A 144,179-nucleotide genomic window follows, 5' to 3' on the forward strand; every position below is an offset into this window, starting at 1 on the left:
AGAGTGCCAAATCTAGGCTGGCAATTCAAAGCTAGCACTGAGAGTGCTGCACTGTTGGAGGTGCTGTCTTTTGGATGAGATGTTAAACCATGGCCCTGTCAGGTGGATGTAAAAGATCCCATGACATTATTTCAAAGAAGAGCAGGGGATTTCCCCGCACTATCCTGGTCAATATTTATCCCTCAACAACCTCACTTAAAAAAACTCAGATTATATGGTCTTTATACATTGCTTTTCATTGGAGTTTGCTGTGGATAGAGAACTGGTTGGCAGACAGGGCAGAGAGTCGGGATAAAAGGGTCCTTTTCAGAATGGCAGGCAGTGACTAGTGGAGTTCGCAGGGCTCAGTGCTGGGACCCCAGCTATTTACAATATACATTAATGATTTAGATGAAGGAATTGAGTGTAATATCTCCAAGTTTGCAAATGACACTAAACTGGGTTGCACTGTAAGCTGTGAGGAGGATGCTAAGAGGCTGCAGGGTGACTTGGATAGGTTAGATGAGTGGGCAAATGCATGGCAGATGCAGTATAATGTGGATAAATGTGAAGTTATGCATTTGGGGGCAAAAACACAAAGACAGAATATTATCTGAATGGCAGCAGATTAGGAAAAGGGGAGGTGCAATGAGACCTGGGTGTCATAACACATCAGTCATTGAAAGTTGGCATGCAGGTACAGCAAGCGGTGAAGAAGGCAAATGGTATGTTGACCTTCATAGCTAGAGGATTTGAGTATAGGAGCAGGGAGGTCTTACTGCAGTTGTACAGGGCCTTGTTGAGGCCTCACCTGGAATATTGTGTTCAGTTTTGGTCTCCTAATCTGAGGAAGGACATTCTTGCTATTGAGGGAGTGCAGCAAAGGTTCACCAGACTGATTCTCGGGATGGCTGGACTGACATATGAGGAGAGACTGGGTCGACTGGGCCTTTAGTCACTGGAGTTTAGGAGAGAGGGGATCTCATAGAAAGATATAAAATTCTGATGGGAATGGACAGGTTAGATGCAGGAAGAATGTTCCCGATGTTGGGGAAATCCAGAACCAGGGGACACAGCCTAAGGTTAAAGGGTAAGCTATTTAGGACTGAGATGAGGAGAAACTTCTTCACTCAGAGAGTTGTTAACCTGTGGAATTCCCTACCGCAGAGAGTTGTTGATGCCAGTCCATTGGATATATTCAAGGGGTTGTTAGATATGGCCCTTATGGCTAAAGGGATCAAGGGGTATGGAGAGAAAGCAGGAAAGGGGTACTGAGGTGAATGTTCAGCCATGATCTTATTGAATGGTGATGCAGGCTCGAAGGGCCAAAGGTCCTACTCCTGCACCTATTTTCTATGTTTCTATGTTTCTATTTGCTGTAATTGGCTGTTGCATTTCCTACATTACAACAGTGACTATACTTCAAAAGTACTTCATTGGCTGTAAAGCACCGTGGGATGTCCTGAGGTTGTGAAAGGTGCTATACAGGCTTCGATATTTACTGAAGCGCGTGTTTGAAATGGGGGCGCGGGGGTGCGGTGGGCGGGGGGGGGGGGGGCATTGGGGGAGGAGGAGTTATGGACGGGAAACCCAGAAGTACGGGTTTCCCAAAAACAGCACGGTGTGCTTTTACTTTTTTCTGCAGGTTTCCCGTCCGACAGTGAGCCTGATTGACAGGCCGATTGCCTGTCGAGTGGGAAAGCCTGCAGCAGAAGGATGAAGATGAGGAGCAGGTAGGTCTTGTGGTGGGGAGGGGAGACATCACGGGTGGGAGGGGGGAGGGGGCGTCTGATGGTGGTCGCGAGGGGACGAGATTGTGAACGTGGGTGAGTGAGGTGGCATTCGCAGGAGGAGTGAGATGGTAGTTGCAGGGGGGCGGGTTGGTGGTCATGGGGGTCGAGATTGTGGTCGTGAGGGCCACAAGATGGTGGTCATGAGGGGTAAGATGGTGGTCACGAGGGTCTAGATCGCGGGAGGGCCAGCGAACGCTGGTGTTCGTGGGGAGATCGGTGTGGGGAGGGCGCAGCTCACAGAGGTGGAGGGTTGGACAGAGCACGAGGGAGTTTCCAAGTAAGCATGTCGGGCCTGGGGGAACCACTACTGCTCCTCCTGGCCCACAAGCAGTGTTGTAAAGGCATTTACCTTATGAATCCAGTCCTTCTCACCTCCTGTTTGCATTCCAGGTTTCTCGAGGCCTGGGAAACACTGGCGACATTAGCTAAAAGCAGAAAGCTTCTAAAAATGGAGGCATGCAGCCTCCTTAAAGCTTTCAATATCCGACCCACCTCCTGGCACCAGGTTGGTTGCACATCCCTGTCCTGTGAAGTGGTTTGAGGCGGGTTTTGGGGGGGGTTAAAATTACCTCCATAGTCTTCCTTTCTTTCTTTTCTTTTTTGCGGTGTTGCAACGGGGATGCCCATTTAGCATGTGCAACTCGCTGGCGGCATGTTACTGAGACACAATCCTCTTGTTGGAAAGCATCGAGCGGGCGGCCTACAGCTTAGTCTGGCCGGCTGGCCCTGTTAAAATCACCCCTCACAGGTCCTAGTGAGGTGAACCTTCTGGCCTGCTTCTTCCTGCCGTTTATATGCAGACCGAGCGCTGCGCTGGCAGCTGTGTGGCCGCGTAGCGGTCTGGAGGTCCCGCACAGGCCAGTCACTGGCTTTTGAATGGAAAAAACACACATGCACGGAAGTTTGAATGGACCATGCAGCCCGTTAAAGGGGCTGTGCAGACCCACAAAAAATAAGAGGGACCATTTGCTACCAGCCAGTTTTACACGATCACACAAAGTCAGGTTTACCCCCCTGTGTATGGTGGTCTGTTCTGCAAGAGCAAAAAAGTGTGAAAAATTGACTCTTTAATTCCAGTCCCTTTTACTGAAGCAGTTTGGTGGCCACCTGATGAGAGTATTAGCGTTTTGCTTTCATTTTCACAGTCTTCACGTTCTAAAGCAACTCAAAAGCAGAAGTCTCAGTTATCTTTGATCTGCTGAAATTGTGAGGAGGAAATGACGATGAATGGATAATTTTAGCACTATAAATAACTCAAGAATCTCGGCTACCAGGGCAGCTGCAGACCGTTGTGCCAAGCTCAAGTGCAGACGTGTTCGTGAAGACATGGATTGACACTTTGGGTAATGTAGTACAGATATCTTGTATTGGTCAGCTATCCAGTGATATCTCTCAGTTCATTTGCTTTTTATTCATGTTTAAGAGCCTTTGATATGTTAGCAGAAATATTGATGATAAACTAGAAAGAAAAAAATAAACTTTGGTTTCTAAGCTATTTTGCATCAGTTGTTATTTTGTCAATATCAGAGTGCACCCTCTCGGACCTATGGTTAACCCTTTGCGATTGCGATAGTGGCTTGGCAACAAAACATAAACAGTGCGACAACAGGGTAGGAGTTTTTACTCCATTTGATGAATAGAAGATTGTTCTGAGGTTTGGTATGTTTCCTTAATCCTGCCTTCATATGAGAGATATAAAGATTGTTTCTGTAATATGGGCTAGGAGATTAGATGCTTATATTTGAAAAGAAGCATTGTACGAGAATATAATCCATGATGCTGTGCCCCTGGCCTGTTTGATACACTTATCAGAATTTTACTAACAATTATTTGAGCCATTTATTTGTTTATTGCAATGTGACTAAGCAGTATGTATTGATCCCAACATTCTAATTTCAATTTTATTTGGGAGGTTGCGAACCTTCACCTATACTATAGCGGGTATTGTGAAGGAGTTTATGTGCATGTATGTGCGTCTGTGTGTGCATGCATCTATATGTATCATATGTGTGTGTGCGCACGCCTGCATATGTGTGCATGCACAAATATGTTTGTGTTTTTTTAACCATGATTTGCTCTGGGATATGGGTGATACTGGCAAGATCACATTTATTGCCAATCCCTCGTGGCCCTGAGAATGTGGTTGGTGGGCACTTTGCTTGCATCACTGCACTCCTTGTGGCGATGGTGGTCCCACAATGGTGTCCAGTAGGGAATTCCAGGATATTGACTCAATGTATGTATGCGTGTACATGTGTGTGTATGTGTGTGCGCGTGTATGCGTGTGTGCACGATCGCATGTACATATAAACAGCACTGCTTCGCATCAGAAATTTTTTGGGTAGGGAGGACATTGACTCAATTTCCAGTTGTAACTTTGGTGAGAGGTAGGTGGAACCCCTGATGAAACAGGTAAAATGGCCGTTTGGCTGTGGTTTTGCCGATCTCCCACTGTGGTTACAGCAGAGATTAAGAGAATTTATGTGGAACTCAGGGCCATTTTGTCGATTATAAGTCAGCATGGTATAACAGGAAGTCTCAAGGAGGCATCTTTGCCATACAGTTATCTTCATAACACCTTCAAAATGTACCATGGTGCGGCAATACTAAACTGAGGCACAGATGGAGACCATGGAAAGTGATGGATGCCAATGGCTCAGTGGATAAACACCCTGCAGGATGTAACATTGAGCCATTCAGAGCAGAAGGCTCCAGATTCCAATGTGTGCTCAAGCAGGGTTAATCAAAGTGGCCATGTGGGCATCACAATTGCACCCAGTGTGCTTGGGCTAGGGAATGGAAAACCAACCCAGTTCCCACTCCTGACTCACGCTGGCATCTGTGGGATGTCAGAGCAGGACAGAGCTGGGCTTGGCACATGATGGCTCCCATGGTTAAATTACTCATTAATATGTACTGTTCTGAGCTCGTACATGAAGAGCTCCTGGTTCAGTGAGGTATAAAGTAGACTGCTGCCATCAATGGGATTGAACCCCTGACATCAATGGCCACCTCCATGTGACGAGGGATGAGGGGAGAATTTTAGAGTGAAAAAGGACACAGGACAAGAAGAATATTATGAAATAAAACATAATTAAATTATAAAATTGTTTAATGTGTGTGCTTGTCCAATAATGATGGACTTATTATATGCCGTATGTTGCTTATGCCTCCTCCAGTCTCTCTGCAGTGGATGGTGTTACTTTTCAGACTGTTGGTTAATAATGAGCATCGCAGTAGTTAGGAGATTGAGTGCTGTACTAATCAATAACTGTGCCAGTGAGGTGGAGGAACCCTAGCAAAGATATCATAATTGGTTTTCTTCACCATTGTTAAGGAATAGCTGACACTTTCTTGGAAAAGGTGCTCCTGCAACTTGATGAAGGCGGATACAGTTTCAGCTGCGGCTGCTATTATCTGATGCCATAAATGACACTTCTGGGCTCACTGAAAAGACAAACAGAGAACACTTAGCAAATGAACAAGCTTCTTAGTTATGTGTGTTTACTGCACACTGCTCTGGAGCATGTCTGTGTATCTCCTACATTGACATTTTAAAAATCGGTCAGTATGCAGATCAAAACTGTTTTTATTTGGTAAAGTATTTATTATTTCTCCCTTTCCTTCTTCCATTTTGGTCTCCTCATCCCACAATACCCCTCTTTGAAAGGTTTCTGAGGGGTTGGTCCAAGGTGCCTCCGTCTCTGATTTTACCCTTCCCTCCATCCTTCCCTTTGGCGATATGCATAGCTTCCGTCAGCTATTGCCTGCAATGGCACAGCTGAGATCATAAACTTACTCGGGGGCAATATTAACCTAACATCCCCGTTGGAAAACTGATTGGATCAGGTGCAGCAGTCGAGTGTTACATCCCACTCGATTTTGCTCTCAATTGAATTCAAGGATGGAAAACCAGCATTCCACCCAATTCAATGGGTTTCCTGCCTGGCGAATTTGGTTAAAATTACCCCGGATATGTTGGGGATTACACGGCAACTTGGAAAACTAGCGAAACCTGACACCCACACACTCCCACAAAAAGCCAACAACTCAAAAACAACAACAATTGGCATTTATATAGCGCTTTTAACTTAGTAAAAAGACTCAAGGCGCTTCACAGGAGAGTTATCAAACAAAATTTGACACCAAGCCGCATAAGGAGATATTAGGACAGGTGACCAAAAGCTTGGTCAAAGAGATAGGTCTTAAAGGGCGCCTTAATGGAGGAGAGAGTGGTAGAATGACAGAGAGGTTTAGGGTGGGAATTTGAGAGCTTAGGGCCGTGGCAGCTGAAAGCTTCCAATGGTGGAGCGGTTAAAATCAGGGTTGTGCAAGAGGACAGAATTGGAGGAACGCAGAGATCTCGAAGTGTTGCAGGGCTGGAGGAGGTTACAGAGATAGGTCTGAAAAACAGCCCTGAATATAGGTCCATGACACGTAGTTACACCAAAAGTGCACTGAGGCTCAGGTTTGTCATAACTTGAGCTACAGTTATACCAACACTCTATCAGTTGTCCACGGGAGGACAGTGACATAAACATAATTTTTGTGGAACGATTGCAAGTATTTGTGGATGTGCATCGGCATTCGGTATTGCTAAATCTGATTGTTAGATTGCTTTAAAATTGTTTGTACCATTATCATTGTAACACAGGCACGCTTTCCCCCCTCTCACCCCCAGTTCATACTGGCAGTCATCTACCTCTGCCCCTCCCTATTGAGCTCACACTTGTTTAAAATGATTAAAAGATTTGATAGTGTAGACAGAGAGAACTATTTCCTCTGGTGGAAGAATCCAGAACAAGGGACAGAACCTTAAAATTAGAGCCAAGCGGTTCAGGGGTGATGTCAGGAAGTACTTTTTCACACAAAAGGTAGTGGAAATCTGGAACTTTATCCGCAAAATGCTGTTGAGGCTAGGTCAATTGAAAATTTCAAAAGTGAGATTGATAGTCAAGGTATTAAGGGTTATGGAATCAAAGCTGATAGATGTAGTTTAGATACACATCACTCATGATCTAATTGAATGGCGGAATGGGCTTGAGGGGCTGAATGGCCTACTCCTGTTCCTATATTCCTCAATTCATGCATGCCCTCGACCTCAGTTTGTGCTGTCACATTCCTCCCTCTTGACTCCCTACCCCCCCCAGCAGACACTGACATTCGTCTTCCCTTGCCGTCACTGTCACTCCTGGCTCTTACATCACACTGCTTTTGTACCGGACATTCTGCAGGCTGTGGGCAGGAATTCCTGATCTCCCAAAAATATTGAGAGAATTTCCGCCCATAGCCTGCAGCAGTCCCATTCATTGAAAGAGTAGAATTGCCAACAACTATAACTTGCATTTATATAGCACCTTTAACATAGTGCCGGGTACAGTAACATAGTGGTTATGTTACTGTTAATCCAGAAGCCTGGACTAATGATCTGGAGATGTGAGATCATTTGAATTCAGTTAATTAAATGAATCTGGAATAAAAGCTAGCATCAGTAATGGTGACTATGAAGCTATAGGATTGTAATAAAAACCCAACTGGTTCACTAATGTCCTTTCGGGAAGGAAATTTGTCGTCCTTACCCGGTCTGGGACCCCAGACCCACAGCAATGTGGTTGACTCTTAACTGCCACTCTGCTGTATCAAACCGCTACAAAAAAGTATGATAAGAATAAAACTGGACGAACCACCTGCCATCGCCCTCGGTGTTGGACCAGCCCAGTAGACCCTGCAAAGTCCTCCTCACTAACATCTGGGGACTTGTGTCAAAGTTGGCAGAGCTGTCCCACAGTGAGGAATGGATATATCTGTGGTTGGTAACTGAGTTCAGAGGTCAGTGATTAGATCAGCTGATTCATAACTGTGCAGGCTCGAAGGGCCGAATGGCCTACTCCTGCACCAATTTTCTATAACAGGAGAATGTGAAAATTCATTAAAGAATTTTCTTATATAAAAGTTTGTCTCATCAGTACTTTGGCTTTCCATTAATACTAATGACTGTCACTCTGAAGACCTCGCAGTCTTGGAAAAGCACTTCAACCTGTTCCTATTATGTGTGTGCTGTCACTCCCTGCCCCCTAACAAGTGCCACTTTGTGTTGCAAATGTTGAGTTGCTCATTTTCTTCACAGCATCCTCATCATATGCATATTCATATATACATATACTTGTCATCTGATAGATGACCGCCTCTCCTCCAGCCTCTCTCCCTCCATCACAGCCTCTGTTGTCTCTTGCTATCTTATCAATACTACTGTGGCTGATCGTATCTCTCTTGTTTCTTTGAAGCTGAAAATAATCTGTTCTACACACATTTCCTCCTTCCTACATCCTCACTGTGTTGAAACCAAGACTCATTACACCAACTGATTCTTCCCTAAACCACAAAACTCCACACCTCCTTCAGTCATAGAATCATCGGCCATTCAGCCTTTCGGCCTCCTTTTAAAACCCAAACTTAGAGGGGAGTTTTAACCCCCAGGACTGGCGGGACAGCATCGGGGAGGGGTTAAATTGTTGAAAAAGAGAAACCCAACACCAACTTGCCACGAGCGTGCCTACTTCCTGTTTAACTGCTGCGGGTTTGGGCTTGATCAAGTGACCTGCTCTGGAGATGTTGTTAATTATAATATTTAAATGAGACTTCTGAAGGCTGAGATTGTCACGTCAGGTGGTTGCAAATATTTGCAGCCTCTTAGAAGAAGACCTGCTACCTGCTGAAAGTTACCACCGCCCTCAGTATTTTTGCCTCTGGTTCCTACCAGGGTGCTGCCAGAGACATATCGAGAATCTTGCAGTCCACTGCACATAAGTGCATACGGCAGATGACTGAAGGATTGTTTACCAGGGCTGGGAAATATGTAAACGTTCCCTGTGATGGCAATAGGCAGAATGAGCGGGCACTCGGATTCGCGCCTCTGGATGGCTCTGCAGGGTGCCAGCAATTACACACACGTGGCAATCTGAGCACCCCCAGCTTAACCAGGAGCATTCATCAATCGCAAGGGATTTCATTCCATCAATGTTCAGCTGGTGTGCAATCACAAGGAAAGGTTAATGTTGGTCTGTGCCAGATTCCCAAGGAGCTGCAATGATGCTTTCATACTGCGGCAATCCAACATCCCCGACTTGTTCATACCTGGATCCACCTTAAGGGGTGGTTGTTCGGCATCAAGCCTGGTGGATGACACCTCTGAGGAATCGGATCAATTAATACCAGGAGCGAAACAACAGCAGCCATATGACCAACAGATATGTCATCAAGCAAGCCATTGGCATGCTGAAGATATGCTTAAGGTGCCTGGGCAGATTTGGAGGCACGCTTCAGTACTTGCCAGCGAGGGCCTCCAGAATAAGCGTGGTCTAGAGGTGCAAGAGGAACAACCCGCTTAACATTCCTCATCTAATGAAGATTCCATTGGAGAGGACGAAGAGAATGAGCAGGAGGAAGAGGAGGAAGATGAAGATGGAGCGCTCGACACCAGACCAGCCACTTATATTGCTACTCAGGATGCTAGGGATGCCCTAATAGATCAAACTGGATCCAAGTAACTATCACATCCCCCGCCCCTCAACCCCACCCACCCCCACTGACACTAAGCAGTCCTGCAAGCAACCATCACCCACTGCACATGCACCAATGATCTCAGTCAATTCATGTCTTCACATAATTGTCTTCACATGTCTTCACATTCATCAGCAAGCAACTGAAAACCCGAGTTGCCAACTGGCAGGCAAGAATGGTAAACAAGGAAAAGAGGTGCAAAATAATAGATCGTCTGAATACCTGTTGAATATAAATTTCTGGTGAGTGCATCGTTTTTACAAACTGTTCCATTTCAATTTCAGTGGTGCCTTGCTTTATTAAATTTGTACTCCACACTCTGTTCTCACTGACGCAACTGTGAATTGTCCCCTGCAGCGTAAAGACTGTGAGCTACGTTCTGTAGGCAGTCCCAGGATGTCCAGTAATATTTATATGAAACTCGGGCCGACAACCCTCAGGACTGTCCAGCAGTCTCCAGCAATCAAAAATCAATCTCCAGGACACTGCTGCGAGCAACCCAGGAGAAAATATGGGAATTTAAAAAGAAAATGTGTGTTTTTTTCTTGTTTTATTTGAACATTTTTGTTTATTCACTATAACAATATTGGAGATGGGAACGAAAGGCTGTTTGAGTGGGGCGGGGCGTTTGGAGATGAAAGGTCATGTGATGAAAACTCGAGGAATACAACCAGAGCTGGCAACCGTGTACAAAACATAGATTAGTTCAGAAGTATGCATGAATAGTCACAACCTCACACTGCCGATCTCAGCATCTCAATGCATTGTTTCGCTAACTTTAGTTGGTGATGCCCACATCATGGGTGCTGGAACGTTCTGTGTAGTCTGAGACAAAATGGCGTCACATGGCACGGCAGAAATGCAGAATATATTTCCTCCTCGTCACAAAACAGTGGGAAGGAATTCTTTTTTGTTTTAGCTAAAAGGATAGTTACCAAAGCTGTTTCGGGTAGATAATGCATCCTTACACACAGTGCTAACCTTGACTCAGTGGTAGCACTCTTGCCTCTGAGTCAGAAGGCCATGGTTTCAAATCCCACTCCAGATACTTGAGCACATAATCAAGGCTGGCACTTCCATGCAGTACTGATGGGAGTGCTGCACTGTTGGAGGTGCTGTCTTTCAGATGAAATATTAAACCAAGGCCCCGTTTGCTCTCTCAGGTGGACATAAAAGATCCCATTGCAATATTCGAAGAAGAGCAGGGATGTTCTCCTGGCCAACATTTATCCCTCAACCTGTTTGTGGGAGCTTGCTGTGTGCAAATTGGCTGCTGCGTTTCCTACATTACAACACTTCAAAAGTACTTCATTGGCTGTGAAGTCCTTTGCCTCATCCTGAAGTTCTGAAAGACACAATATAAATGCAAATCTTTCTTCCCCTTGACAAGAAGATCTATTTTGAAGTTAAACTTGGCACAGGTATTCCACTCTCTGGGATGTTGCTTGTCAGACAGGTATAAAGATTTAATGATTTTGGCAGCACATTGAGAACTGCATTGAAGAGTTAAATCATCTGTTACGTGTTATCTATTGGAGCAGAGGCTGGTTACCAGGGTCACTGCCAGGAATAACTCAGCTGTCTGTCTGCAACTTCACTCAGATTAGCACCATATCTGTTTAATGTAACTAAACTGAAGCGTGCTCCTTACTTTTTGTTGTTCACAGTGCGTCTCTTTGTTTTGAAGAGATGATCTATTAAAGTTTATGTGAACTTAGAATGTTTAGACAGTTAGAGGAAAATAGTTTTGCTGTCATCTGGTTGCTAAAATAAATTAGTGAAGTATAAAAGCAGATATAGTTTGAGCAAACCATCGCTCAACTTACTCTTAATCATCGGAGCACCAAATGATGTCACAACTTGTAGCAGATGTATCTGCTTTCTGTCTCTTAATGAAGAATTGTATGCATTGGTAACAAACTGAGTGATACTTTTCATGTATATATGTGGGTTTGTGTACCTATATAACTAAGATTGATAACAGGAAATTACAGTATAATGGATCCTGGCAGCGCTGTTATAAACCTGTCACCCAAATTGGGGTCCTGATGAGGATCTGTAATGTTAGGAAAAACTAATTCAAAGAGGGAATCTTTATTTAATTACTAGATAAACTATGAGACATGACCTGATGTTACCTTACACTGTCAGTATAGTAGTAGGCCTCCCTGCCCAGTTTGATAAACATTTGCTCTGCAGAGGATAATTCACCCAAGATTGCTGGATACAATGATTAATTATGATGCACAACAGAACATAGATGAGACATAAAAGGAGGAATTTTAACCCACTCCACCCAATGGGATTGGAGCGGAAGTTCAGTTAAAATAGCTTGGGAGCAGTTGTTACCCCGTTCCGGTGGGATTCTCGCCGGCCGTCTTTTTAGACGTGCACTTTATAGGTGGCCGAGGTGCCTGCCGTGGGCCTCTGAATGCATGCAAATCATTAGGACCTTGATTTTAACGGGCTACTGGCAGGGAAGAATGTTAACAAAGTGTTATCCTCCAGGCCTCACAAGGGAAGACTGGGCCACTGCTTCTCTGGGCTCCTTCACCACCATTCACCCCCCCTAACCCCAGTCCCACTTAAGAAACAGCCCCATTCACCCCACTCCCAAGACTTAGCTTGGTGGCAGTGGGCAGGCTCCAGGCCGCTCAATTTTGACCTGCCCGAAGCTGGCCACCTGAAACTGGCCGGCAGGATGTAAATAGGACCTGGAATTTAAAATTGGTCAAGGCTTTGCACGGACGCAGGGACACTCCCAAGCAGGAAAGGCCTCGGAGCACCACACAACCGTGCCCCCCCCCCCAAACCCAATCTTCCTGCCCAAGATTTCAGATCCACCCTAGAACTGCTAAGTGCTGAGTATAATGCCCCAGGTCTCAGAGGGAGCATCTCACAGCTATTGTGAACCCTCCATAAACCTGAGCTCATCCAAAATTCTGCTGTCCATATCCTAGCTTGCACTAAGTCCTGTTCACCTAGCACCCTTGAGCTCGCTGACCTACATTAGCTCCCTGTCTGGCAATGCCTTGATTTTAAAATTCTCATGCTTGTTTTCAAATCCCACCAAGGCCTTGCTCCCCCCTATCTCTGTAACCTACTCCAGCCCTACAACACTCCAAGATCTCGGCACTCCTCCAAATCTGGCCTCTTGAGCAACCTCAGTTTCCATCGCTCCACCATTGAGGACTGTGCCTTCAGTTGCCTTGGTCCTAAATTCTGAAATTCCCTCCCCGGGCCTCTCCTCCTCTTTATCCTCTCTCTTTCCTCCTTTAAGATGCTCCTTAAAACTTACCTCTTTGAACAAGGTTTTGGTCAGCTATCCTAATATCTCCTTATGTATCTCTGTATCAAATTTCATCTGATAACGCTCCTGTGAAGTGTGTCGGGACGTTTTAGTATGTTAAAGGGGCTATATAAACATATAGTTTAACACCAAGTGAAATATCAGCAGGTTGCAAGTGCCAGTTGAACTGAATGCCAACATCAGCAAAAATGTTATGTCAGGAACTGGGATCCTGGAAATGAAATGTTTGCTGATGAGAAGGATATTCTTATACCTGTGCCAAAGATGTTTCTGCCTCACTGGTGTTCTGTTTAGCTTGTTTGGATTACAGCTCCCCATTCCAGGTGAGACAACCTCTTTTATGTTTTAAATGTCTAAATACACATCGAGAACACATCAGGAACCTGTGGTTTATGGAAAATAAACCATCAGGAGCATGCTGACCTATAACCCCTGTCCCTCAGAATCGAGGAAGACTTGCTTCCACTCTAAAAATGAATCCTTAGGTGGCTGAACAGTCCAATATGAGAACCACAATCCCTGTCACAGGTGGGACAGATAGTCGTTGAGGGAAGGGGAGTGTGGGACTGGTTTGCCGCATACTCTTTCTGCTGCCTGCACTTGATTTCTGCATGCTCTCGGCGATGAGATTTGAGGTGCTCAGCGCCCTCCCGGCTGCACTTCCTCCACTTAGGGCAGTCTTTGACCAGGGTCTCCCAGGTGGCAGTGGGGATGTTGCACTTTATCAGGGAGGCTTTGAGGGTGTCCTTGTAATGTTTCCTCTGTCCAGCTTTGACTTGTTTGCCGTGAAGGAGTTCTGAGTAGAGCGCTTGCTTTGGGAGTCTGGCATGCGAACAATGTGGCCTGCCCAGCGGAGCTGATCCTGTGTGGTCAGTGCTTCAATGCTGGGGATGTTGGCCTGGTCGAGGACGGAGACATTGTTGGTGGTATTTCTCCAGCGACTTGAGGAGTCTAATGTACATGGTCCATATCTCTGAGCCATACAGGAGGGTGGGTATTACTACAGCCCTGTAGACCATGAGCTTGGTCATAACCTCTGTGCACAACAGCTTGGTAGGATTTTACATCAACCATTGGTCCTGACATATTCTATTTACAGATAGATTGTTAGCAAAGAAAAATAAATTGATTTATATTCATAACTCATTTTCCACGAATTTCAAATGTAAAACATTTATTTAAATTCCCTTGTTTTCACTCAAAGGCTTTGAATGAAAGAGCACAGAGTTAGAGTGTATCTGACTCTTGCCTTGACAAATGTTTTTGTGGCTGTTGCGAGGAGGTACAAATGGTAATCTGCACTAAACTCATGCTGTGTAACTCTTTCATAAAGATAGAAAGGGGCTCCTGTACCTTTAAGTTCACAATTTCAGAAGTTCACAGCTATTCATTTCAAATATTGGTGTTTTAGCTTCTAATAATCATTTCAAAATGATTGGTTTCATTATCCCCATACTGAATAAATCATATCAAAGCTAAAGTGATTAAATAGGAAAATAGATAATAGGCATCACACGCATTCACAAACTCCTCCAATCTGGCTGATGAAATCTGTAAGAATCTTCTGTGTGGCCTCCATAGTAACTTTAGTCAGCATCTTTGGTGAAATAATATCAGTCTGTACAGATAGCAAATAATCTGTTAACGTTGCACGGCAGTCTGAGGTCATTTCTATCTGTGTCTTTATTTTACTTCAGCAACAAGGAGACCTTTTATAACCCTACTGTACAAAATAATGAGAGATTAACATCCAAGACAAGTGAATAATTTACAACTGGACATTGTAATAACAATACAGTTGAAGCTCAGAGATCTGGTCAATAATAGATGGTTATTGGTTGTTTCCATGGATGTTGCACAGAGAGATAAGTGCGCAAGTATTTTTGTTTTCCTGATCAATGCTGGTTATAGGTCCTGTACGACAATGTGTGCGGGACGGGCTATATGTGATTTATGAAACTATTTAAGTAGTCGGGAATGTCTAAATAAACAGCTGTGGAAAGCTGAAGCTCGCTATACTGTGAAGCAGCTGCCAGTTGCTCGCTTTGTGTAACAGATGACGCAGAATCTCAGGCTGTACCCAGGCTTTTCCCTCTCGCTCTCTCTCTCTCTCTCTATCTCTAAATTCCCCCTCGGGACAGAGCTACTTTTAGCATCAGTCATTTTACAGTAAGCAACTGGATGAAGAAGATCAAAAAAAATCTTCACTACCCTTTTTGTGTGGAGTGAGACAGTGAGACTCACTGGTGCCTGTCTGTGGGTAGCAGGATCTCACCGTCTGGATGAGAACTGGTTTCTTTGAAAGGGAACTCGCTGAATGCTAACCAGCCAAACCTTAACGAGAATTGCATAAAGGAGATGTCTCCTAGCTAGTGAAGTGTCCACACTTTGAAGATGTCTGTTAAGCTGCACTTATCATTCTGATGATGGGACCCAGAATTCCTGCTGTATGAGAATACTGAAGGTAAGCATGACGCTAATCTGCAGCTAATGAGTACAGTCTGTGCTAATAGCGCAAATTAATTTACAGTAAAGCTGAGTGTTTGCTGTGGTGATTCTCTATCAGAGTTGATAAGTTTCAGTAAACAGGGTAGCTCTCACAGTACTGTTCAAATGAGATGCCACAACCAGGTTAACAGCAAAATAAAATGGAACAGACCCCTCACTAAAAGCTGCTTCCTGTATGATGTTTAGAGAGACTCCAGGTAGTTACTCAGCCTGTTTTCGTCATGTTTTTATTTTCAGACTCCGTGTTATGTTTGTTCAACACTGCTAAGTGCAGTTTGCACTGACATTTTGGACTTGGTCTATATTGTACTAGCTGCACCCCATTAAAACTACACCATCCTACAGTTTGATTCAGATTAACTGCCAAGATTTAATTTTCTTGCTGCAACACCTGGAAACTGTTGGCACTGCTTCACATAGACTTCCAATTTTACAGAACCCAAATTGAAAACAACAACCACAGCCAAGTATTCCAGGTGATATTTTTATTTGATAGATTTGGAACACTTCTACAGTGCGAGCACAATAATTCACTACGTTAGTGGGTGCTCTGCATTGTGGCAAGTTGGCAGTATTGGTGACTTTGACAAAAGTCAAGGATTGACCCTCCTACCTCAGTCTAGGATGTGACACTGATTCACAATGCCAGTCATTCTTGTCTTTACACAGCATGAGCATGTACAAAGAGAGCGGGGGGCGGGGGGGGGGGGGGGTTGAAGGGGGGTGGGGGGTAGGTGGGGGTGCTGGGTAGGGCTGTTCTGCATTCAGCACCCTTGCAATGTCAACCCAAAGAAACGTCTAACACTGCAAGTTATTTTGCAAAGATTATTTTTAGTGGGGGTACTGTTGTTATGAAGCAGTGTTTTGCCATTTTTTTCTTGTTTTGATGAACTGTATCTCCAATGGTACAGTACTCTTTCAGAACTGCACTGAGGTGCCAGCCTGGATTATGTATTGAAGACTCTGGAATGGGGATTGTACCCACAACCTTCTGACCCACTGAGCCCCAAGCCTGACACCTAGCCCAGCCTGGAAATGAGGCAAGTGGGACGTAATGACATCTCCCACCTCCACTTTGCTCCATGTATGCCAGATGAACACAGGTAATTGGCAAAATATCCAGGGGGAACATGCTGTGGTGCAGAGGGACCTGGGGGTCCTTGTGCATGAATCCCAAAAAGTTAGTTTGCAGGTGCAGCAGGTAATCAGGAAGGCGAATGGAATGTTGGCCTTCATTGCGAGAGGGATGGAGTACAAAAGCAGGGAGGTCTTGCCGCAACTGTACAGGGTATTGGTGAGGCCGCACCTGGAGTACTGCGTGCAGTTTTGGTCACCTTACTTAAGGAAGGATATACTGGCTTTGGAGGGGGTACAGAGACGATTCACAAGGCTGATTCTGGAGATGAGGGGGTTACCTTATGATGATAGATTGAGTAGACTGGGTCTTTACTCGTTGGAGTTCAGAAGGATGAGGGGTCATCTTACAGAAACATTTAAAATAATGAAAGGGATAGACAAGATAGAGGCAGAGAGGTTGTTTCCACTGGTCGGGGAGACTAAAACTAGGGGGCACAACCTCAAAATACGGGGGAGCCAATTTAAAACCGAGTTGAGAAGGAATTTCTTCTCTCAGAGGGTTGTGAATCTGTGGAATTCTCTGCCCAAAGAAACAGTTGAGGCTAGCTCATTGAATGTATTCAAGTCACAGATAGATAGATTTTTAATCAATAAGGGAATTAAGGGTTACGGGGAGTGGGCGGGTAAGTGCAGCTGAGTCCACGACCAGATCAGCCATGATCTTGTTGAATGGCGGAGCAGGCTCGAGGGGCTAGATGGCCTACTCCTGTTCCTAATTCTTATGTTCTTATGTTCTTATGGGAAATGAGGAGAATATTTTTTACACAGGAAGTTGTTATGATCTGGAATGCATTACCTGATAGGGTGGTGGAAGCAGATTCAATAGTAACTTTCAAAAGAGAATCGGATATATACTTGAAAAGGAGAAATCTGCAGGGCTGTAGGGAAAGAATTGGAGGGAGGGGTAGGGGTCTAATTAGACAGCTCTTTCAAAGAGCTGGCAGAGTCAGGATGGGTCGAATGGCCTCCTTCTGTGCTGTATGGTTCAATAATTCTATGGGTGCCTGAACAAAGGTGCCCTGAAGAAGTTGGCAATACATATTGTGCTCAGCCCCATTCCCGACTAACAGATCTGAGAAGGGGCAGGCAGCAAGGCAATGAAGGACCCTAAAAAGTAAGTTCGCATTTTTTTTTGTGGGCAACGATCAGAAGGCCCCAAAGCCAGAAGCCGTTAACATTGCTGTTAGGCCTCTCAGGCCTAAAGCAGTGGTTGGATTTCCATCCTCATTTTCAGGCAAGGCTTGACTTGGGGTGCATTGGGCCCAGGCTAATAACTGAAACCGCATACATGATGGAGTTCCAGTCAAGTCAGGCAGAGCAAACTCTTTGGGGAGCAGTAGCTGAGGTGTGTATGCAACTCCTAAAACTCCATGTGTATCCCGTGAAGACAAAAACTTGGACACCCCTGTTCGAGAGTTTTCTCGATTACCCTTGAGGATCAGGAAGAGATTACACAAATGACATCTACAAGGAGGTTTGCTTTCGGTTCATTACCTCCCTCAGAACAGAAAAGAATAGACAAGGTTTCCACCAATGCAGTGGCAGATCAGTCAGAGTAGGGTTAGTGGACTAATTAGGGGATGTTGAGAGAGGGAAAGAGTGGTCAGAGCTGGGATAATGATGAGTATTACAGTATATTTGTTCAGACTGTCAGGTATGGCAGGACAGGGTAATAACTCACTCAGTAATAACAAAAACAACAATAATTATCATGTACATAGCACCTTTAACATAGCAAACAATCCAAAGGTGCTTCACAGGAGAGATTATCAAACTAAATTTGACACCGGGCCACATAAGATATTAGGACACAAAGAGGAAGGATTTAAAGAGTGTCTTAAAGGAGGAGAGGGAGAGCTAGAGTGTAATAATTACACTGTGGTCATGTCTCTGACTGTAGAAGAGTGAAGTTTTGATCATCTGGTACCAGTTAAAACTGGCTCCCGGGCCTGTTCAGCCAACTAGTCTGGACATTAAAAACATGGGTGTTGGATTTCCTTGGGGCTTCTCCCGCCCCACCGCCATTACTTCAATGGACGTTTGGCTGAAACCAAGTTTACTCGCACAAGTGGGGTTTCCATTGAACTTCTACTTAAGTTGCAGTGGCAAAATGGGGGAAGCCCTGAGAAAATCCTATTCCTCGTGGTAATCAAGAATCCCATACCATTAAATTGATCATTTAAAGAGGCATCATCCTTGGGGAAAAAGGTATGGTAAACCATATTTTATTTGATACAAAAGAGTTGAGCGTTGTTTCTGTCGTGGGCCCACCCACGGATAGTTTGACACAATTTCCATTGCCTTGTTCTGATAAAGAAATAAAAAAGGAAAGGTTTGTCAGCTTTGTAAAGACAGTGCCCCTTTAAGTAAAATGACAGAAGCTGATCAGATTTTATGTCTGAACCTCTGCCGGACTTGGCTGCGAAAAAAAGAGATAGGTTTGTGAATGAAAGCATGAAGTGTTGGATTAACAATGAAACAACACAGCAGCACTACATGTCTTCCTTGGCACTGTCAACTGGCAGTTGTCTCCGTTATCTACTATGTGACTGCTCTGTTACAGGCTGCTTTTTCTGGAATCTATATTTGTTGTCAGTCAGTCATTAAGCAAAGACTGCTCTGCAACTCAGAATAGATTCTCTGGTACTCGGTGGAATATGCGATTAATGGAAATTATTTCCCATGGGGGGGAGGGGGGGTGCGAGGGGGGAGGGGCGGGGGGTTGGTGGGAACCAGTTCTTTCTATTCTAACAAATCGACTTATTTCCTCCAGTGGGGGAGTCCAGAATAATTAGAGCTAGGCCATTCAGGGGTGATGTCAGGAAGCACTTCTTCACACAAATGGTAGTGGAAATCTGGAACTGTATCCCCCAAAAATGTTGAGGCTAATTGAAAATGTCAAAACTGAGATTGATAGGTTTTTGTTAGTTAAGGGTATTAAGGGTTACAAAACTAAGGCAGGTTGATGGAGTTGAGATACAGATCAGCTATGATCTAATTGAATGACAGAAAAGGCTCGAGGGGCTGAATGGCCTACTCCTGTTCCGATGTAACATTTTTATTAACAAATGCTGTGGTAAAGGAAAGAGTTGGCTCTTAGTTTAGTTTTTTCCCTTCTTGACCTGACGGCATTGACTGGAATAGAGGCCAGTTTACTTCCATTCTCCCGGTGTACCAGCCTTCAATGTTTCACTGGAGGCTGGGGACACAAGTCTTCACCTCCTCTGACATGAGTATCCAATTAAGGGGTGGAAGGAGGCACAGCCCCTTACTAGCCCTTTGCCAGCTGTGGCTCAGTGGTAGCATTCTCGCCTCCAAGTCAGAAGGTTGTGGGTTCAAGTTAGTCTCCACAGACATGAGCACATAATCTAAGCTGACACTCCAGCGCAATACTGAGGGGGTGCTGTCTTTCAGTTGAGGTGTTAAACTAAGGTTAAACCTCTCAGATCCAATAGCAGTAATTTGAAGCAGAACAGGGGAGTCCTGGCCAATATTTATCCCTCAACCAACATCACTAAAACAGATTAGCTAGTCATTTATCTCTTTGCTGTTTGTGCGTGAATTCGATGCTGTATTTTCTACATTACAACAGTGACTACACTCAAAAGTATTTCATTGTTTGTAAAGCACTGTGGGACACCCTGAGGTTGTGAAAGGCTTTTTATAAATGCAAGTCAGTCTTTCTTTCTTTCTTTCTTTCTTTCTTTCTTTCTTTCTTTTGTGATTTTTGGTCATACTTTTATGTCAGCATTCATCACTTCAAAATTGAATGGAAAATCAACATTTTACCATTGGATTTTGCAATGTCAACTGTCACAGTGATCACTCGGTGGTTCTTTGGGTTTGAAATTTTTTGAAATCTCTCTCCCAACTTCGCTGCCACCTTGTGTATATGTAAATATATATATGTAAAAATTCATCAATTGGCCATGGACAACTCTATCTTATTTGAATTACAATCCAACCTGATCCATCGGTCCATCTCTTTACTGTCATTATAATATTGTCAACACATCATGTTGCTTGTAAGCATTTAAAATGTGACTTGTGCACCTAGTGTCGATTTAAAGGTCCCTTGGTGAGTGTGAATCTATTAGGAGGCAGCAGGTACTTTTCTGAAAGTGTGTTTTTCTTCCTGTGTTTGAGCTGATTTCCTTTCTCATGCAAATAGTTTTGTGCCCCTCTTACTGAAAAAAGACACACAATAGTCTGACCTTCTCCTTGTATTACTTTCAGCTCTTTCATCATTTGAGACCTCAAGGTGACAAGGAAATGAATATATGCTGTCATATTGCGATTAATGAGCTCAAATCAATCCCATTAAATTCTATTAAGACTTCTATTAAACTAAGGTGTCTTGTGATATCATTGGGATTGCTAGAGTGAGAGGTTAATTCAATTCCTCATATAGATAGGCTAATGTGGAGTGTTCCACTTCATTTTGTATGCAAGCAAATTATATTTTTTTAATAATTAATTTCAGGTAAATTACTACTTGTCATGATTAGGAAAGGCGTTCAGGTTGGTCCCAGGTTCAATCTGGCCTGTGTTGAATGAGCTGCTGTTGACTGGGGACAGCAGTTTGGGACATTACAATTGATCCAGCACTCTTGCTTCTGGAATTTCTTCTGGGCTTCTCTCGTTCCACTACTGTAACTTTGGTAGACGTTCAGTCAAAACCCTGCTTGTGCAGCCATGGCTTGTTTGGTAGCACTCTCATCTCTGAGTCAGAAGGTCATGGGTTCAAGACCCACTCCAGAGACTTGGACACATAATCCACATACTGACACCTCAGTACAGGACTGAAGGAGTGCTGCACTGTCGGAGGTGCCTTCTTTTGGATGAGACTTTAGAAGATCCCATGACACTATTTCGAAGAAGAGCAGGGGAGATCTCGTGGTGTCCTGACCAATATTTATCCCTCAACAAACGTCACTAAAACGGATTATCTGGTTATCATCACATTGCTGTTTATGGCCCATGCTGTGCGCAAATTGGCTGCCGCGTTTCCTACATTACAACAATGACATTTCAAAAGTACTTCATTGGCTATGAAGCATTTTGGGAGGTTCTGACATCATAAAAGGTGCTATATAAATGCAAGTCTTTCTTTTTATGCTTTGGGGGCTTTCTGCTGGACTTCTGCCAAAGCTACTCCAGCAGAGCGAGAGAATAACTGAGGAAATTCATCCCCTCGACTTACGGAGGGGGAAAAACAATTCAAGTGTCCCACTACTGGTCGTCTTGTGGTGCTGCCTGCTTGCCTAGGGTGCCCCACATGATCGAATAGCCTGCCATTGTTCGACAAATTGGGCTTACCCATGAGGGCTGATTTTCTGAGACTGTGGCTGTCGGCTGGGAGTCTCAACCACTGATCGGGAATATCAGGATATCTCCAGCACACTTGATTCAACCTTTCCACCCATTAAAAGGAACGGAGGGAAAAATCACAGGCCATGTGCCTGAAATTTGCTGCTGTAGAAGGCCTACTAGATGAGGCTCCCTGTGCATAAAACACAAAAAGTTAGTATGCAGGTACAGCAAGTAATCAGGAAAGCAAATGGACTGTTGGCCTTTATTGCAAGGGGGATAGAGTATAAAAGCAGATAAATCCTGCTGCAACTGTACAGGGCATTGGTGAGGCCACACCTAGAGTACTGCGTACAGTTTTGGTCTCCGTATTTAAGGAAGGATATATTTGCATTGGCGGCTGTTCAGAAAAGATTCACTGGGTTGATTCCGGAGATGAGGGGGTTGACTTATGAAGATAGGTTGGGCCTGTACTCATTGGAGTTTAGAAGAATGAGAGGTGATCTTATTGAGACATATAAAATAATGAGGGGGCTCGGCAAGGTAGATGCAGAGAGGATGTTCCCATTCATGGGGGAATCTAGAACTAGGGGGCATAGTTTTAGAATAAGGAGTCGCCCATTTAAAACTGAGATGTGGAGGAATTTCTTCTCTCAGCGGCTTGTAGATCTGTGGAATTCTCTGCCCCAGAGAGCTGTGGAGGCTGGGTAATTGAATATATTTAAGGCAGAGATAGACAGATTTTTGAGTGATAAGAGAGTAAAGGGTTATGGGGAGGGGGCAGGGAAGTGGAGCTGAGCCCAAAATCAGATCAGCCATGATCTTATTGAATGGCGGAGCGGGCTCGAGGGGCCAAATGGCCTACTCCTGTTCCTATTTCTTATGTTCTTAAGATCTTATTTAAGATCTGGCCTACAGAGAATGGTGACTCGAGTGGTGCCCGTGGAACCTATCACCAGCTCCAGCCTTACAACCTTCCCAGACCTGGGCATTCCTCCAATTTTGACCTCTTGCACATCCCTGATTTTAATCGCTCCACCATTGTAGCCGTGCCTTTAGCTGCCTAGGCCCTAATCTCTCGAATTCCTTCCTTAAACCTTTCCTCCTCGCTACCTTTATTTCCTCCTTTAAAACCTACTTCTTTGACTAAGCTTTTGATCAGCTGTCCTAATAGCCCCTAATGTAGCTCAGAGTCAAATTTTGTCTGATAATTCACCTGTGAAGTGCCTTGAGATGCTTTACTACATTAAAGGTACTATATAAATGCAAGTTGTTGTTGTTGTCAAGAGGACGGGACAAAAACATTAATTAAAATTGTTCTATCACACTGTCCCAACATTATCTCTCTTCCTTGTAGCACTAATCTGGTATTCCCCGCTGTTTGTTTGACATTGTCACATGGTGCAAGCTATAAAACAATAGCTGCATTTAATGTTGTGTGCCTGACCTTGTAACTGATATTGACTCATGTGAATTATTTGTGGTGTGAGTCAAAGAGATCTTTCTTACATAATTGATAAAAAAAACAACCAAATTGTAAACTCGTTCCATGACCACAAAGAAAGAAAAACAGTCGTGTCTGCTTGGCCAGAAAGAGAGGAAGATGGGGGTGGGGGAGGTGGCAGAAAATGAGCACCCATCCGGGGGAAGATCTGCTCCAGTCACTGTGCTGCAACTTTGTAAAAATGTTTATGTTAGACTTTCTGGGTTGGTATTTATAGCAAAATTGTAATGTGTTTTAGATGGCCAGTAGATATGGGGTCCACCTGGGGTGAATCCAGGCCTGGATCTTGACCTGAAGACACGACCTTGTCTTGTTATTTGTGGTTTCAGGCCTCATCAGTCCCCTTCACAATGGGGCCAATAGGCAATTTTAAATGTAGTAGTTTGGCTGCTGTTGCCATGGTCAACTCGAGTGATGCCCTATGCCATGCCTCCTGCCTATTCCCCCCCCCGCACACCCCCCACACTGACGGACACCTGAGATGCACATATAGTGATGTGGACGCCCACCGGTAATACTGGAATTAAGGAAACTCCTCATGATCTCGAATACTCAGCAATGGAGGTTGCTAGTGGGCCATCCTAACATTTACACTTGGGTCAGTGCAGGGGACTTAGGGTTAGATCTTAGTCTGGGCTCAAACACAGAGGGTGGGGGCCATCCTGAAATTGGGCCTCGGGGCTCCTCTATATCCTCAGAGCATGCTGCCAGCGCAGGTCATGACTCCACAGGCAACCTGCCCATGAGGCAAATTAATGTCAGACCACCAGCAGCGGTGTTCAGGTAAGTTCCCGGTGGTGGGGTGGAGGTGGGCGTGTCGGGGCACATCATCAGCACTGTGGAGTTGGAGGGAGCGATCCTGCTCCTCCTGGCTCCGCAAATTATTTTAATATTCATGTCTTACCTGGAGTTGGCTGCCATGGAGGATGCTGAAGAACCTTGAGCGGGGTAGGCCTGACACCTGCCCCATTCATCAGGAACAAATTTAGTAGAGGGCTCCCTCAACAGGCATTAGGCCCCTCATTAATATGTGGGCGCAACTGCTGCCAACGAACCGGAAGCAGTTGCGCATGCGCAGTACCAGTGGGTTTTTTTGTTTGTTGTCGCCGGACTTCCCAAAGTTAGGAATAAAAGAAAGAAAGACTTGGATTTATATAGTGCCTTTCACTACCACCGGACATCTCAAAGCACTTTACAGCCAATGAAGTACTTTTGGAGTGTAGTCACTGTTGTAATGTGGGAAATGCGCCAGCCAATTTGCACACAAACAAGCTCCCACAAAGAAGCGGATCAAAAAAATCTTGTTCAGTTGCAGTTTCATTTATTAATTGTGTGAATTGTAGAATTTATTCAGGTATGAGCCATTTATTTGTGCACTAAATTGTGGCTGGTCAGAGTCGGCAGTTTTCAGGTGAGCGATAGTTTGGCTCCAGCACCATCTATTTTACCTATGGGTTGTTGGATTTGTTAATAGTTTGCAAATTACTTTTCTGAGATGCGAAGCATTCATCGATTCCTGTAACAGTTATAGGGATGGTCGATTGGGAATCTCGAACATTAATGAAACTTTGTTAGTGATGTGCTTCAGCACTTCTCAGATTCTCCGTCTGTTGTGGTGAACGTTATTTTTAAAATTTGGGACCTGCGCAGCTTCCGGTTCGTTGGCAGCAGTCACTCCGACATATTTAAAGGCCCTAGCGCCTGGTTTAGGCATCCAGTCTAGATGCCTTGAACGTGGTCCCCATGACTTTAGCAATCGGATCAACAATTGTGCAGATTTGGTACAGGCCTTCCCACTGCTAAATTGGCATTATTTGCACCTATTTTAAACCTGAAAAATGGGCGCAACACTTAGCAATTTCTACCCCTTAGTGTCAGCACCCAGAGAAAGCATGAAGGGGTTCACACTCCATAGTGTTGGTTTATGTATATGCATGCTCTGCATTACGGTAAAGTTGTGACTTAAAATATTTCTGGTGCAAAACACACTTTGTGAAGTGATGGTTATGGATGTTATCTTGGGAATTTAGTATGAGTGCAGCTGACAACAGGAAACTGATACTGTAACTGGGAAGAATTACTGAGTTTCGAAAACAAACTTTAGTGAGATTACTGGGCCAACCTTGACCTCTTCCTGACCTCAAAAATATGGTTCAAGAAACATTCAGTGTTAAAATATGCAGTTTTCTATTGCTGAATTTCAATCTATTTTTTAACACTACATTACAGAACTTCAAGGAAAAACAAAGTACACCAATTCTAAATTTAAGATAGAGATTTTGTACATTTTCAGTGCCTTCCTTTAAAAATCTCTGAGGTACTTTTCTCCACAGAGGAGTAAATACTTGTTTATGAATGGGACCGAAGATTGTAAAGGGTCTATTTTACAAATGCATGCTACTCACGGGGAGTCTCAGCTACTGGCTGCGCATATTGGACGATCACTTTCGCACTGCTCATGATTTTCAGTTCGATTCATTTTAATGAATAAAAATTGTGTGCATGTGCCCACGTTCACCCAGTATATGAGGCTGCTGGACAGGGCTCCCCATCAATAGCACATGTTTGTAAAATTGTCCTTAAGTGTAGACAAGGATGTTCAAGTGTAACTCTATAATGTCTGTGCATGCACTGTTACTGTGTTTTTGTGGCTTTGGGGTAACTATAATGTGTGAGTTTTGCATCTATGCAGTTCTCCTTTGTTGCCAAATCTCATACACATGCAGTGCTGCATTGTTGCTAAATCTGTCGCCTATTCAGTGCTGTGATGTATTGAATCTGGCACATGTACAGTGCTGCATTGTTACTGAATCTGGCACACGCACACTGCTGCATTGTTACTGCAGTGTTACTGAATCTGGTACATGTACAGTGCTGCATTTGCTGCAGTGTTACTGAATCTAGTACATGTACACTGCTGCAATGTTACTGCAGTGTTACTGAATCTGGTACATGTACAGTGCTGCATTTACTGCAGTGTTACTGAATCTGGTACGTGTACAATGCTGCATTTACTGCAGTGTTACTGAATCTGGCACATGTACAATGCTGCATTGTTACTGCAGTGTTATTGAATCTGGTACTTGTACAGTGCTGCATTGTTACTGCAGTGTTACTGAATCTGATACATGTACAGTGCTGCATTGTTAGTAAATCTGGCATGTATGCAGTGCTGAAGCTAGCACATATGCAGTGCTGCATTTGTTGAATCAGGTACATTTAAAATGCTGCAGTGTTACTGAACCTGGTACGTGTACTGTGCTGCATTGTTGCGGAATCTGGCAATGTGTAGTGCTGCATTGCTGCTGAATCTAGCACATGTACAGTGCTGCGTTGTGTTGAATGTGGCACATGTGCATTGTTGCTGAATCTGGTACATGTGGAGATCCCCATTGTTACTGAATTGATTCACAGTATAAATGGGGCACAGCTGGCAAAAGGGAACCGGGCTATATTACAAAGCCATTGTGGGCGGTCCTATATAAAAGGGGTATAAAGCAAAGTTCCATGTCAGCCAGTTTTAAGCTGAAAGTTAAAAGGTGCTTATGGTAGGTGAAATCGTGTAATGTTTCATTCACACAGTACTTTGCAAGAACATTATATGACGAGGTTTCAAGAACATTTCTGCATATCGCCAATGTGTAATACCATCAGTGATTGGCAACCAAGTAACCCAATACTAAACCAGTCCAATTCCAGATATTGAGGTCAGGCTTGAGTAGGGTGAGGGGCAAATAAATACTGGCCTTGGGAAATGTCTGCCTCACTGGGGTCACCCTTTAAGTTCTTTTTTGCTTCATCAAAAGAACACAGTTCCTTTAGTGTACTCAGTGTGAGCTTTATTGAGTATTAAATGTGGAATCTATAAAAAGAGCTGTGTATCAAGTATAGTGACTCCAAAAGTGAAACAAAGCTTCAATTGTAAAAGATAACGGGCTGCATTGTGCTACATTCTTGCATTCAAGCACGAGGTTTGCACACACCAGCAAACAGGGCAACATTCACATGCATTATTCTTAGCATCACATGCTAAAATCGACACTGTAGAAACACTATTAGTATGTTTTCTCCATAAGTAGGAGGAGCGGGGGAAATTATAGCTATTGTAACTACAACAACAGCTTGAATTTATATAATGCCTTTAACTATAGAAACAACAAAGCCCTTCACAGAGATGTAATCAAAAAGTGGACAAAGAGAGACTTGATCAAAGAGATGGAATTTCTAGGAGGGTCTTGAAGGAGAAGAGTGAGGTGAAGAGGCTTGAGGGGTTTTGGAAAGGAGTGGCAGAGTGGGGGGCCTAGGTTGGCTGAAGCAACGGGCGTCAGTGGTAGGACAAAGAGAGAGAGGTTGCTCAAGAGGCCAGAGTCAGAGCAATGGAGAATTTAGAAGGGTTATTGTAGGGCTGGAGGATGTTACAGAGACAGGGCAGGCCAAAGCCATGAAGGGATTTAAACACAAAGATGATAATTTGAAATTTGAGGCGTTAGGGGATATAGGTCAGCGATGACAGGGTTGATGGGTGAGCAGGACTTTCTGTGGGATAGGTTACAGACAGTAGAATTTCTCTGAGCTCGTTTGGGATGGGGGGGTGGGGGTGGGTGGAACGTGGGATGCCAACCAGGAAGAGTCGAGTCTGGAGGTGACAAAGGCGTGGATGAAGGTTTCAGCAACTAAAGTTACCTAGCCCAGCCTCATCAAAAGATGTCATAAAGGTTCACAGTGATGTGTAAAATCAGTGAGACTCCTGTCAAATTAGGCCTTCCTAACCTCAAATTAACTCCTTTTATATTATTTCTATGGCATTTGTGGTTTTTAATCCATTTTATTGGTAGCTGCCACGTCACACATTTCTTTTGCATTTTGTCAACGTATTATCTCATGGTCTCTCTTCATTTATTTGAAACTTCAAACATTAATTTGAAAGTGTGCCATGTGTTTGTACTTCTAATAAGCTGGGCTAGCACCGAGCTGAAGCTTATCACTTGCTGCATGATTTCATAATACAATATCTCATCAATCTCACACTCAGTCTCTTCAACTTTCTCATTCACAAGTGCATTCTCATTTTTCTCTCTCTCATTCACTCCATCATGCTCCCTCTCACTTGTTCTCTTACTCATTCGTTCCCTTATCCAGTGTAACTCATGCCAATTCTCTCATTCCCTTATTCTCACACACTAGCTTGCTCCTCATTCATGCATTTGCTGTTTCAGCAGTTTGAACTTCAATGAGCAAGGGTCATCCCGCTGTTCTTTGCAAGCCCTAGAAAAATTGATTGTTCGAAGGTACCATGGCTTTAAGATTTGCTCAGTTCTATTTCTTTTTTATTTAAACAGAAATCTCCTCCAGGTTACCGAACGCCATGTCAGTAGGATTGCCCTCCTCCCCAGGTGGGCCCAATGGTATCATTAGAAGCCAATCCTTTGCCGGCTTCAGCACGCAGCAGGAAAGAAGGTCTAGGTAAGTACATGACCATGGTCTAATTGTTGTTCTGTAATAAAATGTCTTCACATTTAAACACATACACAAAGCTCCTTATCTTCACACATATACACGGAGCTCTACTCACTGGCCTTTGAGAGCTGGTTACATTTCTGATGAGTTCACAGCAAAGTCAGCCATTAAAAGACAGTCCAGTCCAAGCTTTAAAAGCTTGCTTTGCACCAGTTGCAATTACACTGAAACGAGTGTGAGACAGAAATGATGTGAAGTTCACTGTAACTGGTTTGAAGCAGTTTACATTTTTTCGTGCTTCTCATGCACAGAGGGCTCTAAGCAGGTTTATTGACCTCATGAAATCATAGTATATAGAATCATAGAAACTTACAGCTTGTGCTGGCTCTTTGAAAGAGCAATCTGTGCTTTGTCCCACACCCCCGCTTTTTCTCCGTAACCCTGTAAGTTCCTCATCCTCAAGTACCTATCTAACTCCCTTTAAAAATTATTTACAGAATCAACTTCCACCGCCTTTTCAGGTAAAGCGTTCCAGATCCCGGCAAATCTCTGAGTGATTTTTTTTTCCCTCAACTCCCCTCTAAATCTTTTGCCAATGATTTTGAATCTATGACCTCTGGTTATTTACCAGAGGGAATAATTTATCTCTATCAAAACCTCTCATCATCTTGAAAACCTTTATTAGGTCACGTCTTAACTTTCCCTGTTCCAAGGAGAAGAGTCCTAACTTTTCTAAGCTCTCCTCATAACTGAAGCCCCCATCCCTGGTAACATCCTGGTAAACCCCATCTTTGCCCTTTCTGAGGCCTTTACATCTTCCCTGAAGTATGGTGCCCAGAATTGTCCGCAACACGCCAGCTGAGGCCGAACCAGTGATTTATAAATTTATAGCATAATCTCTTTGCTTTTATATTCTATTCCTCTATTTATAAACCCAAGTAACCCATATGCTTTTATAACTACCTGGTCAACTTGCCCCCTTCATCTAAGGATTTGTTTAGGTGGACACCAAGGTATCTCTGTTCATCTACACTTTTCAAAATCATGCCATTTATAGTATATTGGGGCTGAATTTGCGGCCTGCGCCTGTAGGGGTCCCGCAAGTTTCGGGTTTGGGCATGCACTGAGCATGCGCCTAAACCCAGAACTTGCAATCTGTCAAGAATCCTCTTGACAGATCGTACGAATCTAACAGAAATGGGCATTCGCTGGGGGAGGGTTGAACTTTTACTCAGTGAATATCCATGAAATTCTTATGCTTTTTATGGGAAAACTTTTAAAGGAAAAAATAATTTTTTTTAAATAACTTTCTTTAATAAAGACCTGTGAAATAAGGTAAGTTTATTTTTAGATGCTTTATAATATGTACATTTTTTTTAAAATGTAATTTTTCTTTGAAATAATTAATAAAATTCCATTTTGCTTATAAATATGTGTTGTGTTTAAAAATTATTTTTAAGTGTTCGTGTATTTTGGAGGTATTTACATTCCTACTTATGGTGATTCCGTACATATGGAACTCACCACGAGTATGAATGGGAATACCCCTACTTTTATTGGTTGGGCCGGCCCACGTTATCCCAGGGATGCTTGCGAAATGCCTGCACCTCTGGGATATGTGGGTCTTTATGCAGGCCTTCGGCTAGAGGCCCAGGACTGGAAGTCTCCGAACCTCCCGGACCACCATGTAAGTTTGTAGATTTTTTTCAGATCAGAGGCATCCGACCGCGGGAAGCCTCCGACCGCAATTTCTGCACGAATGTCTTTCCATATTAGTCCTCCCAAAGTGCGGCACTTCACACTTTTCCACTTTAAACTACACCTGCCATGCTTCTGTCTATTTCACCATCCTGGCTATGTCATCCTGAAGCCAAGAACTATCCTCATCACTTTCTAATAATTTGCCAATTTCAAATCATTTGTAAACTTCATAATGCTGCTCCCTGCACCCAAGTCTACATCATTTATAAAAATTGAAAGAGTAATGGACTCAAAACATAAGAACATAAGAAATAGGAGCGGGAGTAGGCCATACGGCCCCTCGAGCCTGCTCTGTCATTCAATAAGATCATGGCTGATCCGATCTTGGGCTCAGCTCCACTTCCCTGCCCACTCCCCATAACTCTTCACTCCCTTATCACTCAAAAATCTGTCCATCTCCACTTTAAATATATTCAATGATCCAGCCTCCACAGCTCACTGATGCAGAGAATTCCACAGATTTACAACCCTCTGAGAGAAGAAATTTTTCCTCATCTCAGTTTTAAATGGGCGACCCCTTATTCTGAAACTATGCCCCCCAGTTCTAGATTTAACCATCCTCTCTGCATCCACCTTGACGAGTCCCCTCAGTATTTTATATGTTTCAATAAGATCACCTCTCATTCTTCTAAACTTCAATGAGTATAGGACCAACCTACTCAACCTTTCCTCATAAGTCAACCCCTTCATCTCAGGAATCAACCTAGTGAACCTTCTCTGAAGTGCCTCCAATGCAAGTATATCCCTCCTTAAATAAGGAGACCAAAACTGTACGCAGTACTCCAGGTGTGGCCTCACCAATACCCTGTAGAGTTGTAGCAGGACTTCTCTGCTTTTATACTCTATCCCCCTTGCAATAAAGGCCAACACTCCATTTGTCTTCCTGATTACTTGCTGTACCTGCATACTAACTTTTTGTGTTTCATGCACAAGGACTCCCAGGTCCCTCTGTACCGCAGCATTTTGTAATTTCTCTCCATTTAAATAATCATTTGCTTTTTTATTTTTCTGACAATGTGGATAGATAACCTTATGCTTTCCCACATTATGCTCCATCTGCCAAATGTTTGCCCACTCACTTAGCCTGTCTATATCCCTTTGAAGATTTTATGTATCCTCCTCACAACTTGCTTTCCCACCCATCTTTGTATCATCAGCAAACTTGGCTACATTACACTCGGTCCCTTCATCCAAGTTATTAATATAAATTGTTAATAGTTTCCAGTGGGGTTCCGCAGGACTCCGTGCTAGGTCCCTTGTTTTTTATGGTATATATTGTGTTCCTAACACAGATGAGGCTGCATACAGGGAGGTTAAAGTAACAGTGACCTCGGTCTTTAATAAGACACTCCAAAGTGATGAACAGGTCTTCGGGGCCGGCTTATATACAGTGCTCCCAAGGGATGCTGGGATCTCTTGGGACTTCAGGGGATGCGCTCCCTGGTGGTGGAACATGGGAGTGCATGCTTTACAAATACACAACAGTATACATCAATGATCTAGACTTGAATCATCATAGGCAGTCCCTCGGAATCGAGGAAGACTTGCTTCCTCTCCTAAAGTGAGTTCTTTGGTGGCTGAACAGTCCAATACGAGAGCCACAGACCCTGTTACAGGTGGGACAGACATTCGTCGGGGGAAGGGGGTGGTGGGGGGTGGGACTGATTTACCACATGCTCCTTCCACTGCCAGTGCCTGACCTCTACATGCTCACGGCGTTGAGATTCGAAGAGCTCAATGCCCTCCCGGATGAACTTTCTCCACCTAGGGTGGTCTTCGGCCAGAGACTCCCAGGTGTCGGTGGGGATGTCGCACTTTACCAGGGAGGCTTTGAGGGTGTCCTTGTAATGTTTCCGCTGCGCACCTTTGGCTCGTTTGCTGTGAAGGAGTTCCGCATAGAGCAATTGCTTAGGGAGTCTCGTGTCTGCCATGTGAACTATGTGGCCTGCCCAGCGAAGCTGATCGAGTGTGGTCAGTGCTTCAATACTGGGGATGTTAGCCTGGGTGAGGACACTGATGTTGGTGTGCCTGTCCTCCCAGGGGATTTGCAGGATCTTGCGGAGACATCGTTGATGATATATCTCCAGCGACTTGAGATGTCTTCTGTATATCGTCCATGCCTCTGATCCATACAGGAGGGTGGGTATTACTATAGCCCTGTAGACCATGAGCTTTGAGGCCTGGTCTTCGAACACTCTTTCCTCAGGCAGCCGAAGGCTGCACTGGCACACTGGAGATGATGTTGAATCTCCGCATCAATGTCTGCCTTTGTTGATAAGAGGCTCCCGAGGTGTGGGAAATGGTCCACGTTGTCGAGGGCTGCACCATGAATCTTGATGACTGGGGGGGCAGTGCTGTGTGGCGAGGACAGGCTGGTGGAGGACCTTTGTCTTACGGATGTTAAGCATAAGGCCCATGCTTTCATATGCCTTGGTGAATATATCGACTATATCCTGGAGATCAGCCTCAGAATGTGCGCATACGCAGGCGTTGTCCGCGTACTGTAGCTCAACGACAGAGATTGGGGTGATCTTAGACCTGGCCTGGAGGCGGATAGGTTAAACAGCTTCCCACTGGTTCTGTAGTTTAGTTCCACTCCAGTGGGGAGCTTGCTGACTGTGAGGTGGAGCATGGCAGCGAGGAAGATTGAGAAGAGAGTTGGAGTGATGACGCAGCCCTGTTTGACCCCGATCCGGACGTGGATTGTGTCTGTAATGGATCCGCTGGTAAGACTCACGCCCTCATGTCGTCGTGGAGCAGGCGAAGGATGTTGACAAACTTTTGGTGGCATCCAAAGCGGAGTAGGACGCTCCATAAGCCCTCATGGTTGACAGTGTCAAAGGCCTTTGTAAGATCAAAAAAGGCCATGTGTAAGGGCTGGTGCTGCTCCCTGCATTTTTCCTGAAGTTGTCGCACTGCAAAGATCATGTCCGTTGTGCCCCGTAGGGGACGAAATCCGCACTGTAATTCCGGGAGGAGCTCCTCGGCCACAAGGAGAAGATCGTTGAGGAGAACTCTAGTGACAACCTTCCCAGTGGGTGATAGCAGGGAGAATCCCCTGTAGTTGCCGCAGTCGGATTTGTCCCCCTTTTAAAAAATGGTCATGATCACTGCATCTCTGAGATCTCCCGGCATGCTGTCCTCCCTCCAGATGAGAGAGATCAGGTCATGTATTTGCACCAACAGCACCTCTCCGCCATATTTTAGCGCCTCAGCAGGAATTCCATCTGCACACATAGCTTTGTTATTCTTGAGCTGTTTTATGGCTTTGCCTACCTCTTGCAGCATTGGGGTTTCACTGAGGTGGTGGCAGGTCGCATATTGCGGGATGGAGTTGAGAACAATCGAGTCAAAGACAGAGTTTCGATTGAAGAGATCTTCAATGTGCTCCTTCCAGCGGGCCCTGACAGCCTCGGTGTCCTTGATGAGTGTTTCCTTGTTCGTGGCCAGGAGTGGGGTGGGGCCTTGGGAGTTTGGACCGTAGATGGCCTTGACTGCAATGAAGAATCCTCGCATATCGTGGCTGTTGGCCAGTTGTTGTACCTCCTGTGCTTTCTCCATCCACCACTTGTTCTTTAGGTCCTGGGTTTTTTGTTGGACCTCAGCCTTGAGCTATCTGTAACGTTGCTTTGCAGCTCCCAAGTTGGGTTGTTGCTTGAGGCTCAGAAATGCTCTGCGCTTACGATCTCCTGATCATTTTCATCAAACAAGTCCTGGTGTTTTCTGGTTGAGTAACCAAGTGTCTCCTCACAGGCACTGCTAATGGAGACCTGGAGGGCAGACCAAGTGCTGTGGGCATTCAGCATCTCAGGGTTACCAAGGCACGCCAGATTATCTGTGAGGCGCTCTCTGTATAGGGCTCTCTTAGCTGGGTCTTTAAGTGCCCCGGCATTAAGTTTTTTGCGGCAATGCTTCTGCTGTCCCCTCTGCTTTGGGGCTATGTTTATATCGATGATGGATAGGATTAGGCAATGGTCCGTCCAGCAGTCGTCAGCTCCTGTCATGGCACGGGTGATGCGCACATCCTTGCGATCCCTGGCTCGAACAATGATATAGTCCAGCAGTTGTCAGTATTTGGAGCGAGGGTGTTGTCACAATGCCTTGTATTTGGCCCTCTGGCAGAACAGGGTGTTGGTGATGAGGAGTTCATGTTCTAGACATTTTGTCAGGAGTACGGTAGCACTGGAGTTGGCTTTCCCTACCCCATCTCTGCCAATGTCTGTGGCGCATTGGTTCCGGGATAGGGTAAGGCGAAGAGTCATGAGGCGTTCGTTAATCCCGCAGGGGGCATCTTTGAGGCGGTCGACCAGATCATTTTTGACGGTGAAGCCGACTCCATGAAGGTGGCATTCTTCCTCTGGTTTTCCTTTCCAGAAAAGGGTGTAACCTCCACCATGTTCCTTGAGCTGACCTTCCCCTGCTCGCTTAGGGCAGTGATGTCGATGTCAAAACGTCTAAGTTCCTGGGCAACTATGGCGGTGCAGCATTCTGGCTTGTTGCTATTGGAATTGTCCATGAGGGTCCTGACGTTCCAGGTCTCGAACTTCATATTAATGAAGTGGAAGATGCCTATGCGTGAGTTCTTTTAACATGGGGTGGCTGCTGCGCACCGACAACCACACGGGCTTAGCTGAGCAAGGTCTTGATCCAGTGGCGAGGGGGTCCAAGACGACTGGAGACCAGGCACTGCTGTATAAGCCTGATTGCCTATGGCGAGGTATTGGCCACAAGCTCGGGGCCGAGTAGCGCCATTGATGGTAGATGGCCCGAGGCTTGGTTGGGGGGCAGGCATTAGGAAGGTCAGCTGGGGTTCCAAGGAATGTTTTGGAAAGTTTCTTCCAAGGTTAAAAATTTCCCCAAAGGCTTCCAAGTTCTTTTAAAAGTTTAAGAGTTTAAAAGTATTCAAGCGGGAGGCCCAACAATGCACTCCGGGTCCCTTCGGCCAGCCGGCCTGGCCCAACGACACACTACAGGTCCCTTCAGCCAGAGGGCCTGGCCCAGCCTCGCACTCTGGGTCTCTTCAACCAGCCAGCCAGCTGGTCCAGCCCAACGACGGGCTGTACCTGCCCTAGGTCGTTAGCGGTGAACACTAACTTTTAAACAACTTGATTACATTTTAAACTTTTTTTTATCAACTATTAATCAACTCTTAATGTATTTACTAAACCTTTAATCAACCTGTGTAACTTTATAAAAAATAATTTGGAAATACTTTTAAACTTTTAAAAGACTTGAATATAGGTGGTGTGATTAAGAAGTTTGCAGATGATACAAAAATAGACTGTGTGGTTGATAATGAAGAAGAAAGCTGGGGACTGCAGGAAGATATCAATCAACTGGTCAGGAGGGCAGTGTTATGTCTTTAATACTCTTATGAATGACTCCATGAGGTCTAGTATTGTATTTGAGCTGTTGTGACCTTAGTCCCATTCATTGTAACTTTAGAGTGAGGCACAAGCATGGTGGGCAGCCTTTTATACTGGGCCCTGCACTCCTATGCAGGTGACCCTCAGGTCTCCCACCGCAGTGCCCTCTGGTGGCACACCTTATCTGGCTATACAGTTAGTAAACATGGTCTACATACATGACATCACTTCCCCCCCCAAGTCTTTAATGCAAATTGACTCGTACATTGACGGTGACCTGGGCTTTGCTCTTCCTGGTTGACCATTGGAGGGCCGCTTCTTGCATGGGTGGGTTGGTAGTGAGATTTGTTGCCAGTGGAGGTCCCAGTGGTTTCTGGTTGTGAGTCCATGACTACTCCATTCTCCCCCCCACATACAGATCATGCTAATGGCCCGTTACATGCAAGTTACATTCAAGTTCATCACATGGGTTTTACATTTACATCTTGGTACATTTCTTGGGTGGATTATAGTTGCGTTTCTTTTTGTGTTGTACATTTACATGATCAGTACAGGTATATCAGTACAGGTACACAAGGACAGTCTAGTTCCAGCACGGTCTGATGAGATCCGGGTCGTCTGGTGGTGGCGCAGAGCCCCATGCTAGTGGGTCTGTGGGCGAGGTGAGCTAATTTTGCTCGAGTTGCCGGAGCTCAGGGCTCTTGCCGTTACTCCTAGTGTTGGGCAGGCCCAAAGACAGCTGATGTGTTTGTGACCTCCCTGTCCTTTTCGTTTGCACAGTGTCACTGCTGTTCCCTGGGAAGCGGTCTGAGCGAGTGAGCGTTTCGTCGAAGTGACGGTGGAGCTGCCTCGTCTTGTCTAACAGTTCGTAGGAGACTGTTGACTCGCTTTCCTTGAGAGCACCGTTGTGAGCACTCTCTAGTTTGGGATCCTGGCTGGTCCAGGTCCCGTTCGGAGGAGCGTTTGCGGGTGACCCTTCGCTCTTGGGCATTGCCGAGGTGGCGAGTGGGTTTGTGGGCTGCGCCTTTTCCACCCGGGTGGTGGGCGACGGTAGCCGACTGCGAGCATAGGCGCAGTTTACTATTTCTGGCCCGTGGTGGTTCATACCATCGGGTTCCTGCAATGTTAAACCGATCTGAGGCAGAGTATCGCTACTAGTGCCTCTGCTCTGCGGGGATCATTTACTCTGCGGCTTGTCTACTTCTGTCAGCTATGGGGACACTTTATCATATATCGTTCTGGTCCTGGGGTCACAGGCTACAGCATTGGGTAGCCTGTTGGACCTGTATATGACCGTTAGGTGTTCGCCTGCGACATTGGCTGATTGCAATTTGCACCCGACATCGCTCAACAACATTTTGCTCGTTACAGCTGGACTTTTACATTGGTTACCAATTTCAAGCAGTTCATTCAAAAATGGCGGGTTGCGGGCCTCCTTTAAAATGGCCTTACTGCTTTTACCTCAATCGTCTTCCTTGCGTGGAACCACATGTCGTTGCTCCATTAATGCTGCACCTTGTGGTTTGAACACCAGCTTTTCCCTGTCCATGATGTCGACTGCCGCGATCGTCTTTCCCAGGGATTCTGCCACTGAAGCTGGGAAGGCGCCCTCGGATCCAATCTTCCGCCCCAGGTGTCCTGCCACTGAAACCGGGAAAGTACGTTCGGGTTGTCTTGTCCGGATCATCGCCACGCAGTCGTGATGAGCGGTCTGTGCCTCGGGGGCTGCGCGGATCTGCTCTCCGGTGCCTGGTCCAACCGTAGGTAGGGGCTTGCTCTGCATCTGAGCATGGGGGACGCTGATCGCTGGTGGGATGAAGTCTTCCCAGTTCCAATGAATCTTTCCCATCCATCTTCTTCCAAGTAGCGTTGGTCCATCACCTGAAACAATCCACAATGGTAAATTGTGCACCGCGCCATCATGGGATACACTTACATCCACATTACCAACAACTGATAGCAGTTCCTTGGTGTAGGTGCACAGCATTGCCTGAACCGGGACCAGCTTAGGTCATTCATCTTGATTGTTCCATAGCCTCTCAAAGGCTTCCTGACTCATTACTGACTGACTCGCCCCCATGTCCACTTCCATGAAGACTGGAACGCCATTTATCTCGACTTCCATTATCACTGGAGGTGCAGGTACCTGTACCATCTGTGGTGCAGGTATTATACTCCATACACTTCGTCCTGGGACTGAACTGCCTCTCTAGCCATCTCCTCGTAATCCACGCTGGATTCACAGCCATTTACTGACTCCTCTTCCACGTAGTGAGTCACAGCTCTTTTGCACATTTGCTGGAGGTGGCCCTTTGTGCTGCAGCCTGCAACCAACACTGATGAGCCCTGTGATTACCTCCGCAATGCCAGCATGGTGCTACTCGACTTACGTTTGTACCCCTCGATGGACTCTGAGTTTAAGGACTCGGGGGCCTGTACGCACTGCCCTGAGCAGATTCACGTTCAACAGTTTTGCCTGTGAAAGGCGCCATTCTATTTACAGTACTTGCCGGTTTTGAGTCCTGAGAGTGAGTCATCATCTGCTTGGAGCTGCAGCTTGAGGTCATGAACGCCTGGCTGATGTTGGTAGCCTTCTGCAGAGTGACGGTGGTTTCGGCAGACAGTAGTCTGTGAAGAAGGGCCTCATGACCGATGCCAATTACGAAGACATCCCACAATGCATTGGTGAGGGATGCGCCAAATTTACACGGTCCTGCCAGCCTCCTGAAGTCGGCAGCGTACTTCGCGATTTCCTGGCCCTCGGGGCGGCGGTGTGGCCTGGCCGTGAGGATGCTCTCCTTCGGTTTGAGTTGGTCCAAAATTAGCACTTTCAGCTCCTCGTATGACTTGGTCATTGTTTTCTCTGGTGCAAGCAAGTCCTTGATGAGGCCGTAGACCGCGGGCCCACAACTGGTCAAAAGGATAGCTCTGCACTTAACTGCCAGCGTGGCCGGATCATCACCTACCAGGTTGTTTGCTACGAAATATTGGTCGAGCCGCTCTGTAAAGGCTTCCCAATCTTCACCCTCTGAGAACTTTTCTAATGCACCAACATTAGTCACTTTTACATAAAAGTTCGTAATCTCGTCGGCAGTTATTATGTCTTTAAAACTCTTATGAATGACTCCACGAGGTTCAGTATTGTACTTGAGCTGTTGTGACTTGAGTCCCATTTATTCCAGAGTGAGGCACAAGCATGGTGGGCAGCCTTTTATACGGGGCCCTGCACTCCTATGCAGGTGACCCTCAGGTCTCCCACCACAGTGCCCTCTGGTGGCACACCTTATGTGAGTATACATGGTCTACATACATGACAGGCAGAACAGTGAAAATGGCATTTAATCCAGAGAAGTGTGAGGTAATGCATTTGGGGAGGGCTAACAAGGCAAGGAAATACACATTAAATGGTAGGACATTGAGATGTGTAGAGGAACAAAGTAACCTGGGTGTGCATGTCCACAGATCCCTGAAGGTAACAGGCCAGGTCGATAAGGTGGTTAAGAAGGCATTCGGAATGCTTGCCTTTATTAACTGAGGCATAGAATATAAGAGCAGGTGGGTTATGCTTGAACTATATAAAACCCGAGTTAGGCCACAGCTGGAGTACTGCGTATAGTTCTGGTCACGGCTTTACAGGAAGGATGTGATTGCACTGGAGAGGGTACAGAGGAGATTTACGAGGATGTTGCCGGGAGTGGAGAATCTTAGCTATGAGGACAGATTGGTTAGGCTGGGTTTGTTTTCATTGAAACAGAGGAGGCTGAGGGGAGACCTCATTGAGGTGTATAAAATTATGAGGGGCCTAGATATAGTAGATAGAAAGTGTCTATTTCCCTAAGCAGAGGAGTCAACAACCAGGCAGCATAAATTTAAAGTAATTGATAGAAGGTTTCGAGGGGATTTGGGGGGAAATTTCTTCATGCAGAGGATTTTGGGTGTCTGGAACTCACTGCCTGAAAGGTTGGGAGAGGCAGAAACCCTCACCCCATTTTAAAAGTACTTAGATGTGCACTTGAAGTGCCATAACCTGCAGAGTTACAGACCTAGAGCTGGAAAGTGGGATTAGCCTCTTGTTGGCCGGCACGGACACAATGAACCGAAATGGCCTCTTTCCGTGCTATAAACTTCTGTGGTTCTATGAAAGGTCCCAGGTTGAGCAATTGGTCTGTGTTGAGTTAGCTGATCTCAGTCTGGATACTAGTTCAGCCACAGTGTGCCAGGGTCACGGCGGGCAAAAATCATTTGGGTCCCCACTCTTGGCCCCTGCTGGAAGCATGCACATATGTGGAGGATAGGTTCAGGTTCAGATGCAATGAATAGCCTGCCAGAAATCACTATCAAAGCTCAAAATAAAACACTGGGAGGATGCTGGTGCCCTCAGTGCAGAACCTATCAAAAGTTTGCACCTTCAGGAAAGGAAAGGAGGTCTTGGAAGAAGAACATTGCCTATAATCCGAATATAAAACATCACTAAATGTTATGTAGTCTGTGGCATTTGCCAATGTACATGAGAAAAGAAAACTTACATTTATATAGCACCTTACCACTTCCTCAGGCTGTAACAAAACACTTCATAGTCAATTAATGACTTTTGAAAGGTAATCAGTGGCAGCCAATTTGTGCACAGCATGGTCCCACAAACAGCAAGCCATGAATCGCCAGTTAATCTACTTTTAGTGGTGTTGGTTGAGCGAAGAATGTTAGCCAGGACACCGGGAAAACTCCCTGCCCTAATTAAATATGTCATGGGATTTGTTGCATCCATTTGACCAACAAAATGGGACCTCCATTTAATATCTGATCCAAGAGAGGGCACCCACACTCCCTCAGTACTGCAATGAACTGTCAGGCTACATTGTATCCTGGACTGGGCTTCAATCTGCAATCTTCTGATTCAACAGCAAGAGTGCTCCCAGCTGAGCCAAACTGTCAGCAGGGCAAGACTTTTGTTTAAAGTTGCAATTCTCTCCCTAGAAATGCAACTGCCATGTGCGAGGCAACACGCATTGCCTCTTCTGCTCCAGTTATTAGTCAATGGGAAACAGAGGTACATTTTATGAGTTAGCATTCCCAGTACAGAGCCTCATGTGATGGGACCACATTCTGGGAGTACAGGTGTGAAAATCATACCCAGAGGCATGATCCTTACAATTGCATTAAAATTAATAAGTGGAAAGCTGTGGGTTGAGTGTGCTGACTTCCATGGCTGAATTCCAAATATATTTTCCTATTGAGTGAAGCTCTGCACTGAGTGCAATACATCGTAAAATTATTCCTAGTTGTGCTACAGTATGAATCCCAATGTGTGTGTGTTTTTTTTAAAGTTTTATTTAACATAGGTAATATCATGTGGGACTACATGGACAAATCAGATACCCAAGTTGCACAGAGTCTATCATTTGGATTTCACTGAAGGTGCTATTTGTAATTGCTCCCTTTCAGTCCATTTCATTGATGTGATATCCTTACAGGTGTCACTCCTTCATTGGAAATAACGGGGCCCTCAAAAAACCACAAGGAAAACTAAAGAAAATGAATGCTTCATCCCATAAGAACAACTGCACGCCCAAGGACGTGCAGCCCAAGCGAATGGAGGAAATATATGAGGCTCTGAAGAAAGGATTAATGTAAGAACTTTTGAATGTTTGAAATCCCCAAAATGATGATTTTAACGATTCACCATTGTCAATTATCGATTCTGTTTGTTGTCAGGTCCATCACACTTTAAGTGTCACGGAGTAACATTTCTGAGTCTCTCACATACACATACAGAAATGCAAAACAATTACAGACATTTCCTGCTTGATTTCCTGTCTTTGGAGGAGAGCCAGTTACTAAGAAATACCTGTCCATCCACAGAGGACCAATTAACCTCAAAGTGACTGAGGGGCTACCAAGCAGCAATCAGCCTTTAAATTGACCTTAAGATGTGCCTATTCATAGCCATTAGACCTTGGGGCCAGGTTACGCACAGCTTCGCCTGAGCAGCAGAATAATATATTGCGCGTTACATGATTTAAAGCAGACACTAGGAAGAGGGCTGAACTATGATGCAGCCATTGCACATAAGTCATGTCCTGTTGCAAACCTTTCTCTTTTTTTGTTAAACAGTGAGTACTTGGAGGTGCATCAAGCAGAGCTGGACAAGCTGACTACCCAGCTGAAAGATATGAAGCGCAATTCCAGACTGGTAAGTGGGAGTCAAGCTAACTGAAACCAAGTGGTGGAAGACGCAGCAGGTCAGTCAGCATCTGTAAAAAGAAAAGAATGGTTCGCACCTTTTGGCTGTGCATCCCTTCATCAGAACCAAATGCCGTAACCTGTCATTTCCCTGTATGGATGCTACTGGGCCTGCTGTGTATTTCCAGCATTTTCTAGTTTTATTTCCGATTTCCAGTTTTTCTTCTTTATTTTACCATTTAATATGAAATCTGGTGCTGCAAACATTAGGTTAACCTTCCACTTCCTCCCTTTACTCTTCCTCTCCTTAAAATTCTTACAGAAGTCTGTAATTCTGCAAGTTCTAATCTAAATAATGAATGCTCATCAAGGTATTTATCCATGGGGACTTCACAGTCAAATCCTATCTTATCCTCATGTAATATTGACACACACAATTTTTAATATTGGTCCCTGGACAGGGATTGGAAGCAGAACCCTGGCTGATTTCACCCCCTCTCTCCCCAGACAAAATATAGAAACATAGAAACATAGAAACTAGGTGCAGGAGTAGGCCATTTGGCCCTTCGAGCCTGCACCACCATTCAATAAGATCATGGCTGATCATTCACCTCAGTACATCTTTCCTGCTTTCTCTCCATACCCCTTGATCTCTTTAGCCGTAAGGGTGATATCTAACTCCCTCTTCAATATATCCAATGAACTGGCATCAACACCTCTCTGCGGTAGGGAATTCCACCGGTTAACAACTCTCTGACTGAAGAAGTTTCTCCTCATCTCAGTCCTAAATGGCTTACCCCTTATCCTTAGACTGTGTCCCCTGGTTCTGGACTTCCCCAACATCGGGAACATTCTTCCTGCATCTAACCTGTCCAGTCCCGTCAAAATTTTATATGTTTCTATGAGATCCCCTCTCATCCTTCTAAACTCCAGTGAATACAGGCCCAGTCGATCCAGTCTCTCCTCATATGTCAGTCCTATCAGCCCGGGAATCAGTCTGATGAACCTTCGCTGCACTCCCTCAATAGCAAGAACGTCCTTCCTCTGATTAGGAAACCAAAACTGAACACAATATTCCAGGTGAGGCCTCACCAAGGCCCTGTACAACTGCAGTAAGACCTCCCTGTTCCTATACTCAAATCTCCTAGCTATGAAGGCCAACATGCCAGTTGCCTTCTTCACTGCCTGCTGTACCTGCATGCCAACTTTCTATGACTGATGTACCATGATACCCAGGTCTCGTTGCACCTCCCCTTTTCCTAATCTGCCACCATTCAGATAATATTCTGCTTTCGTGTTTTTGCCACCGAAGTGGATAACCTCACATTTGTCCACATTATACTGCATCTGCCATGCATTTGCCCACTCACCCAACCTGTCCAAATCACCCTGCAGCCTCTTAGCATCCTCCTCACAGCTCACACCACTAGCCAGCTTAGTGTCATCTGCAAACTTGGAGATATTACATTCAATTCCTTCATCTAAATCATTAATGTATATTGCAAATAGCTGGGGTCCCAGCACTGAGCCCTGCAGCACTCCACTAGTCACTGCCTGCCATTCTGAAAAGGATCCGTTTATCCCGATTCTCTGCTTCCTGGCTGCCAACCAGTTCTCTATCCACGTTAATACATTACCCCCAATACCATGTGCTTTAATTTTGCACACCAATCTCTTGTGTGGGACCTTGTCAAAAGCCTTTTGAAAGTCCAAATACACCACATCCACTGGTTCTCCCCTGTCCACTTTATTAGTTACATCCTCAAAAATAAGTTTTGTCAAGCATGATTTTCCTTTCATAATCCATGCTGACTTGGACCGATCCTGTCGCTGCTTTCCAAATGCGCTGCTATTTCATCTTTAATAATTGATTCCAACATTTTCCCCACTACTGATGTCAGGCTAACCGGTCTATATTTCCCCGTTTTCTCTCTCCCTCCTTTCTTATAAAGTGTTATTACATTAGCTACCCTGCAGTCCATAGGAACTGATCCAGAGTCGATAAACTGCTGGAAAATGATCACCAATGCATCCACTATTTCTAGGGCCACTTCCTTAAGTTCACTGGGATGCAGACTATCAGGCCCTGGGGATTTATTGGCCTTCAATCCCATCAATTTCCCTAACACAATTTCCTGACTAATAAGGATTTCCTTCAGTTCCTCCTTCTCATAGGTCCCTCGGTATTTCCGGAAGGTTATTTGTGTCTTCCTTCGTGAAGACAGAACCAAAGTATTTGTTCAATTGGTCTGCCATTTCTTTGTTCCCCATTATAAATTCACCTGATTCTGACTGCAAGGGACCTATGTTTGTCTTCATTAATCTTTTTCTCTTCACATATCTATAGAAGCTTTTGCAGTCAGTTTTTATGTTCCCAGCAAGCTTCCTCTCATACTCTATTTCCCCCCTCCTAATTAAGCCCTTTGTCCTCCTCTGCTGAATTCTAAATTTCTCCCAGTCCTCAGGTTTGCTGCTTTTTCTGGCCAAATTATATGCCTCTTCCTTGGATTTAACACTATCCTTAATTTCCCTTGTTAGCCACGGTTGAGCCACCTTCCCCGTTTTATTTTTACTCCAGACCGGGATGTACAATTGTTGAAGTTCATCCAAGCATGTTGAATCTATTTGTAGTGGCCCATCACCATCTCACCTGAGATCAGCACAAACCAGGGATTGAACCTGGGACACGGGGCACTTAACCTCTGAATTCTTAAGTGAGCTGAACAGCGTCTCTTTTTATTCATAGAATTTCAAACCCTTATACATTGTGACATTATAAAAATGTATTTGCACACCACAAGAGAGCCGTATAATGAAAGATTCAAGATCCTGTGAAAATTTGTATCTACTCTACACAGTGTGTAGAGAACGCTGACCTTGTTGTTGGAAATTCAGAATTTGTATTGTCTATTAATAGAGAAAATTACTGAAATGAAGTGGGTAATGTTAAATACTTTTAAGCCAATCAATAGCAGAAGAAAAATGCAGAAACACATGGTTATCTTACTTGAGCTTACCGTATGGGCAAGTCTTTCCCTTTCATTAAATGAAAGATGAATCATTCTGCTAGCATCGTATCTTCTATTTATTTTAATTTGAGTTGTCTGCAGCCAACACTAATCCCCATGTTTCGATAAAAGGCAGCTGGATTGTTACTGAAATATTAGGGGAAATTTTGCGATCCCAGTGAGGAGAATAGATCATAGTGAGCTGGAGAAATGGGACTACAAAGTTCTAGCTTTATCCCCATTCCTTTGAGCTAGGACATCGGGACCACAGAATTTACCCTATTATTAACTTGGAAAATATCAGCAACTAGCTAATGGGCGGGGTTTGTATTTGCTGAGCTGTGAAGTTAATTTTCCATACTGTGCTTTTCCTTGGTCATTGAATAAGCTGCAGTAACTGTTGTGTAAAACCACACACTGTAACAGATCGGGAGAGGGAAATTCTAATGAAGGTCATTGGGCCCCATTCCAGCAATTGTAAATGTAACTGATCTAACACAGGATCTTTAATGCTGTTACTTGGTGCTAACTGGCAGTGGTGTCCTCTGTGTAAAACTGTTTTCTGGATTATGCACACACCAACAGCAATGGCTTACCACTAGTATGCATGGCACAGGATAGAGCAACCAAGGAGACCTGGGCAAAGCACTGACCAAACTCCATCCTTACATTGTTTTCAAAACTGTATTGAGAAATCCAAATGAAGGTTTTTCTTTTCTTGATTTAAAAAAAAATCTCTCCTTGTTGCCTGAAAGCAACGACTTCTAATTGGGGGATAGTTCACAAGCTTTAGCAGGCTTCCAGTACTATGCCAAAATCAGCATTACTCAGATATGACTCAACAAAAAGAGTGGCAACTGGCAATTCAACCATGGAGAGCATCGCAGCCAAGCCCGACACTGTGGAGCCAGGGCCACTGGATAGTGGCCAAGAGTAGAAACCTTACCTAATCGGTCCTCCAAGGCCAACTGTAGCCGTACTGTAACCCCAGCTACGATCAGCTAACTCAGCACAGACCAGAGATTGAAACTCAATACGACCCAGTGCACTCCATTTACCCACAAAGCCACTGAGGTATCCTTTGTCATTTTTGAAAAGAGTGCTGTCTTCTTGAAAAAATATTTTAGGAAACTTTTCCTTTGGTGTGTTTATAGACACACAATAAATCATCATCATAGGTAGTCCCTCGGAATCGAGGAAGACTTGCTTCCACTCCTGAAGTGAGTTCTTTGCTTGCTGAGTAGTCCAATACGAGAGCCACAGACTTTGTCACAGGTGGGACAGATAGTCGTTGAGGGAATGGGTGGGTGGTTTGCCGCACGCTTTTTCTGCTGTCTGCGCTTGATTTCTGCATGCTCTCGGCGTTGACACTCGAGGTGCTCAGCACCCTCTCGGATGCACTTCCTCCACTTAAGGGCGGTCTTGGGCCAGGGACTCCCAGGTGTCAGTGGGAATGTTGCACTTTATCAGGGAGGCTTTGAGGGTGTCCTTGTAGTGTTTCCGCTGCCCACCTTTGGCTCATTTGCCATGAAGGAGCTTTGAGTAGAGCACTTGCTTTGGGAGTCTCGTGTCTGGCATGCGGACTATGTGGGCCCAGCAGAGCTGATTGAGTGTGGACAGTGCTTCAATGCTAGGGATGTTAGCCTGAGTGGGGACGCTGATGTTGGTGCGCCTTTCCTTTCAGGGGATTTGTAGGATCTTGCGGAGACATCTTTGGTGATATTTCTCCAGCAACCTGAGGTGTCTACTGTACATGGTCCATATCTCTGAGCCATAGACCATGAGCTTGGTAGCAGTTTGGAGGGCCTGGTCTTCAAACACTCTTTTCCTCAGGCGACCGAATGCTGCACTGGCGCACTGGAGGCGGTGTTAAATCTCGTCGTCGATGCCTGCTCTTGTTGATAGGAGGATCCCAAGATATGGGAAGTGGTCCACGGTGTCTAGAGCCACGCCGTGGATCTTGATGACTGAGGGGCAGTGCTGTGTAGTGAGGACAGGCTGATGGAGGACCTTTGTCTTACGGATGTTTAGCATAAGGCCCATGCTTTTGTACGCCTCAGTAAATACGTCGACTATGTCCTGGAGTGCAGTCTCTGTATGTGCGCAGACGCAGGCGTCATCCGCGTACTGTAGCTCGACGACAGAGGTTGGGGTGGTCTTGGACCTGGCCTGAAGATGACGCAGGTTGAACAGGTTCCCACTGGTTATGTAGTTTAGTTCCACTCCAGCGGGGAGCTTGTTGACTGTGAGGTGGAGCATGGCGGCGAGAAAGATTGAGAAGAGGGTTGGAGCGATGACACAGTCCTGTTTGACCCTGGTCCGGACAATAAATATAAACCATGTCAATAAATATAATATTTAAATAAATAATAAATAAATAAATATAAACCATGTCAAACCACGTTTTCACAGCACTTGTATGTGGCACCATTCTGATAAGATCTCCACTTGGCTGCTCTTATCTTCAGCATATATATTTATTTTTTCTCCGCTGCCAATTGCTGGATTTTCTTCCTTCTGTCTATTGGCAGCATTCCTTTCCATTGCTGTTAAAATAGTAGAATGCCACTGTAAATGGCATATTTAAATGCACACAACTTACAATAGTAATCTTATTGCAGTACCCTGTAGTAAACTAAATCTAGCCTGGGGTGTGCCCTCACTCACTTACCTACAGGAGGACTCTGGCTCTAAATATTGGAAGGGACATAAAAACTTTATACAAAATGGAAAATGAATACAACATGTCATCATATAATACTTCATATGCTTTATTCACAGGGAGTCTTGTATGATCTGGATAAGGTGAGTCATTATTATATTCATTCATTGTGCAACTTGCTTTTGTGGGGATGAGCCTTTATTTACATGGATTAGCACAGTACTATAATAAATCCTGTTGTAGGAATTTTCTGGGGTGGTGAGGAGGTTGTCTTGATCAGCGCCCACAACTTTAAGATTGGTGGAAATCCTTGAAATGTTTGAATGGAGCTTCTGCCAAATTTTCAGCAGCCGATTGGGAGAACCTCCACGTGATTTCCTGCTGGCCATTTTTATTGTGGAATCAATTCCAGTTTGGCTCAGTGGGAACCAAGTCACATCACAGAACCAGGCCGCATTAGATAGTGGTGCTGCAATATGACTCGCTTCCCACTGTATTGAATTTTCCTTGTTACACTCAGCAGCATCGAAACAACTGCACACACAATTGTAATGATGCAACTAGCCGAAGAAATCTGCAAGGGGCAATCCCATCTTCCCAGCGGGAAGCTGTGCTTGCAGAGATTGCAGCCAGAGAATCAGGCGATAATCCTTGTTGGGAATTTCCTCAGTGGTTCTCTCAATCAGCTGCTGTAACTTTGGAAAAGATTGGGGTTTCTGCCGAAGTTGCAGCAGCCAATCAGTAGAATCCGCGCTCCCTGTGAGCACACCATTCCTGCTGGGAGTGCATAATCACCCCATAATGATGTAACTAACTCAGGAGACTAGTAATGAGGGTATTATAGTAACTAAAGGTGTCTTTAACAATGTTAAAATTTTAGAAACTTTGCAGTGATGCAACTAGCCAAAGGTTTTGTACTTATAACCCACAATATGTACTTGGATTGATGATTTGAGTTCTATGTATACACTTGCTGCAGGGTTTTGTGAAAGAAGTAAAGCTGATTTACTCTAAATATTGCTGCCCTAGCTCAACTATATCAATTTAATGGTGAACCACTTTAGCCAAACTTAACTAATGAAGTTGTGGGAGTAATATTCTGAAGGCCAATACTCCTTTTCTCTCTAAGTTTCTGCTCTTATTTTGGTTTCAAGAATGTTTAGATTATTAACTTGCTGGTCAGTCCATTGCTATTATCTGTGGAACTTAATGATACGTTTGCTTCTCATTGCAGCAAATCAAATCAATAGAGCGATACGTGAGAAGGCTGGAGTTCCACATCAGTAAGGTAGGTATAATAATGGTACAGTTCAACTTAAATTGACCTTAGATCGTAAACACAGTACACAGCCAATAGACAAGACTCAATGTACATTCAAAACCAATGAGCTTACAGGAAGATGTTTTGGGAGAATAGTATCATTACCACTTGGTTTTCAATAACACTATCTGACCTATTCTTTGGGTGTCAGCCATGGCTCAGTGGTAGCACTCTTGTCTCTGAAGGTTGTGGGTTCAAGTCCCACTCCAGACACTTGAGCACAAAATCTAAGCTACCACTCCAGTGCAGTACTGAGGGAGCGCTGCACTGTCAGAGGTGCCATCTTTCAGATGAAACCGTTAACTAAGGTCCGGTATACCCTCTCAGGTGGATGTAAAAGATTCCAAGGCAATATTAGAAGAGCAGGAGAGTGCTCCCCAGTGTCCTGGCAAACTAAGTAAATTCATTAGTTAAGTACTCATGACAGGCCTGGTAAATTTCACTTGCTGACTAGCCAATTGGACATTACTTTCCACGTCCGTTAGCCTGATATACCATTAAATCCAATTGAAGTAGTTCTTTAATAGAATCAAGTTTTTTTCCTGTGAGATGTGCCTCAATTATACTGCGGGCCAAGTTCAACAGCAGCAACGGATAATTTTTCACACATCTGTTTGCGACGTTGCCAGTCTGGTTGGGACCTTCCCTAATGTTGGGGAAAGATCTGTGCAGGCCCACATTGCTGGACAATATGGACAGCTTGAAGGGTCAGCCTGGCAGTAGCCCAGAGGCAAGATGGCAATGTGACCTATGTAAGGCTAGCAAAAACTGTTCACATTTGACGCTGGCGGTTTAAATTGGTTCGAAGCACCAAGGGGAAATGATTTCAATGCCTCTGACAGCCGTGGTGTTACTTTATATACTTTGCAGGGTAGCCCCCAGGGTCATTCTTACCACCAGAGTCAATTCTGTGCAGTAAACAAGATATGAAAAACAAACAGGATATGAAAAACAAGTCGAATCAATCTGTTGTTCCCTCCTCGTTCTTCCAGTACCTGCTCCCTTGTGTCCTGTTGCAGCTCGCCTTCACTCACTAGCTCCTTGCTTAACCCTGAGTACGATCTAATTCCTTTTTAGCATTAATTTCCTTGTTAAAACTTAATCAACATTTTTTTGCAAATTAATTTTTGTTTAATGCCTAGCACTTGTTAATATTCTCAAGTTGGATTGCCATAATCATTATGAACCTTCCCTGACCTCTTGAACTCGGCATAGCATTGCTTCTAGGATGTTGCTTGATTTAAGATACCAGGAAGGCCTCAGAGAGTACAAGAAGGTTTCATCAGCATGTGTTGTGCAAGATTCATGTTAGTCATATCTGTTCTGAACATACCCAACTAAAGTGACAAGTGTCCAAGTACGAGTAGCAACAGGAAGCAGGCTGTGGGTAAGAGGAAATGGTGTAACAGGTGGCAGAAATTTCCAATGATTGACAACAGTTACAAAGCTCCCAGCAGGGTAAATCTTTAAAATTAACCAGTTCATGACAAAACTATTAATAACATTCCTATTAAATGAGACTGGCCCACCATTGACACTAAGAATGAAATCCCCATTGCTTTCTCATTAAAAATACAGTGAACTTTACAACATTGAATGAGAAGACATCCAGATTTGGGATTTATCGTTTCAGAATGGTCTTATTGTAAGGCAAAGCTAAAACATGGAAAAAGGTTCCCAGATAACTGCAACAATGTTTCAAACAAATGCGCAATTAACAATATAAAGATTGTTGTGATGAACACAGTAGATTTAATCCATTTTTCCAGATTTCCGCTGACATTATGGCAGGAGATCTGGAGAGCCCCCATGGAAATTCTACCCCAGTGCCACAACTCCCAGATAATATGATCACTCCATACAAATATATTAATCAGCAAAAAATCCATCCAAGGGATTTTCACATCAAATAAATAACTAAATCAAGGAAGCAAAGTACTTTGATCTTTTAGGTAAATCAAATCAGTCATTCAACTTTACTACGGATCTTGTAAGGATGGAAATTTCAAGGTGGTGTAGCAGGGTGTGCTCTTCTGAGCTTGGAGTTAAGGGACAGAATAGGAACCTTTCCTCGAGTGCTTACTCGTTACCTGGGAATGCTAGCTGCTGAAAGTCAGCGACAATAATTTGGTGTTCCATTCGATAGAACTGACCATTGTCAATTTAATGAGTGGAAAAGAAAATCAACAAATATCTATTGCTAAAAATCTTGAATAGAGCGCATATTTCCTGCTCACAAACCTTACTTCACGATCTTATACTTTTCTGTCAACATTTATGATTGTAAATTTGTATGTCAACATTTCCCATTCAAATGGTCACAATGTACTTTTTGGTTCTTATCAGTAGATGGCATTGCTGAGTGAGTTTCTGAAGTCCCTCTTCCAACTCCATTGCAATCTTGTATATGATAAAAACTTATATTAATTAACTGACTATAAACAATGCCATGGGCAATTTACTAGTAAAATGTTTTAAAAAAAAGTTTGTGCATTGGCACTTAGATAGTTATTAACAATAATGTAAATCTGTGCTGACAGTCTAAACAGCCACTTGAATCTACAGAAATACATGCAATTTGTTATCTTTTTCCCTTTTTAAAGTTCCCTGCTCACGTTCAGCAGGCAACATGACAGGCTGGAGACCTGCTACTAGGCTTTGCTGAGTGCTAGCTGTTAGGAGGTGTACAATGTCCACAATTGATTTACCCTTCCGCTGTTCCAACCTATCTGTGAGGCAGTGCATGGCTCCTGTTCAGCACCTTTCCACAGAGCAATGGTGGGGATTTATGTCCTATCACCCGACGGTATATCTGGCTGCACCATTATTAAATTACCATACTCCTATGGGAAAAGGCAATCATAGAATCATAGAAACTTACAGGACAGAAGGAGGCCATTTGTCCCATGGTGCTGGTGTTGGCTCTTTGAAAGAGCAGTCGTGCTTAGTCCCACACCCTGCTTTTTCTCCGTAACCCTGTAAGTTCCTCATCCTCAAGTACTTGTCCAACTCACTTTTAAAATTATTTATGGAATCGGCTTCCTTTACAGGCAGAGTGTTCGGATCCCAACAACTCTTTGAGTGAAAATATTTCTCCTCATCTCCCCTCTAGATCTTTTGCCAATCATTCTAAATCTATGACGCCTGGTTATTGACCCGCTCACCAGAGGGAATAGGTTTTCTCTATCTACTCTATCTTGAAAGCCTTTATTAGGTCACCTCTTAAATTTCTCTGTTCAAGGAGTACAGTCGTAACTTCTCCAACCTCTTGTCATAACAGAAGTCCCTCATTCCTGGTACATCCTTGTAAACCTCCTCAGTCCCCTTTCTAATGCTTTTACATCTTTCCTGAGGTGTGGTGCCCAAAATTGTCCACAATACTTCAGTTGAAGCCTAACCAATGATTTATAAAGTTCTAGTATGATCTCTTTACTTTTATGTTCTATGCCTCGATTTATAAACCCAAGTAATCGATAAGCTTTTTAACCACCTGATCATCTTGCCCTGCCACCTTTAAGGATTTGTGTACATGGACATCGAGGTCTCTCTGCTCGTCTACACTTTTCAAAATCGTACCATTTATAATATACTGTCTTTCCATATTAGTCCTCCAAAAGTGCATAAACTCACACTTTTTTGCATTGACTTCATCTGCTATGCTGCTGCCCATTCCCCCATCCTGTCTATGTCATCCTGAAGTCTAAAACTATCCTCATCACTATCTACTACATTGCCAAGTTTTGTATCATCTGCAAACGTTATAAAGACAGCACCTGACAGTACAGCACTCCCCCAGTACTGCACTGGAGTGTCAGCCTAGATTTTGTGTTCAAGTTTGTTTAAAAAACTTCTGTTTAAAAAAACATTCTATTTTGTAACCTTTCTATTCCAAACTTATGCTTGATAGGAGGACCTAATTGACTTCCACTTCATTTCATTTTCCTGAGCTATTTCCTAGTTCATTGTGCTATAACACCACAATGATTCATTTCACTTCCAATTATGACAAGTGTGTGGATGATTTTTGCTAAAGTGCTTATGTGCAATTCTGTAAATACTGTACAGCAAAATGAGATTTGTGTACAAAATCAACCTTTACAAATAGTGGCCAAGGGCCTTGTCATGACCTGATCCATGAGGCTGATGAAGTGAGGACACTGAGTTTGGGGTGTATCACATGAAAGCCATGAAAGCAGCTGTAGCTGGGGACATTCACAAGATGGCCCCTACTGGCAGCATGCTTCACAAACACAAACATCACACACATTCACACACTCACACACACATCATCATAGGCGGTCCTTCGAACGAGGATGACTTGCTTCCACATGAGTTCACAGATGTTTCAATGAAGGACCCGATGTTCCAGTCCAGAACTCCAATTGAAGGGGTGGAAGATGCCTGTGCGTGGATTTTTTTAACGTATGGTAACCGTTGCACATCAGCCACCACACGGGCTTGACAGAGCTAGGCCTTTATCCAGTGGCAAGGGTTAACCAGGACGAATGGAGACCTGGTGTACTGCATGGACCTAGTGCGCACACATATCACAGTGTGGGCTGGCCGGTGCTGCCCCTGGGCCCTCGGCTCTTCTGGGCCCCGTACCCTCATTCGCCGCACCTCCGCCACGATCTCTCGCCGCTCCTCCTCCACAAAAACTCTTGCCACACCTCCGCCACGATCTCCCGCTGCACCTTGAATGTAATATTCTGACACACAATCACACACTCACAAACATCCTACCTCCTCCGCTAGAAAATGCATTCTGACAGTTTGACACAGAATGAGTAAATTAAAGTGGGAGAGAGCACACGTGAAATGTTTTATGTTACTGTATGTAGAAATAATCATTTTTAAAACTACTATGACTCAAAGGAGATCGTTTTCTGAGTTTGCATGACTGGCAGAGTCTTCCGACTGTGCATATTGGGAGATCGTGGGCGCACTGCCCATGATTTTCCATCCATTAAAATGAATGGACTGAAAATAATGAGCATTGCACCTGTGATTTCCTGGATCGATGAAATACTGGCGCAGGTATGATGGGCCAATGGCCTCCTCCTATGATATTAAAACTCTACGGACTGGATTTTCGGTTCTGCTCATTTCTGGGCGGTAATGGTAGCGGGGTGGTAAATTTTGCGCCTCGGAACAGTTTGCGCCTCAGTCAGAAAAAGTTAGCTGGGCCCTGAGTGTGGGGCGGAGCGCTAAGGGAGATGTTACACACCTCTCTTGGGGCACTAGGCTGGCTGAGCAACTGAAAATCCCAAGCTAAACAGCCGGCCTCGGAGCGCTGTAAGAGAGGCCTGGGGGGTGGGGGGGGGGCGAACAAAAATACAACACCAAAAATATTCCAAATAATTAACTCATGTCACCACAACATAAATCGCAAAAAAACAACAAAAAAAACAATCACACTTACCTGAGGTCGACATTACTAACCTCACTGCGCCCGCTACAGCTCAGACCGCCAGCTTCCACAGGCGGTCCCAGCAGGGTGCTCTACGGAGCACTACGGATCGTGCAGCAGCCAAAAATCGAGACAGTGTCGTAACCAGGGGTGTTGCACACCGGCTCGCCTCTTCCAGGCGGTAATAATCCACGCCCCGTCGGAACCGACACCGAACGTCCAGGCACGGGTGCTGGAAGCTGGCCGCCTGCCCGGATGTGCTTATGTGCTTACTGTCACCATTGCCACCCTTCCGGGGTGATAACAGAGGCAGCAGAAGACCAAATTTCCAGCCCTATGAGTCTAAGTATCATCCTCATGTTTTTCCTTTTAAATTTCTGACATTCTTTGAATGTGTGTAGAAGGAGGTTCCAAGCACCACTCTGCTCTTTAAATCCCCCTTCAATAATCAGAGCAAACTGATTGAGGCAACACTCTCGTGGCAGTTTGAAAAAATTGGCAGTTCACGAAACACGCAGGTGATTCATGCTTCTTTGTTTTGCATCATGCCATGGCAGGTAGATGAGTTGTACGAGACGTTCTGCATCCAGAAAAGGCTCCGTGACGGCGCTTCCAAAATGAAACAGGCCTTTGCAATGTCTCCTTCCACTAAAGGTGCTCGGGAAAGCCTAGCAGAAATAAACAGGAGCTACAAAGAATACACCGAGGTATGGTCTTATCTTTAATGGCATCAGTTTATAGAACTGCAGCAGTATTGAAGAATATATTTCATTTTAGCAGCAGCAGTTTGCTTAGCAAAGAATAAGAATGCAAAACCCATTGCACAACAGTAATTCTGTGTCACACGCATGCATTTTGCTGCACAAAGCAGAGGCACAACTAAGTTAGTAAGGGTGTGCAGGCTGGAGTTTTGAATTGAGCATGGTATGAAGGCAATTCGTAGCTGTGGATTCCGGTTTTGAGTGGCTGATTAGAAAGCGTTGGTACAAATTGAATAGAGCCGTGCTCTCACAGAATAATCAGTTACTATAGGCTGTCAGGTCCTAACCTCTGGAATTCCCTTCTTTAGCCCATCTACCACTCCACTTCCTCTCCTAAGATCCTCCTTAAAACCTATGACCAAACTTTTGATCATCCCTCCTAATCTCTCCTTCAATGGCTCAGCATCTGTTTTTCCTTATGTCTCCGTGAAGATTCGTGGGAGTATTTTCTTTGTTAAAAGTTTTTTATAAACGCAAGTTGTTGATGTCTTGAGTGTGACCTCACAAAGGCCTTCGACTCTATCAACCGTGAGGGATTATGGTGTGTCCTTCTCAAATTCGACTGTCCTCAAAGATTTGTCGCCATCCTCCACCTGCTTCATGATGACATGCAAGCCGTGATTCTTACCAATGGATCCACCATAGACCCAATACAAGTGCAGACCGGGGTCTAGCAAGGCTGTGTCATCACACCAACGCTGTTCTCAATCTTCCTCACTGCAATACATCATCTCACCTCTAACAAGCTCCCCACTGGAGTGGAGTTAATCTACAGGACAAGTGGGAAATTGTTCAACCTCCAATGCCTCCAGTCCAGATCCAAGGTTGTCCCAACTTCTGTCATGCAGATGAGGCTTGTATCTCTGCACACTCTGAGTCCGAACTCCAAACCATTGTTGACATCTTCACTGAAGCGTACAAGAGTCTGGGCCTTACATTAAATATCAATAAGACAAAGGTTCTCTACCAACCTGCCCCCGCCAGACAGTACTGCTCCCAGAATTATCAAGAACCATGACGAGACCTTGGACAATGTGGACCAGTTCCCTTACCTTGGGAGCCTACTATCAGCAAGGACAGACATCGATGATGAAGTCCAACATTGCCTTCACTGTGCCAGTTTTTGACCACCTGAGGAAAAGAGTGTGCAAAAACCAAGATCTCAAACTCGGCACCAAGCTCATGGTCTACAGAGCAGTAGCGATAGCCGCTCTCCTATATGCTTCAGAGACATGGAATATGTACCGGAGAAGTACCACCAACGCTGCCTCTGCAAAATCCTGAAAATCCATTGGCAGGATAGGCACACCAACATCAGTGTTTTCTCTCAGGCCAACATCCCCAGCATCGAGGCATTGACCATGCATCGATCAGCTCCGATAGATGGGCCACATTGTCCGCATGCCCGATACTCGATTCCCGAAACAAGCACTCTACTCTGAGCTACGTCACTGCAGGCGAGTCCCAGGAGGGCAGAGAAAACACTACAAGGACACCTTCAAAGCTTCATTGAAAAAATGTAACATCCCCACTGACTCTTGGGACTCCCTGGTCCCAGACCGCTCAAAGTGGAGAAGAAGCATCCAAGAAGGCACCGAACACTTCGAGTCTCTTCGACGCGAGCACGCGGAAGCCAAGTACAAACAGCTGAAGAAGCATACAGCAAATCAAGCACCCCTCCCATCCGTCCCTCCAACCACCATCTGCCTCACCTGTGACAGAGACTGTAAATCCCGTATTGGTCTCATCAGTCACCATAGATCTCATTTTAGTGCGGAAGCAAGTCATCCTCGACTCCGGGGGACTGCCTAAGAAGAAGAAGAAGATTATTAAAGGATTAAGAATCGGGCACACTGGCCACATTGCCGGAGCTCTGATGGGGAGTATTGTTTTTACTGAAATACATAAGGGACAGGTTCATTATGCAGGACACTATCAAGATCAAATGGACTAAAAGAAGAAGTAGTAATTAATGCTAACTGAGTATAATTAGAAAAATATTTACTGAGAAATTACATTGAAGAATGAAAAGGTACGTAGAAGCGGTACTGCATGAAGAATAAGCTTTTTTAAGGCCAGGATGAAGTATGTTAAATCAACTGTTTATGATAATTAGATTTCAGAGAAATTTATAGAACACGACAGTCACTGTTACAACAATTTCATAGATTTTAAGTTGGTCTTTGACATGGCTAGAAGGGATGTGGCATGTCTTGGGGATGTATGGTATTCCTGTGAAGCTTGTCAGATTGATAGAAAATATTTTTAACAAGACCCTGTGCCCAGATAGGAAACTGACGGAATCTTTTAGATCAACAGTTGGGTTGAAACAAGGATGTACACTGGCATCTAATTTATTTAATCCAGTGTTGGAAGCAGTACTGAATCTGGTACTAAAAAATGATATTGGAGGGGTCTCCTTATGTGGCAAGATTTTAAACAATCTCAGATTTGCTGCTGATATTGACCTTATAGCAACATTTAAAACAGATTTGCAGAGAATAACAGATACGGTGTACATGGAGAGTAGAACAGCTGGACTGCAGATTACCATAAAGAAGACAAATGTCATGTCATTTGGGAATCATCAGGAAGATGCAGAGATTACAGTTGGAGAGGATGCTGTTGACCAGGTGAAAAAGTTTGGTGGGTTAGTGCCAGAGAAGGGGAGTTATGAAGAAGACATCAAAGGAAAAATTGGACACTCTTTTGCTGAAGATTAAGCATAATATATAAGACCAATGATATTTCAGTAAAATTGAAGGTAAGACTTTATGAAGTGATGGTTATCCCATATTATTAAATGGATCTGAGTGTTAGAAAGCTGTTGAGGCTAGGTTGATTGAAAATGTCAAAACTGAGCTTGCTAGATTGTTGTTAGGCAAGGGTATTAAGGGTTATGGAATCAAGGTGGTTAAATGAAGTTAAGAAGAGGTCAGCCACGATTTAATTGAATGGCGGAACAGGCTACTCTTGTTCCTATGTAACATGAGTTGTATAGGAACTCGAGAAAAGTTGACGAGCAAAAATATTAACAGCAGAGATTAGTTCATTGAGAGGATTACTGGGAGTATCAAGGATGCAAGTAATCAAGAATAATATAATAAGAACATGGCCTGGACAAGAACTGCAATGAATTGGACACATTTCAAGAATGGAAACCGCTACAACACCTTTTGTGCCCCCTTTATACAGAGGTACATGGAACAAGAAGCTGAGGAAGACCAAGGAAGTGCTGGATAGACATTGCCTAGAGTGACATGTCACAGAAAGGGAAACAGATGACTGGAGTGACCAGGCTTGTTCAGAACCAATGTTAGTGGAGTGAATTAATTCGGCCCATCGATGCTGCTGATGGGAATTTAGTAGTTAATAGTTGGAGTGATGAATTGAGTTTTAAAAAGCCTGTGAATTATAGGAGGAAGAGTAGACTTGGGGAAATAAGGAGTTCCATAGTTTGAGGACGGGTAAGAATGAATTAGACAAGGAGACAGTGCGATGAGTCTTGATTCTAACACAGCAAGGATGAAGGGAGGAAGAAGAGTGTGCATTACAGAATGATTTCATACAGGAAAGGTAAAAGTTGCAAACAATTGGTGCAAGATTCACTGAATGGGTAAAGGATTGCCAGCCATAGTGGACGTGTGCTCAATGTATTGTAGCAGTATGAAGGTTAAGACATGGGATGATCTTGCATGGCTAACTTTGCATGGCTGACCTCTCCTTAGCCATCCCACTGCAACACTTCAAGCACTCACATGTTGTACTCCAGAGGCCCTGTGCAAAAAAAAACACTTTTGTGAAAACAACATTCTCCAGAAATATATTCAGTCTCTGACAGCAGCCATTAGGAAGCCACGTCATATTAGCACACTGGCCATTAAGTAGAACCATAGCAGAAAGTGAGTGCAAATAGATAGATCCTGGATACACTAAATGCACCCTATCAAATTTGACTTTTATATTTAAGAAGCAGACACATATTCCATATTTTATTGAAATCTGTAATATTCATATCACAAATAAATCCTTTTGATCATTGTCAAGGTGTTGCGATTATTGAAAACTATTTAAAAGCTGCGCCGTTGAGTTGGGACTACATCCCAGGTCAAAAGCTCAATATCCAAATGCATCCCAGCTGTAAGGATCCACAGCTAAATCATTTTGGGGTGGATGAGCTAACATCTAAGTCCTAGAGCCAGACAGGCTTGTCTGCTTACGCTCTGTACAGCAAGATACCAACTGCAGTGGAAATTGTATATAGTCACTGAACTGCTTGCTACAGTATTTTTCACCATTCAGTAAAAAGCAGTTGCATATTTAATGACGAAAGCAAAATACTGCAGATACTGGAAATCTGAAATAAAAACAGAAAATGCTTGAAGTACTCATCAGTTCTGACGAAGGGTCATTGACCTGAAACGTTAACTTTGTTTCTCTCTTCGCAAATGCCTGACCTGATGAGTATTTCTTGCATTTTCTGTTTTTATTGCACGTTTAATGATTTGCTTGTTCTTTGGTGCCAAGGCAGGTGTTAGTTTATTTGGGTAAAAGATAGAACTGCTTGTTTTCAAGTAAACTGTTAAATGTCCAGGAGAAAGTATTCATCGAAAAATATAAGCATGTCTCTGCTGGATTTCCAGTGTCGCACAAGCTTATCTGTACTGTTGACCTTGACATTATTGGGTCTAATGTGCTGCTGTGTGTGTGCCTTGGACTGACAGTAACTCACTTCACCCTCAGGCATTGTGCTTACTGGAGGGAGAGATTGGAAGCCTGCTGGGAGAATTTCACATTAAGATGAAAGGTAACTATTAAAAGTGGGACTTTTTTTTAATATGTTGCCTGAGGGGTAATTTTATGAGTCTGCACTATTGGTGGGGGTCCTTGCCCAATCAGCGCGATATCAGAAATTAAGATACATAATACCCATGACTTTCAGTCCAGATTAGAAAATCATATGCTCACATTTCAGATATGCACCCAGAATAGATGACGCTCCCTGCCAATAGCATCGACTCACAAAATAATCCCTGTATCATGAAACCTTATAATATATAGTTTGATTTCTGAAAAATATTATAACACTGATATTTTCCTGAAGGTCAAAAAGCATTTATTTTGTAGTAATATTCATGAACAGACTGGATTACGGTGGATTTTACTGAGTGTCCAAACCAAGCTGGTTTACTGGAGTTTCTGTCCTCCCTATCCCTTTAATTCCTCCTCCCAACCCCCACCCCACCCCAATGTCGGTGGTGTGATGATCTCTGTATGTGCCTGGACTAACATTTACTCCCTTCACTCTCAAGCATTGCACTCACTGGGAAGCCTGCTGGGAGAATTTCTTGCTGGGATACGGATCCACAGCACCAGCAGGTCTAGTCCATGTAGAAAGGAAGAGAAACTTGCTTTATATAGCACAGTGATGACCACATATGACCACAGGATGTCTAAAAGCCAATGAAGTACTTTTGAAGTGTAATCACTGTTGTAATGTAGCCGTTCTTCACGCAGAGGCAGAGGTTGTCAGCAGGTAGTTCAGCTTCATCATTCATCATCCACGCATCCACATTTTTCGGCACGAGTCATTGGATAGTAATCACTCCACAGTTTTCTGTTACTTTGAACCAATTAACTGGCTGTTTAACTGGCTGTTTAACTGCCCAAGAAGTGTTACAAGATCATTTTTTATGAAGTTTGCAGTAACAATTTCATCATAGCGAGAAATTGCCCGTTTAAGAATCACATGCACCTGCCATTTTCTTGTAAATGGCAGTAAAGTATTTAGTTACTTTTCTTTTCAAACAATAAGGAAAATATATAGAGGGGAAGTGAAGAGTGAAAGATGATCTGAGCCATGGCGCAGTGGCAGAGCTCGCGCCTGAGTCAGAAGATTGTGGGTTCAAGTCCCACTCCAGGCTGACACTTCAGTGCTGTACTGTCGGAGGTGCCAGCTTTTGGATGAGACTTTAAACCAAGTGGATGTAAAAGATTCTATGGCATTGTTCAAAGAATGCCATAGAATCTCCTGGTGTTCTCCTGGTCGATATTTATCCCTCAACCAACATCACTAAAATAAATTATCTGGTCATTATCTCATTGCTGTTTGTGGGAGCTTGCTGTGTGCAAATTTCTGCTGAGTATTACTATAGTAACTACACTTCAAAAAAGTACTTCGTTGGCTGTAAAGCACTTTGGGACATCCTGAAATTGTGAAAGGCGCTATATAAATACAAGTCCTTTCTTCCTTCAAACTAGGATATCATAAAACATAAGAAATAGCAGCAGGAGTAGGCCATTCGGCCCTTCAAGCCTGCTCTGCCATTTAATAAGAACATGACTGATCTTCTACCTCAACTCCACTTTCCTGCTCTATACCCATATCCCTTGATTCCCTTAGTATCCAAAAATCTATCGATCTCTCTCTTGAATATACTCAACGACTGAGCATCCACAGTCCTCTGGGTAGAGAATTTCGAGGATTCACAACCTTTTGAGTGAAGAAATTTCTCCTTATCTCTCTACTAAATGGCTGACCCCTTATTCTGAAACTGTGACCCCTAATTCTAGACTCTCCATCCAGGAGAAACATCCTGTTATATCCTGTTATATGTTTCAATGAGATCAACCCTTATTCTTCTAAACTTTAGGGAATATAGGCTTATAATGTGCAACTAGGAAATAAGTAAGAGATAGTAGGCCCGAAAGTCAGTACCGCTCGAAAGCTGGTGCTCCCCCGACCTCTTTGTGGCCATTAGCGGCAAAATTTTTTCACCATATTCAGCTCCAAAAGTGAACAAATGGGTTCCAATGCTAATGAACCCTTCCAAAGTGGATTCTTCAGCGGTGTGGCGGTCTTCATTTGAGCGTTATCATCACTGAGAAATTCAGCATGCAGGTCAGGGTTTCTAATGAGCCAGCTGCGCCAGGGTTTGCAGCAAGGCCCTGAAGGGGGAAGGAGTTTGGTAGGATGGCTGTTGTAAGAGGTGCAAGGAGAGCTAACAGGTTCACTGATGTGGAGCTGGAGACACTGATGAAATGTGTGGAGGACAGATGAAGAATACTGTTTCCTGATGTGGGGAGACCTGGCAGACTGCCAGTACATAATGCATGGAGGGAGATTGCAGGGGAAGTGTCGGGCACCTCTATATATGTGAGGATGCACCTTCCTAGGAGGGTGTTGGCCAGTCTGCACCCGGCCCTCCAAGGGTGGCGATGGGTCGACGCCTCCTAGCTCTGGGGCAATGGGGATCCTCCTCTTCCTCCTGCGCCTGCTCCTCCTCCTCAGGTGGTACTGCTGGCTCGACCTCCACCGGCTGTTCCCTCATGATGGCCAGGTTGTGTAGCATGCAGCAGATCACGACAATAATGTAGATCCGTTGAGGAGAGTACTGCGAGGTGCCACCATGGTGGTCCAGGCACCGGAATCTCTGCTTAAGGATGCCTATTCACTGCTCGATGATACACCAGGTGGCACAATGAGCATCATTGTATGCTTCAGCGCTGTCCTGGGGTTCCACCGTGAAGTGAGCAGCCAAGTGGATAGGGGATAGCCCTTGTCCCCAAGCAGCCAATCGCAATCCTGATTCAGGCCGGTCAAGATGGCGGGTACACTGGTCTGGCGCAGAATGAACATGGCTGCTGCCTTCCTTGCCCGCTGCCTCTCTGCACGGTGCTGATGGCGATACCTTCTCCTGCGTGCTGTTCTGCTTCTGAACAGGTGTACCAGATATCACCCTCCCAACACACCTCCCATCCTCAGGGTCAACCCTGCCAAGCATGTCTCTACAGTCCACTGGCTTCCACTAAAGAGTCAGGCCTGAAAGTTGTACAAAATGACATGAGAGGTTTGAGGGGGTTGACTTATGAAGATAGGTTGAATAGGCTGGGCCTATTCTCATTGAAGTTCAGAAGAATGAGAGGTGATCTTATCGAAACATCTCAGGGGACTTAACAAGGTGGATGTAGAGAGGATATTTCCACTCAAAGGGGAAACTAAAACTAGGGGCATAGTCTCAGAATAAGGGGCCGCCCATTTAAAACTGAAATGAGGAGGAATTTCTTCTCTCAGAGGGTTGTAAATCTGTGGACTTCTCTACCCCAGAGACCCGGTGGAGGCTGGCTCACTGAATATATTTAAGCCGGAGATAGACAGATTTTTGACGGATAAAGGAATAAAAGGTTATGGGGAGCGGGCAGGGAAGTGGAGCTGAGTCCATGATCAGATCAGCCATGATCTTATTAAATGCTGGAGCAGGCTCGAGGGGTCAAATGGACTACTCCTGTTCCTATTTCTTATGTTCTTATGTTCTTAAAATTATGTGCAAACCTCTGAGAAGCACTCAGCAGGTTGAATGGAGTCAAAACAATTAATAAAACTGTATGGAAAGATAAATACAGTGGATGATGTTTTAGCTCACATAAAAACACTAATAATTAATAAAACTGCATGAAAAGATAAATACAGTGGATGCTGGAATCTGAAATAAAAACACTAAGATTAATAAAACTATTTCCCTACCAAAGGACCCCAATCACGGCAACACTCCAGCGGTGTCGGGTTCGAGCACCACATCAAATCCTTGCGCTTTTCAGCAGCCTGCACGCTGCAGAGCTCACTGCTGGAAAGTTACAATGACAGCAGCTTCACCCTGCTGTTTCCGGTGGAAGGGAGCACCGCTCAATACCCCCCCACCACCCCCAAGCTGAATATGGCTCGGGGAGGGAAAATCATCCGATCGAATTTTTCGATTGGCCGCCCCAATGAGGACGGTGAATTTCGGCCCCAGTATATTGTTGGTGCATACTGCAAGTATGTATTACAGGGATGTATTCTGAGCAATTGCACTGTAATACGCTGTCTGGAATATTCCACAGAGATTTACTGGGGCGTTTTTTCCTCTTTTGTGGTGGGGCATTCGATAATCACCCAAGTGGAGCACATAGAGAAATGGGCACTGTTATGGACCTGCGACCCTCTCCACCCAATTTTCCTTTGTATGTTCCACCCGAGTGATTATTTAGTGCCAAAGTGCACAAGAAGAAAATCTGTCCTGTTATTTTTATGTGTCAATGCTGGATGTGACAGAATTCAGAGGCCGCATGATAAGGAACATCGACACATATTTTTACCTCGAACATTTAAAGCCTGTGTAAAGGTCATAATAACATCAAGTGGCCTCTGTCACTTCTTTTCAATAAATAAAAAAAAATTCAAGCTAAAGGTTTAATCTTTCAATTTCCCACTGCCAGCGGTGATCCTCTCCCTGCCGAGAGCATGAATCAGATTTTGGGACACCCGTGACTTTCTGACCCAAACCATGCGCAGTGGGAGCTTAAATTTCCAGTAGGTATTCTCGGTGGGCGAGGTCTCCCACCACAGCAGGAATTCAGGAAATTACCTCTTAACTGTTTATGAAATAGCATTTATTTGCGAATGGAAGCTTTCAAAGCTTACATGCAGAAGCTGGTAGTGTAAGGCCTTTGAGTAGATTCTATGCAGACTTGAAGTTCTAACTGTGATCTTGATATAATTTGAACTCGACAGGTTTAGCCGGATTTGCCCGCCTTTGTCCAGGAGATCAATATGAGGTAAGTGGTTTATACTTTAGCTTTAGGTTTTTCAAGTGGAACCTGACATTTTAGTCTTTGTACTTTCTGTAAGGACATATTGATCCTCAGTGAGGTGACAATGGGTCTTCCCAATGCTGCAAGAATAACAAAAAAAATCTGTTTGAGCCTTTACTTCCACTTTTCTCTTTGTTGCACATTTTCGGATTTCCGTGTAACTTGCAGCTCAGGCAATCTGAGAGATGGTGCTGCTCAAAGCAGCCATTCCTGCTAATGAAGAATGGAGCAATAGCAAAGTTTGAAGGGTGGGGGGGGGGGGTGGAACAGAATGAGAAGTGGCTTTGAGTTTCGAAATGAAATACGAGCTGCTCATATGTAAGATGCATACTAACTGCTTTGTTTTGTCTTCACCAAGATCTTTATGCGCTACGGCCGTCAAAGGTGGAAATTAAAAGGCAAAATAGAAGTAAATGACCGGCAAAGCTGGGATGGAGAGGAGATGGTCTTCTTACCCCTGATTAATGAATTATTCTCAATTAAGGTACTTGAAGCAGACATGTATAAATATAGAGGTAGCAATTAGTGCTTTGTTGAACGAGATTGCATGTTGAGAACTGTGTCAAGGGTCACCAACTCTGGCTGTCGTATTCTTGGAGGTTTGGTCACATGATATCTGATCGTGTGTCATCTAATTGCAGTTTGCACTTATGGTATAAAGGTTGGGACCACTGTAATTTAATGAACAGGTCTATAGCCACCACCGCAGTGGTGCACACAGTGATGGTCAAATCTTTTTCATCTCATCCAAAGCAAAAACAGAAAATGCTGGAAACGCTCAGCAAGTCAGGCAGCATCTGTAAAGAAAGGAAAATGTTAATATTTCAGGTATAGCCTGGACCCTCACTGGGATCGATCTCCGCCCCCCCGCTGGGCTCGAATGCCGCCCATCGCAGCGAGGGGCAGAGGCCGAGCCCAGTGAGGGGCGGCGTTTAAACCTGGCTGGGGGTGGTGGTCGAGCCCAGCAGGGGGCAGTGCAGCATTTAATATCGGTGGGGCCATGGTCCAGGATCGGCGCAGCATGTGACATCAGAGGGATCATGGCCCAGGACTGACGCAGCATATAACAACAGAGGCGTTGTGGCTCAGGAGCGGCGCAGCATTTAACACCAGCAGGGTCGGGGCCCAGGGGAGGCGCAACAGAGCTTGGTCCATCCTCGCCACTGGACCAAGACCTAGTTCTGTCAAGCCTGTGTGGTGACTGGTATGCAATATTAAATGCTGCACTGCCCCCTACTGGGCTCGACCACCACCCCCAGCCACGTTTAAACGCCGCCCCTCACTGGGCTCGACCTCTGCCCCTCGCTGCGATGGGCGGCATTCGAGCCAGCAGGGGGGGGCTGAGATCGATCCCAGTGAGGGTCCAGGCTATACCTGAAATATTAACATTTTCCTTTAAGATGTAACTCACTGTAACACCTGTGAGCCCATCTTTTTTTGGTGCGAAGAGCGTCATCCTCGTCACGGGGACTGCCTATACTATACTATACTATACTACTAGCCTGGCCTTTATCAGAACACCCCGGCTAGGGATGGGAACTCCCTCACTGGTAAACCCCTGGTGCTGATCTGGCCTTTTTCTTCCACCAGTCTCCTGGGCCACTGGAGCCTGCTTTGTTTTGTCAGGTCTTCATTTCTCTCATCATGTCTCCTTTTATCTTATGCCATTATCAGTCAACCGTCTTCTGCTCTCCACCCAATCAATCTAACTGTGTCTCTTTTCCCTTGTGTATGTGGTCCTCTTTTTTTTGCCGCATTCCCGCCCTTTGCATCGCTCTGTTCTTTCTTCTATGTTGTTCATCTACAACATCTTCGCGTTCTGAAGAAGGCCTGACTATGTCTGAAACATTAACATTGTCTTCTCTTCGCAGATGCTGCTTGACTTGCTGAGTGCTTCCAACATTCTCTGTTCTTGTTTGCGCGATGTTTTCTTTTTCTAAGAACGTGATTGTAAAACATGCAAGCGACCTATATAATCCCACATAAGCAGAGAAATCCCAGTAGTGTATTGGCTTCTGTGCCTTTTAACCTGTGTGTGGAGCGTAGTTTGATTTAACTGTTTGACCCTGACAATATATTAAACACTTTGAACACCAGATCAGCACCAGGGGTTTACCGGTGAGGGCATCCCCATCCCTAGCCGGGTTGTTCACCAACTCACCGTCTGCTCCAAAGTTCAATAAATGACCTGCGGCTTTTCTTCCAAGCCAATAATTCTGCACAAGCTTCTCTTGATTGGAAGCAATACTGAGAATTACATACAAATGGAAGAGTATTTCACTGCCACTTACTACCAGGTTATGGAAGCAGAATTCATATTAGTCTTTAAAATAGATGTGGATAAATATTTGACAAAGAAGAATTTAAAGGATACAGGGAAATGGAATGGAAATGGGACTAAGTGGATAGCTCTTTCGGAGAGTCGCCACAGCTCCTCCGGTGCTGCAGAATTCTGTGATTCTGAAGGAAAACTTACTGCTGACAATGGGGAATTGGTACAGCAGCTAAATTACTACTTTCCACAGGCTGCCTGGTCTTATCAGTCTACTGCAAACATCCAACAGTAAATTCTGTAGCTGTAGTAATTGCCTTTTAAGCTATCAGATTTATGTGGTGTCAGAACAGAATTCAAAATTCCTTAATAGGACGTTTCTGTTTCACATCAGGTTGTTCTCAGTAAATTCAACATGATCCCTTTTAGGATTCCAGTATCCAGTATCTTTTTTATTGCTACGCATTCAGTAGATGTTTTCTTGCTAGCACTCTTACCTCTGGCTGAGTAGGTTGCCGGTTTGAGCACTCAATCAAGTCTAATGTTGCATTATTGGTGCTGTTGTCCTTCAAAGGAGACATTAAACTGAGGCCCAGTCTGCCAGTTCTGTTGGGCGTTAAAGATCTCATGGCCCTATTTAAAAAAGAGCAGATAGTTCAACCGATGTCCAGGTCAAATTGTTCTCAACCAATGCCACCCACAGCAGATTAACTGGCTAATTATCTCCTTGGTCTTTATATGATTTTGATATTGCAGAATCTTTGCCTAGATAACACTTTAAAAGTAGCTTCACTGTATAAAAGGCTTTGTGATAAGCTGCTATATAAATGCAGGTATTATACTGTGAAGCATTAGAATTAATCAAATATTAAAATTTCTCCCCAAAACTTCCATGCAGATCTTAAAAACTTACACTGTTAAAGGGTGACATGGTGACATTGCCCATTGAAGCACCAACCTATGATGCCAATGTTGGTTTGACCTCCCTGCACCAAGAAGTTTGCACTGTAAATTGTACCATTCTGATGAATGACCAGTGGTGGCTTGGTGTCGCCTAGCAGGCGAAAGGGATCATTTGGGTTACTTTTCCTTTCCAGGCTGCTGCCTCATGCCTCCTACAGGTGGGCTGAGGGCAGTATTAGCTGTGGCCTGAGACCATGCTGCCCAGCCTGCTGCTTGGCTACAGAGACAGCTGCCCTCGGGGAATAGAGTAAGAACAGGTGGAATGTGTGACTGTTCATAGGAATGTACTCTCAAGAAAAAAGAAACAGATCTATAGAGTTACCAGCAAAGGTGATATAGTTATTAGTTAATATTTTGATAGAAATGCATATGTCTGTTAACTGGAAGTCACACCATGTAGCTGACATACTTTCTCTCTCTCTCTCTCTCTCTCTCTCTCTGACCTTCAGGTGTCAGAGTTAAAGGGTCTGGCCACTCATCTCCTGGTTGGCAGTGTCATTTGTGAAACAAAGGACTTGTTCACAGCCAGACCTCAAATGGTTGCCGTTGACATCAATGACCTTGGAACTGTTAAGCTAAACCTTGAGGTTATCTGGTTGTAAGTATCACAATTGTTGACTGCTGCTATGCTCTTCGCATTCCATAGATGGCAGTAGTGCCACTGGGCACTGGTGCCAGTGGTACATGTATTAATTGTCTCTTTATTCAGTGACAATTTGGTTATCAGTGTGAAAAAGAATCTTAAACTAAAATATTTTTTTTACCATATTACAACATATCTTGAAAAAGATATTATTAAAATAGGATATTTATGTTAAATGGTAAATAAAATGCAATAGATTTGGAATGCTAATTATTATTTTCATGTATTACCTACAGTCCATTTGACAAGGAAGACCTGACGCCATCCACAGGCAATCTGAACAAAGCCACCTGTGTACAAAGGCGATGTTCCATATACAGCCAAAGTACCCCAGAAACACCCACCTTTGAAGACTTCTCCTTCTTTGTAAGTAATGTGCTCCATTAAGAAGCCTGCACAAGGTTAAACAAAATATTATGCTTGCTTGATAGTAATAGACTATTTAACAGTTTCAATAGAGCTGCTGCTTTTGTTGTTATCTGTTTCTTTACACTTTGTGTCTTATTGTGTCTTATTGCAATGATATTGTAAATTTAAGCAAGGGTACTAGAATGTAGGTTGTGATTATTACAGCTGATGTCCTATTATTATTGTGATACCACAATTGTCCACAATAATGATGGAGTAGCCCAGTGTATTAGCACACTATCCTTTCAACTTTAGGACCTAAGTTTAAAGTCAGCACAGACTGATGGGGTGAATGATCGCCTCCATCTGTTGACTGCAATGGTCCAATATGATATCACTTGGTCCCAACCCAGTTCATAGAACAAAACTGAGCATAACTTGATCTTACTTGTCTCACTTAAAAAAGCATGGTGTGCGATGTAGAACTATCACAATTGTGCAGCAGGGGCTGTTTGTTTGTGGTTGGAGCTGAGTAGAGGAAGGTTTCCAGTGCCTCTGAAGACGATGGGTAACAGGAAGTTTTCCTGGCACTGGCATCCCTCATCACGATAGATATACTTTCTATTGCTGAATTATCTGATTTAACATCAGATGAGATAACAGGGTAGGTTTTCCGTATGCTAATTAAAATGAACGAGCATTATATGGGTAAGCATGTGACCTCTGTGACCATATTCCCAACATGAGCTCCCGCTGTGCGAGGTCCTGTGCCAGGACCACTAATTTGTGAAACCTGGTCCTATATTTCCAGAGCTAGTGCTTATGGAGTTGATGCTTAAAAAACAATGTTAATGTTAAAATAATCACATCTGGAACTTGATTGGCTGAAAAAATAAATTTTGGACGCTATTTTTCAGAAGAAAACAGCCAAGTTATGTCTAGTAGTTACAAATAAAGTAGAGTCAGTATAATAAAAATAGAAAATGGAGAGACAATGTGGAAAAAATGGAGAGACAATGTGGAAAAAGGAAGGCAGACCAAACAGATGTACTTCATTATCTTAATTGACATTTTGGTGTTTATTTTATTTTTGTAGGATTAGTATTAGAATAACAACTCCTGATATCTGAATAATTAATATTGAAATGTTAGGGTTTCTTTTAGCTTCATTCCTAAAAATGGCTAGGCCAGGGTGCTTTGAACGCCCTGGAACTGGAGGCATTCTGAGGGCTTTTACTAAATATTATAGTTCAGAAACTGAGTGACCATTTTTCATATCATTTGGGGGTAATTCTGGTGGATGGAATTTGGGTGAAATCCAAATCCGCTGAGTTTCCACCTCTTTAAATCTACCCAACAAATTGCTCTCTTGGTGGGAGGGGGCAAGGGTCGGGGTGTTCTTGTAAGGCGTAATCCTGAGCTTTTCACAAGAACCCTAACAGAAGCACCTTGCCGTTGGCAGCTGCATGTTCTACAGTGGGACCCAAGGTTGAAAAGGCAAATGGCAATTCATCCAGAAGGATCGACTGCCATTGCCAAAGAGGCCAGGTACTGAGGAGGTAAAGAAAATAAATGGCATTGCATAACCTTTCCTAAGACCCGGGCGGTCTCTTACTTCCCTCACAGAGCAGGGTGCTACTCCGAGATTCCCCTACATTCAATTTATCTGTGTGGTGGGTGCCCCTACTAAACTGCTATGGGGATAGACAGCTTCTCCCGTTATTAAATGGCTATGTCACTGGGATTTGGTGTGGGGTCAGTCAAAAATTCGGCGCAGATAGGCACCGCAGGATTTTTAGGCTTATACATTCCTAGAGAAGGCACATTGGCATAGAAATTCCTCTTGAGCGGAATCGCAAAATGGGTAGTAGCGAACTGACTGCCTGTTATACGACCCGCCCGATATTCAGTAACATTGACTTCACTAGAACTGACTATAGGGCTTATAGCAGGCAACCGTTGCGTGTTCAGTGCTACCACCCAAGACAAATTCCTACCCTGAAACGCTCCATTGTCCCCAAAATTGGTCCCATTCAAAGGTGATTCTTTCCATAAATAATAATAGCCCATCGCTTGTAGAAATTTGAAGCAAAGCTGCGATTTAGCTTTTGAAGTAGGGCCGTGGAGGTACCACTTCTGTCTTCAGCTGTTGATGTATCTAACTGAGCAGACTTCGTTCTTCACTGACAATTCAGTCTCATTAGCTGATTCTCACTTCAGAACGTCAATAACCAGTTGAACCTTCTCTTACACATTCACTATTTGAGCACGATGCCCTCAAATTTGGCAGATTTATTCAGTTTTTAAGGCAAATTCCTGAACTAAATTCCAGTGAGATGCAAGAGAACAGTGGCTCACAACCTGCCCCTAATCCAACCTTGACCTCTTCCTCACCCCAGCAGATGAAAGGAGCGCAAACCAGAAAATCGATCGCCCAAGCCATAACACCTGATCCACAGCACTCCTCATTTTTGGTGATTTTTCATTTTAACAGCAAAAGGTTTTGAGTGAAGCCAATTTAGTAGAATGCCCTACTTCAGAGACCTTTTTTGAGATGATGCAGTACAAATCTGAATTGCCAGACACATAAAGAGTGCTGAATTTATAGATTTCGGAGCGGAAGAAAAATCTAGATTTAGGATGTTTTCAGTCATGCTTTGATAGACCCCCAAATTATGAGACTCACAGAATATTAATGAGATTGAACAAATTTATATTTCACCTTTCATGACATCAGGACATCCCAAAGTGCTTTACAGCCAACGAAATACTTTTGAAATGTAGTCACTGTTGTAATGATATGGCCTATGTATCAATAAATCTTATCAATTGACATCTTAAAGAAGTTATTATACATCTGCAGTCCTTTAATCTGAGCCTTCTGCAATGTCCCTCCCATAATGCCACATTGAGCATTTCCCCACTAAACTGATTTTTTTTAAGCATTCGGCTTCTTCCATTAAGCATTAGCCACATTTACTAACACTTTGAATTTTGACATGCCAAGAAATGCCTGCAGCCATCACCAGACAGACTACGGCTGTCATTCATAGATGCTCTTCGGGACACGTTCTTTGACAAACTGCGACGGAGTCGCTCATTCAGTGACCTGCCATCTCTCAGGCTGCGGCCTAGGGAAAGGCTGGAGATCTATGTGAGTCCCCTTTGTGGGAGTGATCTGTTTCTGTGATTGGGATTTTGCCAGTCGCATGTCTGTGTTTTGCTGTTACAGCAGTTGCTGATCTTACAGATTTCTTGTGTGTTTCATTCCACTTGTATGTGTTGGTGTGAAGAAGTAAAATGTTCTGCTGGATAGCCAAATTCCTTTATGAATAAACCACTGGAGAACAATTGTAGCTGTTAGGAACCTGACTGCATTGTTTTCAGATATGAGCTTTTGATTTTCCTTACTTACCAACTGTTACAACGTATTGGGATACACCTCGCTTTTGGATTCCAGATAGGCACCGAATTTCTTCCTCCATTTGGCATTAGTCAGGCATCCCAACAAATATAGCCTGAACTCACCTGCATTTCAGGGTTCACGTCATTGGCATGGGTCTGAAGTGTTCCAGGCACCGACCCAGGCCCTAGTAGGGATTTGCGCCCTGAATTCAGGGATGGCAATCCAGCTGCTGAGATTGGTCACTGGCTTTGGGACAGAAACACCAGCCGAAAGACCTTCAGGCTCTCAAAGATCTCTGGGGATCCCCAAAAAAGGTGTCACTTAGACTTTTCAGCATCTATGACCTTGTTTCTCCAATCTGATGGGGGCCAGGCACAAGAGCTACTCCCAGCTTCTGCCGAGCACCCTTCCTAATGGCCTGATGTACCTACAGGAAATTGAGATGGAAGGTCCTGTTAAGACCCTCCCATCTCATTTGCATAACTAGCCCATACTGGCTCCAGGGGCGAGCTCTCCATCCTCCTTAGGGGATCCCCAGGAAATCCCAATAGCATAAAGGGGGCAGAGATCTGGAATTACAAGCCACCGTCCCTTTATCCTCTGCTTCGCACCCACCAACTGAGCGTCCCCAGGTGCAGAGCAGCGGAAAATCTGATCTATAATTTGCTGCTTTCCAATTTTGGCTAAAATTCTTTTCCCTTGATTTCCCATCATGCAAAAAAAACCTCTGAATTGCCTGGATTCTGAGACTAAGACTGAGGAAAGAGCTTTATCCCTGACCTCCAACTATCTGCCCAGTCTTGTAAGACCCCTCCCTTGTTGAAACAATGTCCAGTTTTCATGATGCTACCTGAGCTTCCCGCCTCCCCGCCTGTCCAAATTTGGGTTGACCAGTATGAGTGTGAGCCTAGATGGCATCAATTTATAATGGATGTCAGCTTCAGGTCTATTCCTTGAGGGATTGATGTGTACTTTTACATGGTTTGACTTGAGAATAATAAAATAAATTTGTTTATACCATTATTTATGCTACATGTTGAACTCATAAATAATGAAGGAATGCATACTTCTAAGTTTAATACTTTTAGGAAATGGAAACATGTTCCTTTTCCAGTAGCTGTGGCATCCGGCAACTGAAGTTCCAATATCAGATTCCATTCTTTATACCACACATGATAACATCATATGTGCATTGTTCAACCTGAATTACCTTTGAATGTTCAAACACCAACACCACCAACAACAGCTATCAGCCACTCATTTTGATTCTGATTGTTGAACGTCTGACCAGTGGCCCCAATCTTTGAGATGATAGTTCCACCTACAAAAAGTAGATGGTGATTTTTTTTTTACACTTATCAAACTGCTCTTCATTCCCGAAGAAAGAAAAATCTGCAGATATAGATATTTTTCACCAACATTTAATGAATTGGATATTAAATATTAGTAGAGGCCAACAAATCCATGTTGACCATAACTCCAGCTTAATTTTCAATTTGCTGCAGAAAAAAATGAAATTAAGAATGCTATATATTTTAATTAATAACAGAAAGACTAATTTTAACATTTTATTTTAAAATTGAGGTATTAGAAATACATCACTGACTTGTTTGTAGTTTTACTACTAAATAAAACTCTACAGAATTGTTTTCAGCACCTTGGTATAAAAGCTGCATGTGGATAGTGTTGGTATTGTGAGCAAAGTCACAACAAATATGTTGGCATGTTTTCATCCCATTTGTAAAGGTCTCCACTAGTTTCTAGATTCATTGCATGCTGAACTAAAGCATGTGTGCAATGTTTGGTGTTAATTGCATCCTGCTTCCTGGTTTCATTCTATTCCTGAATGGGGATCTAAGTACTGGCAGTGCTTACCTGTAAGAACAGCTCAATACTGTAAAATATCAAAATGGACCTTAGTCTTTTTAACATTTGTTACATTCTTTTTCAATGTCCCCTTAATAGTCCTTGGGGGTATTTTTGAACTTGGGCGATAGTGTAAAACGGGAGATATCAATTCAACCACCCGTTATACACCTCTTCCGATTTTCATTTCCATTGACTTAAGCAGGCTCCATCAGATGCAGCAAGTTTATATTAGGAAGATTATGGATTTGACTTTTATCCTAATGTTGCTTTGTGTTCAGTTGACAGAATAGGGTGCAACATACAATGGTTCCAGTATCAGAGACAATGGTGACAGAAAGGACTGCTCACCGTGATTTTATTCTCTAATTATTTTGCAGTTAAGGTGACTATTTTTAAATAATAGCTTTTCTCAGAAGGTCTAACAGTCCAAAGGCTATTATTAAAAATAAAGCAGACTTGAATCTCCACTATTCCAAACTACTGCAGTTTATATAATGTAACTTTCCATCTGGTACCACCACGAATCTTTCAGGGGAGATCTTGCCAGCTGATATATCCTGGTGACTTGACCCTTTTAACTGCTGTGCTACTGTGCTACTTCATGACATTTTTTGGTCCATTTTGATCAGTAGTTTGCCAAAAACTGGCATGTTATTTGCAGCGGGGTGGTCACTTTCTGTAAACTGCTTCAGTCAGCATATTTCTAAAGCAGACCTTTTTTATTCCAGTCTTCACGGCTTGAGGATGATATCTTTGATAATGAGAACTTGACCGGTGAGAAGTCCATCTCACTTAGTCATGGCTACCTTGCAAATGGTACATGCATTACCCAGCCCAGTTTGACATCCACCAGTCGAGTCTACTCCAACCCTGAAATCACTGTGACTCCACCTGATATTCAAGATGAAGACTCTGAATCTCAGATTTCAGCTATTGAGGTAAATGGTGTCTCAACACCAGAAAACAAAACTGAGAGAACTGGTCATCCATATTCACTTGAATCTGACCTAGAAGAAGAGATATCAGATATTGGAGACCTGTCATCTCTGCAAATGGAATACCACCAACAGACCTCAGACCATGAAAATGATATATTTTTAGAATCCAATGTCACAGTGGGAATCCTTCAAGATTCAGAAGAGATGTCCGACTTAAAGCCCGTTGAATTGGATGCCTATGAAGGCAATCTAACCAAGCAACTGGTGAAGAGGTTAACCTCAACAGAAAGACTGCTGGCCCCTGACAGGCAGGAATCTGATGCCTTCATATCCAGTGATTATGAAGGAACAAGGTCAATCTCAGAGATGAGCCTGGAAGAAGCTCTGCAGGGTCTTCTTCTATCATTAGAGCCACACAAAGAGCAATATAAAGAACTTCAAGATTTGGACCAAGAAGTCATGCGACTTGAGGACCTGTTAAAGGTCAGTATTTTCAAATGCATCTGATTAATAATGTGTGTCATAAACATGCAATTATTGTTTTATTATACTTTTATGGAGAATAACAGTGGTGCAAAATCCCTTTGAAAGGCAAGGTCTCAACTTGGAATCTCACTCCACACGAACGTGGATCAGAGAATCAGGGGTGTGCTCCTGATTTCAGGTGACCAGATGTCAAAGCATCCCCAATTGGGTTCAGAGGTCAGTGCACCCGACCCATAGAGGTTGCGGTCCCAGATGACCAGAAAATTGTGAGTGCAACTAATCAGATGAGAACTGTTCAGATTACATATAATTGGCAGTGGTCTCTTTTAAAAAAAATGTTTCCCCCATATTCCTCTGTGCAGGGACGTTACCTTGTTAGCCTATTGTTTGTCGTGCTATAAATGCAGTCCTTAGCAGGTTAGATCTTCCAAAACTCATGATTCATGAATTGTGCCCTTGGATTGGAAAATTGCCAATGTCACTACATTATTTATAAAGGGTAGAAAAAATAAACGAGGAAACTATAGGCCTGTTAGTCCAATATCTGTTCTGGGGGAGTTATTAGAATCTATTATTAGGGATAGAATGACTGGGCACTTGCACAAACATGAACTGGTCTGAGAGATAGCATAGTTTTGTAACGGATAAGTCATGTCCAATGAATCTAGTTGAATTTTTTGAGGAGGTAAGTAATGTGATAGATAGGGAATGTCTATGGATGTTATTTATATGGACTTCCAGAAGGCATTCAATTAGGTTCCACATAAGAGATTTTTAACAGAAATGAGAGCACATGGAATTGGAGGCAACCTATTGACATGAGTAGGGAATTGGCTAAGAGGTAGGAGATAGAGAGTAGGGATAATAGGTATGTACTCAAATTGGAAGGATATGACTAGTGGCATCTCCCAGGGATCTTTACTGGTGCCTCAGCTTTTCATTATATTTATAAATGAATTGGATGAAGTAATAGCAAGCAGTATATCCAAGTTTGCTGATGACACCAAGTTAGGTGGCACAGTAAACAGTATAGATGGAAACAGAACTTTGCAAAGAGACACTGATAGATTAAGTGACTGGGCAAAACTGTGGCATTTGGAATTTAAATTGGGAAAGTGTGAGGTCATCCACTTTGGACCAAAGAAAGACGGATCAGAGTATTTTCTAAATGGCGAGAAGCTAGGAACTGTGGAGGAGCAGAGAGATTTAGGGGTCCAAGTACAGAAATCACAAAAAACTAGTGGATGAATACAAAAAAAAAGCTAATGGAATGTTGGCCTTTATCTCAAGGGGGCTGGAATACAAAGGGGTGGAAGTTTTGTCTCTAACTGGGATATGACCAGAGCTTCATATAATATTATATGAAGCTCTGGTCAGACTCCAGTTAGAGAACTGCATTCAGTTCTGGGCACCACACCTCAGGAACGATATATTAGCCCTTGAGCTGTGCAGAGCAGTTTCACCAGAATGATACCAGGGCTAAAAGGGTTAAAACATGAGGACAGGTTATATAGAGTAGACTTGTATTCCCTTGAGTAGACAAGATTAAGGGGTGATCTAATTAGGTGTTTAAGATGATTAAAGGAATTGATGGGGTATATAGAGATAAACTATATCCTCTGGTGGGGAGAGTCCAAAACAAGGGGGCAAAGAATTAAAATTAGAGCTGAGCCATTCAGGGGTGATGTCAGGAAGCACTTCACACAAAAGGTTGTGGAAATCTGGAACTCTCTTCCCCAAAAAGCTAGGTCAATTGAAAATTTCAAAACTGAGATTGATAGATTTTTGTTAGGCAAGTGTTTTAATGGTTACAGATGCATAGCAGGTAGATGGAGTTTAGACATAGATTAGCCATGATCTACTTAAATAGTGGGGCAGTCTTGAGGGACTGAATGGCATACTCCTGTTCCTATGCTCCATGGATGCCAGAATAGGGGACAGAGAAAGAAAAAACTTACATTTATCATGTCCTTAGGACAACTCAAATTGCTACACAACCAACGAATTAATTGTGAAATGAAGTCACTGTTGTTAGGTAGGCAGAGTGACTAAGTTATGGCACAAAGGGTAGTTTTCCTGAGATTCTGCTCCCAGCATGAAACCTTGATTGATGGGAGCACCAATCAGGAAATTGGTCACCATACTTGGCGAGGGGCCCTCCTGATCTTCCAGCATTGATTTGAATGACTGGAAAATTCAGCAGCACTGAAAATTGGGCATACTGACCTCCATGTCTGATTCTCCAATTGGCATTCCCGATTCTCCAACTTAAGGTCAGAAGTTAAAACATATGCGAAAGCCAAGGGCAAGCATAAAACTCTGCCACAGTGATGTCCCCAAAAGTAATTTGAGCCAAACCTCAATGTTTTGCTAATTTGTAATCAATACACTTATCAATATAATGTATACATGGTGTTTCCATTATTCAGAGTTGAAAACCAATCAACAATCCTCCCTTCCCCTGCCCCATAGAGTCACTTAATAGAATTTATTGGGAGGAACGCTGACTTCATGTTCCCAACATTTCCTGATCCCCTTGGGCCATGCAGCAACTATAGCCGAGTGCACACATAAATGACCTGCTTCTAAGTCTCTGTATTGTTCTGAAACAGCTAGAATAGATTAGAGATGACCCTCTCTTCAGACTGCCCCAGCCTCTGCCAGTGCTTTCCCATGATGGCATTGGAGAGATTAGGAATGCAAATGTCTGGAGGGCTGAAGACACATATCGATGTCCAGCCTCTGCAGCATCCATTGCCTTCATGCACCAAATACAATTCTTCAGCCTTTACTGGGAGATTTACAGTAATTTGAAGCTTTGTAATTTAAGTACATTCTTGCCTCAAATTTCAGTACTTATTTTTTTAAGTATGGTAATCCATTTGGCTTCTCTCTGTGTCAACCTGCTCACACGTTCGTTCCATGATTTTCATTGATTCATTCTACTTGCAGTGTAAACCAAGTGCTAACAGAAGCAATTCATCCAGTTTAAGTCTCACTGTTGAAAATGCTTTAGAAAGCTTTGATTTCCTAAACACTTCAGACTTTGATGATGATGATGGTGGTGACGATGATGGCGATGATGCTGCTGACTCTGAATGTTCTGATGTCGAAGCTCAGAAAAACATTGGGTAAGTTTGTTGAGAAAACATTCAGCAAGATGAATATTGTTAGCTATGCTAAACTCTTTCATAATCAGCATAAGGAAGATGTTACTTTAGTTCGATCAGTTTTTATTGATCACAATTTTTAGGCATTATTTTATGATGCTACTTTAGACACATTATTGATTATTGTGAACTCCTTAACCTGAAATATCAGTGGGTAATTTTAACTCCCTGATGGGAAAATAGCCTAGCAAATGGAAGGCCCAGTCAATTTTAATGGCTTGGCCTAATTAACATGTTGCTGACTAACTTTCTGAGCAAAAGTCATGGGGTAGTCAGTGGGAAATAGCTGCCCATCAGTTAAAATCAGACACCTCAGAGGCCACAGGCTGGGCCAAGGTAAGTGTGGAGACAGGGCTTCAGAGGTGGTCAGCAATTTCGTATGGGAGTGGAGGAGAGTCTGGGGCAGGAGAGGCCTACACATCCCTTGTGAAGCCTGGCAGAGCTCTCCTGCTCCTTCTGGCCTCAACAAGGGAAAGAAATAAACACCCGGAGGTACCTCTTCTTCTGCTGATCCTCCCTTCACTAGCTTCAGCCTACCGGTAAAACTACAGGCACTGACCTGCTCAGGCCAATGTTAAAATGGCAGTCGAATCCTCAGCTGCATATTTAACGATGAACCCCCGCCGGCTTCAGACAGGTGTCCGAGGTGCCTGCGATTTAAAATTGCAGTCGGTGGGGATCGGGGCTGTAGGCCAGCTGGTAAGTCCCCTGCTCCATGTTAACTGCCCTCCTGCTCAGTTTCCGCCTAGGTTCTTGACAATACAGATTCAGTTGGCCCTGAAGGAAGACAGATGATGCCTACATGTTTTTAGCACTATGGCACATAACACATTTACCTAGGAAGAAGGCTCAGTTACATATTCCAAATTTGTATCGGGCATAAACATTTAAATACTAGGGTAGATTTTGAGGTGAAGCTCAAAGTTTCACTCAACAGGAACACAGATCGTAACATCTGGTATGGATGTTAGCGTGGTGCTCCTGATTTCCCAGTCAGGTGCAATGATCTCCATGCTCAATTCTTCAATTTGCACTCCCATGCTTTGCACATTGAACTCAACCTTGCAAAATTTATCATATTCAAGTTCTTAGTTATTATTTACTTCTTAAATTCAGTTTCTAACTAATTCCATCTTAGATTACTTTTTTTTTCATTAATCCAGCTGATAAAGCAACCTCATATCTAATTATAAGGTTTAAGTTTTTGTCTAGGGACAGATTTGAATAATTAGTGGGTCTAGTTAGTCTGTGTCTCAAAAGCCCACATGGTATCATCCAATTTGTAGCCTTAATCATTCAACTGATTAATTGGTGGCTGCCCATAGGAATGCTATTTGAACAAGAGGATAGGTGGAGGTGACTTGAAGGTGGGAAATAAACTAAAGAAGAAAGAAGTTGCATTTACGTAGTGACTTTCAGGATGTCCCAAAGTACTTTGCAGTCAAGGAATTACTTTTGAAGTGCAGTCACTGTACAGAGAGAGGTTCCACAAAAGCAACTGAGAAGAATGATTAGTTAATCTGTTTTGGTGCTATTGGTTGAAGGATGAATGTTAGCGGATGTGCAGAAAGAACTCCCTGCTCTTCTTCAGATGGTGCCATGGGGTCTTTTATCTCCACGCAAGTCGGCAAATGGGGCCTTGGGTTAACTTCACAATGATACATTCATAGACTTTTCATCAGAAGACAAATTTAGTTTAGCAGTCAAATGTGTAAAGACTGACTGTTTTACTCTTATTACATGTTTTCAGCAGCGATTTGATGTGAAATTTAAAAAAATCTTTGCAGGAGGGTGAGGTAATGCTGTGCCAGCACAGAACCCGAGAGGTCGGATGTAACTTTAGAATCAAAGATCATGGTTAAAGAATTTGTAAATGACAGAGATTAACTGAAGTCAAAATAAAAGTAGAAGAAGGAGGAGTGCTTGGTTCAAGGTCTGGTCACATTTCTTCTTGTATCCTACTCCTTAGGTTTTGGTCACCTTTATCCTTGTTACACACTCCTCAAGGCCTGCTCATGATTCAAGGTCACACTTCTTCTTACACACTCCTCAAGGTCTAGTCACACTTCTCCTTCTTGCACACTCCTCAAGGCCTGGTCATGATTCAAAGGAAGACAATAATATTTCATTGTAATATTTTTGCAATGAAGTATGGCAGGCTGGACAACTGCAAAACATCCCCAATACTGCCAAGGAAATTATAATTACTTTTAAGTGAAGTAGAACGTGGATATTATGAAGAATAAATAATGTCTAGGATTGTATTAAAAGTCTGGAACACTCTGTTTTACAAAGCTACAACACTTCTATTTTACTGATTAGTTACGATGAACATTCTCTGCGATTTTTGTCCCCGAGTTTTTATATTTGTTCTGTAATTTGCTTGAATTGTACTACTGAGTACCTTTCAACTTAATTGCACTTTCAGTGCATAAACACAAACTTCATTACATTGCTGTTTAACTGCGTGGTGGCAAATGCCACCAGTGCACTTTTCTGTGAGTTTCCTTTCTATCTCATGCTAGAACAGGGTAACATTAGAACATTGTAAATGGAATAAGAACATAAGAAATAGGAGCAGGAGCCTGCTCCAGCATTTAATAAGATCATGGCTGATCTGATCATGGATTCAGCTCCACTTCTCTGCCCGCTCCCCATAACCCTTTATTCCCTTATCACTCAAAAATCAGTCTATCTCCGCCTTAAATATATTCAATGACCCAGCCTCCACCACACTCTGGGGCAGAGAATTCCACAGATTTACAACCATCTGAGAGAAGAAATTCCTCCTCATCTCAATTTTAAATGGGCGACTCCTTATTCTGAAACTATGCCCCCTAGGTTCCCCAATGAGTGGAAACATCCTCTCTGCAACTGCCTTGTCGAGCCCCCTCATTATCTTATATGTTTCAATAAGATCACGTTCTTCTGAACTCCAATGAATACAAGCCCATCTGCTCAACCTTTCTTCAGAAGTCAACCCCCTCATCTCCAGAATCAACCTAGTGAACCTTCTCTGAACGGCCTCCGATGCAAGTATATCCCTCCTTAAATAAGGAGACCAAAACTGTATGTAGTACTCTAGGTGTGGCCTCACCAATATCCTGTACAATTGTAGCAGGACTTGTCTGCTTTTATACTCCATCCCCCTTGCAATAAAGGCCAACATTCAATTTGCCTTCTTGATCACTTGCTGTACCTGCATACTAACATTTTGTGTTTCATGCACAAGGACCCCCAGGTTCCTCTGTACTGCAGAACTTTGTAATTTTTCTCCATTTAAATTATAATTTGCTTTTTTACTTTATCTGTCAAAGTGTATAACCTCACACTTTCCCACATTATACTCTATCTGCCAAATTTTTGCCCACTTACTTAGCCTGTCCATATCCCTTTGCAGATTTTTTGTGTCCTCCTTACAACTTGCTTTCCCACCCATCTTTGTATCATCAGTAAACTTAGTTACATTACACTCGGTCTCTTCATCCAAACCATGAATATAGATTGTAAATAGTTGAGACCCCAGCACCGATCCCTGTGACACCCCACTAGTTACTGTTTGCCAACCGGAAAATGATCCATTTATCCCGGCTCTCTGTTTTCTGTTAGTTAACCAATCCTCTATCCATGCTAATATATTACCCCCAACCCCGTGAACTTTTATCTTGTGCAGTAACCTTTCATGTGACACCTTATCGAATGCCTTCTGGAAATCCAAATACACTACATCGACTGGTTCCCCTTAATTCACCCTGTTCATACATCCTCAAAGAACTCCAGCAACTTTGTCAAACATGACTTCCCTTTCATAAAACCATGCTGACTCTGCTTGACTGAATTTTGCTTTTCCAAATGTCCTGCTACTGCTTCTTTAATAATGGACTCCAGCATTTTCCCAACAACAGATGTTAGGCTAACCGATCTATAGTTTCCTGCTTCCTGTCTGCCTCCTTTTTTAAATAGGGGACGTTACATTTGCGATTTTCCAATTCGCTGGGACCTCCCCAGAATCCAGGAAATGTTGGTAGTTTATAACTAAAGCAGCCATTTCTTTTAAGACCCTAGGATGCAAGTCATCATGTCCAGGGGACATGTTCATCTTTAGTCTCATTATTTTACCGAGTACGTCTTCTTTAATGACAGTGATTGTTTCAAGTTCCTCCCTCCCTATAGCCCCTTGATTATGCATTATTGGGATGTTTTTAATGACTTCTATTGTGAAGACCGATACAAAATATTTGTTCAAAGTTTCTGCTATTTCCCCGTTCCCCATTATTTATTCCCCAGTCTCAACCTCTAAGGGACAACATTTACTTTAGCCACTTTCTTCCTTTTTATATACCTGTAGAAACTCTTGCTATCTGTTTTTATATTTCTTGCTAGTTTACTTTCATAGTCTATCTTCCCTCTCTTTATTATTATTTTAGACATTCTTTGCTGGTTTTTAAAAGTTTCCCAATCCTCAGGATAATTTCCAGTTGTGCTTTTGATCTTGTTTATGACTGTATTTGTTCTATAATATTTCATTCTGTCTTTGCAGCAGCATTAATAATGTAGCAAGTTAGAACATTTATAACATATGCTCTGAGTAGTTGGCTAATGCTCAAAATTAGACACTTCACTGGTCGCATTAGTGGAGGACCCCAAATGGCAGTGAGCTTTAGCATTGATAAAAAATTATCTACATTTCTGGTCCCCAAAATTTATATTAGTGTAGGTTGACTTTCCTTAACATAATTCAGATGAAATGGTATAGAACTCATTTTGTTTTGTCTCCATATTTACACCTTTACTTCCAAAGTCCAGTCCTTTCCATGTTGTATATTAGAATATGTATGATAAGAATGAGATTGTTGGTCTCATTTCTCCATTCTGAAACAGACACATGGGATAATGGCTCCATCTAGGGCCTAATCAAGTAACAGATGAAAGAAATAAATAAAGACTTGTATTTATATAGTGTGTTTCATGATCATAGGACGTCTCAAAGCGCTTTACAGCCAATGAAGTACTTTTGGAGTGTAGTCCCAACTCTGGCATATTCAATTGATGGGCCTGTGACTATAATCATCTGGTTAAAAACCTAATGCGATGACTGACAGTGTGATAACTTTTCTCTAACTCCCCCCAAATTACAATTATATATTAAAGGAGTGGTATGCATTTTCATTTTATTTTTTAAATGGAGGATTCAGTATTCTTCATTCAGAGGGTCTTTTTTAATGTAAAATATGTATCGATTTATTGTTAATACTTGCTTCTAGTGTATCCCTAACAAGCTGACCACATGTCCATCCAAATCAGCAGCAGTGACAGATACAGTTGTGATTATAATAACAATCAGGATCTTTTTATGAATGAGAAATCAAAGTAAAAGCTAAGGCCCATAGTGAAGGACGCTATCAACATTAAAAAGAGTAGAAGGTAATTTGAGGTATGAGGTATAAGAAGTAGTGATTGAGTTTTAAAGCCTAAAGTTTGCAAGAGGAAGGAAAGACTGAGGGTGTTAAGGAGATCCACTGTTTTATGCTCCTGGAAAAGAATGAATTTGAGTAGGAGACCTAGTTGATTTCAACACAATATTGATGATTGGAGGAAAGTGAGAGTGTAGGACAGCACATTTCAAGCTTGGAAGAACAAGAGTGAGAAGTTCAGAACAGTGTTAGCCGGAGTAAAATTGATCAATTAGAAAAAGACAAGAGAGGCTATGCTGGTTCCGGGAGAGAGAGTTCTAAAGTGTACAGCCAAGATGGCTGGAGGCTCTGCCACTAAAAATGTGGCATTGGATTGGCAGGTTGGATGCAAAAAAGGCCAGAGCTGGAAAAATAGAGTGGTATGGCTGATACACAGGGCTGGAGGAGTTTGCGGAGGTAGAGCAAGATGAGACCATGAAGGAATTTGTAAATTAGGATGAAGATGATGAATTCAGCATATTGAGGTATGGGGACCCATTGGAGATTGGCAAGGGTGGATGTGACCATGAAGTGGGACTTGGCGAAGTATGGGACCTGGGTGGCTGGATTTTGGACTAATTAGAAATTAAGTAAGCTGGGAAATGTGTGGCCAGCGAGGAGATCATTGGAGACATTGACCCTGAAAGTATGGATGAGGGTCTCAGTGGTGGTGGAGGTGATGTGAGGGTGGGGACAAGTGATGTTATGGACCTTGGAAATAGGTGGTCTTGGGAATAGATAGGATATGGGGTCTGAAACTCAAACAGGTTGCCAGGTCCAAGATGTGCACTGTTGGATGACACCAAGGGTTCTCTGTAGTTTTTTTGGCAGGAGCTGAAAAGGACAGCTTTGGTCTTGTTGATATTGGGATGGGTTGTGCGGGTATATTAGTGGAAGGCATTTGAGGAGATCTGCTGACTGTTGGAACTGGTAGGACCGTTGCAAGTGAGGGAAGTGCCACAGAGATGGACGATGGGAGAATGATGGTGGAACAAAATGTACTGGTCAACTATGTTACATGCTGTGGAGCAATCAATAGATATCAATAGAATCACTATAGCTGCAGTCAGGATATAAATGAGAGGTATTAGAGCTTTCTCAGGTACAGGAGCAATATTCATGCACTGGACAGGACTGAACTTTATAGAGAGTTAGAGTTGATTATGGATAAAGACGTGTTTGGCATGAAGGAGGAAACCGACCTCCTTGGAGGCAGCATTAGCAATGAAGATAGAATCATAGAATGGTTACAGCATGGAAGAAGGCCATTCGGCCTGTCGAGCCTGTGCTGACTCTCAGCTCGTCCCACTCCCCTGCCCTTTCCCCATAGCCCTGCAAATTTTTTTCCTTCAGATACTTATCCAACTCCTTTTTGAAAGATAAGATTGAGACTGCCTCCACCATCCTTTCAGGCAGTGCATTCCAGATCCCAACCACTCGCAGTGTAAGTTTTTTCTTATGTCGCCTTTGGTTCTTTTGTCAATCACCTTAAATCTGTGTCCTCTGGTTCTCAACCCTTCTGCCAATGAGAACAGTTTCCCTCTATCTACTCTGTCCAGACCCCTCATGATTTTGATCACCTCTATCAAATCTCCTCTAAATCTTCTCTGCTCCAATGAGAACGACCCCAATTTCTCCAGTCTATCAACGTAACTGAAGTCCCTCATTCCTGGAATCATTGTCGTAAATCTTTTCTACACCTTCTCTAAGGCCTTCCCATCCTTCCTAAAATTTGGTGCCCAGAATTGGACACAGTAGTCCAGTTGGGGCCGAACCAATGTTTTATACAGGTTCATGATCATTTCCACACTTTTGTACTCTATACCTCTATTTATGAAGCTTGGAATCCCGTAAGCCTTTTTATCTGCTTTCTCAACCTGCCCTGCCATCTTCAACGATTTGTGCACACATACCCCCAGATCTCTCTGTTCATACACACCCTTTAAAATTGTACCATTTAGCTTATATGTCCTCTCTTCATTATTTCTACCAAAATGTATCACTTCACACTTTTCTGCGTTAAATTTCATCTGCCACGTGTTCGCCCATTTCACCAGCCTGTCTATGTCTTCCTGACATCTATCACTCTCCTCCTCACTGTTCACTATACTTCCAAGTTTTGTGTCATCTGCAAATTTTGAAATTGTGCCCTGTACACCCACGTCCAAGTCATTAATATATATCAAGAAAAGCAGTGGTTCTAGAACCGACCCCTGGGGAACACCACTGTATACCTTCCTCCTGTCTGAAAAACAACCGTTTCCTGTCACTTAGCCAATTTTGTATCCATGCTGCCACTGTCCCTCTTATTCCATAGGCTTCAATTTTGCTGGCAAGCCTATTATGTAGCACTTTGTCAAACGCCTTTTGGAAATCCATGTACACTATGCTTTACCCTCATCAACACTCTGTTACCTCATCAAAAAACTCGATCAAGTTAGTTAAACACTATTTGCCTTTAACAAATGTGTGCTGGCTTTCCTTAATTAATCCACTCCTATCCAAGTGACTGGTCCATTTTACTTCTCTGACCTTTCTATATATAGCTTGATTCTCCGATGTATTTAATGTGTTGTAAAATTGTCGTGAAGTGCCTTGGGACATTTTACTATGTTAAAGGCGCTATATAATAAGTTATTATTATTATTATTATTATTTGCAACCTGACATCTATCATACGCTCTCTTTTTCTGCTTCATAATATTCTCTATTTGTTACGTCATCCAGGGAGCCCTGGCTTTAGTGGCCCTGACTTTCCCCCGAGTGGGAATGTACCTCAACTGTACCTGAACAATTTCTCTTTAAAGGCAGCCATTACAGTTTTGCCTGCCAATCTTTCATTCCAGTTTACCTGGGCCAGATACGTTCTCATCCCACTGAAATTGGCCTTCCCCAGTTAAACATTTTTACTCTAGATTGCTCTCTGTCCTTTTCCATAGCTAATCTAAATCTTATGATACTATGATCACTCTTCCCTAAATGTTCACCTACTGACACTTGCTCCACTTGACCTACCTACCTCATTCCCCAGAACCAGATCCAGCAATGCCTCCTCCCTTGTCGGGCTGGAAACATATTGATCAAGAAAGTTCTCCTTAACACACTTCAGAAATTCACTCTTCTCTGCCCACTATTACAATCCCAGTCCATATTAGGATAGTTGAAGTCACCCATTATCACTATTTTGTAGTTCTTGCACCTCTCTGTAATTTCTCTGCAAATTTGCTTCTCTATATCTTTCCCATTATTTGGTGGTCTATATAAATACACCTAGTAGTGTAATGGCATCGCTATTATTTCTTAACTCTAGCCATATAGATTCTGTTCTTGACCCCTCCAGGACATTCTTCGTCTCCAGCACGGTAATATTCTCCTTAACCAATACTGCCACACCCCTCCTATCTTTCATTCCTTATCTTTCATTCCCTATCTTTCCTGAACACCTTATAACCAGGAATATTTAATATCCAATTCTGCCCTTTTTTGAGCCAAGTCTCAGTTATTGCCAAAACATCATATTCCCATGTGGCTATTTGTACCTGCAGCTCGCTTACCTTGTTTACTATGCTTTGTGCATTCACATACATACATTAAACCCATCTTAGACCATCCTGCATTCTCTTAGTTTGACCCCCACCTAATAACTTACTATTTCTTACTTTAGTGCTCTCTGCCTCTCCCAATCCTTTGAGTACTTTATTTCTCCTTTCTAATGTTCATCCTGGAGCCCCCCCGCCCCCCCCCCCCACCTCCCCCAACCTACCCACCCTCTGCCAAATGAGTTTAAACCCTCCCCATGGGTGTGGATGTGGAAGTTCCATTTGAGGTCAGAGGAGCGAGTGAGGCCAATCATGTCAATAGATAAAGAGGAACTAAAGACAGAGTTGTCAAAGTGGGGGATAGTAGCTGTTGGTTGGGCCACCTTCCAAGGAGAAGAAAATGTGGGCAAGGAGTGAGATATGATGACATAGGATAGAGGAAAGTTTAAAGGCATGCAAATTCAGGACAATGGAGGGGGTCAGTAGGATTATCGGAGTCCAAAATGTGGAGGATCCAGCAGGTCAGCTAGAGATAAAGTTTGATATTGGTCTTAGTGGTGGGAAAATGAAGCACTGCAGGAAGGTTCTTTAACAAGATTACCTAACATTAGAGGAAACAGTGACCCTAAAATTACAGCTTTCTTTTGAGGAGGACTAGTAACTGCACCGTCAGAACAGTAGAGTGGAAAAGAGGATTCCTTAAAGTTACAAGGGACAGCTTTGGAAGGGGGTAGAGCAACAGCTGCTGGGGGAGGAGGAGAGCTGCAGAATACAAATGGAATCCATCTGGAATCTTATACCAAACTGCAGCATTTTTGAAATGTCTTTGGATAGTTAGATCCTAGTGCAAGTGCAGTCTGAATCTTTAAAACATTTTTGTTTTGGAGTGCATTATTTTGATATACTTTTCTGTTCAATGTGATAGTTTTACATTATATCAAGCGTAATTAAAACTTTTAAGATTTGTGTAATTGATTTGATTTGTTTTCAATGACAACAGCTCCGAGCACCCAGATGCCAGAGGTCATCTCAGTGAGGCATTGACAGAAGACACGGGAGTTGGCACTAGTGTTGCTGGAAGTCCTCTACCACTCACCACAGGAAACGAAAGTCTCGACTTCACCATCGTCAAGCACTTGCAGCACTCTGAACAGCTCTTCCAGGTAATGCATCCCAATGAATATAACAACTCCCATATATTAATTGGTATATTCATAATGCGTTTGATTTTTTTTACTGAAATTCCCCAGATCATAATCAGCTTCGTCTTCTGCTCAATCCAGATTTTCCTTAAAGTCCTTGATCTTGTTTGTGCATGTTGTACTCTGTGTGTCCGAGTGAAAATGCACTAAGTATAGCAACAACACATTGATGGTGAAGAAATGTAGGCTATTCCTGATATCCCAAATATTTCCTCAACACACAATGACAGGGCACACAATTTGGAATATCATATTTGAACACAAGACAGCAACTAAAGCGTTAGGTGGAAAGTAACGGGAGCCACCACGCTAAGGCCTTACAGGAAGCCATATCTCCAGGTACCCATTAAAGCTGAGCCAGTTGTGGTAAGCTTTCAGACAAGGGTAAAGCATAACTATGTAGGAAGCAAGAAATACCGTGTATAGTTGTTAGAAGCACAGATCGTGCAGTGTAATTTTACTTGTTATTAAGCAGTAATGGTACGTCTCATTTGCTGTCACTTTATTAAAGAAGAACTTATATTTTTGGAAGAGAAATATTAATAAATCTCGGTATTGTATAGATTAATTTTAAAAAGTAGTTAAAGTAACAATACTTTGTTTCACTTGACAGCAACTTTTGTCATTTGAAGAATCCACGGTCATTCGGGACAGTCTCCTCGATAAGATTTCCCAGCAGACCCGTGTGCTAGAAAACCTGGCCGAGCTCAACACAGAGAAACTGGGAAGCATTAATCCTGCATTAGAAAGTAAGTGCAGATTAAACCCATAACAGGACCGACATTCACCTTTGTTTTCATCAAAACCTCTTCATACATTACTCCCTCCGGGTTTATTTTAGAAAATGGTCAATTTTTCTATTCCCCCCCCGCCCCCCTGCTTGCTAGAGCAGGTATCACTCTCTCATGTTCTAATTCCGCCCCGAAGATCTTTGCTCATTGGAGCCAATGCCAGGTTTTCGAGGCCTGCCACATCACTCCTGTTGCCATCCCAACACAAGGCCCTGCCAGAGAATGGAGCTGCACCAGGATTGTATCCAGAACATGCACATTTCTTGAGCCAGGAAAATGGGACGTGTCACACCTCCAATTCACAGCACCTGTCAAACACTCAGCGGGGTCCAGAGAGGAAAATCATCTGTCTCTACCCGAAGGATTAACCCGTCCTTTCTCGATACAGATACAAAGATTTGTGAAGTGTATTTCAAGCATTTTCTGGTTTTATTTAGAATTCCACCATTCAGTTTTTCTTTACATCACATTAATATATAAATAAGTGGATAATGTCACAGGCATACAACATTAATATTTAAATAAGGGATAATCCGGCAAGTACACATGGCATCAATATTTAAGTAAGGGGTTAATACCACAGGCACACTCATCACACATTTAAATAGGGGATGAAGTGCTTCCCCCATAAATATGCCTTAAAGAACTGAAAACATATAAAATTAAAAGGCTCCTTATGATTCCAAATTGGTGATTGATAAGTGGATGCAAAAAGCTCAGTTTGATTTTTGGGGGAGTCTATTTTCTTTATCTCCCTGTGCAAAAATGTCATTTTTGAGGCTTGCTACATCACTCCTGCTGCTATTCCAGAAGTCCTGATCAAATTCGGGGTGTTGATAAGGTTGTCACCTTTTGTCCACTCCAAAAACTGGTGGAGGCAGGCCAGAGGGTAGGGCCTACAACGAGATAATTTGCTGCATGTTAAACACACTGTGCATGTGTGAAACTGGTCATTTCAAGAAAACAGGATGACTGATACCTATGCACAGCCATTTTCTTTAAAGTTTTCCAGCTCCAGTAAAGAAGCTGTCACAGACACCATGGGCCAAGTGGCTTCCTTGTATGCTGTAATCTTCTGTGGTTCACAAACTGGGCTTTTGCTGTTTGCCTTTCAGCTATCAAAATGGCTAGTTGGGGAAAAATAATTGAGTGTTTAAAAAAGAATTATACTGGAAAAATTTAATAAAGCAATAAAATTGTTCACTGTTGACTCAGAGACACAAAAGCCTTCTGCTTTGTTTCTTTTAGTTCCGTTAATGTTTTATTATGTTTCAGTTTGAATACTGAGCTGTGTTATTTAATTATCTATCTGCAGTTGTTCCACAACTACAGGGAAATCAGGCTTTGCTCTCCAGCTGGTTAGAGAGTTCCAGCTCAGGAAATACGCTTTATGCACCAGTGGACAGACTGATGAAACAAATTAGGATCCATTTTGGCGAAAGTGTGAATGAAAGATGTCCAGGTCATTCTAAAGCAGGTATGGCAACCATCAGCTACTTCAAGTAGACTTCTATTCACCTCTGACTTAAATGAAGAAGCCAAAGTAACGAGTGATTTTGGCTCCTTTGCAAATGACAGGTTAAAAATAAAAATAATGGCGCCCCCAAGTGGCTTAGTGGGTAAATGCAATGCATAATGTTGCTATCTGACACATAAAGAAAGACGAATTTATATAGCGTCTTTCATGACCTCAGGCCTGCCTGAAATAGGAACCTGGGCGTCATTTACCATACTTGTGTGAGCTGCCAGTCTCCACAGAGAGTTCACCCATTTTAAGTAGATGAATTCCAGGCTGCTTGCCTCGCCGGCAGCAGCCCTAAGTTAGGTCCTGGTAGGGAGATGGAGATGCAACGTGGGGGTGGAGTGTGATGGGGACATTCGTGAGTAACAAGTTTGGGGTGGGGAGCACCCCTGCTCCTCCTGGCTCCACAGCAACTTTTAAAAAAATCTTATCTTATAGTGGCAGTCGCTGCTTAGGCCACAAGGACTACTGAAGAATCCTGAGAGCTTTGAGCTGTCAGCAGCATCCAATTTTGCAGAGGTTGTCTAAAACAGACAAAATAGGACCCTCATTTACATATAGGCCTAATGTCTTTTTTGGATGATCACTAGGGACGTTTGAAAAGTGGCCTGATCCAACATTCAGTCGGATGTCTTTCGGGCGTACTTTGCGGGGTGAAGTTTTTTTATTTATATTTGTTCATTCATGGGATGTCACCGACAAAGCCAACATTGATTGCCCATCCTTAATTGCCCTGGAGAAGGTGGTGGTGAGTCACCTTCTTGTTCGCTGCAGTTCGTGTGGTGAGGGTGCTTCCACAGTGCTGATAGATAGAGAGTTCCAGGAGTTTGACCCAGCGATGATGAAGGAACAGCAATATATTTCCAAGTCAGGATGGTGTCCTTCTTGGTGGTAGAGGTCATGGGTTTGGGAGGTGCTGTCAAAGAAGCCTTGGCGAGATGCTGCAGTGCATCTTGTAGCTGGTACACACTGCAGCCACATTGTGCCGGTGGTAGAGGGAGTGAATGTTTAAGGCAGTGGATGTGGTGCCAATCAAGTGGACTGCTTTGTCTTGAATGGTGTCGAGCTTCTTGAGTGTTGTTGGAGCGGCACTCATCCAGGCAAGTGGAGAGTATTCCATCACACTCCTGACTTGTGCCTTGTAGGTGGTGGAAAAGCTTTGTGAAGTCAGGTGAGACAGTCACTGCAGAATACCCAGCCTGTAACCTGCTCTATTAGCCACGGCATTTATGTGCTGATCTTCAGTTTCTGGTCAATGGTGACCCCGGGATGTTGATGGTGAGGGATTTGTTAATGGTAACGTCATTGAATTTCAAGGAGAGATGGTTAGAATCTCTCTTATTGAAGATGTTCATTGCCTGACACCTTGTGTGATGCGAATGTTACTTGCCACTTTTCATCCTTAGCCTGGCTATTGTTCAGGTCTTGTTGCATGTGGCATGAACTGCTTCATTATCTGAAGAATTGCAAATGGAGCTGAACTCTGTAATCGTCAGTGAACAGCTCCACTTCTGACCTTATGATGGAAAGAACCCTTAACCTTTTGACTAAGTGAGTGCTGCCAAACTGAATCAAATGGACACCACTAGAGTCTAGAAAGGGGAAGGGAATGCTGTTTAAAATGCCTGTAAAGCTACCTAATTTAATGTTTTAACACATTATTCTGATCCCCAGTCTTTCGAATATTCGTGAATCAGATGCTGAATCAACCTGAGCTGTCCTCTGCTCCCAACACACAGGAAGTGATAACTATCTGCCAGTTTGCAAACTATCTGACTAGTCACAACATATCAGACCTCGGCGATCACCTGACACAGCTGGCAAATGAAGGTACAATATGATGGTTTTGGCTATTTGTTTTACTGTGCGCGTACTCAAGAAACTGAAGCAGTCAGCTTCTTTCATGCTATGCGTAAGTTTAACATTGACTTCATCAACTTCAAATCTTTGCTGTTTCTATTGTTTTATTTTACAGGGTTCTCCCAATATCATTCATGTTCCATTATTTTTCTTTCTATTTTAACTCATCCCTCTATTGTTCTGATGCCTTCAAATGTTTGCATACCTCGTCCTCATCTGAGATGATTTTCTACATTAGATTTAATAAATGTACAGAGCTTTGCCAGATAGAGAATTGTGTGAGGTGCACTACCCTGCGTGCCTGAAACCTGTGCTCTTGTTCCATGAAGCTCTGTCCCAGGAGTACTAAATGATTAAATCTACCCCTATAGAGGTCACTTTAAGCTAACCCATGCAATCGGTTGCTTGTTTAACACCCTGCCCAATGGAGAGTAAAATTGGGCAGGGTATTAAATGGTTATCCCACCTAAACCCCCTCCATTCTTGCCAGATGGGTTCGGTTAAAATCACCCCCTATATCTCTTTCTAGTATTTCAAATCTACTGTTACACCATCACACCCATTATCCCTCTGTTTTGATGTTAAATTGCCAATCCCCAACAATTGCCAACAAAAATGAAGGTAGAACTTGCATTCATATAGCACTTTTCACATTCTCAGGACATCCCAAAACATTTTGCAGCCAATTCATTACTTTTGAAGTGTGATCATTTTGGAAATGTGACAACAAATTTGCACACAACAAGGTCCCACAGACAGCCATGAGAAGAATGACCAGTTAATTTTGTTGGCATTGACCAGGAAACCAGGAGAACTCCCCTGGTATTCTTTGGAAAAAGTGCTATGGGATCTTTTATATCCAGCTAAAAGGCAAACCGGGTCTGATTTCAGCACCTGAGGAGTGTGAAATGTAGCCAACAAGAATAAATTGCTGCTATTATTGTGTGCATCTCTCACTAACCTCAGTGACATAAGGAGCACAGTGAGCATGCTTTTGGATCTGTTACGGGGAGTGATATGCAGAAAGCACATTGTGATGTTCCGCCTTTGATTTTCCACTCATTAATTATAATGGACGGCAAGTCATGGACTGAGTCCTAGAGATTTTCTGAGTTGTGCTCCTTGGGAGACATGAGCACAAAATCTAAGCTGACACTGCAGTGCAGTACTGAGTGAGTTCTGCAATGGCAGAGATGCCGGCTTTCAGATGAATCATTAAACGAAAGCCTCGTCTGCCCTCTCAGGTGGACATAAAAGATCCCATGGAACTCTTTGAAGAAGAGCAGAGTAGTTCTCCCAGTGTCCTGATCAACATCTATCCATCAACCAACATCACTAAAACATTAACTGGTCACTTATCTCATTGATGTTTGTGGGAACTTGCCGAGCGCAAATTGGCTGCCACATTTCCTATATTACCACAGTGACTCAAAAGTACTTAATTGGCTGTGAAACAAATCATGATCTCCTGAGAATATGAAAGGCACAAGATAAATGCAAGTTATTTCTTTGTTTCATATAGTTTTTTTAAATCTAAACTTTGAAATGTAATGAAGCCAGGCGATTAAAAACCATTTCTTTGTTTTCAAACCTAGTCTTACTGCTGCAGACTCTTCAGTCCTTGCAGCCGGCACAGATATTAGAAACACTGGGCGAGCTACCAGCCCAGAACCTTCAGCCTTTAGAGGAGACCTTAAAGGCAATAGCTTTCCTTCTGTTGGAAGCCAACAGTGACCTGGTGCAGGCCGCCACTTCCTACCTTGCTGCAGCTTCAACAAACAACAACTTCAGAGAAAAGGTACACACTCTAATATAATAGTGAGAGATATTTTACTCTTGTGTTATATATTATAGTGACTATAAAATGAACTATATAACAGCATATGTATTAGCTACGTGCAGTTATACTTGATGCATAATGTATTACACAGAACCAGCCATTACTTTAACGTATCTATGTGTAAGTGGAGGCTTGTTCCTTGAATGCAGAAGAAGTGCTAATAATGAGTCAGAGATAGCATCCAGTAACAATGTGTATTATCTCACTCATGTGTGAGCCACTGCATTTATGGCAAGTTTCACTTACTCAAATAGTCTTTAAGCTACCATTAATTTCATAACATTGGATTCATAGTTGGCTTTTTCTTTACCTAATTGACAAAATATTTTGGAAGTGAGGATATTGCGGGTATACTCTCCATGATTTTCTGTCCGTTAATTTTAATTCATTGAATGTGCTTCCAGATGTGTGTGCATAGAAAATTACTTGATTATTTTGTCTCATATCATAGAATCATACAGCACAGAAGGAGGCCATTCAGTCCATCATGCCTGTGCCAGCTCTTTGAAAGAGCAAAGTAATTAGTCCCACTCCTCTGCTCTTCCGCATAGCCCGGCAAATGTTTTCCTTTTTACGTATATATCCAACACCCTTTTGAAAGTTACTATTGAATCTACTTCTATCACCTTTTTCAGGAAGGGCATTTCAGATCTTAACAACTTGCTGTGTAAAAAAACACCTCAAATCTCTCCTCTGGTTCTTTTGCCATTTATCGTAATTCTGTGCCCTCTGGTTCCCTCGTGCTACTGGAAAGAGTTTCTCCCTATTCACTTTATCAAAACCCCTCGTAATTTTGAACAGCTCTATTAAATCTCCTTGTAAGCTTCTCTGCTCTGAGGAGAAAACTCCCAGCTTCTCTAGCCGCTCCACATGAAGCTAGTGTTTTTCTGGCTAGATTTGTGCCAGTAATGGATGATTTAGTGAGTAACCATGTCAATCTTTCACATCTATAATGTGCACCTGTATCAACCCCAGAACAAGTGGATGAAAATCTGTTCTCTTTAAAAGCTGTAGGTTTTTATGGATGAAATCAGTTTGGTTAGGCTCAACCCTGTTTCCACTGCGTATGAATCCATAGCACAATCTAGAGCATTGGATTGGTATTTCTGTTCAGAGAGGACATCAGCAAGGTAGAAAAACACAGACTAGAAACATAGAAACATAGAAAATAGGTGTAGGAGTAGGCCATTCGGCCCTTCGAGCCCTTACCACCATTCAATAAGATCATGGCTGATCATTCACCTCATTACCTCTTTCCTGCTTTCTCTCCATACCCCTTGATCCCTTTAGCTGTAAGGGCCATAACAAACTCCCTCTTGAATATATCTAACGAACTGGCATCAACAGCTCTCTGTGGAAGAGAATTCCACAGGTTAACAACTCTCTGAGTGAAGAAGTTTCTCCCCATCTCAGTCCTAAATGGCTTACCCCTTATCCTTAGATTGTGAGCCCTGGTTCTGGACTTCCCCAACATCGGGAACATTCTTCCTGCATCTAACCTGCCCAATTCTGTCAGAATGTAATATCTTTCTATGAGATCCCCTCTCATTCTTCTAAACTCCAGTCGATCCAGTCTCTCCTCATATGTCAGTCCTGCCATCCCGGGAATCAGTCTGGTGAACCTTCGCTACACTCCCTCAAAAGCAAGAACATGCTTCCTCAGATTAGGAGACCAAAACTGAACACAATATTCCAGATGAGGCCTCACCAAGGCCCAGTACAGCTGCAGCAAGACCTCCCTGCTCCTTTACTCAAATCCCCTAGCTATGAAGGCCAACATGCCATTTGCCTTCTTCACCGCCTGCTGCACCTGCATGCCAGTTTTACTCTGCATCTGCATCTTGCTACACATGATCTGAGTACTTGATGCTTTCACTAGAAAGTGGGAAAATGTTCCTTTTCCTCTGCATGAATGTTCTTTAGCTTGCTGAATATTCGACAATTCACCAGAAAAAGTATCAATTGGAAAGAAGAAAGAAAGAACTTGCATTTCTATACCACATTTTGGAGCTAAAGGATGTCCGAAAATGCTGAACAGCCAATTAAGTACTTTTGAATTGTAGTCACTGTTGTAATGTAGGAAATGTGTTAGACAATTTGCATACAAACAGCAAAGAGATAAATGACCAAATAATTTGTTTCAGTGATGTTGCTTGTGGGATAGTAATTGGCCTAGACACCGGGGAGAAATCCCCTGCTCTTCTACAAATAGTGCCATTGGATGTCATACATCCCCCTGAGAAAGCAGACAGGCCCTCGCTTTCACATTTTATCTGAAAGATGCTACTCGAGACAGTGCAGTGCTCCCTTGGTACTACATTGGGGTGTCAGCCTAAATTTTGTGCTCAAGTCCCTAGAGTGGGACTTGAACCCACAACATTCTGATTCAGAAGCAAGAATGCTACCACTGAGCGATGGGAGAAAGTTTTAACATTGAGTAAATATTTTACAAAGCTGTTCGTTTATGGAATAGAAGTCCATCTCGTGTACTGAATGCAGACTCCATTAAAATATTAGGGCTAGAAATTGCGTAGTACTGCGTTTGGGGCGATAATGTTTGTGGGAGCGCAAAAGTATCGCTGGGCGCTACCCAATTACAGCAGACACAAACTTCCAGTTTAGCGCTCCAGGAGGGATGTGGAGCACTAAATCAAGCGCTATCACTTCCCTTGGAGCGCTAAACCAGGCAAGAGGGGTGGTCGCAGCAGAGCACTACTCAATGTCCAGTGCTGTGCTGCTGGGATCAGAGGCTCATTCCCTCCCTAAAGGGAAGGGTCATTGCTCAGGGCACTGCACAAAATGGATTGACTGCTCTGCGACGGCACCTGCAATCCACAACAATCAGCCCCAAGCACACTAACAGAGTGCAGGGCTGATCAATCGCGGCAATAGAAAAATTAAAAAACCAGCACAGAGAGTTGAGAGAAATGTTTTCGCCTATCTCACCAGCAGTCCCTTTAACTACACTCCCCAAGTGGCCGGCTGACCTCACAACGCCTCCTGCAGCTGCCAGTGTTGATGCCTGCTGATGCTGCAGGAGGCGGAAGCAAATTTAGGATCCGGGACGGTACCAGGGTGCTGCACACTGGATGATGTCACGATCTCTGGGGCGCAGGAGATCATGGCGTTAAGATTTACCACTACCGTTACCTGCAAGAGAAGCCCGGTCGGAAAGCTAGTTGCATCCCGTTATCGCCCCTCCCGAAGGCACTAATGGGAGGCAACAAGGAGGCCAATGTCTCCCCCGAGGAGTTAATAGATTCCTGGTTTAAAAGGGGCTAGAGCACACAGGCTTGATAATAAAGCACTAGGCACTAGGCAGATGAATGTATAGTGAGCCCTGACATAACTGATAGAGCAAACTGTGATTTTCATTCTTTTAAAAATTTCAAACTAAAAATCAGGAACTGAAAGTTCAGATTCTTTTAGCTTTTTAATGTAATTGCATAATATATACAAATAATCCAAAATCAGAGATGACAATTGTTTTTTTCCTGGTGTGATAGAAAATTACATTGGCACTTGCTTGCGAGAATAACTATTAACTGCACATTTGAATGAATGTTTATCTTCCTTTCACAGGCTTTGCTTTATTACACCAAGGCACTGACTCAACCCAATGTAAAGATCCAGAGAGCAGCTTGCACAGCACTGAAATGCATCAAAGTAAGTACAGCTTTTCTCAAATCCACAATATAATAATAAAAATAATAATAATCACAGGATTTATGGTACATTCCGATCATTATGCGTGCGCCAGATCTTCAACTGGAGTTATTCATCCCTACTTCTCTGCCCATTCCCCACATCTTTTTATGTTCTTGCTTTTCATATATTTATCCAATTCCCTTTCAAATGATAGGACTATTTCCAGTGCAGCAGAGAAGGTGAAGAGAAGATTTAATAGAGATTTTTAAAATGTGAGGAGGACGCTAAGAGGCTGCAGGGTGATTTGGACAGGTTAGGTGAGTGGGCAAATACATGGCAGATGCAGTATAATGTGGATAAATGTGAGGTTATCCACTTTGGGGGCAAAAACACAAAGGCAGAATATTATCTGAATGGCGGCAGATTAGGAAAAGGGGAGGTGCAACGAGACCTGGGTGTCATGGTACATCAGTAATTGAAAGTTGGCATGCAGTACAAGCAGGCGGTGAAGAAGGCAAATGGCATGTTGGCCTTCATAGCTAGGGGATTTGAGTAGAGGAGCAGGGAGGTCTTACTGCAGTTGTATTGTGTTCAGTTTTGGTCTCCTAATCTGAGGAAGGACGTTCTTGCTATTGAGGGAGTGCAGCGAAGGTTCACCAGACTGATTGCCGGGATGGCAGGACTGACGTGAGGAGAGATTGGATCGACTGGGCCTGTATCCACTGGAGTATAGTAGGCTGAGAGGGGATCTCATAGAAACATATAAAATTCTGATGGGACTGGACAGGTTAGATGCAGGAAGAATGTTCCCGATGTTGGGGAAGTCCAGAACCAGAGGACACAGTCTAAGGATAAGAGGTAAGCCATTTAGGACTGAGATGAGGAGAAACTTCTTCACTCAGAGAATTGTTAACCTGTGGAATTCCCTACCGCAGAGAGTCGTTGATGCCAGTTCATTGGATATATTCAAGAGGGATTTAGATATGGCCCTTATGGCTAAAGGGATCAAGGGGTATGGAGAGAAAGCAGGAAAGGTGTACTTAGGTGAATGATCAGCCATGATCTTATTGAATGGTGGTGCAGGCTCGAAGGGCCAAATGGCCTACTCCTGCACCTATTTTCTATGTTCCTATGTTTCTAAAAGAGCTTTGATAGGGTTAATAGGGAAAGATTATTTCCATTGTTTGGAGAGTCAGCGATCATAGGTCATTAATTTAACAGAATGACTATTTGTACTAACCGCTTTCTGTGCATGTGCCTCCCGACTACATTTACACATTCCAGAGAAACTTCAGGATGTGGTTTATCCTCCAAGGGGACCAATCAGCAATAGGTCATGTGATAATCAAAAGCCAATCATACAAATGGCTGCCATTCAGTTAGTACAAATAAATGCATCCTTAATTTAAAATGATTACTGAGTGAAGAGAGATGTTAGGAGAAATGTCTTCATGCAGGGGATTTTTAGAGCATGGAACACTTTGGAATGGTTGATACAGAGTCCATTACAACTTTCAGGGGATAATTAGATAAATATTTGAAACATATTTCAAAATCATGATGGGTCTGGACAGAGTAGATAGAGAGAAAATGTTTCCATTGGGTCGAGAACCAGAGGACACAGTTTTAAGGTAATTGGTAAAAAAAACCAAAGGCAATGTAAGAAAAAACGTTTTTACGCTGCGAGTGATTAAGATCTGGAATGCATTGTCTGAAAGGGTGGTGGAGACAGACTCAATTTTATCTTTCTAAAGGGGGATAAGTATCTGAAGGAAATAAAATTGCTGGGCTACAGGGAAAGGGCAGGGGAGTGGGACTAGCTGAGAGTCGGCGCAGGCTCGGTGGGTCGAATGGCCGCCGTCCATGCTGTAACCATTATGATTCTATGATTCTATGATATTTGGAACATAATGTGCTGAATGGTCTCTTTCTGTGCTGTAAACTTCTATGATTCTGCGGGAGCAATTTTAAGCCTACCCGCCTGTTAGCAGTCAACTCCTTTTTAGCTCTGGTTTACACCAACATGTTTTGAGAGTGGCTTTTTCGGTTTCTGTATCTCCCGAGCACTCTGACATATTGTTGGAAACCATGGTCCTTTATACACCATATTTTGACTATGACATAAACATTCCCAATCCTTTGAAAACCGACTATATATATTTTTTTCGGTCACGGGATGTGGGTGTCGCTGGCAGTGCTGCAATCCTTGCGGTGAAGGTATTCCCACAGTGCTGACTTTATTGTAGTTATTTGGTGCAACTGAATGGCTTGCTAGGCCATTTCAGAGCGCAGTTAAGAATCAACCACATTGCTGTGGGTCTGGAGCACATACTCATCATTCATAGGCTGTTGCTCGAAACGAGGATGACTTGCTTTCACTCCAAAAAAGGATGAGTTCACAGGTGTTTCTATGAAGGACCTGAACTACATCCTGAAAGGTGTAAGATGCCTGTGCATGGATTTTTTTAATGTGTGGTGGCCGTTGCACACCAGCCACCACACGGGCTTGACAGAGCTAGGTCTTGGTCCAGTGGCAAGGATTACCCAAGACGACTGGAGGCCAGCACTGCAGCACAGGCCTAGCGTGCACACATATCGCAGTGTAGGCTGGCCCATGCTGCCCCTGTGCCCCTGGCCCCAAATTCATGCTTCCCCTGGGCCCCGATCACATCCCTCCACAGTCTCTCGCCGCCTCTTCGCCCCGAGCTCACCGCTTCTGTGTATCCACCCACGCTCCAATCAGCGACCTGGACCTCTTCACTGCTGTCGCCCTCCTGCACCAGCTCGTGCTGCTCCCTAAAGTGGCATGCCTCCACACTGCTCCCAAGGCCGCTCGCCGCTTCTTTTATGGCCCAGACCTGCTGCTGGTTCTCACGCAGGTCGGGACCTCCAGCACATACAGACTGGGTAAGAATGGCACATGAGTGAACCAGAAGTGCTTTTACAACAATCTGGTAGTTTCATATTAGCTATTTTAATTCCATATTTATTTAATTAAATTTAAATTCCCCGTGCTGGTTCTTGAACTCACGTCTCCAGATCATTAGCCCAGGCCTCTGGATTACTAGTCGAGTAACATAACCACTATGCTACTGTAACCCTAATGTAAACAGTTGTAATTTGTTTTCTTCAGAACTACTAGAGACTCCCCGACGTAACATTTGTTAACGTCTTTGAAGTAAAAGCTTTACCAACTGCTATCTGTAGCTAATGGATTCCTCCAACTCATGTTTATTAGCCTAAAATTAAAGTTACATTTTATTACCTTAAAACAAATCATTAACCACTCACGGTTAACGTCATTACTAATATTTATTCCCTTACACAACCACTTTACATCTCAGAAATCAAGCAATGTATTCTTTTTACGACACTTTAAAGTCATCCTGTTTACATTGGAAAGCCTGTTAATCCATGAAACAGAGAAATTCAACCGTTAACCATTAACTCCCTAAGATAGAATCATAGAATCATGCTGGCCGAAAAAGAGCTATCCAGCCTAATCCCACCTTCATAAGAACATAAGAAATAGGAGCAGGAGTAGGCCATTGGCCCCTTGAGCCTGCTCCGCCATTCAATAAGATCATAGCTGATCTGATCTTGGCCTCAACTCCACTTCCCTGCCTGTTCCCCGTAACCCTTGACTCCTTTATCGTTCACAAATCTCACTATCTCCACCTTAAATATATTCAATGACCCAACCTCCACAGCTCTCTGAGGTAGACAATTCCAAAGATTCACGACCCTCAGAGAAGAAATTCCTCCTCATTTCCGTTTTAAATGAGTGACCCCTTGTTCTGAAACTATGCCCCCTAGTTCTAGATTCCTTGACGAGGAGAAACATCCTCTCTGCATCTACCGTAGCCATGTAGGTTACAGCACTTCAAGTGCATATCCAAGAACTTTTTAAATGTGATGAGCATTTCTTACTCTACCACTCTTTCAGGCAGTGAGTTCCAGACCCCACCACACTCTGAGTGAAAAATGTTCTCCTCAACTCCCCTCTAATCCTTCTAACCATTACTTTAAATGTATGCTCCCTGGTTATTGACTTCACTGCTAAGGGAAATACTCTATCTAGGTTCCTCATAATTTTATACACCTCAATCAAGCCTCCCCACAGCCTCCTCTGTTCCAAGGAAAACGAACCCAGCCTATCGAATCTTTCCACATAGCTGAAATTCTCCAGTCCTGGCAACATCCTCGTAAATCTCCTTTGTATCCTCTCTAATGCAATCACATCTTTCCTGTAATATGGTGACCAGAAATGTACACAGTACTCTTACTGTGGCTTAACTTTTGTTTTGTACAGTATCCCGTAGCCTTCTTAACCACCTTATCTACCTGCCCTGCTACCTTCAGGGATCTGTGGACCTGCACTCCAAGATTCCTCTGTTCCTCTACACTTCCCATTTATTGTATTGTTAGCCCTCCCCAAATACATTACCTCATACATCTCTGGATTGAATTCCATTTGCCACTTTTCTGCCCACCTGACCAGTCCATTGCTATCTTCCTTCAGTCTACAGCTTTCTTCCTCATTATCAACCACATGGCCCAATTTTGTATCATCTGCAAACTTCTTAATCATGCCCCCTACATTGAAGTCTAAATCATTGATATATATACCACAAAAAACAAGGGACCTAGTACTGAGCCCTGTGGAACCCCACTGGAGACACTTTCCAATCACAAAAACATCCATTGACTATTACCCTTTGCATTCTGCCACTGAGCCAATTTTGGATCCAACATGCCATTTTCTCTTATCCCATGGGCTTTTACTTTTCTGACCGGTCTGCCATGTGGGACCTTGTCAAAAGCCTTGCTAAAATCCATGTTGACTACATCAAACACACTACCCTCATCGACCCTCCTTGTTACTTCCTCAAAAAATTCAATCAAGTTAGTCAGACACGACCTTCTCTTAACAAATCCATACTGACTGTCCTTGATTAATCCATGTCTTTCTAAATGAAAATTTATCCTGTCCCTCAGAATTCTTTCCAATAATTTGCCCACCACCGAGGGTAGGCTGACTGGCCTGGAATTACTCGGTCGATCCTTTTCTCCCTATTTGAACAATGGCATAATGTTTGCAGTCCTCCAGTCATCTGGCACCACACCTGTAGTGAGCGAGGATTGAAAGAACAACATACATCTCTCCAGGATGACAAATATTGCCCAGCTCAGATTAAAGCAGGAAAGGTCATCTCCGACTGCCCGTGTTATCATTGCCAGTTGTTGTGCTTCACAACAACAACTTGTATTTATATAGCACCTGTAACATATTAAAATGTCCCAAGGTGCTTCACAGGAGTGTTATAAAACAAAATTTGACACCGAGCATAAGGAGAAATTAGGGCAGATGACCAAAAGCTTGGCCAAAGAGGTAGGTTTTAAAGAATGTCTTAAAGGAGGAACGAAAATCATGTTTATGTTTTTGGCACAAGGCAACATTTCTGCGTTAGCGGCTAATTCACGACTCTGAAATTCTCATACCTAGGATTTGCCTTGTTGGCAACTCTGAACACATAACAACAACTCACATTTGTGTGGCGTCTCTAACATAGAAAAATGTGCTTTACAGATGTGTGTGGAAGAATCCGGTGGCAAGCCACAGCAGGGGAGATTAGCCAGGGTGACCATAAGCTTGGTCAAAAAGGTGTTTAGAAGTTTTAAGAAGAGTCTGAAAGGTGCAGAGGAAGGTAGATGGTTTTAGAGAGGACATTCCCTAACTGAATGGAACCTAGGTACAGCTGCCGAAAGTATGTTCCTTAATGTATCATTTAACTCTTATTGAATATTATTATTTTACTTGTGGAATGCTTAAGTCCTTTCATGAGGAGCTGGATGTCTACCAATGCTCATTTAATCAATTCAAAATATTCAATTTTTTACCCCAGGCCTGTGAAAGCATTGACGTACTGGTGAGTCTGTGCCAATCGGAGAGAGAAGTTCTACGGCAAGCTGCTGCTGAATCACTCCTCTCACTAGGTGAGTCCTCTTCCTTATGGGCGAGCCACACAGTATATAGGGCTCAATTATCCCCAAAGCTGTTTTTTGGCGTACTTGAAGAGTTACGCCCGTTATTTTAGGCCCAAGTACGCCAAAAAAAAATCATCCACGTTTCCCCGTTTGAATTCTTCATTTTGACGCCGCCTAGCCTGTTGTTTAGTTTTGGGAGTGGAGCCTTGATCTGTGCCAAAAAGATCGGGTTGCCATGGTAACCAGGGACATAATGCGGGCTGAGGCTGGAAAGTGAAACATACAGCCAGCTCACAGCAACCTGCACAAGCACATTGCACATTGCAGCAACTTACCTCCATTACATTATTAAAGTGCAGTGACAAACATCTATCTCCCCTCCTACACCCTCCACCTGATCCCGGACCTCACTCCTATCCCAGGCTGAATGGCCTCATCCCTCCCGGTCCCCGCTCCTATCCCAGGCCGAATGGCCTCCCGCTGCCAGTCCTCGCACCTATCCCTGGCTGAATGGCCTCCTGATGCCGGTCCCCACACCTATCCCAGAACGGTATCCTCCCTCCTGGTCCCCGCTCCTAACTATGCCCGAAAGGCTTCCCCCCTCTCTCTCCCACTCTCTCTCACCTCTCTGCTTCTGCTGTCCAGGCCTGGAACTGCATCTGCTGCACTGATTTACTTACTTGTGCCGATTTTCTTAACTCACCAGAAGGTTTTTCCACAGAGGCCACATACGTGGTCCTAAGAAGAATTGCAGTAAATTGGAGCTGGCCAAACTTGTTTAAATGGCCTGAATTGCCACCGGTGGCAGGTTACGTCCCCTACGACACACAAAAAAACTAACCTAAAAAAATCATAACTAACTGAGTTATGCTGGTGCACATTGATTGGGGAAACTTATGCTTTTTAACTTAGGCCAAAAAAATGCGCAAATCACTGGGGAAAGTTGAACCCATAGATCTTAGCTCAACATTATATTCAACATTTGATAATGGTTTACCAAACAATTTGGGCCAGATTTTACAATCTAGTGCTCTGGCTGTCAGGTTTTTCGGGTCAGCACAGCAATTGGAAAATTGGCCACAGAGGTTAGTGCAGCAGATTAACAGCCCACCTGATTATCCGACCATGGAAATTAATGGATGGAAGGTCAGGCAGGTGGGCTAGGAGTCAGGTGCATGAATCCACTCGCCTGATATTATGTTTGGTGCTTTTGTCATGCAGATCTCGGGGCACTAAACTGTAAATCCTGCCCATTTCTTTTTGAAGGCAGTACTGTCCCTTGTTGTATATGCACCATAAACCCACCACATGCACATTGGGGCCATTGTAATGTTCAATGTATTGAAAATATTTGCACATCACACTCCCAACTAATTGCAAAAGAATCATTCTCATATTCCTCACTTCTTCCTTCCCCTAGGAGAAGAAGGTCGCTTGGCTTACGAGCAGCTGGACAAGGTCCCTCAGGAAATAGTGCGACTTGCAGGAAGACGAGGAAATGCAGTCAGCACTGCTTTCTGAAAAATAAACTCCGCAATGCACCTCAGTATTAGGGAATGCCCAGATGGATGGTAGCTGCACAAATTCTGCTCTAAGGGTGAAAGATATGCCACAGTGGCAGATCAAAGAGAAGCAGGACTGCACACCCAGAACAAAACATCTTTCACCAGACAAAAACTGCCGTCCCCAACAACAGTCGAACCACGTCGCGATTGATGACATCATCCAAAGAGAAAGCAAACACATCAACAAGTGTCATTTCATTCAAACATTCTTTTACCAAAGTTATTTGAACTTCACAGAAATCACTTTATTTTGTGTTAATTTATTTAGAATTAATTGAAATGTTTTAACTACTGAAGTTCTCGTTTCCTTCCATTATTTTTGAGATCACACTGGCATTATTTTTTTTTTCATTTGCACATTTTTGAGATGGATTATCAGGGTACACAATGTATATATTGCATCTCTAGTTAATGTATTCTTATTTTCTATTAGCTTTCTGGTGTCCCCCGGCCTTGTTTTGGCTGTATAGGTGAGACAAAAGCCAAAAGGACATAGGGCCTGAGAAAGGGAGAGTGCGATGGAAGTGGGATTGGTCCTTTGAGGCAGTGTTTCAGCCATTAGAATTTAGAAGCAAAAAATGTTCCACAGAAGACGACAATCATCATATACAGAAGGCAGTACCTGTGGATATTGAACGTGTAATATACTTAAAATACCCCTTCCTGCGAGGCTTGATCTCTTCCTCCAAACACGCTGCAAATGGAGCTGAGAGGTTGGTTTTGACATATGTCAGACATGACCGGTTTATTGTAGGACTATGAGACTGGGGTACTAATTTATAAAATGTTATGATGCAGGGTTTACCTGTGGAATGTCAGATTGAACATAAACTGAGGACTACATTGCTTACTAATGAATAGGTGCAGTTGTTAAAGGGGGGTTGCCTTGCTCAAATACTCTATTGTACAATTAAGTCATTTGAAAAAAATAATTTCTTTGCCTTGTCTTTCGGAAGAAAAAGCAGCAAATTCTTTGTTTATCTAAATGGCATTTTTAAAATAAAATTTCAAATATGCATTTTGTCTTCATTACTACGTCTTTATATCATAATTAAAACTAAACATTTATTCATGCCAGACACTAAACTGAGGTAAAAATGATGGATTTAAACAAATGGACTTTGGGGGGGCCGAAATTGCCCCTTTCCTGAAGGCCACTTAACATCGGGAAGCGGCGGCCATGCTGCAGAGTGCAATGGCCGCCGACTTTCTGTGTAATGGCCGCCATTATCAAAATTCTGCTCCCGTGTTTTCCCGGCGGTGCCCTGCTCCCTTCCTTACCACTCTGCTGCTGCCGATCTGTGTTAAGTGCGTCATCACAGTGCGCACCGCCAATCTACCCTCCCGATGGCGAAATTCTGCCGTGAAAATCTTCAGCCCACCTGGTGATGCCAAAATCTGCTGTTTCCTGGTAGTCCAGTGAGGCTGTGGCATTCTGCAATGGTGGTGTGGCTTCCCTTAAAGGGGAGGATGCACTGCCGATGCCGCCATGTTTTTTTTTTGTTGGCCGATAATTATGCCCCCGGGTTTGGCCGGGCCGCCAACAGGCAGCCTAGCACGTCCTCTTGAGCGCCAGGCTGCTGGACCAGCCGAAACCCTCCCCGGTGTCCCAGTGGACCGAAGTTTAAAGATCATGGAGGCTCTCCCCTTTAAGTGAAGGGGAGAGCCTTGGTGATGCAGCGCCGTAATGGCGTCATCGCAGCCGCCACTCCACACCGCCCTCAGCTTCCGCTCCTCAGGTGTTGGCACCACCGCATAACAGCCCCCATTAAGAGCGATTTCCGGATCTGAATTAAAAAAAACACTAAAGATCGTAATTTCGCTCAAGAGACCACCTCAAACACCACGGTGGTAAAAAAAACATTGAAATGGGGTTCGTGAACCCCGTTTTGGGCGGGGGGCAATTTCGGCCCCTGATTCTTTTAATGGTTTATTGGGGTAAACACATGGCTTCCTGTAGCACTGAGTCATGGGGGGAATTTTAACATGGATGAATGGATGGGAGTGGGTGTGGGTGGGGGTTTAAATACGCAAACATTCCAAGTATGTTGGGAATTCGGCTCCAACCCGCTGACTTCCCAGTTTTACTGAGGTGAGACAATGGATGGGCAGCCGACCCACTCCCAGGAGGCGGGTTGGCATTTTAAACATGTTAATCAGGCCGGAAGCCTTGGATTTAATCTGCTTTGCAGTTTTTGCTATGACCGCCCGGTTTTCCCAGGCCTCTGGAAACCCGACAGCTGAAGCGAGGCGAGGACAGCCTTGGGGTTCATGCCAGAAGCAGGAGTGCTTCCTCTCCACTTCCCAAGCTCCCCCACAAGCTTCCCATACAAATCCCACCCTGGGGTCGGGGATCAGACCGACCTGATCCTGCGGCCTCCCCCAGAGGACTCCCCATCCAACTGGAAGCCAAGCCTGAATTCAGGGCGGGCAACCTGTCAAGGGAAAGAGTCGTAAACCGTGGAGTTAAATCTCCACAATATGTGGGGAAATCTGTCTGAAACTCTGTACCCCCACCCCGCCTACACAACCCACCCCAGTAAATATCCAACACATAAAGGAGAGCAATCTTGAAGCCTTTGGAGTCAGGGAGCACTCCTACTACTCCTGGCTCCATAAGAAGGTTTTAAAAAAAAATTGTTTTCAATTTACCTCTCGTTGTTTGCCATGGCATCGCTAAAGAATCCAGCTGTGGAAAAGCTATCCAATTAGTCCCACTCCCCTGCTCTTTCCCAATAGCCCATAAATGTTTTCCCTTCAAGTATTTATCCAATTCCCTTTTGAAAGTTACTATTTCAGGTGGTGTATTCCAGATCACAACAACTCGCTGTTTAAAAAAAATGTTTCCTCATGTCACCTCTGGTTCTTTTGCCAATCACCTTAAATCTGTGTCCTCTGGTTGCTCCTTGGTATCCTGGCCAATATTTATCCCTCAACAAACATCACTAAAACCAATTATCTGGTCATTTGATTTCATTGCTGTACGAGGGACCTTGATGAGTGCAAATTGGCTGCTGCCAACATTACAACAACTACACTTCAAAAGTATTTAATTGGCTGTAAAGTGCATGGAACATTCTGTGGTTGTGTAAGGTGCTATATAAATGAATATTTTTTTGCTTTTAACAGCCTTCACTATCATTGTTCAGGCTTATACATAAAGAACGGCTAGTTGGTTAAGATACTTGAGAGGGAATTCTCCTCTTTGGGGCAGAGTTATGGCAGGGTCATCTGTTTCCACTTCAGCCTTGACCCATGTATCTGACTCAGGACTTGTGTGCATGGTGATCTCCATGGGGTATTGCCCATCAAGGGAGGGGAGATGAAGGGATTCGGAGGAAGGAGGGGGAGGACCTGTCGGGAATGGTGGCAAGCTTTCTTTAAATAAGGGGTCGGCAGGATGTGGAGCCAATTTATATGTTATGGGAGCAGGTAGACCTGGCATTATGGCTAGCTGTTAGTTCTAAAGGGGACCAGTGCTTCAGTGGAGGGCTTGACGGCACAATTTTCTCCAGTTTCTCTCTGATCTCCCCTCATTACCTCTCTAAGCTCATCCTGTCCATGAGACCCACTTCTTGCTCCCTTGACCCTATTCCCACCCAATTTCCTTTTCTGGCTCCTGTAGTGTATTTGCTTCATGGGTTCTTTGCTTAAGGATTCATAGCAGCATATTTGCTGTAAAGAACTAGCTGATTTATTCGCAAAGGTTTAACAATGAAACTTAAGACTATTAGTTCATCCACCAGGCTCACAACTGCCCACCTCATCGTGGAGAACCTGAACTCAATTAACTGGGGTTTTATTGAATCTTGTGAACATCATGTGACTGGCTAAGCCACTCACAGTGCAACAGCTCCACAAGCCTGTGAGCATGCTCACAAGTGCATACATTACACTGCTCTTTTATTTTCGAAGCAAGATATTTACTGTTGTAGTTATTTATACAATATTTTAAAAGATTACTTATCTACATCATGATTACAATTTTACAAATTCAACTGCTGGACCCGAGTATCTTGTTGTAAGCTTATAGCTCCCTCCCACTCAGACCTCCATTTCTTTGCAATGGGCTGGCCATGCCCATTTTCTATATTCTCCTTTGGCTCAGGAGACTGGCTTGGGGAATTTCTGTTTTCAGGGCGTGTGGCCCAGGATTCCTGACCTCTATCTTCCTGTGCCGTCTTGAGCTTCCTTGAAACCCTTACATCAGTCCTGGTGTTAGCTTTCTTCCTAAGATCTTGATATTCCCAGTTAGCTATATCCTGTTTAGTTGGTTTGCATTTTCTCACTGATCTTCTCAGCTGAACCCCAACTCCAGTTCCCCCCGCAGAAGATATAGAGCCTCTGCGAGATTGTCCCATACCCGCAGAACCGTCTTCAGTCGGCTGCATCTGAGTCGGTGGGGATATGCATGTTGTGTTCGTTGGAATACTTAGACCTGCCAACTTACTTTGATCATTGTCTAAGTCAGACTCATAATCACATGCCCATGGTGCAGAAGGTTCATCATTCGCCAAAACCATTTGATGCACATGAACCTTCCAGATGTAGTCACCAATTTTGACTAAGTACTGTTTGGTGCCACATACCCGAATAATTGTACCAATGTCTCATTTGCATGGGCTTGCCCTTTTTGACAGACTGAGAACTCTGACCTGATCATCCTTCTGAGAGCACTACTCTTTGATAATGACGATTCTGCATCGATCGTGCCTTTTCTACCTTATCAATTCAGTTGCAATAAACTGAGACGCGTCCTCAGCCTACGCTTCATCAATAATTCAGCAGGTGCATACCCTGTTGTAGAATGGGGTGTAGTTCTGTGTTTCAAAAGAAAATTCACTAACCTATGCTTCATGCTCACCGATGATCCAGCCTGTAAAATTTGTTTCCGCAAAACACCCTTGGCAATCCTGACCGACCTTTCAGCTGCACCATTTGGCAAGTAAAATCAAGGAAAACCGAAAGATGTTTTATAAATACATTAAGAGCAAGAGGATAACTAAAGAAAGAATAGGGCCTATTAGAGACCATAAAGGTAACCTGTGTGTGGAGGCAGAGACGTGGGCATGGTTCTTAATGAATACCTTGTGTCTGTTTTCACAAAGGAGAGGGGCGATGCAGACATTGCAATCAGGGAGGAATGTGAAATATTAGATGAAATATTAAGTACTATGATTTATATTATATTAAATATTAAGCAAGTATTAAGGGGTTAGCAACTTTGAAAGTGAATATATCCCCAGGCCCGGATGAAATGTATCCCAAGGCTGTTAAGAGAAGTGAAAGAGGAAATAGCAGAGGCTTTCACCATCATTTTCCAATCGTCTTTGGCTGCAGGTGTGGTGCCAGACGACTGGAGGACTGCTAACGTGGTACCTTTATTTAAAAAGGGAGAAAGGAATAGACCGAGTAATACAGGCCAGTCAGCCTAACCTCGGTGGTGGGAAAATTATTGGAAAAAATTCTGAGGGACAGGTTAAATCTTCATTTAGAAAGACACGGATTAATCAAGGACAGTCAGCATGGATTGGTTAAGGGAAAATCGTTCTGACTAACTTGATTGAATTTTTTGAGGAGGTAACATGGAGGGTCAATGAGGGTAGTGCGTTTAATGTAGTTTACATAGATTTTAGCAAGGCTTTTGATAAGGTCCCACATGGTAGACTGGTCATGAAAGTAAATGCTCATGGAATCCAGGGCAAAGTGGCAAGTTGGATCCAAAATTGGCTCAGAGGCAGGAAGCAAAGGGTAATGTTTGATGGGTGTTTTTGTGACTGGAAGGCTGTTTCCAGTGGGGTTCCGCAGGGCTCAATACTAGGTCCCTTGCTTTTTGTGGTGTATATCAATGATTTAGACTTAAATGTAGGGGGTATGATTAAGAGGTTTGCAGATAATACTAAATTCGGCTGTGTGGTTGACAATGAAGAAGAAAGCTGTAGCCTGCAGGAAGATATCAATGAACTGGTCAGGTGGACAGAGCAGTGGCAAATGGAATTCAATCCAGAGAATTGTGATGTAATGCATTTGGGGAGGTCTAACAAGACAAGTGAATACACATTAAATGATAGGGCACTGAAAAGTGTAGAGAAACAAAAGGACCTTGGAGTGTATGTTCACAGATCGCTGAAGGTAGCAGGATAGGTGGATAAGGTGGTTAAGAAGGCAAACGGAATACCTATATTAGCCGAAGCATAGAATACAAGCGCAGGGAGGTTATGCTTGAACTATATAAAACACTAGTTAGGCCACAGTTAGAGTACTGCATGCAGTTCTGGTCACCACATTACAGGAAAGATGTGATTGCACTAGAGAGGGTACAGAGGAGATTTACGAGGTTGTTGCCTGGATTGGAAAATATTAGCTAGGAGGAAAGATTGGATAGCCTGGGTTTGTTTTCTTTGGAACAGAGGAGGCTGAGGAGAGATCCTATTGAGGTGTATAAAATTATGAGGGGCCGAGATAGAGTAGATAGGAAGGACCTATTTCCCTTAGCAGAGGGGTCAACAACCAGGGGGCATAGATTTAAAGTAATTGGTAGAAGGTTTAGAGGGGATTTGAGGGGGTATTTATTCACCCAGAGGGTGGTGGGTGTCTGGAACTCATTGCCTGAATGGGTGGTAGAGGCAGAAACCCTCATCTCATTTAAAAAGTACTTGTATATGCACTTGAAGTGCCATAATCTAGAGGGCTATGGACCAAGAGCTGGAAATTGGGATTAGGCTAGATAGCTCTTTGTTGGCCGACGTGGACATGATGGCCTGAAATGCCGTCCTTCCGTGCCATAAACTTCTATGATTCTATGGTTGGTTTCTCCTTGAACCAATGTAATTCTTGTGCTGGTGGTCCTCTCACCATGGTGATAGGTAAGGAACTGACCCATTGACAATGAAGGAATTGCAATTTATATATAAATCAAAGTGGTGGGTAACTTTGGGGGTAAGCTTAGAGATTATAGTGTTCTACAAGAGCAAAATACTGTGGATGCTAGAAATCTGCAATAAAATCAAAAAATGCTTGAAATACTCAGCAGGTTAGGCAGCATCTGTGGAGAGACAAGAGTTTCAGGTCGATAACCTTGCGTCAGAATTGGAAACAGTTAGAGATGTAACAGATTTTAAGCAAGTGCAGTGGCAGGGAAAGGGAGGAAGGGAGGAAAAAACAAGAAGGAAGGTCTGTAATGTGGTGGAATGCAGGAGTGATTTAAAGGCCTGATTGTACAAAGCAAAAGGAGATAGTAATGGGACAAGTAAAGAAACAAAAGATGGGTCGAGTAGAGGTGTAAATCAGTACAGCAGAATCATCAACAGCTGCCATCTGAAAAAATAGGGGCAGAGGTTATGGTCTGAAATTGTTGAATTCGTTGAGTCCAGAGGCTGTAAAGTGCTTAATCGAAAGATGAGGTACTGTTCCTCGAGCTTACATTGAGCTTCATTGAAGCAGTATAAGAGACCTAGGACAAAGGGATCAGAGTGGGAGTGGTGTGGAGAATTAAAGTGACAGGCGACCAGAAGCTCGGGGTCACGCTTGTAGACTGAATGGAGATGTTCCGCAAAGCGATCACCCAATCTGCGTTTGGTTCCCCCCAATGTAGAGGAGGCTGCATCTTGAGCAGGGAAGACAGTATACTAAGTTGCAAAAAGTACAAGTAAACATGTGGTTTCACCTGGAAGGAGTGTTTGGGGTCCTGGGCGGTGGTAAAAGGGCAGGTGTTGCATCTCCTGCGCTTACATGGGAAGGTGCCGTGGAAGGGGAGGGGGTGTATGGGGTTAATGAGGAGTGGACTAGGGTGTCGCAGAGGGAGCGGTCCCTTCTGAATGCTGAAAGGGAAGGGGAGGCAAAGTGATTTGGTGGTGGGATCACGCTGGAGGTGGCCGAAATGGTGGAAGATGATCTGTTGAATGTGGACGCTGGTAGAATGAAATGTAAGGACAAGGTGAACCCTATCATGGTTCTGGGAGGGAGGGCAAGGAATGAGATCAGAGGTATGGGAAATGGAATGGACACAGTCAAGGGCCATGTATAAAGTTATATAAAGTCACCTAAAGCCTGGTACAATCCATATGATCTGTAACTATCAGCAATATATTTTTACTTATAACTTAAGGCATGAGATTATTTAATCTTCCCTATTCTTGGGAAGATTTTAACTCTACCCACCCAGTGGAATGGGGCAGGTGTGTGGGTGGTTAAAGTGGCAGTCAGACACTTCCTGCTTTGTTCCTGATGTGTTAGTTCTCGCTACCATTTTAATTACCATAATTTTGGTAGCTTTGCAGGCAGACAGGGGTATTAATATTTAGACGTTGGGGTTCGATTATGTCATTTAGGCTGCAATGTCGTTTTTACTCATAGTCCCTGGCTGTGGCGGATTCTTGTCGCTGAAGTCCCATTCCCATCTACTGGCCAGATCATGATTCCGGTTGCCTTAAGGGGGAGTCTATGCTGCAACATGGCAATGAAGCCCGAAGTTAAAATGGCCAGAACTTTACTCCCGCCCCTGCACCACACCCGAGTTAAAATTGGGTTTTTACTATAAGTTTCAATCTCGCTTATAATGCCAGATCGTTGACAGAAAAAGAAGGTAGCACAAATGGATTAAATTCTGAACCAAAGGTGACATGAGGAAAATCTTTTTTACGCAGCGAGTGGTTAGGATCTGGAATGCATCGCCGGAAAGGGTGGTGGAGGCAGACTCAATCGTGGTTTTCAAAAGGGAATTGAATAAGTACCTGAAGGAAAACATTTGTAGGGCCATGGGGAACAGTTGGGGGAGTGGGACGAGCTGAAGTGCTCTTGCAGAGAGCTGGCACGGGCTCGACGGGCCGAATGGCTTCCTTCTGTGCTTTAACCATTCTATGATCATAGTCGATGTATTTACCGAGGCGTATGAAAGCATGGGCTTTACGCTAAACATTAGTAAGACAAAGGTCCTCCACCAGCCTGTCCTCGCCGCATAACACTGCCGACCAAACATCAAGATCCACGGCATGGCCCTGGACAACTTGGACCACCGCCCCTATCTCGGGAGCCTCCTATCAACACGAGCAGGCATTGATGATGAGATGTAACACCGCCTCCAGTGCGCCAGTGCAGCCTTCGGCCGCCTGAGGAAAAGAGTGTTTGAAGATCAGTCCCTCACAACTGTCAACAAGCTCATGGTCTACAGGGCCGTAGTAATACCCGCCCTCCTGTATGGCTCAGAGACGTGGACCATGTACAGAAGACACCTCAAGTCGCTGGAGAAATGCCACCAGCGATGTCTCCGCAAGATCCTGCAAATCCCCTGGGAGGACAAACGCACAAACATTAGCGTCCTCATCCAGGCCAACATCCCCAGCATTGAAGTACTGACCACACTTGATCAGCTCCACTGGGCAGGCCACATAGTCCGCATGCCAGACACGAGACTCCCAAAGCAAGCGCTCTACTCGGAACTCATCCACGGCAAACGAGCCAAAGGCGGGCAGAGGAAACGTTACAAGGACACCCTCAAAGCCTCTCTGATAAAGTGCGTCATCCCCACTGACACCTGGGAGTCATTGGCCATAGACAGCCCTAAGTGGAGGAAGTGCATCCGGGAGGGTGCTGTGCTCCTCGAGTATCGTCGCCGAGAGCATGCAGAAATCAAACACAGGCAACGGAAGGAGCATGCGGCAAACGAGGCTCCCTGCCCACCCTTTCCCTCAACGGCCTGTGACAGAGACTGTGGTTCTCGTATTGGACTGTACAGCCATCTGAGAACTCATGCTAAGAGTGGAGGCAAGTCTTCTTCAATTTCGAGGGACTGCCTATGATGATGATGAAAGCACAGTTGTTAGCCCACTCACATACGGTAGTCGCAAATTGGGAATTGTGTTTCTGATGTTCATGGAGGGAAGCAAAATTAAACAAAGTAAGTGAGATTTGATTAGAACCATACATTTACTTGCTCTCTGTAAAATAAAACAGCTTACCGATTCAAACCTGGCCTCATCTCACTAAAATATCTTCAGTATATCCACCGAAAGATTGGAGAAGCACATGTGAGAGCATTTGTGAAAGACACAAATCCAGCTCAGAATGCACAGAGATCCCATTGTTACATCCCTAGGTTATGTTACAGTGCCATTAGATATTGGGCAGTATGGGCACACTCCTGAATACTTGGCCCAGATTGTCCGGGGCCTATGACCAAGCATACACAGCGTACACGGTTATAAGTGCCCCTCAAGTTCCGGGATTCCAGATGCGCGAAAACCCAGAAATTGTGATCTGTCAAGTTTCAGCATAACAGATCATATAATCCGCAGGAAATGGACATTCGTTGGCGCAGGGTTGGTCTATTTGCACCACTAATACCCAGCAAATGGCCACGAAAAGTTTATATATTTTTAATTATTTTTGAGCGATTTGATAGATAAGTGTCTTGCAAATGTTTTATGAATTTTTTTCCCAATCTTTTTGGTGTTTTTGCCCCCTCCCAAGGCCTGTCTCGCAGCGGTGTTGGCCTTGGAATAAAGTTACCGAAATTGACGGTTTGCACCGAACCCTCGTGCAATACCGATTATTACCGCTGCGCAAATTAAAGGTTGAATGTCCGACCTACTAGCGGTAACGAAGCGAAAACGGTAATTTTAGCGAAAAAATACTGTTTTCGAAAACTGAATTTCTAGCCGTAAGGGTTTACATAAATATTAAAATCATTTTTTAAAAATCAGTTAAACATTCAAAGATCTTTAAAATTAGTTTAGGTTATTTTTGGCCCCTTTAAAATTGTTTACATTTATTTTTCAAAAAAATAAATTTTTGTTTTAAATGTTTAATTAAATTGTATTTTAATTAACTTTGAACCTGTGAGTATTTTTATTGCAGAGTTGTGAAATGTTATTTATTAGTTGATTTCTATTATGCTTATGGGGATTCCGTGCGTAAATGGAATTCCCATAAGCTTAACGGGAATCCCCCTTTGTGATTTACCGGGCCTGGCCCATGTATCCCAGGGACACCTGCGAACCACACGTGGGCCTTGTCACAGGCCTAGGAGCGCGAGTCTTCGTAGGTCCGGAGACATCAGGTAAGTATGGATTTTACTTGCGGTTCGGAGGCATTCGCCCACAGGAAACCTCCGACCACAATTTCAGGTCCAGTATGTTCAGACTGCTGATCCCAAGAGAATGTCTAAATCAGACTCGAAATTTGGAACAGGTAGATTAGTAGATGGATGGCATTATAGTATTATTTGCTACAAATTTGACTCACAAAATAATAACACCACAAATATAAGTATTGAATATAGTGATTAATTTTCAATGTGTTTCTTTCTGTTTGTAGCTGAGCTTATGAGAAGGCACTCTTAGCAAAATGACTAGCTGGTCCTAGTCAGGACATGGCCTGGTTATTCTTAATTTGGCTTTGGGGTGTGGGTGAAACTGGCAAAGCATCATCCCTAGTAAAGAGTCATCCAAATAGTGTAGGCCTGGAATAAAAACAGAAAATGCTGGAAATCGCAGCGGGTCAGGCAGCATCTGTGGAGAGAAAGTAGCTGAGGTGAATAGCTGTAAGAATAAAAGTGTTTAGTAATGACAAAATTGATTCTGTATATATATATAAATGTTAAAAGTGTAGATTATACAGAAAGGCTGCAGTGTTGAAACAAAATGGATGACTTCCCCAAGTTCATGTCTCCATGGCTTTGAAACTCACCAAATTAGAAAAGGTGTTAATTGGAAAGCCATTAACCTAATCAAAGAATGGCGACAGTCCTCCAGGCAGACACACGTGTGAGGAGAGCCAAAAAGGACTGCCCTGGAACCAAGACCCAATTCTGGGGCTTTCTGAGAAACAATGGACTTAAGGGATATAAAAATGCAAGCGCAAAGCTTGTTCACTCTCTTCTCCATTCTTCTCTTCTCCTTAGCACATGGCTAAAGCAGGACCCCCTCTACAGACAAAGAAGCAGGCCGTGTGCTTTGCCAGAGGGAAGTGACGTATACTTTTTTATACCTTTTTATAAATTATTATTGTAACATTGTATCTGTTGTAACTAAGTCAATCTGTAGGATAGCTGATGACTGCTGATAGATGTGCATGTGTGTGTGTTTAATAAACTATTCCAAATTGTTTTAAAAGAATCACCTTGCTGTCAATGTAATGCCAGAGATTTAGAAATCTTACAAAGCATAGATGCATTTAAGGGGAAGCTGGACAAATACATGTGGGAGAAAGGAATAGATGGATATGTTGATAGAGTGAGATGAAGTAAAGTGGGCGGAGGCTCATTCAGAGCATATACACTGGTATATACCTGTCGTGCAACGTGTTGGTTTCTGTGTTGTACAATTCTATGGGGCCGAAATTTGGCGCACCTATGAGTTTTTACCTGGTTTTACCGCTGGAATCCATAAAGTATGATCGATTTTCAGGACTTTGACATTTTTTCAAAGTCCCACCAGAAGTTGGTTATAGTGGCGGTGAGAGATTGACAGGAAGACGGCTGAGGAGCTGAATTTGGGCCGGGACCGGGACTCCGCCACTGTCAATTGGCAGTGGAGTACTGGTGAAGTCACAGCGCCTGTGCGTCACCACGTGCTCTCCCCTCCGTTAAAGGGAAGAGAATAAATATTTTTTTATCATCGGCCACTGGGCCACCATGGAGGGTTTTGGCCGGGCCAGTAGTCTGGCACCCAAGAGAGAGTGTCAGGCTGCTCGTTGGTGGCCCGGCCGAACCCGTAGGCACTATCTTGCCAGCCAATTGGGAAGTTGGCCGGCAAAAATAAATATATGGCAGCCGTGGCAGTGGGCACTCCCTTTGAAGGGCCGCCATGCTGCTGGGCCACACACACTCTGGACAAGGTGCACCAACAGAAAAAGCTGTCGGGGGCACCGAGCGGTGGGGCATCGATTTTTTAGTTGAATTTCGCTCGATTTATTTTTCAGGTGAGGGAGAGCGGGGGGAGGTGGGGGGGTGCGCGTTCTGATGATGCGCTTGCAATGGTCATCAGATTCAGGGCAGAATTGGGTCCAGGCCGAAAAATCCATGAGCTGAATTTAGGTCAGGACAGCCATTTGATCACAAAGCAGCGGCCACGGGATTCCGCTGAATGGCCGCCGCAAACAGGCAGTCTTTCTGAGACCCTGAATTTCGGCCCCTATGTAATTCCAGTCCTACACTAATATAAACGCAAAATACTGTGGATGCTGGAATCTGGAATAAAAACAGAAAATGCTGGAAATCTCAACGGGTCAGGCAGCATCTGTGGAGAGAAAGCTGTCTCCAAAGCAAGTATATCCTTATGTAAATGTGGAAACCAAAACTGCACACAGTATTCCAGGTGTGGCCTCACCAATACCCTGTACAACTGTAGCAAGACTTCCCTGCTTTTATACTCCATCCCCTTTGCGATAAAGGCCAAGATTCCATTGGCTTTCCTGATCACTTGCTGTACCTGCATACTAACCTTTTGTATTTCTTGCACAAGTACCCCCAGTGTTGTTGGAAATGGGAAACATTTACTGAATGAGATAAATGTTATAAATTTGTTGTGGGGTGGGGTAGGGTGTTTTTTACAGTTATAATTATGATTTTATACAAATGTTCTAATTAAATGTTTTTTATTTCACATAACCTTGTTGTGCATTGTCTCAGATAGCTGCACCGTTACACACTGGTGATTCCTTAACATGAAAGGGGATAATTCAATGTCACTTGAATCAACTTAAACTTTAACTATCACCAAGGTAATGCACACCATTGATTTATGAGCTGCAGACACAGCAGTCTTGCAGCTTTGTAATTACCATCATCGTTACTTCAAGCAAAGTGCTCATTTATGAGCTGCTGATGTAAGAGTCTGGCAGCTATGTAACCACCATGCGGTTCTATGTAACTTTCTGCGGTCTAGAGCGGGGCAGGGGCATGGTTTCATCATCAGCCTGATTGTCTGCCCTGAGGTCGGCGTCCACCTCCTCATCCTCCTCTCTCTCCTGAGGTGGACCGGCTTTTCCTTCTGGCAATTCTTGTCCCCTGCTGATAATCAAGTTGTGCAGCATGGAGCACACCACCACAAATTGAGCTACCTGCTCAGGGTGTTATTGTAACTCACCTCCTAAGGGTCCAGGCATCTAAAGCACTGCTTAAGCACTCCAATAGTATTCTCGACAATATTGCATTTGGCTCTGTGGCTCTCATTGTATCGCTTCTCGGCTTCTGTCTGGGTGTTACACAGTGGGGTCATCAGCCAGGTGGTGAGGCCATATCCTTTGTCACCAAGCATCCAGCATTGACCTTGTGGCTGACTGGTAAACATGTCAGATACAGCACTCTCACGCAGGCTGTGAGCATCATGGATGCTGCCCTGAAATTTTGCATTTACTGCCATTATAATTTGATGGTGGTCGACAACGAGTTGCACATTCAGGGAGTAGAATCCCTTTTGGTTCCGAAAAACCTCTGCATCCTGAAAAGGTGTCCGCATGGTGATGTGCGTACAGTCTATTACTCCCTGCACCTTGGGGAAGTTTGCAATTCTGGAGAATCCTAGAACCCTCTCAGTCTGTGCCTCCCTGGTCATATGGAAGCTGATAAAGTTCATCCTGCGTACGTAAAGGGCTTCAGTGACCTGTCGATGCAGCAATGTGTGGCACGCTAAGATGTAGCGCAAATGTCGTCAGCTGATTCCTGAAAGGAACCCGAAGCATAGAAGGAAAGTGCCACAGTGACCTTGACCTCAACGGATAGTGTGGTCCTGATGGTGCTGGCAGGCTGCACATGTCCCGTGATGAACTGGCATATCTCACTGATAACCTCTTTCCGGAAGCTCAGTCTCCTAAGGCACGTGTTATTGGACAAGTTCAGGTAAGACCGCTTCTCCCTGTAAGTGCGTGGGGTGTAAGTTCTCATCTCCTCAACAGTCTGCCACCTCTTTGATTGGCACACAATGCTCTTTAATATACCTTCTGCCATCTCTAGTCTGCAGTATGTGTGTAGTCATCAAGACAGGCTGAGATATTACAAGCCCCATTACAATAACAATTAGTATTATCACATCATAAGATGTTTGTTCAGATGTTCAAATCACCTTAAAAGAACTCCACAGTACATCAAAACTCCCCAGAAGTTGAAGCAGCCTTTTATATGAACCAATCTCCGATTTACAAAATGGCATTCATACCGCTGGGTTTAGTTCAGGTGAGAGCAACTTTTTCTCAGTGTTTTTTTCGGCGAGCGATATTTTCGGCGATATATGGGCGAGATGCCAAAAGTTATACTTGGCAATATCATGGCGTTAGTTTAACCCACTCTGATCTTTACGGCAGAAAAAAGTGGGCGGGCAGTATTATTAATTCTCGGCGTTAACTACATGCCGAAAGTAATGCTCGGCGATAAGTGAGCAATGCATGGGCGTTAGTTTCCATTTTGTGGCTAAATGGGCGATATCTGGGCGTTATACCTCATCTCAGCAATAAAATGGACGTTAAGTGGGCGGTATCGATGCAAAAAAAAGTGGAAAGTCTGGCCCATAGAAATATTAGGAACAGGAGTAGGCTATTCAGTTTCTCAAGCCTGCCACCGTTAACTATCATGGCTTATTTGCTCCTCATCTCCATTTACCCGCCTTTGCTTCAAATCTGTTTAAACCCTTATCGAGCAAAAATCTATCCATCTAAGTCTTGAAAACTCTAATAGTCTTAGCATCTACAGCCTTCTGGGAAAGAGAGTTCAGGATTTCTACTAACCTTTGTGTGAAAAACTGCTCTCTGATTTCTCTTCTAAATGGCCTAGCACTAATTTTAATTTTATGCCCCCTTGTTCCTGATTCCCCTAGCAGAGGAAGTAATTTCTCCACTTCTACCCTATCAAATCCTCTGACAACAGTCACAGTTATTTTTTCTGAAGCTAACTCACAAACTTGCCAGAGTTATTGATTTCATTGTCACAAATTGCTATGCTGGGATTACATAGAATTAGATAGAATATACAGCCATTCGGCCCAACTAGTCTGTACTGGTGTTTATTCTCCACATGAGTCTCCTCCCATTCCCTCTACCTCATCTCAGCCTTTCAGCATATCTTTCTATTCTCTTTTCTTTCATGTACATGTATAGTTTCCTTTTGAAAGCATCTAAGCTATTTGCGAATTCCACATTCTAACTACTATCTGAGTAAAGTTTTGGGGCCAAAATTGCCCCTCTCCTTAAGGCCTGTTACCATCGCAAATCGACAGCCACGCTGCAGAGTGGAGTGGCCGACAACTTTTCGTGGAATGGCCGCCGCTAGTCCAATTGCCCTTTCGAGGTTTCCCGGATCCTGCCCCCCTACTACTCTGCTGCTGCCAATCCGTCTTAAGTGTGTCATCACAGTGCGCACCGCTGATCTACCCCCTGACGCCGACATTGCCCTCTGAAAATCTTCGTCCCGCCCGGCGGTGCCAAAATCTGTTTTTTCCCGGTGGTCCAGTGAGGCTGTGGCCTTCTGCAATGGTGATGCGGCTTCCCTTAAAGGGGAAGGCGCACTGCTGCGCCGCTGCTGCCATGTTTTTTTTTGGTGGGCCAACTTCCAGGTCAATCCGACAATTATGCCCACGGGTTTGGCCGGGCCGCCAACAGGCAGCCTGGCACCCCCTCTTGGGTGCCAGGCTGCTGGCCCGGCCAAAACCCTCCCTCGAGGCCCAGTGGACTGAAGTTTTAAAATCGCGAAGGCTCTCCCCTTTAAATGAAGGGGAGAACCGTGGTGATGTGGCACCGTGATGATGTCATCGCAGCGGTCACTCCGCACCCCCTCCTCAACTTCCGCTCCTCTCGTGTAGTTACCACCCCCATTAAGAGCGACTTCCGGATCCGAATTAAAAACAACAACAAAGACCGGAATTTCGCTCAAGAAGCGACCTTAACTACAGCTGCGGTAAAAACCATTGAAACGGGGTGTGTGCGCCCCATTTCAGGCGGGGGTGGGTCAATTTATACTCCTTGGATTCTCCCACAAGTGGAAAAATTGGGGGCGAAATTCCCCTGCTGAGTGCCTCCCGTTAGCACCCCCGCGGGGGGGGGGCGGGGGAAGTGGTGCTACCGGCTCTGCAAAATTGAGCGGGAGTTAGGAGAGGCGCGAAACCCTTGCTGGTAGCACCATATGCCGTTACGCCTCTGACGATATCGTCATCGCCGTGCGAGGCAACCCTTTTCGGCCCACAGCAGAAATTGGGTAGCGCCTTATGAAATTGCCATGGGCAATGTCAGTGCCAGCCTCACGGATTTGCGAACCGGGCTGCACTCTGCTCACAATGCCAAATTTTAAAAGGAGGTGCGCGGTGCCATATTGCACTGCCCTCTGACTTACCGGTCCGGCCCCTGTGTTGATTCTCGCGGGGCCCATGCCGCGATCATGCAGTTTTGATGTTGGCTGTGGCCACAGCACCCCCCATCCTGGGCAGCCTAGTGGAGGCCCTGATAACTCTGCAGAGCTCGCAGTGTGCTCTGCCCTTTAACGGAAGGGGAGGGACCTGGGATCGCGTGAGCGCTACGCGGAGAAGCCATGTAGTGCTCCAACTTTTGCCCGGGTATAGCCTCCAAGCCAGCCCCGACAATAGGTAGAGTGCCCGACATTGCGCTTCACTTGCTGTCAGGGGTGGTGACCCCCAATTTAGGTCAAGGGCGGGACTTCTGTGCTGGGCGCAGGAAGTCCAGCTTCGCGAAGGTTACCGCCCCCAAACGGGACGCTTCTGAATTTCACCCCCATTCTCTCTACAACCACCCTGGCCAGCCCATTCATAATTTTAAAGCCCTTTATCAGGCCACCTTTAAGTATTCTCTATTCTAATGAAGAAAGCTCCAACTTGTTCAATCATTCCCGAATTTTTAATTGCTTTGCTGACCTGCAATGCTGCTTTTAATGATTTGTTCACCTGTATCCCCAGCTCCGTTTGCTCTTCTACCCCATTCAGTTTCTTATTTTCGAAGGTGCAGGTGATGTTTCTATCTTTCCTACCGAAGTGCATCACTTCACATTTATCTGTGTTAAAGTTCATTTGCCACTTAACTGCCCAGTCTGCAAGTTTTCTGATATCTACTTGTATTATGTTGCATTCTTCCTCTGTGTTAGCTATATCCCTCAGTTTGGTATGATCTGTAAATTTGAACTCAGAACCACTGGCTTGCTAGTCCAATACCATAACCAATAAGGTATCCTCCCTTATTCTGGCACTAAAAACACTGTGCACTTTTTTTCTACATTTTGTGTGGATGTTCTTGTCCAATTCTATATACCATATGTTCCCAATTACTACTGCTGTACAGCGGGACCTGGAGGTACTTGTGCATGAAACACAGGAGGATAGTATGCAGGTACAGCAAGTGATCAGAAAGGCCAATGGTATCTTGGCTTTTATTGCAAAGGGGATGGAGTACAAAAGCAGGGAAGTCTTACTACAGCTATATAAGGTATTGGTGAGGCCACACCTGGAATACTGTGTGCAGTTTTGGTTTCCATATTTACGAAAGGATATACTTGCTTTGGAGGCAGTTCAGAGAAGGTTCACTGGTTTTGATTCCGGGGATCGGGGGTTGACTTATGAAGAAAGGTTGAGAAGGTTGGGCCTCTACTCATTGGAGTTCAGAAGAATAAGAGGTGATCTTATCGAAACGTATAAGATTATGAGGGGACTTGACAAGGTGGCTGCAGAGAGAATGTTTCCACTGATGGGGGAGACTAGAACTAGAAGGCACGATCTTAGAATAAGGGCTGCCCATTTAAAACAGAGATGAGGAGACATTTCTTCTCTCAGCGGATTGTAAATCTGTGGAAGCTAGGACATTGAATAAAGTTAAGACAGAAATAGACAGTTTCTTAAACGATATGAGGATAAGGGGTTATGGGGAGCGGGCGGGGAAGTGGAACTGAGTCCATGATCAGATCAGCCGTGATCTTATTGACTGGCAGAGTAGGCTTGAGGGGTTGTATGGCCTACTCTTGTTCCTATTTCTTATGTTCTTATGTTCTTATGTTCTTATGTACTGCATTAGTTCAAAACCCCATGAGTATCTGAAATCTATTACTTTATCAGTGATTTTTCATGAGTGACTAGAACTCAACAGACTTATAACCATGAAGGGAAATGTTTATTTGAATATCATAAGTTGCCCGTCTACAGTAAATCTTCTGCTCTCTTGACTGTATTTAGATTTCTGTACTGTGTACATGAGAATTGTAAGACAATCATCGTGTATACCTACTGCCACCTTGTGGAATTAAATATCAAACAAATTACCAATATTTTAGCAAGTGCACTGAGCAAAAGATTTGGCTGCAGAGTACAACTGAATTGTGAGCCCAGTGGGGAGCTGCACTTGAAGAGACTGTGGGTCAGAAATTAGGGTACAACATTGTGGTCTGAATCCTCAGACCCGCACTTCCTTTGAGTGAGGCATGCTCCCAGGAGCAGAGGATGCTGGAATCACTGATTTATTCACTCTCTGAGTTTGAGAATGCACAGGGTGTAAGTGTGTAAGGCTAGTTTACATTCTGAAGAGTGGGAAGTTGAAAAGCATTTTTCTGCCGTGAGTGGAAATATTCACAATAGGCCTTGGCCCCACCTCCCTCCCGCGATGACTCTCTCTCCCCGTCACCACCGAGCCCCGATCTCTGGCTTACCCCCTCCCAAGGTGATGGACGAGTGGGCCAGGGTGTTGTGAAGGAATCGGTTCCTTTGAAATGCTGAAAGGGGAGGGGAAGATGTGTTTGTTGGTGGCATCACGCTGGAGGTGGCGGAAATTGTCATGTATCTTACATTATTATATATAACTGTATCCTAACATACTATACATGACTGTAATAAGATATGACCTGTAACCACCAGCATACCTTACCACCATGGGTGCACTTGCAAGAGACAGGTATATAAGGACAGGTCTCAGGCAAGTGCAGCATTCCAGAGCTGTGAAATAAAGGTGCAGGTCCAGAGTGACCTTGACTTCACTACATGCCTCGTGTGAATCTGTACTGAGGGGACAGGACTTTACAGTGGCGACGAGTTACGGGATTACAGAAGCCACAGAATGGCGAACAACGGATCAGATGAAAAGTACAATGCTGGAGACAATTGGGAGGACTTTATAGAAAGGCTCCAGCAAAGCTTTGTAACCAAAGACTGGTTAGGAGACGACAAAGCAGACAAGGGAAGAGCCCATCTCTTGACCAGCTGTGGCTTGAAAACATACGCTTTAATGAAGGATCTGCTGGCACCCGAGAAACCAGCAAGCAAGTCGTTTGAAGAATTGAGCACACTGGTAAGAGACCACCTGAAGCCAGCGAGCAGCCCACACATGGCCAGACACAGGTTCTACAACTACTGATGCTGTGTGGGCCAGAGCATACCCGACTTCGTGGCTGAACTTCGGAGGTTGGCTAGTTTATGTGAGTTCTCCGATGAACTGAGGAGAGAAATGCTGAGAGACTTTTTCATTGAAGGAATAGGCCACGCAGGCATATTCTGAAAGCTCATAGAGACCAAGAACCTGACCTTAGAGGCAGCAGCACTGGTTGCACAGACATTCTTGATAGGGAAAGAAGAAACGAGGTTGATTTACAATGCAGGTACGACAACTAACGAAATAATGGAACAAGGAGTTCACAGCATTAGACAAGCTGCTACCCCCACACGCAGACAAAACCGGGAGAACAGGCTCTCGACAGCAGGCAGTGGCGCCAGAAGCCATCAAGGGCTACAGGAACGGCCGTTCACACCTCATCAACCCACAATGCGAGCAATCAACTACAAACTGAGAGAAGCTCAAGAGAGATCAACCAGATGCAGCTCATTCTTTGGGAACAATGAAAGCATTCTGTGCTGGAGATGTGGGGGTGGGCACTCGTCAAGGGGATGTCGATTTCAGCAGGCTGTTTGCAGGAACTGTGAATATACAGGGCATTTGGCCCGCATGTGCAAAAAAATGGCAGCTCGGCTGGTGTACGAATCGGATGGGTCGGAAAGCGGACCAGAAGACGGTGGGGACAGTACCCGGGACACTGATGTACAGTGGGTCAACACGATCAATGGCCACTGGCCCTACAACAGGACGCCTCCTATAATGATGAGGGCCCTACTCAACGGGATACCTGTCAACATGGAGCTGGATACGGGAGCGAGTCAATCTCTCATGGGCGTTCAACAATTTGAACAACTGTGGCTGCATAAAAGAAACAGACCAAAACTCACAAGGGTCGACACCAAACTAAGTACCTATACCAAAGAAATCGTACCAGTCCTCGGCAGTGCCATACTCTCTGTCACACACAAAGGGACAGTGAACCGACTTCCCCTGTGGATTGTCCCCGGAGACCCCCCAGCACTGCTGGGGAGAAGCTGGCTGGCAAAACTAAACTGGAAATGGGATGATGTCCATGCCATGTCATTAGAGGAACGGACCTCCTGCTCAACAGTTATAAAGCGATTTGAACATCTCTTTCAGCCAGGTGTGGGGACTTTCAAAGGGGCCAAAGTCAAAATCTACATCACACAGGATGCTAGACCGGTCTATCACAAGGCCAGAGCTGTACCCTATGTGATGAGGGAAAAGATTGAACACGAACTAGACAGACTTCTGCGGGAAGGCATTATATCACCTGTGGAATTTAGCGACTGGGCAAGTCCCATCGTCCCAGTCATGAAGCCTGATGGATCTGTACGAATCTGTGGGGACAACAAATCTACCATAAACAGAGTCTCCCTACAGGACCAGTACCCGCTGCCCAGAGCGGAGGACTTATTTGCCATATTGGCTGGAGGTAAACTTTTCTCAAAACTAGACCTCACATCTGCGTATATGACGCAAGAATTGACCGAAGAATCCAAGCTACTCACCATCATCAACACACATCGAGTCCTTTTCATGTACAATTGATGCCCATTCAGCATCAGGTCGGCAGCTGCCATATCCCAGCGCAACATGGAGAGTCTGCTCAAGTCCATCCCGGGAACGGTTGTATTTCAAGACGACATACTTATCACGGGCAGGGACACCGACTCCCATCTCCGTAATTTGGAGGAAGTACTAAAGCGGTTGGATCGGGTAGGCCTACGAGTCAAGAAATCCAAGTGCCTGTTTCTCGCACCCGAGGTTGAATTTTTGGGCAGAAGGATTGCCGCTGATGGAATCCGCCAAACAGAGTCCAAAACAGAAGCAATTTGCCTGGCACCCAGGCCCCGGAATGTCTCAGAACTACGTGCCTTTCTAGGGCTACTCAATTACTTTGGGAACTTTATGCAGAACTTAAGCACACTGCTGGAGCCTCTCCATGTGCTACTCAGGAAGGGATGCGATTGGTTTTGGGGGGACGCCCAGGAACGCGCCTTCAATAAGGCACGCAACCTTCTGTGTTCCAACAGTGTTTTGACTTTCTTTGATCCAGGTAAAAAGCTAGTTCTCACATGCGATGTGTCAGCGTATGGGGTCGGGTGCGTTTTACAACATGTCAATAGTGCGGGCAAATTACAACCCATAGCTTATGCCTCCAGGTCACTTTCGCGGGCGGAGCGCGGATACGGAATGGTGGAGAAGGAGGCGCTCGCGTGCGTGTACGGTGTCAAAAAGATGCACCAATACCTTTTCGGGGCCAAGTTCACGTTAGAAACCGACCACAAGCCCCTCATGTCCCTCCTATCCGAGAGCAAGGCAATAAACGCCAACGCCTCGGTGCAAATTCAAAGGTGGGCACTCATGCTGGCGTCCTACGACTATACCATAAGGCACAGACCTGGCACAGACAACTGTGCCAACGCGCTCAGCAGGCTACCCCTGGCGACCACGGAAGGGTCTGACGAACAGGACTGTGAGATAGTCATGGCAATCAATGCCTTTGAGTCCACAGGTTCGCCCATGACGGCTCGCCAAATCAGAGCCTGGACGGCCAGCGACCCCACGTTATCCTTAGTAAAAAGATGTGTCCTAACCGGTGACTGGGCAGAGGCTCGCGATGCCTGCCCCGAGGAATTAAAACGCTTTCACAAGCGCATGCATGAGCTATTACTACAAGCAGACTGCCTGATGTGGGGCAGCCAAGTAGTCATGCCTCTGCGAGGCAGAAAGGCATTTGTCTGGGAGCTCCACCGCGAGCACCCGGGGATCGTTCTCATGAAGGCCATAGCCAGATCCCACGTCTGGTGGCCTGGTATTGACGCGGACTTGGAGCTCTGCGTCCGAAGATGCAGCATTTGTGCCCAACTCAGCAATGCCCCCCAAGGAGGCTCCCCTGAGTCCCTGGCCCTGGCCTACCAAACCGTGGTTGCGGGTGCACGTAGACCATGCGGGCCCATTCATGGCCAAAATGTTCCTCGTAGTTGTAGATGCATTTTCAAAGTGGATCGAATGCACCATTTTAAATTCGAGCACAACCTCCACCACTGTGGAGAGCCTCGCAACCATGTTTGCAATGCACGGAATCTCTGACATATTGGTCAGTGACAATGGTCCGTGCTTCACCAGCACAGAATTCCAAGATTTTATAATTGACCACGACATAAATCACGTCAAGACAGTACCGTTCAAGCCGGCCTCCAACGGCCAGGCGGAGAGAGCAGTGCAAATCATTAAACAAGGCATGCTTAAAATCCAAGGTCCCACGCTGCAGGATCGCCTGTCGCGACTGCTGCTGGCATACAGATCTCGTCCGCACTCATTGACTGGGATCCCTCCCGCGCAACTGTTGATGAAAAGGACTTTAAAAACAAGGCTCTCATTAATCCTCCCAGACATTCACGAAATCATTGAGGCAAAGCGCCGTAAGCTGACTGAGTACCATGACAGAAATTCGAGGGGGAGATGGAATGAGATAGGGGACAAAGTGTTTGTACTAAACTATGGCAGGGGTCCCAAATGGCTTGCAGGGACAGTAATGGGCAAGGAAGGAAACAGGCTACTGGTAATACAAATGGACAATGGCAAAACCTGCTGGAGGCATGTAGACCAAGTCAAAAGCAGATTTACCAACAACCAGAGGCAGACTACAATGTGGAACTCGTACCACATCTGGTGGACAGACAGAGGGAACAACCTGAGGAAATGACAATTCCAACAGACAGCCCAGGCGAGTCAACAACAATCACACCAATCAAAACAGACAGCCCAGGTGAGATACCAGCAACCACACCCAAAGAAAAACAGACACCAAAGCAAACAACTGAACCACAACTCAGACGCTCCACGCGAGAGCGTAGACCACCTGAGAGACTGAACCTATAAAGACAATAAGCCTTGGGGGAGGGTGATGTCATGTATCTTACATTATTATATATATCTGTATCCTAACATGCTATACATGACTGTAATAATATATGACCTGTAACCACCAGCATACCTTATCACCATGGGTGCACTTGCAAGAGACAGGTATATAAGGACAGATCTCAGGCAAGTGCAGCATTCCGGTGCTGTGAAATAAAGGTGCAGGTCCAGAGTGACCTTGACTTCACTACATGCCTCGTGTGAATCTGTACTGAGGGGACAAGACTTTACAGAAATGGCAAAGGTAATCCATTGAATGTGGAAGCTGGTGGTATGGAAAGGGAGGACAAGGGGAACTCTACTGTGGTTCTGGGAGGGAGAGGAAGGGGTGAGAGCAGAAGTGCAGGAAATGAGATGGACGCAGTCGAGGCCTCTGTCAACCATGGTGGAGTGGGATCGTTGGTGAAGACAAAGGAAGACATATCAGAAACACTGGTGTGGAAGGTGGCAGTGTCAGAACAGATGCGACGTAGATGGCGAAACCTGGAGTATGGAATAGAATCCTTATAAGAAGCGGGGTGGAAGGAAGTGTAATCAGGGTAGCTGTGGGAGTCAGTGGGCTTATAGTAGACATTGGTTGACAGCCTATCCCCAGAAGTTGAGATAGAGAAATCGAGACAGGGAAGGGAAGTGTCGGAGATGGACCATATGAAGGGACGGGAGGGGTGAAAAGTTGAAGCAAAGTTGATGAAATATTCCAGTTCAGGGTGTAAAGTCCTTACTCTACAGCATGAAACCACACAAGGCACATTCAGGGACAAGGCCACTCTGTGACCTTAACTCTTTATTACAGGACTCCAGAAGTGATGACCCTGCGTGGGACCTCCCTTTATATACCTGTGTGATCAGGTAAGGAGTGTCTCCCACAAGTTCACCCCCTGTGGTCAAGGTGTGCATCTAAGTTGAGTGTATACAGTAATACAGTGGTGTTACATTGTAGTTACAAACATGACATCACCTTCCCCCCCCAAAGTCTTACTGGGATCATAGGTTTAGTCTTTCAGGTGGTCTACGTTCCCTCGTGGAGCGCCGCAGTTGGGGCTCTGGTTGTTGGACAGTGACGAGTGTCTGTCACCTGTGGTGATTCCGGCCTGTCCGGGCTGACCTCAGGGACTGTGCATTCTTCTGATTGCTCTTGTTGCTCGTTCACTGGCGGTGTTGTGAGCTCCATCTCATGGTCTTCTTCAGGTTCCTCCGTGTCCATGCTGAACCTTTTTTTTACTTGGTCCAGATGCTTACAGCATATCTGGCCATTGTTGAGTTTTACCACGATGACCCTATTCCCCTCTTTGCCAATTACAGTACCCTCAAGCCATTTGGGCCCCATGGCGTGATTGAGGACGAATACAGGATCATTTATTTTGATACATCTCCCCCTTGAATTACGGTCATGGTACTCGTTTTGTGACTTGTGCTTGTCCTCAACTTTGTCGGTCAGGAGTGGGTGGATGAGGGACAACCGAGTTTTGAGTGTTCGTTTCATTAGTAGCTCTGTGGGCGGGACCCCCGTGAGTGAGTGCGGGCGGGATCTATAGACCAGCAGGAGGCGCGATAGACGGCATTGTAGGAAGGGTCCTTGAATCCTGAGCATACCTTGCTTAATGTTTTGGACCGCACATTCTGCCTGGTCATTAGAGGCCGGCTTGAACGGCGCAGTCCTGACGTGGTTGATGCCATTGCCCAACATAAACTCCCGGAATTCATAGCTCGTATTCGATCCATTTTGAGTACGCATCTACTACAATGAGGAACATCTTCCCCATGAATGGGCCCGCGTAGTCAACGTGAATGCATGACCATGGCTTGGTGGGCAAGGGCCAAGGGCTGAGCGGGGCCTCCCTAGGGGCATTACCCAGCTGGGCACAGGTCGTGCACCTGCGCACACAGTATTCCAGGTCTGAATCAATTCCAGGCACCAAACGTGTGACCGGGCAATGGCCTTCATCATCACAATGCCTGGGTGCTCGCTGTGGAGTTCCCTGATGAATGCCTCCCTGCCCTTCTGGGGCATGACTACCTGGCTGCCCCATAGTAGGCAGTTGGCTTGGATGGAGAGCTCATCCATCCGCCTGTGGAACGGTCTGACCTCCTCAGGGCATGCTCCGTGTGTGGGCGCCCAATCCCCAGTCAGGACAAATCAAGGATAGGAGGGGATCTCTGTTTGTCCAGATTTTGATCTGACGGGCTGTAATGGGGGAGCCTGCACTGTCAAAGCCATGACCATCTCAGTGCTTTGCTCAGCTGCCCCCTCGGTGGTGGCCAGTGAGAGCCTGCTGAGCGCCTCAGCGTAGTTTTCAGTGCCGGGCCGGTGCCGGATGGGGTAGTCATAAGCAGCTAGCATGAGAGCCCACCGCTGTATGCGAGTTGATGCGTTGGCATTGACAGCCTTGCTGTCTGACAACAGGGATGTGAGTGACTTGTGGTCCGTCTCTAATTCAAATTTCCTACCGAAGATGTACTGATGCATTTTTTTTACACCATAGACACATGCAAGTGCTTCCTTCTCGACCATCCCATAGCCTCGTTCTGCTTGAGAGAGCGACCTGGAGGCATAAGCTACAGGTTGTAGCTGACCCTTAGCATTACCCTGCTGCAACATACATCCAACCCCATAGGACAATGCATCACATGTCAGAACTAAACGTTTACAGGGGTTGTACAGGGTCAACAACTTGTTTGAACAAAGTAAGTTTCGCGCCCGATCAAAAGCCCGTTCCTGACAGTCCCCCCAAAACCAATTGCAACTCTTACGCAGGAGCACGTGCTCAAGTTCGGCAGAAAGTTCCTGAAATAGTTCAACAGTCCGAGGAATGAACACAGCTCCGATGTGTTGCAGGGCCTGGGTGCTCGTTGAATCACCTCAGTTTTGGATTCAGTGGGTCGAATCCCATCTGCAGTAACCCTCCTGTCCAGAAACTCAACCTCAGAAGCTAAGAAAATGCATTTAGACTTCTTGAGTCGCAGGCCTACCCGGTCCAGTCGGTGTATCACCTCCTCCAGATTGTGGAGGTGTTCCTCGGTGTCTCGACCCGTGATGAGGATGTCTTCCTGGAATACGATCGTTCCTGGAATGGATTTAAGCAGGCTTTCCATGTTACATTGAAAAATTGCGGCCGCTGATCGAATGCCAAATGGGCACCTGTTATACGCAAACAGTCCCTTGTGCGTGGTGATGGTGGTCAGTAGTTTGGATTCGTCGGCCAGTTCCTGGTTCAAATAGGCTGAAGTGAGGTCCAATTTGGTGAACAGCTTGCCGCCTGCCAGCGTGGCGAAGAGTTCCTCCTCTCTTGGGAGCGGGTATTGGTCTTGTAGGGACACCCGATTAATGGTGGCCTTGTAGTTGCCACAGATCCTGACAGAGACATCCGCTTTTAGAACGGGAATGATGGGGCTTGCCCAGTCGCTGAATTCAACAGGCGAGATGATGCCCTCTTGCAACAGCAGGTCCAATTCGCTCTCGATTTTTTCCAACATCACATACGGCACCGCTCTGGCTTTGTGGTGCACTGACCTGGCGTCCGGGGTGATGTGTATCACTACTTTAGTGCCTTTGAAAGTCCCGACGCCTGGTTGGAATAGTGACTCGAATTGTTGTAGGACTTGTGAGCATGAACTTCGCTCCACCAAGAACATTGCGTGAACATCCCCCAATTTTCAGTTCATCTCGGCTAACCAGCTCCTCCCCAACAGTGCAGGACCATTGCCCGGGACAATCCAGAGTGGCAGCCGGTTCACTAATCCATTGTGTGTGACAGCCATCATTGCACTGCCTAGCACCGGAATTATTTCTTTGGTGTAAGTCCGTAATTGTATCTCAGTACGTTCTAATTTGGATCTCCTGGCTTTGAGCGGCCATAGCTTCTCAAATTGCTGGAGGCCCATGAGTGACCGGCTGGCCCCAGTGTCCAGCTCCATGCGTACTGGGATACCATTCAACAAAACCCTCATCATCATGTGTGGCGTTTTGGTGTATGAACTGTGAATATTCGTCGCATGGACCCGCTGAACCTCGTCGTCCATCGATTTGCCCCAAAAGTCATCCTGCCTCACAGAACCCTCTTCTGGTCCCTCTGTCTCATATATCAGTCTGGTTGCAGGTTTTCTGCACATTCGAGCTAAATGGCCACTGAGATTTCAGTTTCTGCAGACAAACTGTTGGGATCTGCAAAATCTGGCTGAGTGTTTTCCCCCACACCTCCAGCATGAGTTTAAAGTTTCCATTGTTGGGGACAAAGGGACTATGGCCAGGAATTCCGCGCTTACTGTCCCTTTGACTGCTCTTAAGTACCCTATTAGTGGGTGTCAATGGCCCCATCCCGAGCCGCATTGTCCACTGTGATGGCGTGAACGTCCGTTCAGCCTGCCATTGTCTCTGTTGAGGTCCTGCTCTGGGGTCTATTGCTGCCTGGTAAATGTCGGACTGCTCCTGCCTGCCTGCGGGGCTCTGAGTAGCATTTATGATGTTGACTCCCTGATCCATCGCTGCGTTGGAGGCGGAATTGCGCGCGTAAATCATTTTTGTCTCTTCCTCCCCCGCCATGAAAATTTGAGCTAACAACGCTGCCACTTCCAAGGTCAAGTTCTTGGTCTCAATTAACTTGCGAAAAATTTCCGCATGACCGATACCCTCGCTAAAGAAGTCCCTTAGTATCTCCCCCGTGCAGGCATCTGTGAACTTACAGAGACTGGCCAAAAGCCGGATGTCCGCTACAAAGTCCGGTACGCTCTGTCCTTCACGACGTCGTTGGGTGTAGAATCTGTGTCGAGCCATGTGTATGCTGCTCGCCGGTTTGAGGTGCTCCCCGATTAATTTGCTAAGGTTTTGTCCGATGGCTTTTCTGGTGTCAGTAAGTCCTTCATGAGCGCATAAGTCTTTGGCCCGCAGCTGGTCAGGGGATGAGCCCATCGCTTGTCGGCCACTGCATCCCCCAGCCAGTCTTTAGTAACAAAACTTTACTGAAGCCTCTTGACAAAATCGTCCCAGTCTTCCCCAACACAGTACCGTTCCTCTGTGCTACCGGTGGCCATTCTCGTGGGTCGTGAATTCCCGTTTCTCGTCGCCAATGTAAAATCCTTACTCTATAGCATGAAACCACACGAGACACATTCCAGGGACAAGGCCACTCTGTGACCTTAACTCTTCATTCCAGGACTCCAGAAGTGATGACCCTGCGTGATACCTCCCTTTATATACCTGTGTGATCAGGTAAGGAGTGTCTCCCACAAGTTCACCCCCTGTGGTCAAGGTGTGCATCTAAGTTGAGTGTATACAGTAATACAGTGGTGTTACATTGTAGTTACAAACATGACACAGAGAGCAAGAAGCGGCACTGATAAGTCATGAATGTACTTGAAAAAGAGGTGAGGGAGGAGATGTGAGTAGGACTGAAACCAAAAACATTCCATATAACCCACAAAAAGGACAGCATAGGACCCATAGCGACGTCTTTTATTTGGAGAAAGTGGGAGGATTCAAAGGCATAGTCGTTCAATGTAAGAACAAGTTCAACCAGGTGGAGAAGGATGGTGGTGGATGGGGACTCGTTGGATGTCCATTCAAGGAAGAAGTGGAGAACACTCAAGCCGTCCTGGTATGGGATGGAGGTGTAGAGGGACTGGTGAAAAGGAGATGGTTACGGCTGTTGTGTATGCAATAACTGTTAGATTGAGTACTGTTTAACTCCAAGAGGTATGACCTTGGCTCTGCTTTATTGAGGCCCAAAGTGACTCATATGCTCTCACCCTGAACAGGGTGTTGGTGATGAGGAGTTCATGTTCTAGAACTCCTCCTTGAACTCCTTATCACCAACACCCTGTTCCACCAGAGGGACAAATACAAGACATCGTGGCAACACCCTTGCTCCAAACACTGGCACCTGCTTGACTATGTCATCATCCGAGCCAGGGATCGCAAGGATGTGCGCATCACCCATGCCATGACAGGAGCTGATGACTGCTGGATGGACCACCCCCTAATCTGATCCATCATCAACATTAACATTGCCCCAAAGCAGAGGGGACAGCAGAAGCAGTTCCACAAAAAAGTTAATGCCGGGGCATTTAGAGACCCAGCTAAGAGAGCCTTATACAGCCAGCGCCTCACAGCCAATCTGGCGTGCCTTGATGATCCTGAGATGCTGAATGCCCATAGTGCTTGGTCTGCCCTCCAGGCTTCTATAACCAGTGCCTGTGAAGAGACACTTGGTCACTGAACCAGAAAACATCAGGACTGGTTTGATGAAAATGATCAGGAGATCGAAGAACTAATAGATCGCAAGCGCAAAACATTTCTGAGCCTCAAGCAACAATCCAACTCAGGAACTGCAAAACAACATTACAGACGACTCAAGGCTGAGGTCCAACAAAAAACCCGGGACCTAAAGAACAGGTAGTGGATGGAGAAAGCACAGGAGATACAACAACTGGCCGATAGCCACGATATGTGAGGATTCTTCGTTGTAGTCAAGGCCACCTACGGTCCAAACTCCCAAGGCCCCACCCCACTCCTGGCCAAGAACGGGGAAACACTCATCAAGGACACCGAGGCTGTCAGGGCCCAATGGAAGGAGCACTTTGAAGATCTCCTCAATCGAGACTCTGCCTTTGACTCGAGTGTTCTTGACTCCATCCAACAGCACGCGACCCACCACCAACTCAGTGAAACTCCAACGTTGCAAGAGGCAAAGCCATAAAACAACTCAAGAATAACAAGGCTACGGGTGCGGATGGAATCCTTGCTGAGGCGCTAAAGTATGGCGGAGAGGTGCTGTTGGCGCAGATACATTACTTCATCTCTCATCTGGAGGGAGGAGAGCATGCCGGGAGATCTCAGAGATGCAGTGATTGTGACCATTTTTTTAAAAGTTGACAAGACCGACTGCGGCAACTACAGGGGAATCTCCCTGCTATCAGTCACTGGGCAAGTTGTCGCTAGAGTTCTCCTCAATCGTCTTCTCCCTGTGGCCGAGGAGCTCCTCCCGGAATCACAATGCGGATTCTGTCCCCTACGGGGCACAACAGACATGATCTTTGCAGCGCGCCAGTTGCAGGAAAAATGCAGGGAGCAGCGGCAGCCCTTATACATGGCCTTATTCGATCTTACAAAGGCCTTTGACACTGTCAACCGTGAGGATCTATGGAGCGTCCTCCTCCGTTTCGGATGCCCCCAAAAGTTTGTCAACATCCTTCGCCTGCTTCACGATGACATGCAGGCCATGATCCTTACTAACGGATCCATTACAGACCCAATCCACATCCGGACCTGGGTCAAACAGGGCTGCGTCATCACTCCAATCCTCTTCTCAATCTTCCTCGCCGCCATGCTCCACCTCACAATCAACAAGTTCCCCGCTGGAGTGGAACTAAACTACAGAAATAATGGGAAGCTGTTTAACCTACGTCGCCTCCAGGCCAGATCCAAGATCACCCCAACCTCTGTCATTGAGCTGCAGTTTGCGGATGATGCCTGCGTCTGCACACATTCAGAGGCTGTACTCCAGGATATAGTCAATGTATTCACTGAGGCATATGAAAGCATGGGCCTTACATCCGTAAGACAAAGGTCCTCCACCAGCCTGTCACTGCCGCTCAGCACTGCCCTCCAATCATCAAGATCCATGGCGCGGCCCTGGACAACGTGGACCATTTCCCATATCCCGGGAGCCTCTTATCAATAAAGGCAGATATTGATGCGGAGATTCAACATCATCTCCAGTGCACTAGTGCAGCCTTCGGCCATCTGAGGAAAAGAGTGTTTGAACATCAGGCCCTCAAATCTACCACCAAGCTCATGATCTACAAGGCTGTCGTAATACCCGCCATCCTGTATGGATCTGAGGCATGGACGATGTATAGAAGGCACCTCAAGTCACTGGAGATCTATCACCAACGATGTCTCCGCAAGATCCTGCAAATCCCCTGGGAGGACAGGCGCACTGACATCAGTGTCCTCGACCAGGCTAACATTCCCAGTATTGAAGCACTGACCACACTCGATCAGCTTCACTGGGCAGGCCACATAGTACGCATGCCAGATACGAGACTCCCTAAACAAATGCTTTATGCGGAGCTCCTTCATGGTAAATGAGCCAAAGGAGGACAGCGGAAACGTTATAAGGATACCCTCAAAGCTTCCCTGGTAAAGTGCGACATCACCACTGACACCTGGGAGACCCTGGCCGAAGACCGCCCGAGGTGGAGAAAGTACATCCTGGAGGGCGTCGAGCTCTTCGAGTCCCAACGCAAAGAGCATGAAGAGGCCAGGCGCAGGCAGCGGAAGGAGTGCGCGGCAAACCAGCCACACCGGCCCCTTCCCTCGATGAATGTCTGTCCCACCTGTAACAGGGTCTGTGGCTCTCATATCAGACTGTTCAGCCATCAAAGAACTCACTTTGGGAATGGAAGCAAGTTTTCCTCGATTCCGAGGGATTGCCTATGATGATGATGGCTGGCCTTTTATACTTGGGCTGCACACATGTGCGTGCAGCCCAATGGCCTCCAACATTTTGGGATCACTAGTGGCTCGTGATCCCAAAAGTACATACATGACAATACCCCCCTCTGAGATATTAACATAGTCTTTTACAAATTGAGACGGTCTGGTGTTTTACGCTCCTGGGTTGACAGTCTCAGTTCAACTCCAGCCTTGGGTGAGTGTTCAGAGTCTATTGTGACTGGTGGCTGGGTGGCTAATCTGGTGGGAGTGGCAATGGCCATGTCAGGGATTGTAAGTCCATTTTCATTGAACATGTCAGTGATTGAAAGTCCCGATTCACTGATGACCACTGAGTCCTCTGATGACTGGGGGTAGGTTGGTTGGTCGTTGATTGTCTCTTCCGCCGATTGTTCTGGTTCATCTGTATGCTGCAGCTTTGGCTGATCCATATCTTTCCTGCATGTTTGCCCATTTTTGAGCTTGACAATAAATACTCCATTGCCCTCCTTGGCCATGGCAGTACCAGCAGCCCACTTGGGACCCTGACCATAATTCAGAACATATACAGGATCATTTACAGAAATATCGCGTGACACAGCTGTGCAATCGTGATACCCTTGCTGACTTTGTCTTCTATATTCAACATGATTATTCAAGTCAGGGTGTACAAGAGATAGCTTGGTCTTAAGACCTCTCTTCATCATTAGTTCAGCAGGTGAGACCCCGATAAGTGTGTGTGGTCTTGTCCTGTAACTAAGCAGTATGCAAGACAGGCAGGTCTGCAGTGACCCTTGGGTTACTCGCTTCATACTCTGCTTTATGATTTGTACAGCATTTTCTGCTTGCCCATTGGATGCAGGTTTGAACGGTGCTGACCTTACATGTTTGATACCATTGAGTTTCATGAACGCTTGAAACTCCTGACTAGTGAAGCACGATCCGTTGTCGCTAACAACGATGTCAGGCAGACCATGTGTTGCGAACATGACACTGAGCTTCTCAATGGTAGCTGTGGATGTGCTTGATGACATGATTATAAACTCTATCCACTTCAAATATGCATCCACGACAACTAAAAACATCTTCCCCAGGAAGGGACCTGCAAAGTCAATGTGGGTCCTGGACCATGGTTTGGACGGCCACGACCAGAGACTCAGTGGTGATTCCGCTGGTGCTTTGCTGAGCTGCATGCAAGTGTTGCACTGATGCACACATGATTCCAGCTCAGAGTTAATTCCCGGCCACGATACATGAGGCCTGGCGATGGCTTTTGTCGTTACAATGCCGGAATGTGTGCTATATAGCTCATGTACAAATTTCTCTCTCCCTTTCTTGGCCATAACAACACAATTGCCCCACAGTATACAATCCGACTGAATAGACAGTTCATCTTTGCGACGAATGTAAGGTTTGGTCTCCTCGCACATTTGCTTGGGTATGGCAGACCAATCACCTTTGAGGATGCAACTCTTCACCACCGATAAAATCGGGTCCTGACTGGTCCAGGTCTTAACTTGTTGAGCCGTGACAGGGGTTCCTTCACTCGCAAAAGCATCTATAACTAACAATAGGTCCGCCGGTTGTGGCGTTTCTACCTCAGGTGTGGGCAACGGCAACCGGCTCAAAGCATCGGCACAATTCTCGGTGCCAGGTCTATGGCGAATGACATAATCATAAGCGGATAACGCCAGCGCCCACCTCTGGATGTGGGATGAAGCATTGGTATTGATACCTTTGTTTTCAGAGAACAATGAAATGAGCGGCTTGTGATCTGTCTCCAGTTCAAACCGCAGACCAAACCCACACCCAGTTGTCGCCTTTTCTTAGCAGTTTGTGCATTGGTTCTAATAAGGTGCTCAATTTAGGTAGGAAGTTACCGAAGTAGTTGAGTAGACCCAGGAACAAACGCAGCTCCATCACATTCTGCGGCTTGGGTGCATTCTTGATGGCTTTGGTTTTCACTTCCATGGGCCTAATGCCATCAGCAGCAATTTTCCTCCCCAAGTATTCGACCTCTGGTGCCATGAAGACGCACTTTGAGCATTTCAGTCTGAGTCCCACTTTGTCCAGATGATGTAGAAACTCTTCCAGGTTGTTCAGATGCTCCTTGAAATCACAACCTGTGATCAGGATGTCATCTTGGAACACGACGGTTCTGAGAATGAACTTCAGTAGACTCTCCATGTTCCTCTGAAATATTGCTGCAGCCGAGCGAATTCCAAAAGTGCACCTGTGATAAATAAACAGTCCTTTTTGTGTTTTAATGCACGTAAGTCTCTTCGACATCTCGACTAGCTCCTGTGTCTTGTAGGCCAACATTAAATCCAGTTTGGTGAATGAATTCCCCCTGGCTAGCATCGCAAACAAGTCATCAGCCTTTGGTAACGGGTACTGATCCTGTTTCGAAACCCTGTTGATCGTAGCCTTGTAAACTCCACAGATTCTGACTGTGCCATCACTTTTCAGCACAGAACAATGGGACTGGCCCATTCATTAAATTCAACCGGTGATATGATCCCTTCATGCTGGAGTCTGTCCAGTTCTATTTTGACCTTCTCCCTCACCATATACGGAACTGCCTGAGCTTTATGATGGAAGGGTCTTGCATCCGAGTCTACGTGGATCTGCACCTTGGCTCCTGTGAAGTTGCCGATGCCTGGTTCGAACAGCGAGGAGAACTTACACAGTACTTGGTCACATGTATCTTTCTCCGATGACAACACCTTGATGTCGTTCCAATCACATCTGATTTTTTCAAGCCAGTTCCTGCTGGACAGCGTTGGGCCATTGCCTGGGACAATCCATAGCGGTAACTTGTGAACCGCACCGTCATACGACACTTTAATTGTGGCACTGCCAATCACCGTTGAGTTCTTTGGTGTACGTGCGCAACGTGGCATTGACTGGACTCAGCCTGGGCCTCACAGCCTTAGTATCCCACAGCTTGTCGAATGCCCTCTGGCTCATTATCAATTGACTTGCCCCCGTGTCCATTTCCATCGATACCGGCACCCCATTAAATTTCACATTGATCATTATCGGATTGCTCTTAGTTAGGAACGAGTACAGTCCATACACTTCCTCCTCTGGTATCTCGGATTGCTTATCCGGATCCGCGCTAGTCTGACCATATCCCCCACGTGGTGTGTCGCAACATGCTTGCTCATCTGGAGACACTTGCGCTGGAGATGCCCCACTCTCAGACAGTCTTTGCAACTATATTGCTTAAATCGGTACTGTTGGTGCTGGTGATTTCCCCCACAATGCTAACATGGAGAAATCAGATGCATTCCCGCTGGCAGACTTTGGGCAGCCACAGGTTTCGTGTACGCAGTCGGGTAGGCCTTGCCATGTGCCGCTCTGCCGAATGCCGAATATTTACAGTACTTGCAGAGTTTCGATTTTTCATTGATATCTGCTTTAGACTTCTATCCGTCATCATGCATGACTGAGCGATCGTGATGGCCCTGCTCAAGTCCAATGTCTCCACCGCCAGTAGTTTACGCAGGATCACTTCGTGGTTGATGTCAATTACAAAGAAGTCCCGCAGCATGTTGCCAACACAGCCCCGAACTTACACGGTCCCGCTAGACGTCTCAGGTCAGCAATGAATTTCGCCGCATTCTGACCCTCTGAGCGAATGTGTGTGTAAAATCTGCACCTCGAGATGATGATGCCTTCATCTGGTTTGAGGTGGTCCTGTACCAGTGTACGCAATTCTTCATATGTCTTCTCTGTTGGACTCAGAGGCAGGAGCAGATTCTTTATCAGACCATAAATATTTGGATCGCAAACCGTGAGGAACACCGCCTGGCGCCGATCTGCGTCGCTGACCTCCTCCATTTTGTTGGCCATGAAGAACTGGCTCAAACGGCTCACAATATCTGCCCAATCGTCTCCTTCCACAAATCGCTCCAACAATCCAATTGTGCTCATTTTTGCAACGGTTCTTGTTGTCTCGTCGCCAAATGTTGTGTGAGCAATAACTGTTAGACTGAGTATTGTTTAACTCCAAGAGGTATGACCTTGGCTCTGCTTTATTAAGGACCGAAGTGACTCATGTACAAAATAGCTGGCCTTTTATACTTGGGCTGCACACACGTACGTGCAGCCCAATGGCCTCCAACAGTAACGCCAAACTAGTGGCTAGTGATCTCAAAAGTACATACATGACAACTGCCAGGAAACTGGAAACTGTGAAAGTCATGGAAGCCGTCAGTAGAGTCATGGATGTAGGTTGGAAGAGACTGGCCAAGTGGAGAAAAAAAAGAGTTGAGATAGGAGGAAATCAGGTCCATGGGGTAAGAAGAGGCTGAAACGATGAGTCTACCAGGGCAGTCCTGTTTGTGGACCTTAAGAAGGAAGTAGAAGCGGGCTGTGCGGGGTTGGGAACTATGAGGTTGGAAGCCGTGGAGGCAAGATCTCAAGAGGAGTTAAGGTTAGTGACAGTCTGGGAAAAGATGGCTTGATGTTCGGTGGTGTGCGTGTGGTTCGACGGGGGGAGGGCGTAGGAGGAGGTGTTGGAGAGCTGGCGTTCAGACTGTTTAGCAAACAACAACAGGGCCGCCCTTGTCAGCAGATTTATTGATAATGCTGGGGTTGGATTTGAGAGAACGGAGTGCTGCAAGTTCAGAGGGTGGCAGGTTAGAATGAGTGAATGGAGTAAAGAAATTGAGAGGCTGATGTCATGCTGGCATTTCCCAATGAAAAGATCTAGAGATGGTAAAAAGCCAGAGGAAGAGGTCAAAGTTGAATGAGAGTTCTGAAGTGCGAGTGGAGGACTCCTGGTCAAAAAAGTGGGCACGGAGGTGAAGTTGACGAAAGAAGAGTTCAGCATCGTGCTGAGCTTAAAATTCACTGAGATGGGGATGAAAAGCGATGAAGCTCAGGCCTTTGCTGAGGACAGATCATTCAGGGTCAGAAAGGAGAAGGTCAGAGGGGATAGTGAAATCATGGCAAGGGGTGAGATTGAAGGAGGGATGGGATCAGAGAAAAGTGAAGGGGAAGAACGATCCGGAGAGTGTTGTTATGTAAAAGTTGTTGAAGCTTGCAGTCCTTGAAATCTAAAAGAAAGAAAAAATGTTTTTTGTAAAAGCACCAGATGAGGTGTAGGTTGAAATGGAACTGTGGACTAGGACAACTCTGATAGAGTGAATCAGTGCTGCTGAAGAGAGAGGTCGATTGCGTTTACGTGGCGGCACATGGCATTGAGCCTGGACCACAGGAGACGGCGAGAGCAGTGGTTTCAGGAGCGCTGAATATCATAAGAACATAAGAAATAGGAGCAGGAGTAGGCCATACGAGCCCTGAAGCCTGCTCCGCCATTTAATAAG

General features: G+C 44.5%; 1 protein-coding gene across 4 annotated transcripts; it reads left to right on the plus strand.

Annotated features, from left to right (window-relative positions):
• The first annotated feature begins 3,059 nt into the window (after positions 1-3,059).
• ripor2 (RHO family interacting cell polarization regulator 2) lies at positions 3,060-107,178 on the plus strand. 4 transcript variants are annotated; one of them, XM_070880676.1, is made up of 23 exons: positions 3,060-3,115; positions 28,441-28,564; positions 41,157-41,312; positions 41,797-41,875; positions 47,655-47,678; positions 48,770-48,823; positions 54,824-54,973; positions 59,771-59,834; positions 64,578-64,621; positions 65,016-65,141; positions 68,342-68,490; positions 68,772-68,901; positions 71,891-72,037; positions 74,887-75,579; positions 78,535-78,713; positions 88,745-88,907; positions 89,560-89,695; positions 91,053-91,214; positions 92,934-93,089; positions 94,715-94,917; positions 98,542-98,625; positions 104,514-104,604; positions 106,016-107,178. In XM_070880676.1, exons 2-23 carry the CDS (start codon positions 28,467-28,469, stop codon positions 106,114-106,116), a joined length of 3,189 nt encoding a protein of 1,062 aa, XP_070736777.1. In that variant the 5' UTR covers positions 3,060-3,115; positions 28,441-28,466; the 3' UTR covers positions 106,117-107,178. The 4 variants fall into 4 exon arrangements, with proteins under 4 accessions (XP_070736777.1, XP_070736774.1, XP_070736776.1 ...); XM_070880673.1 differs by lacking the exon at positions 71,891-72,037; XM_070880674.1 differs by lacking the exons at positions 3,060-3,115; positions 71,891-72,037 and adding an exon at positions 14,964-15,106.
• The last annotated feature ends 37,001 nt before the right edge of the window (positions 107,179-144,179 follow it).

The sequence above is a fragment of the Pristiophorus japonicus genome, chromosome 5 (assembly GCF_044704955.1).
Source record: "Pristiophorus japonicus isolate sPriJap1 chromosome 5, sPriJap1.hap1, whole genome shotgun sequence".
NCBI lineage: Eukaryota > Metazoa > Chordata > Chondrichthyes > Pristiophoridae > Pristiophorus > Pristiophorus japonicus.

Excerpts from the sequence above, each read along its gene's own strand:
- ripor2 (XM_070880676.1), top strand. The coding sequence starts at position 28,467 with ATGTCAGTAGGATTGCCCTCCTCCCCAGGTGGGCCCAATGGTATCATT. Across the intron at positions 72,038-74,886 it reads GGGAAAGGCTGGAGATCTAT|TCTTCACGGCTTGAGGATGA; the intron begins GTGAGTCCCCTT and ends TTTTTATTCCAG. Across the intron at positions 88,908-89,559 it reads ACTCTGAACAGCTCTTCCAG|CAACTTTTGTCATTTGAAGA; the intron begins GTAATGCATCCC and ends TTCACTTGACAG.